Source organism: Mus musculus, chromosome 7, assembly GCF_000001635.26.
Source record: "Mus musculus strain C57BL/6J chromosome 7, GRCm38.p6 C57BL/6J".
NCBI lineage: Eukaryota > Metazoa > Chordata > Mammalia > Rodentia > Muridae > Mus > Mus musculus.
The window spans coordinates 30,368,197-30,492,531 of record NC_000073.6 but is presented as its reverse complement, the minus strand read 5'-3'; the positions used below and the strand labels follow the sequence as shown (position 1 = coordinate 30,492,531).

The window sequence follows — 124,335 nt, the reverse complement described above, 5'->3', positions numbered from 1 at the left end:
CCTGTGTGTGTCTGTCTGTCTGTTTGTCTGTCTGTCAATCTGTGTACATAAATGGAGGTACCCACTGAGAGGCCTCAGATCCACCAGGAGCTGGAGTTACAGACAATCTTGAGTCAACCAGCATGGTTGCTAGGAACTGAACGTGGGTCCTCTGGAAGAGCAACCAGGGCTCAAGTCTATGGAATCTTCTTTCCATCTCCACTACAGTATTAAAACAAACAAACACGCAAACAAACAGAGTCTCATACCCAGGCTGGCTTTGAACTCCCAGCAATTCTCCTGTCTCACCACAACCTCCAAGTGCTGGCTTTACAGGCATACAACACCATGCTCAAGATGTGGTATTTATATATGCTCATCTCCCCAGAGGATGATGCAGCTTGGAGACTCTTCAAATTCCACTGGGTGGGACTCCTGTGGGGTCACAGAGGCATTAACACAAGGACACGGAGCTAGCAGTGTGGGAGCATAAAAATAAACCATGAGACGGTGTGGTTCCTTGCACCCGCAACCTCGGCACGGACGAGGCTGAAGCAGGGGACCTCAAACAAAGCAAAACAAGACAACAAAAACCATCCAACACCCCCCCCCCCCGCCACACACACACACACACAAATGAGAAGAGCTGGAGAGACCAACTCAGCAGTTAAGAGTATGGGCTACTCTTCCAGGTCCCATCCAGTCCAGATCTAACACCCTTGGATGCACGCACAAACATGCTAGAAAAACATACATAGAGGAAATAGATGTATCATGAGACGCTAAGTTGGCTCAGTGGGCAACGGTGACTGTTGACAAGCTCGGTGACCTGAGTTCGACCCTTGGGACACATAAGGTGGACAATGAGAACTGACTCCCACAAGTTGTCCTCTGACCAATGCATGCACTCTGTGGCATGTGCATGCTGGCTCACATTCACACAAAACAAACAAACAAATGTAATAATTTAAAGAACAGTTAAGATGAAACAGAATGGGTGGAAGAAGAGGCTCGATCGAGCGCTTTGTGTCTGTCAGCGCAAAACACACAAAACACAGCCAGCGGCTCAGGGCCCGTAGCAGCTCAGGGCCCGCAGCGACTCAGGACCCCCAGCGGCTCAGGACCCCCAGCGGCTCAGGGCCCCCAGCGGCTCAGGGCCCCTAGCAGCTCAGGGCCCCCAGCGGCTCAGGGCCCGCAGCGGGAGGTTTTGGATTGTTAAACTTTGAGAAGGAGCCCTACCGAGTAGCCTAAGCTGTCCTGTGACTTACAGTCCAGGTCGGTCTGAATCATGCTCCTTCTGTCTCAGTCTCCCAAAGGCTGGGAGTGTACCGACGCTAGTCTCGTCAAAAATTCCTGAACAAAGTTTTGTGGGCAGGTCAGGGAAGATTTTTACTAATAGCTCAAAAGTAGTTACAGTGGGAGGATCCAGAGCCCCCTCCTGGCTGCTGACTGGATTACAAGAGGACCTTTATGGGGAGGGGGCAATCACTGGGGATGAAGGAAATACTGGTCACCTCGGGTTGTTCACTGTTCTGTACAGTGGTCTAATCCGCTGTTTTCCAAAGCAAGACCATGTCACCATCTGCAAAAGCAGGGGAGGCTTTGAGTGATGAAAGCACTGGATGGCTAAGTGACAGCTTAAGTGACTGTAAGAATTGCTTAGAGGCTGGGAACTTGGCTCTGCGGAGAGCTCTTGCTAAGCATGCGCATGGCCCAGGACTCTGTCTCCAGTGCCGCCCACAAACAAAAAACAACCCCTAACTCAGAATACAGCTTGGCATGCTGAAGTAACTCGTCGATGCCATCTGTTATTGTTGCAAAACGGCCTTCATAATTGGATGGCACATAAATCCCGGAAGATGTCCTTCTTGTTTCTTCTGCCACATTGCCAGCCTAGGTTCCCTCCACCTACAGCCTTGAACTTGATTTTGCACATCAGTTTCAAGAAGGTCCCTCCCGCCAATGTACTCCTGAAATCCTCTCCCTCAATGCGGGCATGGACAATGAATCTTTAATCTTGGAGTCCAGGCACTGTTTACCTATTGAAGACCCTCCCACCTGCCCCCGACCAGACCTAACAGGAACCTCCAGAACTGCATCTTATCAATGCTAGATCAGGTCTTTTCAAAGGCGCTAGTACCGCCCCCTTGTGGAGATTTAAGGAAACTGCACCAACGTCTGCGCTTGCTCTCCCTTCTTCACCAGATAATCTCACCCATGCAAACCCCATTTGTTCTATTTAGCTAAAGTTGGATACCCCACCCCTAAAATGTTATTGTAGCCGGGCAGTAGTGGCGCATGCCTTCAATCCCAGCACTCAGGAGGCAGAGACAGGTGGGTCTCTGAGTTCCAGGCCAGGCAGTTCTTTATGTTCCGGGACAGCCACAGCTACACAGTCCGTCTCGAAACAAAACAACAACAAAATGTTATTGTAACACCCAGACATGGAGTCACATGCCTGTAATTCAATACTAGGGAGACTGCGACAGGAAAATTGAGAGTTTCAGCTCAGCCTGGCCCACATAGTGAGGCCGTCTCAAAACAGCAGGGGCAGCAGGGAGGGGGCCGGGCAAGGGATGCGGCTCAGTGGTGGAACTTTACCGAGCATGCGCAAGCCTCCGGACTCACTTAGCGGCACACACAAAAATTATAGTGGTAAAAATACACATAAATAAAAACTTATAACTTAGCCACTTAAAAAACCCTTTCATTATATTATTTTAAATTATGTGTCTGGGGGTGGATATGTGCTCATACATGCAGATGCCCCAGGAGACCAGAAAAGGGAGTCAGATCCCGTGATCTGGAGTTGTAAGTGGCCCTGAGCCTCCCAAAGTGGGTACTGGAATCGAACCCAGGTCCTCTACAAGAGCAGTACTCACACTTAACTGCTGACCTTTAACCTTTAACCATTGTTTTCTTTGTTACTTTTAAATTATTATTATTTACCACATCCTGACCACAGTTTCCTCTCCCTCCTCTCCTCCCACTCCCTCCCCACCACCGTGCCTCTGCCTACATCCATCTCTCTTCAGAAAAGGGCTTTCCATGGATACCAAGTTGCAGTTAGATTAGGCACCTCCCCTTGTACTGAGGCAACTCAGCAGGAGGAAAAGGGTCCCAAAGGCAGGCAACAGAATCAGAGGCAGCCCTGGTCCCTCCAGTAGGAGTCCCACAAGAAGACCATATACTCCGAGGACCTAGGTCAGTCCTTAACCATTTCTTAAAGAATGGTTCGGGGTTCAGTACATGCATACTGGGGGGCAACCATCACCCACACACATGAAATGAAACAAACAAGTAATAAACCCAGCACTTGGGAGGCAGAGGCAGGCGCACCTCAGTGAGTTTGAGGCCAGCCTGGTTTACAAAGTGAGTTCCAGAACAGCCAGGATTACACAGAGAAACCCTGTCTTGAAAAACAAAACAAACAAACAAGAATAGTGGAGCGTGGGGGAGGAGGATCCTTGAGCCCCAGCCTCCACAGCCGTGTGTAGCCATGTGCACACGCACTCCCACACACAAAGGTCATGTTATCCACCCCTCTTTTGCTCACATATTTGCTAAAAATCATTTGGTCTGATGGCTGGAGGGATGGCTCAGCGGTTAAGAGCACTTGGCTGCTCTTCCAGAGGTCTTGAGTTCAATTCCCACCAACCACATGGTGGCTCACAACCATCTGTAATGGGATCTGATGCCCTCTTCTGGCATGCAGGGGAACTTGCAAATAGAGCACTCATACATAAGATAGAACACAAACAAACAAAACCACTTAGGCTGTGCTCACACTTTGAGAAACACTGATTTGAGAACAGAGGATTCTGGGACTGGAATTCCCGATTTCTGGTCATGGCCTCTCAAGTGTGGGATTGTAGACATGTAACACCAGGCCCACCTTGGTTTTTCATTTTTATGAAGTCCAACCTGTCTACTCTTTAATTTTTACATTTTATTTATTTTGTGTGGCATACACTGTCAGGCGTGTGGGCGTGTATATGTGGCACGCGCGTGCACACACACACACACACAGAGAGACAAGCAAATAAGTGTGTTCTGAATATTTTTTTTCCAAAGTGGAACATCTAGAATTCCACGGCCCCTAAGACCCAGCCGCCAATTGTGTTCTTGCTTCTGTGACGTCATCACTTATCGGTCCATCAACTCTTCAATTTTAACTTTCATTCTGCATTACCTACATTCCTCCAGTGTCAACATTTGAGTCTGAGCTCACCCTTTTCTGTATCTATAAACGTGCATTTTTTTAATTTTGAAAATAAATTGAAGTTACCATACCCTCTAATTCTAAGTATACACTAGTGCGTGGTCTCTAAGCTTTGCCCATAAATGTCCATTCTTTGACAACTATATCCTTTTGCTACAATATGTTCCTTCTTGCATGCATCAGTTCGTTTATGTTTCACAAACTGTGGAAAATAAAACAAAACCAGCTGAGATCTGACAATGGTCTATAATTTTGCTTATTAATATTAACTATTTCATATGTAACTGAACTTAAAATGGACTGGGGTTTTTGTTTTGTTTTTGGGATAGAATTCAGAGCTTTGAGCATGCCAGGCAAGTGCTCTACCACTGAGCCACGCCCCCAGCCTCTCACTGGGGATTCTAGGCAGGGGCTCTACCACTGAGCCACATCCCAGCCCCTCACTGGGGGATTCCAGGCAGGGGCTCTACCACTGAGCCACGCCCCCAGCCCCTCACTGGGGGATTCTAGGCAGGGGCTCTACCACTGAGTCATGCCCCCTTTTAATTCTGAAGCTTTTAAAATTAACATTTGAGTCGGGGTTTCACTATGTAGCTCAAAACTCACTAAGTTGTAAGCCTTAAACTTATAGAAATCCCCCCTGCTTCTGCTTCTCAAATTCTGCTAGGATTAAAGGTGTGGGCCACCACACAGGTTGGATTTATCTTATTTGTAATTGTGTATATATGTGTCTATGTGTACAGGAGTGCAGGTGCTCCTGGAGGTCAGAAGAAAGCATCAAATTCCCTAGGGATGAAAATGTGACGGTGAGCCACCTGATCTGGGTGCTGGGAACCAAAGTCAGGGCCTCTGCAAGGGCAGTAGCTACTGTTAGAGCTCTCAACTCTTGACCCATCTTTCCAGTTCCTAAGTGGCTTTGAACTTGTGCTTCCCCTGCCTCAGCCTCCCACAGAGCTGGGATGACAGGGATGGGTCAGCATGTCCAGCTTTGTATGTGCATGTAATGCCAGGGCTGGCTGCAACCTGCAACCCAAAATCTCACACGTGCTAAACATATGTTCTCCCACTGGGGCATCCTTTGGCTTGGAACAGAAATTTTTTAAAGATTTATTTATTTTATGTATATGAGTATACTGTAACTGTCTTCAGACACACCAGAAATGGGCATCATATCTCATTAAGGATGGTTGTGAGCCACCATGTGGTTGCTGGGAATTGAACTCAGGACCTCTGGAAGAGCAGTCAGTGCTCTTAACCACTGAGCCATCTCTCCAGCCCCTTGGAATAGGATTTTTAATAGATCTTTCCTACTTCTAAAATTTTTACTTTTGAAAAGTATAATGATCCCTAAATAGATTTTCATTGTTCAAATGTCATTTCCAAATGATTGTGTCTCTTGGGAGAAGCCCCATTACAATGAAAGGAGTCTTGGTCATCCCAGATGTCAGCTGGAGTCTTCTTGTCATTTGTACGGATTTCCTCAGGTCTTCTCCTGAAAAAGACTGTGTGTTAGTGTCACAGGTGCTCAGAGAATGAGCTCAGCAGAAAGGGAATGCACAGGGCCACTGGAGCACGACATACCAAGGCTGTAGGAAACAGGTGTCGTGAAGAGTCTCACACCAGATGTCCCCTCAGCTCAAAGGGCAGAGAACCAGGCTCCCCAGCATCCATGTCTGCCGCCACCTGGTCGTAGATTCCCCTTGGGTCCTCATATTTGACCTCAGGCCAGCGAAGGTCATAGGGGTCCTATCAGGCAAGAAGTGGGCTCAGAGCCACAGAGATGCCCTGTGGGACATCACTCCGCTCTAGGGACACACATCTCTGATGAGCTACCCAGGGAACAAAAGTGATTTAGGCTTGATGATTTAGCACACCGGCTTGCCATGCGCCAGGTCTTACATGCAGACCCCAGCACCACCGAAACCAACGTAGAACCAAAAAGCCATTATAAACCATTTGTTGGGCTCATACTTGTAATTCTAGTGGCCTTGTTTTGAGTTTGAGGAAAGCCTGGGCCGCATAGAGACTTCTAGGCTAGCCAGGGCTCCAACACAGGAACCCACCTCACCTCACAAACATTCTCTGTCTGTCTGTCTGTCTGTCTGTCTGCCTGCCTGCCTGCCTGAAAGTGCAGTTTGAGAGAAGTCAGGGTAAAGTGAGGGTTGGAGTTAGGAAATAAGCAGACAGATGATCGTGAAGACAGGTCATTATAATTATCACCCTCATCTCCGTGAGGAGGGAGGATTGTGCCTGTAATTAAGAGTTAAAGCTGGGTGTGGTAGCCTATGCCTCTAATCTTAGCACCCAAAAGTCTGAGGCAGAAGGATTTTGAGTTAAGAACTTACCTGTCCTTACCATAGTGAGACAAAAGATAAATATACAGATAGATAGAACACAGACAAAACACCCATACACAACAACAACAACAACAACAACAACAACAGCTGAAAGCCAGTTGTGGTGGCTAAAGCCTGTTATTCCAGAATTTTGAAATCTGAGGCTGGAGGATTGCCATTAGTTCAAGGCCCACCTGGGCTACAGAATGAGTAAAGCATTAATAAAACAACCTCATAATGTCAGCTATGACGTCTGTAGGATGTGAGCCTCAATTCTTTTTGTCTCATGGCTCCCAACACATTTTCTCATCAAGATGGAAGACAGTCTGGTGTGGTGACACACAACTATGATCCCAGCACTCTCTGATGCTGAGGCAAGGGGATTGCTAGTGCAAGGCCAGCCTGTGCTACATAGTGAGCCTTTGAATTTTTTAAAAAGATGTATGGCACTGTGGGAAGACTCATAAAGTAACGACACTTGTCACCAAGCCTGTAAACTTGTGTTCAACCCCAGGACCCTTCCCCCCCCCCCCCACACACACGCAGGCACACACACAAGTAATTAATTTTAAACGGATGATATGGGAAGGGTCATATAGGGTGGTCAGTTTTAGAGGTGTGCTCTGTTCTAGGACTCAGAGAAAATAAATGTTTGGTTTAGCAAACCTTGGAGCAGCATTGGTCCAAAGCTGAATACAGCTACTCTCATTTGCTTCTGGGTTACCCAAGAGCTATAAGTAGGTTGACAATTTAAAAATGTTAAGGGAAGCCAGAGAATGATAGTATTTGTGCTGTATAAAAATTAACTGGGCTTTTTTTTCCCCTGCCGCCGCCGACTTGCGCGGAGGCGGAAGCTCGGGTGCGTTCAAGATTCGGCGTCACCCGTGATTCACCGCCATGGCCGAGGAAGGCATAGCTGCTGGAGGTGTAATGGACGTCAACACTGCTCTACAAGAGGTGCTGAAGACCGCCCTCATCCACGATGGCCTAGCACGTGGCATACGCGAAGCTGCCAAAGCCTTAGACAAGCGCCAAGCCCATCTGTGTGCTCGCATCCAACTGTGATGAGCCCATGTATGTCAAGCTGGTGGAGGCACTTTGTGCTGAGCACCAAATCAACCTGATAAAGGTTGATGACAACAAGAAACTAGGGGAATGGGTAGGCCTCTGTAAAATCGATCGAGAGGGCAAACCACGGAAGGTGGTTGGTTGCAGTTGCGTAGTGGTTAAGGACTATGGCAAAGAATCTCAGGCCAAGGATGTCATCGAGGAATACTTCAAGTGCAAGAAATAAATAAATTTTGGCTGATTTTTCTCTTGTAAAAAAAAAAAAAATTAACTGGAATTCAACTTTCAACACCCAACTATAAAGTCTTCCTGGGTTACAGCCTCATGCGTTCACATATGCATGTGCTGTGACTGTCTCTAACCTACAAAAGCGATGAATAGCTCAGGGGAAGGCCATATGTCCCCAGAAGCCCGAAATATTTGTTCTGTGGACCCTATGCAGCCACATCCTGCAGATTCCACCCCGGTTTTCTGGGGAATTACGTTCCAGCACCATGGACAGCGTCTCAGCAGCTCCGTCCCAGGAGCCAGGACAGCGTCTGAGACATTGTTACCAGAGATGCTGGAGCATTGGTGAGGCCCAGGGGAGAGTCTGGCTCTTTGTTTTGTTTTGTTGGATTTCTTTTCTTCTTCTTCTTCTCCTCCTCCCCATGCCCCTCCTCCTCCTCTTCCTCCTTTTCTTGGAGACATAGTCTTTCTGTGTAGCCCAGGCTGCCCTTTAACTCCCAGTCCTGAGTGCTGAGTGTGGGGAAGACAAGCTGCTACCACGGCGCTGTTGAATGTTAGCATGCGTTTCCTCTCCTTTGGCATGATGCAGTGGGTGGGTGAGAGGTCACATTCCCCTTCCACCATTGTCACCTGCCCAGCCACCATCCTCACATCATTCCAAGTTCTCTGCCCTCTCCCAACTCTCTTCCCAGTGTACTACTATTCAGGGTTGGCCTGTAATCTCTGACACCATAGATGAACACCCACTAAATGGTACGATGTGCAGGCTGCGGTGGCTCACACAGGTAATACCCCACTGGGAGATAAGGACAATCAGGAGTTCAAAGACATCCTAAGCTACATAAAAAGGCTGAGTCCAGACCAGGGCTATATGAAGCCCTGTCTCAAAACAAGAGCCCATAAGCCAAATTGTATATTCTATCCCCTGTCTCAGCATGCATGTGACCAAAGGTGGACCATTGTATGGCTGCCCTGTGCACTGGGAACTACCTGGAAAAGAGACATTCTCTTTCTTTGACGATTTCAGATCTAATGGGATGGAAATCTGGCTGTACTGGGAAGCAGTGAAGAAGTTCTAAGCCTGAAGACAATTCTAGCATGTAACTTTTCAGTTGAGTGAACCAAAATGTTATTTCTCAGACCAGCAAGACAGCAAAGCAGCTGAAGGCACTCATCATAAAGGTCTGCGACAGGAGTCTGATTCCCAGAAAACACACAGAGGTGGAAAAAGATTGTCCCTACAAAATTGTCCTCTGATATTCGCAGGACGTCGTGCATGTTCACCATGACACACACAAGATAATAAACGAATTAGTTTTAAAGAATCCTTTCTCTCAGACTGGAGATGGCTCAGTGGTAGTTAAGAGCACTGACTGCTCTTCTAGAGGTCCCGAGTTCAAATCTCAGCAACCACATGATGGCTCAGAACCATCTGTAATGGGATCTGATGCCCTCTTCTGGTGTGTCTGAAGAGAGCAATGGTGTACTCACATACATAGAATAAATACATCCTTTTTTAAAAGTTTTTTTTCCTCTCTCTAGCATCTTAACCAGTATGGTGGAGATGCCTATTTATCCTAGGAATCACATTCTTTCCGTTCTCCCACAGTGTCAGAGCTATAGATAACAGTCCCCAGCCCCAGTGTCAAGACCATGTTCCCATCAGTCAGAAGGAAGCAGAGGGGCTGATGGCCATTTCTGGGTCTGTCTAACAGCTTTTCTCCACCAATTGGCCTCCACCCCTAAGTAAACCGACCTGTGCCTGCAGACCCTGCTGATGTGTGTGCCAGAGAATGACAGGGAGATCCAGGGGGAGAACCCTGCATTCTAAATCACTGGGACACAGCAGGACTCCTCTTGGACACCTATGCGAGAAAGACTTCATTTTTTGCTTGGTGGAGACTGTCTCACTATATAGTCAAGGCTGGCTTTGAACTCCCCTCTTCCTTCCTCCTCCTCTCTGGCATGCACCGCCACCCCTGGATGAAGTGTGCCGCTTTAATTTTTCCCTGCCACTGCACTGAGGGGTCTCTTTGTCACAGTGGCTTCTTCTAACAGATACACACAGTGGGAGGTGGGTTTCTGACCTACACAGCCTGGTACTAAGACTCTTCTTACCATTTGTACTTCATCATAGAGGGGTCCCCAGACCCCAGGTGGGCCATAGACTCTCTCCACCTCGTCATACAGGTGTCCGGGGAAGGCCATGTCCTCATCTTCAATACCTGTGAAGGCTGGAGTTGGTAGACATGAGGACTGGATGGGAAAGTGTCTACCCCAAAAGCTCATATGTTGGGGTTTCATGGCTAGTGGCGCCATTCTGGGAGGTTCTGGAAACGGGTGTGCCTAGCTGGACCTACACTAGTAGGTCACTGGGATGTGTCCTGGGGGGCGGATCTCTTGCCTCTAGTCCCCTTCCTGTCTGGCTCTCTTTCCATTTCCTGTCTGCCGTGATAAGAGCAACTCTCCTCTGCCACACATGCAGTGGGGCCAAGCAGTCACGGACAGACCTTTCTGAAGCGAGGCAGTGGGAATCTAGGCTCCTCAGGTTGTTCTCTGGGAGTATTTCGGTCACAGCAATAAAGAAGTAAGTAGCACAGATTGGAAGGAAAGGCGGTCATGACTCACCTTGGCGATATGACACCTCTTCCAGTGTTGGGGGAAGCTGGGGACTGAAGTCCCTCATGGAGTAGTAGTGTGGGTCCACTTCTGCTGTGCTAACCTGTCTCACACATGCATATGCACATACATGAACACACATACACACACACAAACACACAAAACCAACAAACAAGGTCATTTCCCTTGACTCTCAGGTCCCAGGAGATGGCAGTGATTAGCTTGAAGCTGAGACTGGAGGCTGCCAGGTTCCCCTCTCTCACCGTGGAGCTTCTTGTGTCCCGGTCCCCAGTCCACTGACTCTCCTCATATTCATTCCTGATTCGATCCTCCTCCGACCTTCCAGGACGAAAGTGCTGATGAAAGTTGGCTTCGAGTCTGGCACCCGACACTCCCAAGCCTCTCCCGCTTACCCTGCCTCTGTCTTCTCTGAGATCTCTGGGAGAAACGAGGAGTGGGGGGGGGGGAGGGGGCTTCAGAGACTCTGTTCAAGCCCACCTGGACCTGAGCAGATGTACTGCAGCCCCAGTGTCCCCACCCACTCGCTCTCCAGCTTGGCACTGAGAAAGCTTTCCTCACCCTCAGCAAGGCGCCTCAGTCTTCTCCGCCAGAGGAGTCCCCCAACACAGGAGGCATTGGAAAGCAACAGAAGACCACCAACCGCAAAGAGCACAGGCAGCAGGGGCAGCCTCGGGGGTCCTGGGAGTAGAAGATGCCCCTTGGTGAATCCCCAACCCCTGGGAACGGGCTGGGATTCGGATTCTGTGAACGCCTGTCCCTGACTGATGTTTAGTCTTCAGTGCCAACCTGACGGTGCCCAAATCGCCTAGGACACTTGTGCAGCACACGTCAGGGTGTGTTAAGCCTGTAGAATTGGTTAGCTGAGAGGAAGGCCAGCCCTGAGGGTGGGTGGTGCCATCCCCCCTGAGCTGGGAACTCAGAATCCAAAGCTGGGGGGCGGTGATGCTGAGTGTCTTCCTCTATTGCTTTCTGCCTTATTTGAATACATATACATGTTAGATCAATTTTATTTTTTTATGAATATAAATGTTTGCTCACATGTATGTTATGTGCACCACGTATGTGTCTTGTGCCTGTGGATGTCAGAAGAAGGTATCAGGTCCCCTAGAACTGAAGCTACAGATGGAGGCGAGCCACCCAAAGGCTGCTGGGAATCCAATCCAGCTCCCCTGGAAGAGGGGCCAGTGCTCTTAACCACAGGGCCAGCTCTTCAGCTCCCAACTTAATTTTTTGTTGTTGTTGGTTTTTGTTTTTTGTTTTTTCTTTTTTCTTTTGAGACAGGGTTTCTCTGTGTAGCCCTGGCCTCGAACTCAGAAATTCGCCTGCCTCTGCCTCCCAAAATGCCTGTATTTTTTTTTAAAGATTTATTTATTTATTTATTATATTTACACTGTAGCTGTCCTCAGACACTCCAGTCAGATCTCATTATGGATGGTTGTGAGCCACCATGTGGTTGCTGGGATTTGAACTCCTGACCTTCGGAAGAGCAGTCGGGTGCTCTTACCCACTGAGCCATCTCACCAGCCCGCCTCTGCCTCCCAAATGCTGGGATTAAAGGCGTGTGCCACCACTGCCCGGCTCCAATTTAATTTTCAAGAAGGTATTTTTATTTTTATTTTAAGTGAATGAGTATTTTGCCTGCATGTATGTATATAAACAATTTGTGTGCAGTGGCCCCCAGAAGAGGGTGTCAGATCCTCTGGAATTGGAGGTATAGATGGCTGTAAGGCACCATGTGGGTGCTGAGAACTGAACCTGGATCCTCTGTAAAATCAATCAATAAATAAATCAATCAAACAAACAAACAATACCAGCATGTGCTCTTACCTGCCCAGCAATCTCTCTAACCCCAAAGACTTACTTAATTTCAAAAATCTGTGTGTGTGTGTGTGTGTGTGTGTGTGTGTGTGTTTGTACCTGCACAGGTCATACAAGGGTGTCAGATCCTCTGGAGCCACCTGATGGAACTCAGGTCCTCTAGCATGTCCCTGGCTCCGCTGTCTTGTCTCACTGAGCCTGGGCCCACTGCTTCAGCTAGTCTGGCTAGTCAGCAAGCCATTGGGCTCTGTCTGTCTCTTTCCCCAGCCCCAGGTTACAGCTGTGTGCAGCTGCACCAGCCTTTTATGAAGCTCCTAGGGATCTGAACTCTGGTCCTTGCATTTGTATGGCAAGTACTCTACCCACTGAGCTATCGTCCCAGTCCCAGGACCCCTGGGTGGGTGGCTTCTTTCTCAAGTCAATCTGTTAGCAGTGGTTCCCTCCTCCACCCGAGTCCTGTCGGGACTGAGAAATCCCCTTCCACACTGGCTCCGGGTTGAGACACGCCATTTGCCTGCGGGGGACGGTAGGTAATGTGACAGAATTCGAAGCTCGAGAAGCTCTGGTAACCAGAGATGACTTTTCTTGCTGTTCTTGGACCTCATGGCCATCTCCATGTGAACACTCTAAGGAGCAGTACTTACACTGTCCCAACCCTGAGCAAGATGGCTGCCACACATATGAGCAGGAAGCCATCTAAGCTCAGTCCCAGACTACGATGACCATAGAGATGACCTGAACCAGCCCAAGCCAGAACTTTCCCATCAGACTCAGACTCACGGGAAATAATGTATGTTGCTATATGCCTCCACCTATGGGGTGGTTTGTCACACAGCTAAAGCTAACTGATACAGTTGCCTCATAGAGAGAGCATGGATATAGATAGCTCTTTTTTTAGTTGTTGCTGTTTGCATTTGGGGGTGGGAGTATGTCACTATGCAGCCCATACTTCAGACTTGTGATCGTCCTGTCTCAGCCTCCAGACAGTAGGGAGTCTGGGCATGCACTAGCTAGCAATCCTTTAGGATTAAGAAAGTGCTGGGACGATGGCTCAGGAGAAGCCCACTGGGTGTACAGCACAAAGACCTTCGTTTGGATCTCCAGCACCCACACACAAGAGCTGGTGATGGTGTGTGTGTGTGTGTGTGTGTGTGCACATGCGTGCATGTGTGTGTGTCTGTGTGCATGTTCTGGTATATATGTGTGCTCATGTATGGGTGTGCATGAGTGTGTGAGTCTGTTGTGTGTGTGTGTGCATGTATCCGTGGGCATATATGTGTGTGTGCATGTGAGTCTACTGTGGGTGCACATGTGTATGAGTGTGTGTGTATGTGTGTGTGTGCGTGCATGTGTGTGTATTCTTGCCCAAGGATGACCCTGGCTGTCTTCTATCATTCTCTACTTAGTCCCCTTGAGACAAGGTCTGTCAGTGAATCTAGAGACCACTGTTTTATTAAGATTTAATGATAATTATTATTCACTTGTTTTAATGTGTGTACATAAATGGCAGGTGTGTGTGTGTGTGCCCACAAAGGCCAAAAGAAGGACTTGGATCCCCAGGAACTGGAGTTACAGGCAGTTGTGAGCCACACGATGTGGGAACCCAACTCAGTCTATTGAGCTCTCTCTGGCCAGCCTAACCGAACTCAAACAGAGGCAGGCATACTCAACTACACACACACACACACACACACAAAGGTGCATGAATGTATACACTCACAGCATTAAACTAAATTACACCAGGCAGGATGGCTCACACCAGTAGATCCAGCCGTCGGCAAGCTGGAGTAAAACTACTACAAATTCATAGCAAGACCCTGTCTCAACAAAAGGGGAAAATGGGTCCCGAGAATGTACCTCAGTGGCAGAGTGCTTACTTACATGGCATGCACAGGCACAGACCTGGGCTTGGTCTCCAGAATTGCAAAAGAGAGTTAAGCCAGCTTAGGAAAAGAGAAAGGATATTACTTCAGCAAGAAGGGCTGCCGGGTGTGCGTGGGAGTCTGCAGGGATTCGGCGAAATCTTAGGCAGCTGTGATTACAAGGGGAGAGTCCAAGCGAAGAGAAGGGAGGGGGGAGAGTCCGAGCTAAGAGAAGGGAGGGGGGAGAGTCCGAGCGAAGAGAAGGGAGGGGGGAGAGTCGAGCGAAGAGAAGGGAGGGGAGAGAGTCCGAGCGAAGAGAAGGGAGGGGGGAGAGTACGAGCGAAGAGAAGGGAGGGGGGAGAGTCCGAGCGAAGAGAAGGGAGGGGGGAGAGTCCGAGCGAAGAGAAGGGAGGGGGGAGAGTCGAGCGAAGAGAAGGGAGGGGCTCAGGGAAGGGGCACTTGCCCGGAGGCTGCTCTGTGGGCAGCGGCTGGTCTGTGTCTTCAGGAGCCTGGTCCAGGCCTGTGGGGGGAGAGGGAGATTAACATTAATACCAGGAATCCGATAAGCCCAAAGGATCCCTGGACTTCCTAAGCTTCCAGCTGACTTTAAAGATCAAGGGAGTGGCGCTCAGCTTCTTAGGGACGTTTTAAATTTTATTTATTTATTTTAAAGAGTTGCTTTTTATGTGTACTCGTGTTGTGCCTGCATATATGTGTGTGCACCAGGTGCCTGCCCGGTGCCCAGAGGGTTGTGGGTCACCATATGGGTGCCAGAACCAAACCCTCTGCAAGGGCAGCAACTGCTCGTAACCACTGGGTCAACTCCCTGGCCTCTTAGTGACATTTTAAGGACAATATATTACAGCCGTTCTGTACCGACAGTAGCAGTGGATTATAGTGAATTAGCGTTTCATAGTGCGTATGTTCCTTTAGTGTGAACTACCAACTTGTTGAGTGAATTAAAAAGATGCCTTGGGGGCTGGTGAGATGGCTCAGTGGGTAAGAGCACCCGACTGCTCTTCCAAAGGTCAGGAGTTCAAATCCCAGCAACCACATGGTGGCTCACAACCATCCCTAACGAGGTCTGACTCCCTCTTCTGGAGTGTCTGAGGACAGCTACAGTGTACTTACATATAATAAATAAATAAATTAAAAAAAAAAAAAAAAAAAAAAAGATGCCTTGGGTAGGGAAAATTGTCACCAAGCCTGGCACCAGGCACACACAGAATGCACGTTCATGCAAACAGGCAAAAACATCCACATGTGTAACATGTTTAAAAATGTAAATGATATTTAAAAAAATGAAAATCAAGAACGTCTTTAAATAGAAGAAACAAATTTGAAAAAAAAAATGGTTTATTCTCTGTTGGCGTTCTATAGTAGAGGTATAAATTAGAGTTAGAGCAAGGGAAAGTAGTAGTTTGTGTTTTAGCATTCAAAGGTCAGACTGTAATGTAAGGAGCATGTGTGGTGGGGCGGGGCGTGCGCAGAGGCTGCAGATTGGGAAAGCCCTGATATTCCATCAGAGGAAGACAGGACAGGAGGTATACTGGGCTAAGCAAACTGAAGCACCCTGAGGATATTTCCTTTACATTTATGCCAGAATATCGCGTTGTCCAAAGAGCATGTCAGATATGTCTCTTCCCTTAATCTTCACAACCGGGCTGAGAGGAACCAACTTTCAAAAAAACAGGCAGAGAGCTCTGGGAGGAAAGCCTATAGCTGGGGTGATGGCGCAGCCCTGAAATCCCCGCACTCACAAGGGGAGGGCTAGCCTGGGCCACTCGGCACATTTCCAGGCCAGCTTGGGCTGCAGATTGAGATCCTGTCTCAATAATCAAACGACAAAGGGACAAATAAAAACTGCTTTCAGAAACTGAGATGTTTCCTTGAGTCTACAAAAGTGGTAGGTAAGCTTCGGGCTTCTGTGAACTAAGTCACGTCCTCCTATTGGATTTCCGTGCACTCACTGGTCAGTTTCTTGTGGTGCTGGGGATTGACTTTTGCATCTGAGTCAAGAGCTCTACTGTGTAGCCACGCCCCCAGCCCCTCACTGGGGGATTCTAGGCAAGGGCTCTACTGTGTAGCCACGCCCCCAGCCCCTCACTGGGGGATTCTAGGCAGGGGCTCTACCACTGAGCCATGCCCCCAGCCCCTCACTGGGGGATTCTAGGCAGGGGCTGTACCACTGAGCCACGCCCCCAGCCCCTCACTGGAGGATTCTAGGCAGGGGCGCTACCACTGAGCCACGCCCCCAGCCCCTCACTGGAGGATTCTAGGCAGGGGCTGTACCACTGAGCCACGCCCCCAGCCCCTCACTGGAGGATTCTAGGCAGGGGCTGTACCACTGAGCCACGCCCCCAGCCCCTCACTGGAGGATTCTAGGCAGGGGCTGTACCACTGAGCCACGCCCCCAGCCCCTCACTGGAGGATTCTAGGCAGGGGCTGTACCACTGAGCCACGCCCCCAGCCCCTCACTGGGGGATTCTAGGCAGACACTCTTCTGTTGATCCACACTAACATGTGCTCTACCACTGAGCTATATCTCTAATCTCATGGATCATTTTCAAAGAATGTGCGTGTGTTTTCAAAGTTACTGTGTGTAGTGACCTAGACCATCTATAGTATTCCCTTAGAATCCTCTTTGTGTCTGTGAATCCAGAGTCTCTGTCTCTCTGTCTCTGTCTGTCTGTCTGTCTGTCTGTCTCTCTCTCTCTCTGACAGCTTTGTTTTAATTTTGTGCATATGAGCGTTTTGTCTGCATGTATGTCTGATTACTACATACATGTCTGGTGCACTGCCTCCTCTCCAGGCCAGAAGAGGACATCGGATTCCTTGCAACTGGAGTTACAGACTGTGTGAGCACCATGTGGGAGGTGGGAATTGAACCCCAGTTCCCTGGAAGATCAGCTAGTGCTCTTAGCTTCTTAACTATCTCTCTAGCCACCTCTCAATCTTTCTTTTTTCAATCATTTTGGGGGGGGTTCTTTTGTTTGTATTTTTTGTTTTTTGAGGCAGAGTCTCACTATGTACCCTGGATAGCCTGGAATTCACTGGGTAGACAGAATGGCCGAGAACGCACAGAGATCCACCTGGCTCTGCTGGGATCAAAGGTGTGCACCACAGTACATAGGTCGATTTTAAGACTTCCCAGTCTCTGCAGCAGAGCTGGCTTTCAGTTTCATTGATTTTCCCAGTTGGACTCTGCTCATTCACTAGGACTCTGCCCCTCACCTTTTTATCTCCCTCCTGCTGTTGGATTTGCGTTTATCTGCTTCTGCTTCTGCTAGTTTTGCAGGATGGAAACATTCCCTCCAAAGCCTAGTTTGTGCATTGTTTGTCTTTTACAACTACTCACTGATTTTCTGTGGGTGGGAGCACATGTGGAGGTGAAAGTTCAACTTGCGGGAGTCACTTCTCTCCTTCCATTATGTGAGTCCCGGGAATTGAACTCCAGCCATCAGGTTTGGCTGCAATCACCTGTACCCACTGAACCATCTCCATTTCTGTTTTGTTTTTTTTCTTAATCTAATAAAAAAATGTACTTAATCTATGAGCTGCCTTCAACACGCTGTCTCATCTGTAAATAGGAGAAATAACAGTATCTATTTTGCTATGCCATCCCACAAGATGTCAAAAACCAAACCAAACCAAAACCAGTAACAACAGCAACACAACCAACAATAATAAAAAAACTCTACCCTACCCAAGATTGCCTCTTCCCACCTGGGGTAGTGATGGAGACCTGGATCCCCTTGTCCGTCAATCCACTGTCCCCCAGGGCATTGCTGGCCAACAGCCAGATCCTGTACCGTGTAGAAGGCTTCAGCCCAGTCAGTGTGAAGGTGGTGGCCTGTGCAGGCAGGACATCCATGTAGAGGAATCCTGGGCTCTCGAGGGCCTCATACCTGCATGGCGAGAACAGTCAGCTCAGCCAGGCGTCCATCTCTGTGGTTCGCCCCACTTCACCAGCCTTGGCGGAGGCCTCACCTGATTTGGAACCTCTGAGGCAGACCCCCATCAAAGCCAGGTTTCCACTCCAGTCCTACCGAGTGAGGGCTCACGCTCACAACCTTCAGCCCCAGTGGAGGGTCAGGACGGCCTTGGGGGAGAAGGGATGGAGAGTCAGGGGATGCAAAAGGAGTCTAGAACTTTCCTGTCGGAGTCTCCTGAGAACAGTGGTTGGTTCTCTCTATTCACAGTGGCTGTGCTCAATGAGTTCTTCTCAGTGGCTAATAGCAAGAGCTGCTCTTCCAGAGGACCAAGGTTCAGTTCCCAGCACCCACACGCAGCTCACAACCTGTGGGTATCTGGCACATGAGCAGTTCACAGATACACATGTATGTACAGCACTCATTCACTAGAAAGTGGTTTTAAGTTCACCTGGAGCCCTGGCTCTGAGAAACGCAAGGCTTGCTTCTGGTGAAGTGCTGGTGCGGCCAGTCCTCACCACGGCATTCTCTCCCAACACTGTTTGCTTGTTTGAGACAGGGCCTCTCTGTGGAGCCAGGCTGGCCTGGAACTCACAGACATCTGCCTGCCTCTGTCTCCCCAGGGCTGGGGCTAAATATTTTATGTATTTATTTGTTTGTGTGCACATGATTTGTGGAGGTCAGAGTAAAGCTTGAGGGAATCAACTCTCTTCTTTCATCATGAAGGTTCCAGGGATGGAACTCAGGTCTGAAGCCTGGAGCTATCTCATTGGACCAACTGATTTTTAAACTCCATCTATCTATCTATCTATCCATCCTTCCATTCATCTGTGTGTCTATCGTTTGTCTGTACATCCATCTATCTACTATCTATCTATCTATCTATCTATCTATCTATCTATCTATCTATCTATCTATCCATCCATCCATCCATCCATCCATTTATATGTCTGTCCACTATCTTATCTATCTATCTATCTATCTATCTATCTATCTATCTATCTATCTATCTATCTATCATCTATCTATCTATCATCTATCTATCTATCTATAGACATGTTTCTTCAGGTTAGCCTAGATCATTTTGATCCTCTGGCTGCATCCTCCCAGCTGCTGAGATGACAGGCATGTGCCACCCAGCTGCTGAGGTGACAGGCATGTGCCACCCATACATTTTTGCTTTAAACATATTTCTGTTTTTTTTTTTAACAAGCCACCTTATTTAATAGATGTTGCTGATTCACTAACATTGAAAACATGGCCGGCAGGAGGAGGCTGACAATATGGTTTAGTGGGGTAGAGTGCTCACTTAGTATACACAAATGCCTGGGTTTGATCCCGGCCCCTCCTGAGCCCAGCATGGTGACAGACACCTGCCATCCTGGTTGCAGAGGTAGAACAGGAGGACCTGGAACTCAAGGCCAGTCTGAGCCTGTGGGACCGCCATCACTCTGACTTGCCCTTCAGCAAAGTTTACTCAACACAGACAAATTCTTCCTTGAGGTGTATCATAACATTCTCCCCTTTTTTTTCTTTTAAAGATTTACTTGTTTTGGGCTGGAGAGATGGCTCAGTGGTTAAGAGCACTGACTGCTCTTCCAAAGGTCCTGAGTTCAATTCCCAGCAACCACATGATGGCTCGTAACCATCTGTAATGGGATCCGTTGCCCTCTTCTGGTGTGTCTGAAGAAGGCTACAGTGTACTCATAAACATAGAATAAAAGAATAATTCTTTTAAAAAAGATTTACTTGTCTTTTGCTTTATGTTTGTGGATGTTTTGCCTGCATGTATGTGCACCAAATGCATGCAGTGCCTGTGGAAACCTGAAGGGGGCAGCAGATCCCTGGGAATTAGACTCACGCATGCCTGTGAGCTCACGCCCAGTGCCTGCCAGAAACTGATCTCCAGACCTCTGCAAGAGCAGCCAGGGCTCAGCCATCTCTACAGCCCCTATAAACTTCTTGAACTTAGGAACGTGACAGAGCATTTTAGCCTTCTGTTTGGGGACTACTTAGAATTACAAAAATAACAACAAATGAGAATCAAAAAATCCACAGTCCTAAGTAAGTCACAGAAAGGACACTTATTTACAGCGTGACCCTAGGACAGCAGGGCAGAATGTCACTGGGTTCACCATCAATATGAACATGCCCTTTAGTGGACTCACATTACATCTCTCTTTGGTACATGGCTTTTCACGACCACAAAAGTCCCATGCGTGTGGGGGGGGGGCATGGTGGTGCACACCTTAAATACAAGTGAATGGGAGGCAGAGGCAGGTGGATCTCTGTGAGTCTGAGTATAGCCTTGGCTACATAGTGAGTTCCAGGCCAGCCAAGGCTACATAGTGAGACTCTAATTAAAAAAATAAGACAAAAACAAAAAGGGTTCACACACAGACACACAGACAGACAGACAGACAGACAGACAGACACACACACACACACACGCACACGCACACACGCTTTTGCCCCATCCTCACATCCTTAGTAATGACACCCTGAATAACATTCCCAACCACACTCTCAAGCCATGTGCTTCTAATAGAAATGGTCTCACTCCTAGTAGGAGGGACATGTGACAAAACCATGCCAATCGCTACGAAATGGAAGTGAGGCCATTGAGATACAAATGCAATATTTCCACACAGTCATTAGAAGAAAAAGAGCTGAATTCCCAGGCTAAGGGATAGGTCAGTAATAGGGAACGGACCCAACATACACAAGGCTCTGGATCTGACATCCTGAAACCCCCTCCCCTTCCCAGCCCCAGAAAAAAAACCCAGCTAGGCCTGGTGGTTCTCAACTGTAACCCAGCCCTTTGGAGATTAAGGCTGAAGGGTCACCATTTTGAGGCAGGTTTGGCTACGGAGCAAGTCTGAGGTTAGCCTAGGCTATATAGTAAATCTGAGGTTATCCTGGGTTATATAGCAAGACCTTGTTCTAACAAAACAAAACTCCATTCCTATACATTAACACCTCTCAGCTATCAGAAACACTTCCTGGCTTTGGGCAACCAGGATCTTGGCAGGTGACCCAAGTACCTGACCCCCACCATCCTCCCAGCCACAGGTGACCCAAGGACCTGACCCCCACCATCCTCCCAGCCACAGGTGACCCAAGGACCTGACCCCGCCATCCTCCCAGTCATAGTTGACCCAAGGACCTGACCCCCTGCATCCTCCCAGCTGTTCCCATCGTACTGATGCTGACGAGCTGGATGTTGGTGTGGTCTGAACCAAGGGCATTGGTGGCTGTGCATTTGAAGAGGGCATAGTCCTGGGCTGCAGACACATTAGCAATGGTCAGGAGGCTGCTGTGGACCACACCCTGGTGGTACTTGTGCTCTGTGTACCTGGAGAGGGGGCACAATAGGTCTCAGAAAGGGAAACCAAGGCTGGATAAGTGGGCCGGAGTGAGAACTGAGTAAACTCAGGTTCACCTGGGGTCTTGGAGATCCAGAGGGACCCCATTTTTGGTCCAAGTGAAGTCGATGTTGGGGACCCCCCGGGCACGGCAGTGGAGTGTGGCTGAGCTGGTGCTGTCCCCAGCAGCAGCCACTTTCGTCAGGGGAGTAGGATGATCCACCTGGGGGGCAACTGGGATGGGTTGAAGGATCACCATGATGCCGAGTGCTGATGCGTGTGAGAGCAGTGGGTTATGGGCAGACCTCGAAGTTACCCACATCGGACAACAAGACGAACCAGTCCTCTGGCTGCGGGAGCCACCCCGTTGTCCACGATGCACTGGTAAGCGCCAGCCTGGGACAGCTTGGCCTGGCGAATCCGCAGACGCCCTGTGGATCCCTTTGACATCTTCTCCATGTCGTCCAGGTTCAGTTCCTCCTCGTCTTCCCCCTAGCATCCCAAGACACAGGAGCTTGTCCCCAAGTCTGTCCTCAGATCAACCCTCAAACTGTGTCTCATCTGTCCCTTCAACCCTCTTCCACAAAGGTAAGGAAGTGGGACTGTTTCTTGTTATCCATCCAACCATTGATTTAATCCATCCATTCATCCACCCGTCCAGTCAATCACCCATCCCTAATGTCTGTCTAAACATTCATGCATGAAGCCAGGATGGTAGCACTGGTTCATCTAGCCATCTGTAGACTGCAGCTTAGTGGTAAAGCCCTGGACATCTCAGGCACACACACACACACACACACACACACACACACACACACACACACAAGCTGAGCTGCATGTAATGGTCCATATGCACTTGGAAGGAAGAGGCTAGAGAATCCCAAGTTCAGAGCCAACCTGGGCTACATAGCAAGTTCTAGGCTAGCTTAGACTACAGGTGAAAATCCTCTCTCAAATATAAATGTCCTAGAATGGTGGCACAGGCCCGTCATCCAAGTTCTTGGACCTTGGAGTGAGAAAGGTCAAAAGTGAGTCAAAACCTAGGGCAGTCTCTGCCACAAAGCATGCTTAGGGCCAGCATAGGTTATACCACTAGTGGGTCTCAACCTGTGGGTCACAACCACTCTGGGGACGAGGTCAAATGACCTTGTCACAGGGTCTCATACCTGACATCCTGCATATCACATACTTGCATTGTGATTCACAACAGTAGCAAAATAACACTTATGAAGTAGTAATAAAATAATTTTATGATCTGATAAAATGGACCAGTCCTCTGGTCATGGGAGATGCCCCACTGTCTACAACGCACTGGTAAGCGCCAGCCTGGAACTGTATTAGAACCATGAAGAACTGTATTAAAGGGTCACAGCACTAGGAAGGTTGAGAACCCTGCATCAAACCCTCTCTCAAAAACAACAGGAGCTGGAGCAATGGTCCAGAAGTTAAGAGCACTGGCTGCTCTTCAGAGGACCCGGGTTCAATTCCCAGCAACCACATGCCAGCTTACAGATGTCTGTAATTCTAGTTCCAGATCTGACACCCTCACAAAGACATACATACATGTAAAACACCAATGTATAATTAATAAACAAACAAACAAACAAACAAACAAATAAAATCAAATAAAAAACAATGGACCTTGAAGATGGCTCAGTGGGTGAAGACACCTGTGGTTGAACCTAACAATTTGACCTCTTGACCTTCATATCCATACTATGGCACGTTTGCACTACACACACACAGAAAACATACACACAACAAATAAATTTAAAACAACCACAACAAACAGCAAAACAAAAAACCAAATCTATCTTTCCTCCCATTTACCTTCCCACCAACTCAATCACCAGCTCAATGAACGAACCTTTGTCTTCTTCCTTTATAGTTTAAAAATATTCTTTATCATTAGTTTTGTGTGTGTATATATATATGTGTGTATGTGTGTATGTATGTATTATGTATATATGTACAATACTGTATGTATACATGTATGATGATGATTGTGTAACTATGTATACATATATGATGATGTGTGTATGTATCTATGACAATGTATATATATATGTATGTGTGATGATGTATGTGTATGTATGATGATGATGTATGCATGTATGATGATGTGTGTATGTATGAATGCATGTATGATGATGTGTGTATGTATTATGATGATGATGTGTGTATGTATTATGCATGTATGATGATGTATGTATGCATGTATGATGATGTGTGTATGTATGCATGTATGATGGATGTATGCACAGATGATGATGATGATGGTGTGTGTGTGTGTGTGTGTGTGTGTTTGTGTGTGTGTGTGAGTGTAGGCACATGTGCAAAGCATTCAAGTGAATAACTTGAAGGTCAGTTTGTTCCTTCCACCCTGGGTCCAGGGACTGAAGTCAGGTCACCATGTGCACACAGCACTCTTACCCACTGCACCACCTCACCCACCCAATTTGTCTTCCTTCCAGAAACTGAGCCATCCATCAGGCAGTGCTCTGCTCATTCATGCTGTTTTTCACTCCTCCATGTCCACATTCATAAATATGTATACTGCTTATACACACATACATTTATAATGCATATACATATATGTATGTATGTATGATGAAAGTTATATATGATATATATCATATACATCATGTGTATGATACATGTATGTATGTATGTAGGAATATCTACCACAGACTTCCTTCCACTCACCTGCCGGTCTTCTCATCCTATTTGTCCACCCTTTAATCAAGCATGGAGTCGCCCATCCTATTTTCTGTTTTTTCACTTATTTTTTTACTCATCCTCCAACTTTTCATTCCTTCATGCACCCATTTACACACACACACACACACACACACACACACACACACACACACACACACACTATTCACTCATTCACACATTCACCTGCCATTCAACAAAATCAGTTCCCAGAAGATACCCTGACCTGTACAGTCACACATGGCTTCACACAGTGCAACATCCACTTCCAAGGCGCTAGCAACCCGGAGACTGCATCTTCCTAGCTCAACCTCCGTCCACCAAAGGCTAGGTGCTTACCAGTCTCTCCCAGCTGAACATCTCTGGGAGGATGGGATTGGCATCGACGGTGCAGACTATATCCACAGAACCCCCAACATTCACCTCAGTAGGGTCCTTCAGGGCACGGATGGTGGGAGCATCTATTGGGAGATAGGTGCTTGATGAAGAAACTTAGCGGGTGAGGGGGGACAGATCTCAGGGAGGAGGAGTGTCTTTCAGGTGTCCAGAATAGTATGGAGGTGGGTACAGCTTGCCCTTTATGGAAGAGAATTCTCAAGATAATAAGCCTGTCTTCATCGTTGTGCCTCTGTGATTATTAGAGTCTGGTATGTGCGCTGGGGGGCGGGGGTATACCAGAACTGTGCTGGGGTGGGGTCAAGAGAACTTGAATGGGCGTGTCGTCCACAGTAAGGAGCAACTCTTGGGAAACCCTAGTTTTCCGGGTTTCTGAGGGGGCTCACAATGCACGTCCAGCTTCAACAGCGCCTCGGCGGTGCCCTCCGAGTTCTGGCAGTGTAGCTGATAAAAGCCATCGTCAGCTCGGGTTACATTCCACAGCTGCAGTGCCCCTCCAGACAGGATGCGGTGCCGGGGACCCCCAGCTGCGGAAGGAGTGGGTCAGGAGCCTGGAAGTCCCGCCCAGCCTCCTGAATCTGAACCCTCCTCCAGGCCCACATCCTACCTGGGCTGAGGCGGTAGCCTCGGAAGGTCCAGTTGAAGGCCTCGGGGGCGGGGTTAGCAGACACGGACACAGGCAGCAGTGCCTGGCCCTGCTCCACCACGGTCACTGCCCGCACTTGCTCTCCCAGGAACTCTGGAGGGTCTTCAGAGGGGGCGACCCAGGAAGTCAAGAGTCGGTAAAGTTAAGGCACAAGTTCAGGGGTTAAGGTTAGGGTCGAGGCCAGGACTAGGGTGGTGGACAGGACAATTGTTAGAACTGAGATCTGGGACAAGGCTCTGGATAGAAGCTAAAACCTGGTAGGATGGTTCAACTGGTAAGATTACTGCCAAACCCGAGTTCAGTGTCGGGAACCCTCAAGGCGGAGGGGTGAGATCCAGCTTCCTTAAATTGTTCTGTGAGACTGGGCGGCGGCCACAGTGCACGCCTTTAATCCCAGTACTTTGGAGGCAGAGGCAAGCGAATCTCTTGTGAGTTCGAGGACAGCCTGGTCTACAGAGCTAGTTCCTGGACAGTGAGGGCTTCACAGAGAAACCCTGTCTCCGAAACCTAAACCCCACAAAAAACAAACAAAATGTTTTTCTTTTGTTTTCTGACCACCTGCTCACCATGGCCCAGACATGAGGGAACACACACAATAATTAGATGTAATTTAAAAAAATCCAAGTGGGGTGTGGTGAGGCATGCCTTTAATCCCAGCTCGTGGGAGACAGAGACAAGTGGATCATTTGTAAGTTCCAAGCCAGCCAGAGCTGTTCAGTCAGATACTGTCTGAAAAAACAAAAACAGCAGAACAAAATACGCAAAGCCAGATATGGCCTTACAGGCTTGCAATCCCAGCACTTCAGAGGCAGTAAACTTTAGAGTTCAGAGACAGGAGGATTGCTGCAAGCTCATGACTTTCCTACTCTTCATATCAAGTTCCAGGTCAGTCAGGACTATTTTAAAACTTTTAAAATTTAACAATTGAGAAGCTAAGATCCAGTTTTGAGGGGAGGAAAAAAAAGATAGCAGCGAGTGCCAAGCTGAGAGTGGAGAGCGTGGATTGGAACTGCTGACAGCCGGAGATCAGGATGAAGGCTAGGAAAGTTACAAACTCGGTAGAGGTCAAGGTGAAGACTCCAGTAGCTGCCGTCTACAGGGGATGGTGCGAGAGGGGCTGTGCTAGGCCTGCGCACTTACATAACACGTTGAGGCGGTAGAAAGAGCTCACGGTTTCACGAAGTGCCTCGCTGTGGGCCCGGCAGGTAACCCGGTGACCGTGGTCTCGGGATGACACCCGAAGAAAAACACTCCTGGATGCAGCGGAGCCTTTGAATGGGGCGCTCTGGGGTTTTGCAGCCACGTCGTCCAGCCTGTGCAAGTTTGAGAAAATGGGTGAGGACCCAGCTGGTCCCGGAAGCTTAGGGCACCGAGGGAGCAGACTGGGGCGGGGGCGGGGGTAACTGAACATGGACGGGATAGGGTTTCCTATAAACTCACCTCTCTCCTTCCTTGTCCAAAGACAAGTTAACTGGAGGGTTGCTGCTGATGCTGACGCAGGTCAAGTTCAAGGCGTCGCCTGGGCGCAGTGCGGACGAGTTGGCCAGGATGGTCAGGTTTGTTGGGGGGACTTAACGGATTAGAGATTCAAAGGCTGAGGAACCTGAGCTACAAGGGTCTACACCGCCCCCTCTCCAACACTCGCCACCCGCTGGGCCTGTGCGCTCACACTGCACCACCAGCTGCGTAGACGCACTGAGCTGACCCGCCTTGCAGGAGAACTTGGCTAGGTTGTCCGGCGGGCCTATGATCAGCACCAGCTCGCGGGAGAAAGTGCTGCCGGACTTCTCCACACTGCCCAGCTGCACACGCCGGGGCTCCTGAGACTGCCGAGGATCGTTCACCGGGCGCGAATCCTGAGTATCCAAATAGGGTGGGTGGCCGTTAGCCCAGAGAGGGCCTTTGTGTGATGAAGGTGCCCTTCTCAACAGCGGCAGCAGGAGTAGGGTCTGAATTTGGGTATCCCTAGTTCTAGCCTCTCCTGCCTGCCTTGGTAGTCTTGGGATCTTTTGTCCATTGTGCACCGCGCCCCCTATCTCCACCCCCACACCTACACACACCACCTACCTCCAGCCCCCCACCCCACCCCCACCTCTCCAGCCCTTTGCTTGCTGCAGGTACCACACCCCCAAACCCAGAACTGTGATATTTACAGAACAGGAAACTCCCTCGGAATTCCCAATACTCTTTCCCTTTTCTTTGCCTCTGTTGTTTTTGCCTTGTTTTGCTTGAGAGGGGATCTCATGTAGCCAGGGTTGACCACAGAGTGAGTCCTCTAAGCAGCCTAACCGAGGATAACCTTGAACTCCTGACCTTCCTGCCTTCAGCTTCCAAGTGCTAGGATTACAAAAGGACTGACTCCCCACAGGTGTGTTTCTTAAAAATTCCCGTCTTCCGCAGGTAAGGCTGTGCTTCCAGAGGATCAGGGTTCAATTCCCAGCACCCACATGGAAGCTAACAACTTACTGTAGCTCTAGTCCTAGGGAACCTGACACACTCTTCTGACCTTCTCAAGGCATTAGGGATGAATGTGGTTCACAGACAAAACATACATGCATATTAAAATTAATAAATAAGAATTTAAAATTTCAAAAACTTTCCACTCTCCCTCCAAACTTCTCGAACCTTTTCCCTAATTCCAATATTAACCCTTAGATATCCCTGCCTCTGTCTCTGCCTCTTTTTCTGCCTCCTTCATCTCTCTGTCCCCCGTCTCTGTCCCTCTCCATATCTTTCTCTTCCCGCCCTTCATTCTTTATTTTTCTTAACATTAGCTTTAATGTGAATGAATTTTCTTTACTATGAATGGAATTATAGTTACTTTATCTCTAGAATTTTCTATTTTGACCCAAAGTTCCTTTTTTTTTTTAATCCTGGAATTATTTTTCCAGAACTTTCCTGGGGGTTCCATTAATTCTCATGGCATTTGTGACTTTCCATAATCTCTAGAGTTTTCCAAGAGATACGGGTGTTTCCACGTTCTGAGGGGGTGGAGAGGACAAGAGGATCAAAAGGCTGAGCAGGGTTTTAATCCAGGCAGAGTCGGGTGATCTCTCTAAATTGGAGACCAGCCTGGTTTACATAATGAGTTCTAGGCCTGCCAGGACTGCATCCTGAAACCCTTCCTGGATCAAAAACAAACAGAATTCAAGGCCAGCCTAGATGACATAACATCGTGTCTTAGGAAAGCAAATGAGAATGAGAGGACAGCTCAGTCAGTAGAGTGTGAGTGGTTTTAGCTCTCTCTCTCTCTCTCTCTCTCTCTCTCTCTCTCACACACACACACACACACACACACACACACACACACACACACACACACACAAGCAGATAAACAGGAAGAAAAAAGGGAAAAGAAAAAAGACAGGAAGGGCGAGAGAGGAAGGTCTCATGCCTTTCCTTTCTTGCTTGGCCCCTACCTTAAGCCAGGTGAGGGAGGGCTCTGGGTTGCCTCCAATGGCCAAGCATACCAGCCTCACCCGAGTTCCAGTCCGGATGCTCTGCCCCTCTGGGGGTCCCTCAATCCACAGCTTCTGGGCCGGGTCTATTGAGAGATGGTGAAGAGACACATTTACATCTGAAGAGAGACGTTTTCATCTGGGCTGGATCCTCAGGGTGAGCTCTGTGAAGCCTGAGGCCTCTTCGGGCTCTGGGTTAAGGCTCACATTTTACATTCAAGGTGAGTGACTTCTTGAAGGTCTCCTTGCTGAAGGCATCACTGAAGGCTTCGCAGGTGAGGGACAGGCCATTGTCTTCTCTCTTCACCAAGAGTGTCAGATTGGACATGGAGATGTGGCCACCATGCAGGCCCTAGCAAGGAGTGAGCTTCAGATTTACGGCCCGAGAAGCCCCCACTCACGGTAGCAGAGGCCTGGGTCCACCAGACCCTACCAAGGACACATGAAACTTTCCCATCCCCCCTCTATAAGACCCAGGAACTGGAGCCTCAGTCTGGGCTCCGCAGGGCCCAAAGCCTCAAGGGATGTCAAACTGCAATCATGTACATCCTCACATCCATGACTGTCTCATCCGTGGGCAGCAACTGCCGTCCACCCAACCACCATCGCAGCAGGACCCGTGGGCGACTGGACTTGGTAAGGCAGCAAAGGGTCACATTTTTGTTCTCAGACTGTGATGTAGATCCCAGGATGGTAACGGCACTGGGGGGAACTGATGACAGACACACCAAGGAGAGATGGGAATTCAGGCCAGGGTCTTCAACCCAGACAGATGGGGGGGTAGGCTGACAATGAGGTCTTTGACATAAGATTGGCCGGATATGAAGGCACATAAGGCCGTCTGGGAATGGACTGAGAGAAAGAGGGTGGGACTCACAGGTGACCTGCAGAGTGATGCTTCGCTCCTGGGTCTCTGCAGACACACTGTTGTAGGACTGACAGCTGAGCCGAGCTCCGTGGTCTTCAGGTCGAACGGTCATCACCAGCACACTGTGAGCCACTGCCTGGGCATGCTCTGTGCCCCAAGCTATGGACACTGGTTTACCATTCTGGACACAATGCAAACCATTCTGCGAACCTGGCTACGTCAGCATCGCTCCTTCCCCATGCCCCATGTCAGCCCTCCATCCTCACCTTCAGCCACTGCAGGGTCGCAGGTGGATTTCCACCTCTGGCTATGCAGGGTAGCTCCAGGTTCTCCCCTGCCCGTACATGCCCCTCATTCAGGCCTGGCCAATCAATGACAGGAGGTCCTGGGGGGACTGGAGAGCATAGACCACTCAGGGAGCCTGGGAAGCCCCCATCTACTCTTTCTGGGCTCCATAACTTGCTTTACTCTCCTCTTGTGGACAAGGGAGATGGCTCAGGAGGTCCTTGGCAACAAGCCCAACAACCTGACTTCAAGTCCACTTTGCAAGGACAGACTTAACTTCTGAGAGATGTTCTCGTGCATGCACACATGCACACAACAACAACAGCAGCAGCAATAACAACAATAACAAATCTTAGCTTTTCCTTGGCTGCTTGCTTTTTGTTTCCAGTGCTAGGTTTGGAACCTGGGTTTATGCTTACCCCAGGGTGGATTCTATGGCTGAGCTACAAAGTCCAGCCCTCAGTAGCCCAGGTTGGCCTTACTGACCTTCTGCCCCCACCTCCTGCGTGCTGAGATTATAGGTACAAAACATGGCAGCTGATGACAATGTCTGAATTTTCTACCATTCTTAAACCTCTCTCTATGCTCCCAAACCATTCTCTGTGCCCACCACTGCCCACCTTCCCCACTCACACAGGATATTCATGGTGAACGAAGCCTTTATGGGAGTGGCCAAGGCTGGGTTGGACCCCTCGCAGACTAGCAGCTGCCCATTATCTGAGCTCTGGGGTGTCACCCTGCCATGGAGAAATAGAAGTTTCTGGAGAGAGTTGTCATATGACGTATAGGGATCCAGGATGAAGACATGAAGTCCCAGGTCTTCACTTTCGGCTAGTCTCCATACTGATTTATTCTAAGATCTAGACACCCCTGGGAGAGATTTGGGGACTCAACGTGAGAGTTGGGGTGCCCAAGGTCCTTACCTAGGCTAAATACTTTTACTTAATACTTACAAACTGGGATTACCATCAAGAATTTTTGAGAGTCAAGGTAAAGAGTTGGGTCCCAGGTGCTTATACAACTCAAGTTTCCATGCTTGCATTATTAGGCTCTGAAAGTCTGGTGGGACAACCTGGAACACAGGGTATGGGAAGGGAACCGCAGCTTGCGCACCTGGCTTCGGCTTCCGTGAAGAAGAGTTTCTCCTCTGATCCCTCATTCACGCTGGAGGAGACATCCTCTACCGTGCGTCCACCTTGGGACAACAAGAAAGCTGGATAGAGGGACTTTGGGTTCTTTTCCAAGGTGGATGTAGAAGCATACCCTGGAAGTGCTTAGGGTGGACATAGCACCCCCATTCTTATTGGCGCTGGAGGACAAGAAGCTGGGGTGCCGGCTTGGACCTTCCACACATTCAGAACCCCCTGAATTCTGGGGTTCCCAGGGCTGTACCATGGTTTCTCCTTTCTCCCCAATGCCTTACAGCTGCAGGACATTGACATCCATAGCTCACTTGAGTGCTGACCCTCTCTCGCTACCCCAGATCAGCCATCTTGTTGTTTCCTGGGTGTCTCCCCACAGCATCTCCTTATCCAGCATATTACATTGGCCTCATTACCTGGGGTGGTAATATCTTCAGGGAAGACATATTTTGGGGGTCTCTTAGGAGGATACTTGGCAGGAACACCCTTCCCATCTCAGTGGTATTGGGGTGTCCCACCGGTTCACCCCCACTCACCCTGGATGAAGATGATGTCAGGTGCTGGCTTTGCATCCCCAGACACACAGGTGACCACATATTCCTGTCCAGCTACCCAGGTAACTGTGCTTCCTGCCTCAGGGGTTAACTGAAGCACCTTGGGGGAAACTGGTGGGAAAGAGTCTGGGGTAAGACACACTGTTGGGAGGTACATGAAAGGTTTGGTCAAGAAAATGAGACTGTACCCAGGGCCCAGGGTGGAGGACTCCCAGGTCTGAGGGAAGAGAGCTGGAGCCCAACTTGGTGGGTTCTGAAAGGGAGTCTCTCACCCGTACCTAGGATGGAGAGGATTACGCTGGGAGACACGAGCTCGGGACCCAACTCGGAGCGGCCGACTTGGCACTCGTACTCCGCATCATCGCTGAGGTCACAGGCTTCAATAAGCAGGTGGAACTCACCTGGAGATGGAGCCACCAAGGTCAGCGCCAGTGTCTCTGCCCTTGCCTTAGGATCTCAGGCTCTGACCTCTCACCTTTAGCACTGTCTCCTTCCAGGCTGTACCTTGGGAAGCCTGGAATCTTAGGGTTTGGACCCAGAAGCAGCCCATCCTTAGCCCACTGCACCACACTGCCGGGGGCCCTGACGCCACACCACAGCTTAACTGTCGACCCTTCCACCACAGTCAGGTTTTCAGATAGAGCCCAGAAGCCTCGAGGTGCTGAGGTGGGGACTGGCGACTGGGCCAGGCCTGGAGACACAAGAGATTGACAATAGGAGCCTATGGTGGCACTTGTGAGCCGTGCACTACAAGTCCAACATTCCACTCACCTGTGGTCAGCATTCCCGCGAGCAGCAGGGGAATCAGGTGGCAAGTTCTGTGCACTGGGCTTGCCCCGGGGCCTCTGACTGTGGCTTCCTTAGCTCCCATCACCAGCAGCTTGTTTGTTGCTGTCTTCCCTGAGCCTCTCTCTGTGTGCCCTGCTTTTCTGTTCTTTCAATCTCTTTCTAACTCGCCCTTCTCTCTTCCCTCCCTCCCTCCCTCCCTTCCTTCTTTCTCTTATCTTCCTACCATTGTCTGTGACTGTCGCAGTCTTTCTGTCCCGGCATCGCCTTTTCTGCCCTTTTCTCCCCCTTTCTCCCCCGTTAACAGTTCTTTCTCTGAGCTCTAACCCCAAGACCTTAAAAATGCCCCCTTCTCTTCTCTCTGTTTTTCTTTACTATCACCTCCCTCTCACCCACTCACAGGTACTCAAAGAGCACCGGCTGCTCTAAGTCCAGCAGGTTCACGAACCCAAAGCAGTCAGCCACAGCACTGAGCATTGCTTGGACCCAGTGTGAACTCATTCTGCTGCTTCCCCCAAGTCCTTCCTGAGTCTGCCCAGCCGGGCAATGAAATCCCCTGTCAGCACATGCCAGGAACATTCTTTGGTGCCTCCCCAGCCCGGGTGACCCCAAGGCCCCAGGAGAGCATTTCTGATCAGGGCCATCTCCAGCTCAGGATGGAACGCAGAGCTAGGCCTGTGTGCGTGGGAAGGCTACAACCCCCCCCCCCAGGACATCCTTGCTCTTTGCAGCCCAGACTGTGGCATGTACCGCACCCCTGCTGGTGAATATGCAGGAGTGTGTTGTTAAACCAAGAGAGTATGGGACAGAGAGAAGCCACTTCTGTGGGTATGGGTTTCAGAGTGTGCGTGTTCCAGGGGAGACGAGAGCCGATTTTCATCTGTGGACGTATTTGGAGTGTCTCATATGGGTGTGCACAGAGCATCCAGACAGTCAGCAGGACTGTGTCCGCAGACCTCAGTGTGTGGAAACCTGGTGTGCTCAGACGCAGATAAACATAGGGTGGGGGGTCCCTGGGAGCTGAAGCACCTGAATCCCTGGGCCATGTGAGGGCCTTCTGTTTCCTCAACTCCTCCATCTTCCCTTGTGTGTGTGTGTGTGTGTGTGTGTGTGTGTGTGTGTGTGTGTATGTCTTGCTAGGATGATTTATCTTCTTATTCTTCTCCACGTCTTTAATTCCATCTCCCCCCTCCTCCTCCTCCTCCATTCCTACCCCCTTCTCATTTTCTGTCACTCTTGCTGCCCCCTCTGTGTCTGGTCCTTGAATTTTAGAAGCATATGTTGACTGGCCTGCCCTCCCAACCTGGGTGCACAGATGAATTCGCCTGGGATAAGCCCCTGCTGCCTGCTTATCTCCTGCAGGAATTGCAACTGTTCTCTTTTGCCCCATATTCCCTACAAACCTCTCACCTCCCGGCTGCTTCTTCTCCAGGAGGCAGTCCAGGCATCTGGCCTGAGCCCCCCTCACAGCTCTCTACCAAGGGTGAGCCCTCTGGTCTTTCTTTCCCACCCAGCCCCATTATTGATTCATTACCCTTGGTCCACATTCCCATCTCCAAACCTATCAACACCTCCTGGGCAATGGATTGCATACAGACCAAGCCAGGGAGTCTGCTATGGGGCCTTTGCCAGATGGTATCTTTGGGGGCCAAGGTGTAGAGCTGTCAGTTGCTGGAGCCTTTAATTAGTGCAAACCTTCTACACTCACCTTTGGCTGTTTTCCTTCTCTGAATGCTCTGGGGATCCCAGGCTCTCCATTTTTCCATCCCGTGGCCCCAGAGTGCCAGGAAAGGGAAGCTGTGTCAGGTGTCTGGAAAAACAGCCTCTCACCTGACTTCCTCCCGGGGACTTAGGAGTCCTGGGCTCAAGTCTGTCCTATTTCAAAACTCAGAAGCCAGGAGTTCAGATTTAGGTGTGAGGCCTCCTAGGACTCTCTTTTCCAAGCCCCCAGCCTGCAATCCCTCCACTTCTACAGGACTCAGCACAGCTGTTCAGTCTGTTGGTTTTCCCATCCTCGGGGGCCCTAGGGGGTGAGTGAGAACGAGACTGGATGTCAAATCCAGTAGCTTTAAGACTTAAGACCAGACATTCTGAAACTGGCTCAACTCCACCACACTGCAGCCTGCAAGGCTTCTCAGCCAGCAGAGAAGTCTGAACTATCCCCCTGGGGCAAGTCCAACCCTCTGATATTTAGAAGTACCAGTCGGAGCCCCAAATGTCATTTATTTCTGAGAGGTCCAGGAATGTCAGACCCGGGGTCTCAGGCCCCCAACCTCCCCCCCTCCAGCCCCTTCAGTGAGCTCAGGGTCCCTCCCACCTGCTCTGCCAGCTGCGCTGCGTGGGAACGCCCAGCTGGGCTGCACCGGAGCTGTCAGGACAAGCTGTGCGGTTCCCAGCCTCCCTCCCTGCCTGCCAGAGCCAGGGCACTGCTGCCTCCCAGCCGTCGCCCGGCAACCACTCACCACTCGGATGGGCCAGGGACTGCTGGGTGGAGAGAGGGGACGGGTGGGTGGGTACTGCTGGGTCCTGGGAAAGGAGGAACTCCTGGAGGGGAGGGGGCGGGCTAGATTCCTAGATCTTAAGGTACGTGTATGGCTTGCAGGGATAACAGAGCAGCAGGGAGTATTTTGGGAAATAGGGAGTATTTGGGAAATAGGGAGCAGAAACCCTCTTCTCTCAAGGCTCCTAAATGGTCCTTCAGCACCTGGGTGCCCTCTCTCCGACCCGCAGGCCCACGGGAGCCTGAGCTCCGCCTCCCCAGGGCGCGGAAGCTGGCGAAGCCCCAGGGATTCCCATTTATAGCTTGGTTTCCACTCAGCTCAGTCCCTCCAGGACTCGGGCTGAGCAAGTTTCTTCCATTCCCTTCTCTCCTCCCTCCACCCCCTTCTCCTCCTCCTTCTCCTTCTTTTCTTCCTCCTCATTCCCGCCTCCCCTTCAACCTCAGCAGGGTGCAGGTGTCCAACTCGAACAAGGGCCCCAACTTGGACTCAGATGTTCCCACTCTCAGACCCCCTGATAATGCAGGGGCGCCCGCCTGCTGCGCGGACAGCTACCCTGAGCATCCGTAGCCGTCCGCACACAAGGCGCGGGAGTTTCTCAATGGGAAGAGGCCGGGACTCTAGGAGGCGGGGCGAATAGGATTCCTCCCGCCTAGTGGGTCCCTCGCAGTCCTAGGGTTGCAACCCTTGAGCGGTAGAGAACACCGGAGACTGCGGATGAGCCAGATTTCGGGGACATAAAATCTTCCAGCCCGGAGAGAATTGTGTGCAGAGAGGGGCTCCAGTCCAGCGTGGTGTGAGAGGCGTGCTATCAAGAAAGAAGTTGGAGGGGAACCAGTGCAACCCTAACTCTGCGAGATCTTGGGGTACACACACTCGGGATGCTGGCCTCCGCCCTCCTCGTTTTCCTTTGCTGTTTCAAAGGACATGCAGGTACATCTCTCCCTCCCCCGGAGGGCTCAGGGAACTTTAGAGAGGGTTATTTGTCCATTACAGCCCTGTTTGGGAGAAGGAGACTAAGGGATCCTAATCCTAGGTGTGAGGGAGTGCTGTAGAAGCCAGGGCTTCTGAGTCTGACGAAGTGGGGCTTTGGAGATTGGACCCCCTGAGTCTTGCATAAGATCATTTCTTTTCTAAGCTCAGCTGTACCTCTTCTCCTAGGCTCATCGCCCCATTTCCTACAACAGCCAGAGGACATGGTGGTGCTGTTGGGGGAGGAAGCCCGGCTGCCCTGCGCTCTGGGCGCGTACAGGGGGCTCGTGCAGTGGACTAAGGATGGGCTGGCTCTAGGGGGCGAAAGAGACCTTCCAGGTGAGCTGGTCTCTGCTCAGGCTGCTGTGCACGGGCTGCACTGATTTCAACTTTGGAGAGTGACAGACTCCTGACAATCTTTGGGAATCCTGAGTTTTAAACTAATTGCCTTTGAAGAGATGCGATTCCTTGTGTTTGGAGATTATCATCTTTATTCTGTAACTGTATGCACACCTTGCCAGTGATTATAGACAGTCACAAAGCTAATGCACAAGTCTGTGAGCTCCTTAGAAGCCCCGCCCCTTTTTACTTGTATCTAATTTTTGTTTGCTGGTTTGTTCTGTTGCTTGAGTTGGGGTCTCCTTCTGCAACCCAGGCTGGTCTTAAACTTGAGATCCTCCTGCCTCAGCCTTTTGAGTACTGGAATTACAAGCTCAACTTAATTTTGATGGGAATTGTTTTCTTGTATTCTTTTCTGATTTTTTCACTCCCAAATTTGTGACGACTCTAATTTGTCAGGAGTCTTAGTATCTCTCTGGACTCAGCACCCGCGCCCCGCCCCGCCCCCCCCCCCCCATCCGTTATTGGTTTGGTTTGGTTTTTGAGACTAGATCTCTCTATGTAATCCTGGGCAGCCTGAACTCCCTATGCAGAACAGGCTGGCCTCAACCTTAAAGAGATCGGCCTGCCTCATACTCCTGAATGCTGGGATTTAGAGGTGTGTTTCATCACACCCTGAACATGCTTTTTAATAGTGTTTTAGCAGGGAATGTGTGGCTCTTTCCCTGCTCCCTGAGGTGGGTGCCCGAAGACGAAGACGTGAGACCAGGAGCTCAGGATTATGTATGGTCTCCTCTGTCTCCAGGGTGGTCCCGGTACTGGATATCGGGGAATTCAGCCAGTGGCCAGCATGACCTCCACATTAAGCCTGTGGAATTGGAAGATGAGGCATCGTATGAGTGCCAGGCTTCGCAAGCAGGTCTCCGATCACGACCAGCCCAACTGCACGTGATGGGTGAGGATCCAACCCATTTGCACTGTGGGAGCTGGGGGTGAGAAGTTGGAACAGCAGAGTCCAGGAACCCTAGGGGAGTGGGGGGGGGTGGAGCTGATAGAGATTCAGTTCTGACCCAGATCTACTATGCAGTCCCCCCAGAAGCTCCCCAGGTACTAGGCGGCCCCTCTGTGTCTCTGGTTGCTGGAGTTCCTGGAAATCTGACCTGTCGGAGTCGTGGGGATTCACGACCTGCCCCTGAACTACTGTGGTTCCGAGATGGGATCCGGCTGGATGGGAGCAGCTTCCACCAGGTTGGGTCTAAATCTCTTTGTCATTCTTGTTCATTATTGAGACTCAGCAACCACTCCAACTACTGGCTTACCTAGGGGGAAATGGCAGCCATTCAGCGTTGACATGTGATTCAGGTCAAGAGCCAGACTTCCTGGCTCAGTCATTTGCTAACTACTTGCTTTTACATACAGTGATTAACCTCTTTGTCCCTCAGTTTCCTTATCTGTACAATAGGAAAAATAGTAGCATTAATCACCTCATAGGATAGTATAGAGAATTAAATAAAACATGTGAGTGACTAAAAGTATCCAAGATAGTTCTTATGTAAGTTATAGATGAAAAAATTAGTGTGAGGTGTGGTAATAATACACACCTGTATTATAATAATATAATAATACACACTGTGTATAATACACACCCCAGCACTCAGGAGACTAAGACAGGAGGATGAGGAGTCCCAGCCTCCACTCCATAGTGACACTCTGACCAAAAGAGAAAAGAAAAATAATTATTGTGCATTTATCACCTCTAGACCACGCTGAAGGACAAGGCCACTGGAACAGTGGAAAACACCTTATTCCTGACCCCTTCCAGTCATGATGATGGTGCCACCTTGATCTGCAGAGCGCGAAGCCAGGCCCTGCCCACAGGGAGGGACACAGCTGTTACACTGAGCCTTCAGTGTGAGTGCAATTGGTCCTGGAAAGACCAGGGGTGGGTCTGAACTCCTGCGTGTGATAAAGGAAGGAGAGAGCAGGGGGATGGCACGCTGGGGTATTGGGAACTGAAAGCCCAGCTTCTGCCTCAGAAGGAAAAGAGAGCTAGCGATCCACACCCAACTCTCACAGATCCCCCAATGGTGACTCTGTCTGCTGAGCCCCAGACTGTGCAGGAGGGAGAGAAGGTGACTTTCCTGTGTCAAGCCACTGCCCAGCCTCCTGTCACTGGCTACAGGTGAGGGAAAATGTAACTTGTCTCTAGCAGTTGAGGAGAGCTAGGACGACATTAATAACGTCCCTGTCTCCGCAGGTGGGCGAAGGGGGGATCCCCGGTGCTTGGGGCACGTGGGCCAAGGTTGGAGGTCGTTGCAGATGCCACTTTCCTGACTGAGCCGGTGTCCTGCGAGGTCAGCAACGCGGTCGGAAGCGCCAACCGCAGCACCGCGCTGGAAGTGTTGTGTGAGAAGGGGCGAGGCCGTGGGTGTAGCCGAGGTGGGCGTGGCCTACAAGAAGGCGGGGCTAGGACAGGTGTAGAACTGGGTTTGGCGGTGTTACAAGATCGAAGCGAAGCGGGGTGGGGGCGGGGCTTGTGGGCGTGGACATTTAGTGGTAGGTGTTGCTAGAGACTTACACTTGGACCTACTAGTGTTTTAGAAAAGCAGATCCTGGGTCAGGGGCTCATTCCACCTCACTCCGCTCTCTCCTCCAGATGGACCCATTCTGCAGGCAAAACCTAAGTCCGTGTCCGTGGACGTGGGGAAAGATGCCTCCTTCAGCTGTGTCTGGCGCGGGAACCCACTTCCACGGATAACCTGGACCCGCATGGGTGGCTCTCAGGTGGAGTCCGCTCTGGGGCTTGTGACAGTAGCTGAAACTGGACGGAGCTTCCTCTCCGAGGCTTGTCTCTGATGCCCCTTCCCTGTGCTAGGTGCTGAGCTCCGGGCCCACGCTGCGGCTTCCGTCCGTGGCACTGGAGGATGCGGGCGACTATGTATGCAGGGCTGAGCCGAGGAGAACGGGTCTGGGAGGCGGCAAAGCGCAGGCGAGGCTGACTGTGAACGGTGAGGGAACCCGAGGGTCGTGGGCAGGGGGTGGGAGGAGAAGGTGGTGGGCGTTGAAAGGAAGTTATAGGGACTAGGATTGGAGCTGGACTTGTTGAAGAAGAGGCAGGCCTATTCTGGTAAGTAGAGAAGCGTGGCTTTTTTTTTTTTTTTTTTTTTTAATGAAATTACAGTGCCTGGGGCTGACCTAGCTTTATTCAGAATTAGTTTTGGAGAGGTCGAGGCCTGTGTCTAATGGTCCATAGTTTCCATTCCAGCACCCCCTGTAGTGACAGCCCTGCAACCTGCACCAGCCTTTCTGAGGGGTCCTGCTCGCCTCCAGTGTGTGGTGTTTGCCTCCCCTGCCCCAGACTCGGTGGTAAGGAAAGGACCTTCACCTCCATGACACACCAGCCCTCCCACACCTGGCACTGACACCCCCCCCCCACGTCCCACCAGCCCCTCTGTTCTTTCCCAGGCTCCTCACTGACTTTGAATTTTTCTCCTCCCCCACCCCCAACCTGGCTCTTAGGTTTGGTCTTGGGACGAGGGCTTCTTGGAGGCAGGCTCACTGGGCAGGTTCCTAGTGGAAGCCTTCCCAGCCCCGGAAGTGGAGGGGGGACAGGGCCCTGGCCTTATTTCTGTGCTACACATTTCCGGAACCCAGGAGTCCGACTTTACCACCGGCTTCAACTGCAGTGCCCGCAACCGGCTAGGAGAGGGACGAGTCCAGATCCACTTGGGCCGTAGAGGTGAGTTACTGACCCAAAGACCCCTAAACCTGACCACTCCAAACCCCACAAACACAGCGGTTCCTAGGACTGAAGCTACCAAACTATAAAGCTCCTTAAATGCAGACTCCCCAAACCTAGCGAATCTCAAAACTAGTTTAGGACAGTGAGGTGGCTCAGCAGGTAAAAACACTTGCCACTGAGTCTGATGGCCAGTGTTCAGCACTCAGAACCCATGTGGTAAGAGAGAACCAATAACCCAAAGCTGTTCTCTGACCTCCATTCCTATACCCCAACACATATACATACATACAATAGCATTTAAAATATAATAAAAACAAAACAAAAACAAAAAAAAGCCCTATGAATTTCTTGAATCATAGGACCACCAAATCAATAATTCTTTCATGTACAGAACCCTAAATGGAGACACCATTCCATACTAGGAATCTACAAATATGGGAAATTGTGCAATAAAAGACTCTCAAGTTCTAAGCATCCCTACAGTTATGTTGTTTGCTTACATTTCTCTCTCTCTCTCTCTCTCTCTCTCTCTCTCTCTCTCTCTCTCTCTCTCTGTTTGTTTATGTGGAGGGTCATGTTCCTGCCTCAGTGAACATGTGGAGGCCAGAGGATAACTTGTGGGAGTCAGTTCTCTCTTTTCATTATGTGAATCCCCAGGATGGAATCCACCGTAACCCAGGGCACTAGACTTGATAGTAATCACCTTTATACATTGAGCCATCTTGGCAGCCTTGTTTGTTATTGGAGTTTTGTTTTTGTTTTTGAGACAGAGTCTCAGATTGATCAAGTTTTGTTTTTGAGACAGAGTCTCAGATTGATCAAGCTGGTCTTCAATTACTGGCAATCCCCCTGTGTGACTTGCCAAGGGATTTTTAATTCATATTTTTAATTCACATACTCTCAAGCTTCGAGTCCCCAAATTCATGGGTCCTCAGACACCAGACAGCACACTTACAAATCTGGGGAAATCCCAAGATTAGCAGCCTTTTGAACCCAGGGATCCCAAACCCAAGCCCTGAGCCCCTGTTTCCTTGCTACCCCTGTCTTTGAATCAACCTTCTCAGGACACCCTATCTGTGCCTTACAGACTAACTGCCCACTGTACACACCCCGTCTGCTCCCTACAGGCTAGCTGCCCACACTATATACACACTATCTGCTCCCTACAGACTAGCTGCCCACTGTACACACCCCATCTGCTCCCTACAGACTAGCTGCCCACTATACACACCCCATCTGCTCCCTACAGACTAGCTGCCCACTGTACACACCCCATCTGCTCCCTACAGGCTAGCTGCCCACTGTACACACCCCGTCTGCTCCCTACAGACTAGCTGCCCACACTATATACACACTATCTGCTCCCTACAGACTTGCTGCCCACTGTACACACCCCATCTGCTCCCTACAGACTTGCTGCCCACTGTACACACCCCATCTGCTCCCTACAGACTAGCTGCCCACTGTACACACCCCATCTGCTCCCTACAGGCTAGCTGCCCACACTGTATACACCCCATCTGCTCCCTACAGACTTTCTGCCCACTGTACACACCCCATCTGCTCCCTACAGACTAGCTGCCCACTGTACACACCCCATCTGCTCCCTACAGGCTAGCTGCCCACACTGTATACACACCATCTGCTCCCTACAGACTTGCTGCCCACTGTACACACCCCATCTGCTCCCTACAGGCTAGCTGCCCACACTGTATACACACCATCTGCTCCCTACAGACTTGCTGCCCACTGTACACACCCCATCTGCTCCCTATAGACTTGCTGCCTACTGTCCGGATTGTGGCTGGTGCAGCATCTGCAGCCACCTCTCTCCTTATGGTCATCACTGGAGTGGTCCTCTGCTGCTGGCGCCATGGCAAGTATCAGTGCCTTGAACTTGCCTCAGTCCCAACCCTACTCCTCTCCATCCCCTGTCCAGGCCCATCCCCTTGATTGACACCCTTGACTGACAGCCTTGGGACCTGGCTCCAATTCCTGGCTCCCAATGCTTGCATGGGCTCATCTTATCCCTAGTCCTGCTCAGTTTCCTCAGGGTCACCCCAGCTCCGTCCCATCTCTCCCAGGCTGGAGTTCTCCATGGTTCCCAACCTTTGTAGCACACTTTGTTCAGTTAGCTCTGTTTTACGTACTGGTCACTTCCCCCTTACCAATGAATGCCTCTCACGTCCTGGGCCTCAGGCTCTCTCTCTAAGCAAAAGAACTTGGTCCGGATCCCAGGAAGCAGCGAGGGTTCCAGTTCACGTGGCCCTGAGGAGGAGACAGGCAGCAGTGAGGACCGGGTAAGATTCTGGGCCTCCACATTCCCAATGTACTCCCAGACCAACATAATAACCCAGTCCAACCCACCCTCAAACTCAAGTATGGCCCTAGGCTTTTTGTTGTTGTTTGAATCAGGGTTTTTCTATGTAGCCCTGGCTGTTCTGGAACTAGCTATGTAGACCAGGCTGGCTTCCAAATTAGATATCCTCCTGCCACTGCTTCCTGAGTGCTGAGAGTAAAGGCATGTACCATTATAACCAGCTTGGCCCCAGTCTTAAACATGATGACCCCAGATCCACAGTATCCTCACAATTGCAAGTGTGTTTCTCCACAGTTATCCTTGTGGCTCAATGTGCTCTCACAGCCTTCCTTGTTGTTAAGTCTAGCCTTCAGCTCTCTTCTCTAAGAAGGCCATGAAAGACTAGGAACTGGCAGAGGGATAGATCAGATGATCTTCTGACCATGGCTTATCACTATACCCCACCCCCATTCCAGGGTCCCATTGTGCACACCGACCACAGTGATTTGGTTCTTGAGGAAAAAGAGGCTCTGGAGACAAAGGTGAGTGTTGGGGGAGGAGCTCACTCCCAGAACAGCTCTATGGAGACAGGGTCTCCCTGTAGCTGGCTTTGGACGCTGCACAGTCTTTCTCCTGAAGCCAGCCACTGGATTGCTGCGGTTGCAAGCTTCAGACCTGAACACATTTGGCAGCTTCTCTGCTTCTCTTCTCCTTTTAACTCCATCACCTTAAGACCTTTGCCGGGCGGTGGTGGGACAGGCCTTTGCAGAGGCAAGAGGATCTTTGAGTGACAGGCCAACCTGGTCTACAGAGTGAGTTTCAGGACAGCCAGGCTACTCAGAGAGACCCTGTCTCAATAAAGATAAATTAATAAACAAACTAACAAATAATATATAATATAATATAATATAATATAATATAATATAATATAATATAATAAAACTGAATCAAAAGGGCAAACAAGTGAGGGAGAGATGGGTCATCAGGTAAAGGCATTTGCCAAGCTTTATGACCTGAGTTGATTATGATATGGTGGAAGGACAGCCAGGGATACACAGAGAAGCCTTGTCATTAGCCTCCCTCACCCCCCCCCCCCAAAAAGACCTGCCTTTAACTGCACTCTCACCTCCTGGGCCAGCTCACCAGCTGCAACATCAGCTTCTGTTGTTGATTCATTTTGCCTTGGATTCTTCTTTCCCCATCTGCCATGTTTTATGCCTCTAAGTCTCTCTTTGTTCAGCTGCTACCTTCCAGACATCCTTTCACGATGTCCCACCCTACCCTCAAAGACATCCCTACTTTGGAATTCTGTCTTAGGACAGACACATTGATTTCAGCCCTGGTTCCCATTCTAAACCCCCCCCCCCCCCCGTCCTGACTTTTCCTTCGGACAGACTCTCGAGCATCCCAGGAGGGCCTCAAATGGAGTCTGTAGCCAGGATTGATCATAAGCTCCTGGCTGTCCTCCCAAGTGCTGGGATTAAAGGCTTGTGCCTCCACATTGACTCTGTGTAGTACTGGGAATCAAACCAAGGGCCTTGAGCAAGCTAGACAAGTGCTCTACTGACCGAATTACATCCCTAATCCTAGCTAAAACTTTCTTGTCTATACTTAAGTGTGTTTTTCTCTTGACCTGAAAGCCACTCTTCCTTTCGCCCTCCCTCCCTCCCTCCCTCCCTCCCTCTCCCATCCTCATCTTCCTTCCTCCCCAATTTCAGTCTGACCTCACTTGTTCTAGGAAGCCAGCACCACGCCACCATCTCCATGCTGGTCTATAGCTCTCTGTCTGTGAGTCTCTGGCTCTGCTCTTTGGCTTTCTGCCTCCATGCCTATCTCTAGATCTAGCTGTAGCTCTGTGTGTCTTTCCACCCATGATCCTTACCTCTCTACACACATTCCTTACCAAGTCTCATTTGTTCCTCAGGATCCAACCAACGGTTACTACAGGGTTCGAGGGGTCAGTGTGAGCCTTAGCCTTGGGGAAGCTCCTGGAGGAGGCCTCTTCTTGCCACCGCCCTCTCCGATCGGTCTCCCAGGGACTCCTACTTACTATGACTTCAAGCCACATCTGGACTTAGTCCCTCCCTGCAGACTGTACAGAGCGAGGGCAGGTTATCTTACCACCCCCCATCCCCGTGCCTTCACCAGCTACATGAAACCCACATCCTTTGGACCCCCAGAATTGAGCTCTGGAACTCCCCCCTTCCCGTATGCTACCTTGTCTCCACCCAGCCACCAGCGTCTCCAGACTCATGTGTGAATCCATCTCTCCAAGTGAAGGGTCTTGGAATCTTCTGTTTGCCATATAGTGTGTTGTCCAGATTTCTGGGGAGTCAGAACAAGTTGATGACCAACCCCTCCAAAACTGAACATTGAAGGAGGGAAAGATCATTACAAGCATCAGGACTGTTGGTGTACACTCAGTTCAGCCAAAGTGGATTCTCCAAGTGGGAGCAATATGGCCGCTTTCCCATGAGAAAGACATTCAAGATGGTGACTAAATGACTAAATACTTTGCAGAGGGACAAAGATGGGAACTAGGGATATGGATGGAAGTAGTAGAGAAGATATATGACCATCTGCATCAAGAGAAAGGATAACATAAGACAAATCAAGATGAAAGAAATAATCCACACCCCCCCCCCCACCGCGTCCTGGCCAATAAGTATAGCCTACATGGCTGTTCATTATCTGGGAACCAAAATGGCCACTATCTTGACTCCTTCCTTAAAGATACAGAAAGAATTGAATCCAAGGAATGGGGTAGGGTGGAAATAGAAGAAATGAAGGGGACTCTTGGGCTAAGAATACTTATGTTTAATAATAAAAGGGGGAGGCAAAGACGCAAATGTGCTTGTGAAAGACCTCCGTGGGGATACCCCCACCCGAGTCACGAGATAGCGCGCACACCCAAGGAATCATGAGAGACCGTCTTGATGCAAACACACAAGGTAGTTTAATGACGGAGCTCCAGGCGACACGTATCTCACGCAGGAGATAGAGGAATCGACCACGAGGCTCAAAAGTTAGGGGTTTATATAGGAAAAGAGTGGGGGTAGGGGAAGAATTGGCATGGTTTCACACAATTGGACAGTTTAAACATCAGCAAACTGTATGTGCAGAGCAAGGTAACAGCAGAGCATCTGGTTAACATTTAACCCATGTCAGAAGGGCGGGAGATAGGGAGACGCCGGGCCAGTCCGGACATCCTGGTATGTCTTCCCTGTCTTTTATGGCTAGCCAGTTCCTGGATGACTTTACAGCCTTTGTTTTTGCCCTAGGCCCAAAGGCCCTCCTAACTAACTGACACAAGCCACATGAGTCATGGACCTTGAATTTTAATTTTCTTTCACTTGGAGGAGTCTCCTGGTGTTTTCCATGAATGAAGAGGCCCACAAAGGTTGTATTGTATCTAGTCCTCCCTCGCCTCTCATGCATTGGGTGGCAGTAGCGATGATGTCCTAAGTCCTTCCTTAGCCCCTTGCTACTGGCTTACTGCTGTAGGTTCTCTCTCTCTCTCTCTCTCTCTCTCTCTCTCTCTCTGTATTTTAAGATCTGTTATTTTTATTTTACTTGTGTGGGTGTTTTGCCTGCATGTGTTACTGTATACTATATACATTCCTGGTCCCTGAGACCAGAACAGAGGGATGGGTCCCCTAAGACTGGAGTTATAGACAGTGTGGGTGTTGGGAATTGAACCCGGGTCTTCTGAGAGAGCGGCCAGTGCTTTTCATCACTGAGCCTTCTCTCAGCAGTTAGCCTGGAACTCTTGATCTTGCTGCCTCAGGCCCTCTGGGATTACAGGTGCACATCACCATTCCACTTTAAACTCTTTTAATAATACACCACTACCTCACCCCACCCACATCCACAGAGATGCACACACACACAAAGCAGAAAGACAGACAAATGTGGGCAGGTCCACACCATACAGATGCACACACACACACACACACACACACACACACACATCTGGGCTGCTTCGGGGGGGGGGATTAGAATATTGTACACTCACTTAAGATAAAACAGTGAACCCTTTAGGCAGAAGACTTGAGGTGGCCCTTAGAAAGGGTGAGAATGGGGGACTCCACACAGTGGTCCTCAGGTGCTGGTCTTGGAAGGCTATGGTATCCAGCACCTGACCCGAGTCATCTGTAAAGAAAGGGTTTAGTCATGGATTTTTGGAGGGAGTATTTGAAGATCCAGACACCTGGCAATCAGGGCAGGAAGGCTTCCTAGGTTTGAGGAAGCAAGGGTGGGAGACTTGGCCTCCGGTCCTGAGACAGAAGAGGCCTGGAAGGGAGCAGATTTACCTAGCTGTAGCTGTGTTTTGTCTTTTGAGACTGGGTTGCATGTAGGTAGGCTAGCTTCAAACTCCTATCCTCCCGCCCCCTCCTCTCAGGTGCCGGGATTACAGGCTTTCCTAGTACACTCCCTAAATTCTTGACTGGGAAAATTCGGAGGTCTATATTCCTGGGACCTCAAGAGAGGGATTTATGGAAGACCCCCACCCCCATGGATTCTGGCATCCTTGGAGGAGGACAAAGCTGATGCTGGGTGTCTGCGTTTGCCAGAAGAGAAGGCCAAGGATGAAAGTCCAGAAAACGGCTACGCCCAGGACTGAACCTAGTGACTCGGTCTTCACGCGGACAGTGACACCTGGAATCTTGAGGGGCTGGGACTTGGAGCAGGCTCCCTCCCGGGGTTCCGGAGCCTCTCAGTGCGCAGAGCCGCCACGCTATTGTCCTGGCTGGGAAGGCGGGGCCGGCGCGGGGCGGGGCTGGCGGCGCCGGCGCAGCCCGGGGGCGGCGGGAGGAGGAGGCGGCGGTGGCGCTGGGAGCTCCTGTCACCGCTGGGGCCGGGTAGGGCCGGGCGGGAGCGCAGGGGACGTGAGGGCCCGAGGCCCGGACATGGGGCCCACCAGCCCCGCCGCTCGCGGTCAGGGTCGCCGCTGGCGACCGCCGCCGCTGCCGCTGTTGCTGCCACTGTCATTGCTGCTTCTGCGCGCGCAGCTCGCCGTCGGGAACCTGGCTGTTGGGAGCCCCAGCGCGGCCGAGGTGAGGCCCGGCCGGGTCCTGGGGATGGGGAAGGGGCGGGACCGGGCCTCGACCTGGACGCGGGACGGCCACCGCAGTCCTTTTGGCCAGGTGGCCTGCCCCACGCGATCCGAACTGTAGATTTTCCTAGGTTCCTCCATCGTCTGACGTCCCTGCCCCCTCCCACCCGCATCGTCGGACCTGGCTCTTTCCAAGAGCCTCTGGTCCAAGAAATCCAGAGCACCCCTAGACGACAAAGCCCCAAGACCTGCCCACCTAAGCGTAGGACGCACCAGGCAGTAGGCGCTTGGCTCTAAGAACCCAGGTCCCTTGTATTATCTGGACCCACATGAACCCCCTGCCCTCAAACATCCAGTAGTCCGGGCCTCCACCCACTACTCAATCCGGATATAGCTCCTCTAGTCCTTAAAGGTCTGATGTGCAGGCCTGCTGGGAAGCTGGGCCCTGTCGTCTTTGCACCCCCTCAGTGGGAACCTGAACTGGGGATGGAGGGAGGAGGGGCCAGAACGCCTGGGTTCGCCCCCCGCCTCCCCCAACACGATTCAAGTTTAACCCCTTCAGGCTTCAGACCCAAGCCGCTGGGGCGGGGGCGGAGCCTGTCTTCTCAGCAACAAGGCCGCGAGAAACGGGGCGGGGGGGTGGGGACCCAGGTCACCATAGCAACGGGAGAGCTGGGGCGCTCCAGCCCCACGGGATTTGTTTCCCGGGGAACGGTCTCTCCACTCAGAAGGTGCTTAGAAGGAGCTGGTGCTAGAGATAGGGGCAGGAGCCCTATCTGGGTTTTAGGGAGCAAAGAACCAGACAACACAGATGACATCGTTGCCCTGGCTCCTCACTGCCCCATCTGCCTTCATTCCCAGGCTCCGGGGTCGGCTCAAGTGGCTGGACTATGTGGGCGTCTAACCCTTCACCGGGACCTGCGCACCGGCCGCTGGGAACCAGACCCACAGCGATCACGACGCTGTCTTCTGGACCCGCAGCGCGTGCTGGAGTACTGCAGACAGGTGGGCGGGACCCCACGGGGAGAGGCGTGGTCAATGAGAAAGTGGATCCAAGCTGGGGCGGGGTCGCCCTTGAGGAAGCTGGACTTGGCAGAGTCTAGGGAGATGAGAGAATCTGTAAAGCCAGGGAAAGCTTGGGGGTCTGTGGTCAGTGAAGAGGCCCCTCCTAAAGGGCCAGCGCAAACCTATTTTGAGAAATTAGGGGCCGCGGGGCGGCGGTGGAGACTGAAAAAAAAAAAACCCAACAACACCCCCCCACACCCCCCATGGACTAATCAAGGTCGCCTGAAGAGTGGCATGGTTTAGGAATCTATGGATCCGTTTAGAAAAAGTGGGAGTGTAAGTGGGCGTGGCCGAAAGAGAGGCAAGGCTTAGATCAAGAGACCTTTTAAACCAACAAGATTCAGTAAGTGATGGAGCCCAATGAGAGTGGCTGCCTGCCTAAGAGACGTGCAATGAAAAGGCGGGGCTAATACAAAGAAGAGTTACTTAGTAGCTAAACAGAGAAAGGCAGGAAGTGAAAGAGCAAGAAACCTGATTGCCGAGCAGGGTTGCCTTCAAACGTGGGCTCAGAGAAGTTGAGTTTGGCATGTCAAAGCCTGAGGACCTTTATCAAGGCCTCGTGAGAATGGTGAACTTAAGGGAGACCACTAGGGTATGACCAGTGGACCCGAAGCTTAGCATCTGAGGCTTACAAATTAACCTGTTAGTTCTATAGACAAGAGACGAAGGCCCAGGGATGTCCTTAGGAACCAAGACACGTAAAAAGGAACTGCTCAAGCTGAGATTAGTGACATGGGCCCATAATCCCAGTTATTGGAAAGGCTGAGGTAGAAGGATCACAAATTAAAGGCCCTCGTAAGCTACAGAATGAGTTCAAGACCAGTTTAGGAAATGTAAGGAGACCTGGTCTCAAAATAAAAAGTAAAAAGAGGGCTGGACATGTAGGAGTTTGGTGGTAGAGCATGGCTTTGGCATGTACAAGGCTCTGGGTTCAATCCCCAGTACTGCTGCCAAATGAGAGATGCAGAGGGTGGGGGTCAGCCAGTAGGTTGATCCCCCCCCCACCTCCTCCCACACACATTGTGTCCTACAGATGTACCCCGAGCTGCACATAGCACGCGTGGAGCAGGCTGCACAGGCCATCCCGATGGAGCGCTGGTGTGGGGGTACCCGGAGTGGCAGATGCGCCCACCCCCACCATGAGGTTGTGCCCTTCCATTGCCTGCGTGAGTCACCCGCTGGGGGGTGGGGTGGGAACTGAGGTGAAGTGGGAGTCTACCAGAGATGACTTTGGTCTACATTTGAAGTCTGGGTGATGGGCTGAGAAAGCTATGAATGCCTGGCCTCTGAGGTGGGCAGGCCTGGGTGATGATTCTGGTGATGATTCTGGTGTCTCCCATTCCCCAGCTGGCGAATTCGTGAGTGAAGCCCTGCTAGTGCCCGAAGGCTGTCGGTTCTTGCACCAGGAGCGTATGGACCAGTGTGAGAGTTCAACCAGGAGGCATCAGGAGGCTCAGGAGGTCAGGGCCTTGTCCTGCCTGTTTCCTAACCCTAGGACCTGGGAATCTAGGCCCTTCCTTCCAGAACCCAAGCGTTCAAACTGGGATGTAGGCAATCCATTCCTCAGCCACTCCTAGAGCCCAGCTTCCAGGCTTTTCTGCCCACACTCTCCAACCAGGTCCTCCTGGCCTCCTCTTCCTGCAGGCCTGCAGCTCTCAGGGCCTCATCCTGCATGGCTCTGGCATGCTTTTGCCCTGTGGCTCTGATCGGTTCCGAGGTGTGGAGTATGTATGCTGTCCACCTCCTGCAACTCCCAACCCATCTGGGATGGCAGCTGGGTGAGTGACAGAGACTCTTTCTGTACCCACCCCCCTTACCCCCAAGGCTCTAGAGGCCGGGCATGGAAGCCTGGGAGCCTCTCTGGAGATCTTACTGGCTGAGTCTTCTGCTCCTTCAGTGACCCCTCTACCCGGTCCTGGCCCCTGGGGGGCAGAGCAGAGGGAGGTGAGGATGAAGAGGAGGTGGAATCTTTCCCTCAGCCAGTAGACGATTACTTCGTAGAGCCCCCTCAGGCTGAAGAAGAAGAGGAAGAGGAGGAAGAAAGGGCCCCACCTCCCAGCTCCCACACCCCTGTCATGGTTAGCAGAGGTGAGGCAGCCTCCTCTGCCCCCTCCCTCTTCAGCATTTGTGGTTTGGGTATTTGGGGGGGTATTGGGGTGCCTTTAGGAGTGACCTAGTGGGAAGGGGCACAGCTGGGGGGAATGGAAGAGATAGCTGTGGCTTTGGATATGGTAGATTAGTCTGTGAAGAATGGAGGGGGAGATGCCTCAAAAAGGGATGCCCGGAAGAGGGGTCATTTGACAGACGTTGCTTTGAAGATGACATGATGGATTCCATAGCTTTGCAAACACTGGTTAGGCCTGGGACCATGATGCCAGGCAACAACCGCGGCTAAACTGGATGCATGCTGGTATCTAGTGCATCCTGGGCAATGCACTTCTCAGGGAGGGAAAGTGACCTGCCTGCCTGACCCCTTGTCTTGCAGTCACTCCCACCCCAAGGCCTACTGATGGTGTGGATGTTTACTTTGGCATGCCTGGGGAAATCGGCGAGCATGAGGGTTTCCTGAGGGCCAAGATGGACCTGGAGGAGCGTAGGATGCGCCAGATTAATGAGGTGATGAGACCAGGAAACCAGCATTCCCGCAGGATTCCATAAACACAGGGAAATTCTTTATTGACGCTCCCTCTAAGGATAACCAAGCATCCTTCGACCTGAGCCCACACTCAGGCAATGGATTACTGATCTGCCTTGCAGACCACTGAAATGCCACCGGATTCCATAGGCACTCTGGTCTATGGCACAATCCACTTTAAATTCCATTGGAGCTGGTTGGGTGTAATATCAGATGCCTTAATCTGGATGCTTGAGAGGCTAAGGCAAGAGGATTGGAAGGCTAAGGCCAGCCTCAAATATATAATGACTTTGAGACCAGCCTGGCTACATGAGAACCTGTCTCTAAAGAAATAAAACAATAAATAAACCCTCTGGTTATTCCCTCTTGGGAACCCGAAGTTCAGCGGTATTAGGTCATCTTCGACCTCTTAGACCTTGGAGATGAGTAGGGGGACTCCCTGTATGGAGCAAGATAGATCATGGGATCCTGAAGTGTCCCCATCCACCCCTAGGTGATGCGTGAATGGGCCATGGCTGACAGCCAATCTAAGAACCTGCCAAAGGCGGACAGGCAGGCCCTGAATGAGGTAGGACTCCTTCCTCCTCCCTCCTCCCTCCTCCCTCCTCCCTCCTCCCTGACTCTCCCTCATGCCCCGCCCACTACTGGGGGCCACTCCGTCCATTTCGGTTCCTTTCAACTCACCTGTTCCCTCCCAGTCCCACCCTTACATTTGGCACTGCCTCTACTCAGAATGGAGCCCAGGGCTTGGTGCATGCTGCTGAGCCAGCACTGCCCCCTGGAGGCTGGCTTTGGAATCCTCTCTCAAACAGGGAGTCATGGCCAGTCCTTTCTCTGAAGTTTTTCCATCAAAGCTAGCCCCACTCCCACCCCCGCTGTAGTTGGTTCTGTCCTTCTGGTCCCTCTCTAACAAACCCAGCTTCCTAACTCTTGGCCCCACTTACCTGTGGTTGGTTGCCTTTTTGAGACCCTACCTATGTAGAATCCTCTTGATCAGCCTCCAGTCCTGAGTCTCACTCCATTACCGTTGTGGAGGCTCAGCCTGTCTTTTGGGTTGGAGCAGCCCAAGCCTGCCTTCTCTTTAACTGACCATTTCTGCTTTTAGATTGCTCCCACCTAAGTAGAGCCTACACCCTCAGGCTAGGGCCCCGCCCCCAACTCTACCTGACCCTGCAGCCCATCCCTTCCATTGAGCCTCCCATCCCAGATTGCCGCTGTCCGGAGGAAGACCCACTGAAGCCCACCCTCTTTGTTCTAGATTCACATCTATTCAGGTTTTCACCCACCTGCTCTCTTTCCTACTTCTGCACCTCTCCCTAGCACTTCCAGTCCATTCTGCAGACCCTGGAAGAACAAGTGTCTGGTGAACGGCAACGCCTGGTGGAGACCCACGCCACCAGAGTCATCGCTCTGATCAACGACCAGCGCCGAGCAGCCCTGGAAGGTTTCCTGGCAGCCTTACAGGGCGATCCGCCTCAGGTATGGGAAGGTAGGGGTGGGGCAAACACCAGTTGAGAAGGATGAGGATCAGCCTGGGACAGCCTTGGTCCCTTCCACAGGCTGAGCGAGTTCTGATGGCCCTGAGGCGCTACCTGCGCGCCGAGCAGAAAGAGCAGAGGCACACTCTGAGGCACTACCAGCACGTGGCCGCAGTGGATCCTGAGAAGGCCCAGCAGATGCGCTTTCAGGTACCACATGCTTCCGGTCCCCGGATGCTAACCCAGCCTCCTCTCTTCCGCCCACCCGCTCCCCCTCTAAGAAATGTTCCGTGTATGAGTGTTTTGCTTGTGTATCTGTTTACCACATGCATGCCTGGTCTGTGAAGAGGCCAGAAGAGGGTGTTGAGTCTCCTAGAAGTGGAGTCACAGACTTGTAAGCCATGTGGATGCTGGGAACTAAACCTGGGTCCTCTGGAAGAGCAGCAAGTGCTCTTAATGGCTAAGCCATCTCTCCAGGCCCCAGGTTCTTTTCTTGACCCTCATTTTCAGTTTAGAACCCTTCACTATGCCTGGAACATCCCCTTTGTGTCCCTAAACCCTTTCCAGTCCCTCCATTCTTATCCCTCAAATCCCAACTTCTTTTTTTAAGATTTATTTATTTATTTACTGTATATGAGTACACTGTCACTCTCTTCAGACACACCAGAAAAGGGCATCAGATCCCATTACAGATGGTTGTGAGCCACCATGTGGGGTTATTGGGAATAGAACTCAGCACTTCTGGGAGAGCAGTCAGTGTTCTTAACTGCTGAGCCATCTCTCCAACCCCAAATCCCAGCTTCTTGATGCTGGAAAACTGCCCCTAAAGCATGCACAAGCACCCACACACGCGCACTCACACGTGCGCGTGAGCACACACCTATCATACTGTTCTTTTGACTCCCTTCTTGCCCTCAGGATTCCCACTTCCTGTCCCTTGGAATCCTATTTCCTGTCTCTTGGATTCCTGTTTCCTAGCCCTTGGATTTTACGTCCTTTCCCCAGAAACCTTTCCCTTGCTCCTGGAGTTTGTCCCTCAGCATTCCTCCCTAGCCCTGTTTTCCCTAGAACCTCTGCTGCATGCACTAAGATTCCATCTACTTCTGGTTTCTTGGACATTCTCATTTGTTCCTCAGATGCTCTCCTCTGTGCTCCTGAATAGCAAGCCTTGCCCAGGAATCAGACTCCTTTGTGAATCCTCTGGACCGAGTCCTGCCTCCCCCACAGCCCCACATGTGTTCCTCCAGCCCTGCTTTCTCCCTCTGACCCATGAGTTTACTTTCTCCATTGGTACCATCTCTCTCTCTCTCTCTCTCTCTCTCTCTCTCTCTCTCTCTCCCTCTCTCCTTTGTTTTTGCTTTTGGAGAGAGGGTCTCACTACTCACTATATAGTAATCCTGTTTGCCCCTGGAGCTTGCTATGTAGACCAGACTGTCCTTGAACTTACAGAGATCTACCTCTGCTTCCCAAACACTGCTATTAAAGGCACGCACCATCACACCCAGCTCTCTCTCTCTCTCTCTCTCTCTCTCTTTCCATATATATATATATATATATATATATATATATATATATATATTCTTTTTTCCTTTTTCTTTGTATCCTACCATCATCTTGCCTCCAGTACTGTTTTCCTCTGTCCAAGCCTTGAACCCCTCGTCTTGTACACATCTCCTCTTCCTTTTCTCTGCATCCCATTTCTCCTGCCTTAGCTTCCTTCCCCTGTGGCTGGGTGTCTGACCCTTATGCCCTACTTCCTGTTCGTGCTCCATGTTCCATTTCCACAGCGCCCGTTGAGTTCCCCTTTCATCCCGTTCTTCTCCAGCCCATGCTGCCTGCTTCATCCCTCATGCTCACTCCCCCACAGGTCCAGACCCACCTTCAGGTGATCGAAGAGCGAATGAATCAGAGCCTGGGGCTGCTCGACCAGAACCCTCACCTGGCTCAGGAGCTGCGGCCACAGATCCGTAAGTGCCTGTTACTTTTGTCCTGAACTTCAGAGCTCCAAGGGCAGACTTTGACGCCCAACCCTCAACCCATCCTTCACTTAAATCACCCTAGAACTTGGTAGTTCAAATTAAGAGTCAATTCTTTTTCAATTAATTTGAATCATTTTCCTCTGTCTGGTCTGGATTGGTTTTCTTTGGTGGTATGGCTAGTAGTCAATTAATTGTACAGATTAATTTAAGCAGTGGTTTGTTTTTGTTGTTTGTTTCTTTGTTTCTTTGTTTAGAGATAGGGTCTTACTTTGCAGCACTGACTAGTCTGAAACTCACTATGTTAGATCAGGCTAGCCTTGAACTTTGAGCAATCCTTCCTGCTTCTGCCTTCCAAGTGCTGGGGTTATAGGCTTGTGCCCCAACACCTGGCAAGATTTTTTAAAATTAATTAGTTAGTTAATTAATTAATTAATTAATTTTTTAATGGCACCAGGGATGAAGCTAGGACTGCACACGGATAGGCAAGTGCCTTACCATCCCCACATCCCCAGCCTTTGGCTTCTTAAGACAAGATTTTGCTCTGTAACTGAGGCTGGCCTGGAACCACGTAGCTCAGGCCAGCTCTCAAATTCACAGTCCTCCAGTCTCTGTTTCCCCAGTGTCAGGATACAGCCATACATTGGCCCTACTCTCCTCCAAAAAAAATGTGTAGTGCCAAGTGTGGTGGTACATAGCATTAATCCCACACTTGGAAAGCAGAGGCAGGCAGGTCTCTGAGTTTGAGGCTAGCCTGGTCTACAGAGCCAGTTCCAGGACAGCCAGGGATACACAGAGAAACCCTGTCTCAAAAGAAAAGAAAAGAAAAGAAAAGAAAAGAAAAGAAAAGAAAAGAAAAGAAAAGAAGAGAAAAGAAAAAAAATTGGGTACTACTGGGGATCGAACCCAGAACCTTTTATATGCTAGCTGTGTGCATCACTGAACTACACCCCTGGGCTATTGAGCCCAGGTTTTACTGGTTAGAAGGAGTCACAAGTGAAATCGGGATTCAACAGAGGGAGCCTACACAAGAGAGAGAAGACCGGAAAATGTTAGCCTGCGTAGCCCCGCCCCCTACTGTGACTTCCTTCCAATCAGTCCCTGCCTAGCTCCTACTGCAGGTCCAGCCTCCAATCCTTCCTGCTGGAGCACCTTGCGGTCTCTGCTGTCTCTCTAATCTCCCATCCATCCCGCTGTGAGGGTCCCTGCCCTTACCCCCGATGTAGTCTTCGCACACTCAACCGCCTTAGCCATCTTTCTGTGTGTGCCCTCAGAGGAGCTTCTCCTTGCTGAACACTTGGGTCCCAGTGAACTGGACGCCTCTGTGCCCGGGAGCAGCAGTGAGGACAAAGGTAGCCTCCAGCCTCCCGAATCCAAGGACGGTGAGTGAATACCGAATCCCGCCCACCTTTGAGAGTCAAGCCTCTTTCCCTTTCCTTTGCAATGTCAGATTCCTTGGCCAGAAGGAAGAAGCTGTTGGGAGCCCAGGGCTTTGTGCATGCTAAGCTAGAGAAGAGTCCTTCCGTTCAGCGCTAGTCCTAGTATTCTTTTTCCTCCCCGCCAACCCCTTTTATTCATTTATTTATTTTAGACAGTCTAAGTAGCCCTGGCAGGCCTTGAACTCAACATCCTGAGTAGCTCAGATTACAGGGTCTCACTCTGTAGTTCAGGCTAGCCTAGAATTCACTATTTAGCCTCAGGTGGCCTCAGACTGGTGATCTTCTTGTCGTAGCTTTCCAAGTGCTGAGATAAGAGAAGTGTGAACTATCATACCCAGCATACAACCTTCTTTCTAATTCTCTAAGGTCTGGGGGAGTCTGTGCCACCACAACAGGTGGGAAGGAATAAGGAGGGATACGGGGGGGGGGGGGTATTGGGCTTCTGTGAGGTTCTTGGTTCTGGTGGGGTTCTCTCCCCTTCTTGCTCTTCACCGTTTCGCCTTTCATCTTGTCTCCTCTGCTGGCAGATCCCCCAGTGACCCTTCCAAAAGGTAAGTGTCACACACCCCGGTCATCAAATCCCTCTGAACCCTAAACCACGAAGGGAAAGGGCTGCGTATAGCAGGAAACCCAGGGCTCCTGGAGAGGAGTCCAGTGCCCATTCTGATGTGACTTGGGTGGGCTAGGGTCCACAGATCAAGAGTCATCCTCCTCTGGGAGAGAGAAGCTAACTCCACTGGAGCAGTATGAGCAAAAGGTAAGTGAGTGGGCGTCCGGACCCTGGGAGGAGGGGAGGTTCTGGAGGCTTGGATCCCTCAGCTTCAGGAAAGAGCTTGCTGGGGACATGGACTTAGTGTTGGGCTGCGAGGTACTCGTCTAAGCCCCGGGGTCCGTGACATCTGCCATCTCCTGCTTCCCCAGGTGAATGCATCCGCCCCGAGGGGGTTTCCCTTCCACTCGTCAGATATCCAGCGGGATGAACTGGTAAGAAGAGGCAGATCTGGGGGCGAGGTCAGAGGTTGGCATCCAGGCTGTAACCTCCAAAGCCGCAGTGCCCTGGATCCTGGTGAGCCTCAAAGATACTCTTGGTCCGGTCTCCTTTCTCCCCAGGCTCCTTCCGGGACTGGAGTGTCCCGAGAGGCCTTGTCAGGTCTGCTGATCATGGGAGCTGGAGGAGGCTCCCTCATTGTCCTATCCTTGCTGCTTCTGCGCAAGAAGAAACCCTATGGGACTATCAGCCATGGAGTGGTGGAGGTGAGGGGCAGACATCGCGGTGAGGGGCGGAGTTAAAAGTAGCCCTGCCCCCATGCATTGAGCACTCCCCTGGCCCTGTTGCAGGTGGACCCCATGCTGACCCTGGAGGAGCAGCAGCTCCGGGAACTTCAGAGGCATGGCTATGAGAACCCCACCTACCGCTTCCTGGAAGAACGACCTTGACCCCTACCCTAGCTGCCTTCAGCTGAGCCCTACTGCCCTTCTTCCGGCCCCCCAAACCCAACTCCCAGCTTCCGGTGGGGGAGGGAGATCTTGACAAATTCATTCTTGTTTCCCCTTCCTAGTTCCAAATTCCACACCCTTAGAAATCCCCAGCTCCTGTCCCACAAAGGACCTCTTCACCTTAATTTATTTTACGTTAATTTATTGCTCCTTAAGGTGACCTGGGTCCCAGGTATGTATGTCACTCCCTGGAATTCACCATCCCACGTTTCTTCACTAACATCCCAATAAAGTCCTCTTTCCCACCCGGCCATCCCGTGTTTCTGTTGGAGAAACTGTGTGTAAGCAAGCTGGACTTCTCAGCCCAGGATTCCTGCAAGTCTTAAAACTGAGTGAAGGGTGGGTGTGGTGGCACAAAACTTTAATCCCAGCATGCAGGAGGCGGAGGCAGGCAGATGGATTTCTGTGAGTTCGAGACCAGTCTGGACTTCGGTCTACAAAAGAGTTCAGAACAGCCTAGAATCAAAACAAAACAACGCTGAGCCGTTTTGATTAAAACGCCTTTAATCCCAGCACTTGGGAGGCAGAGGCAGGAGGATTTTTGAGTTCGAAGCCATCCTGATCTTCAGAGTGAGTTCCAGGACAGTCAGGGCTACACAGAAAAACTCTGTCTTGAAAAACAAAACAAAACAACAACAACAAAAACAACAATCAAAACAAAACAAAAACCCACCACCACCACCAACAAAAAACCTGGAACGAACCTGAGTGAGGGTGCTTTAAGTCTGGGTGGGGCCTGGTGGGAAGGATTACTGGATAGGGGGCGGGGCCCAGAGGCAGAGCATTTTTTGCCCGTCTGGGAGCTTTCCGTGGTGCTGAATGGGTCGCTCCTCCAATCGACTACCATCCTCCAGCCCTTCCCCCTTCTCTCTGCTCTCTTTTTATCCCTAAACTTTAAAAATAAATAAATACATTTTTAAAAAGTACTGGAACAGGGCGGGTAATGCGTGCCACGCTGTGGGAGTGGAAGTCAGAAGATAACGTGCAGGAATTGCTTTCCCCCGTGTGGTCCTGGGGATACAACTCGGGTTGCTTGGAGGCAATACCCTTGACCCAATAAGTTATCTCAAACGTCCTTCTCCAGCCTTCTGTTTACCGTCAACACCACACCACTGCAACCTTTCAGCCTTGGGAATGAAGGACTGGGCATACATGTATGCTTGTTTTCTTTTTAAAAATGTGTTTTGTGTGTTTGTTTTGTTTTATTCTTGAGACATGGTTTTAAAATATAGCCCTGACTGTCATAGAACTCACTTGGTAAACCAGGCTGGCCTCAAACACACCAGACCTTCTTTCTTTTGCCTCCTAAGCGGACTTTGCAAGGTCTAGCTATCTATGCTAGTCGTATACTCTGCCACTGGGCCACATTCCCAGTCCCCGGTGATACCGTATCAGTGTCCCACAGAAAGACACCTAATACCAGCAGCACCGTGTGAACTCTCACATTCCGTCTGTGACATGTCAGGGTCATGCTGTCACCTATTCCAAGGTAAGACAGGCTTCTCCACATGCTGTTACTATCTGGTTAGCAGGGCTATCCGGTTTTTGTTCAGGGAATTTTTAAACATTGGGGAGAGACTAGGAAATACAGCTCAGCCCCTCAGTGCTCACCAAGCATGCACAAAGCCCTGAGCTCAGTCTTCCTTGCTGTATAAAGTGGACGTGGTGGCACCTGCCTGCAATCCCAGCACTCAAGAGGTGGAAGATTACAAGTTCGAGGTCAGTGGTGGACAGAGCTCAGTGGGTAAAGATGCTTGCCCGTCAGCCTGACGTTTTCTCCCCCAGAGCTATGTAGCAGAATCAGGTGGCTTTTAACACCCCAACTCCTCAACACAGGTGGACACAGATAAGTACCTACACAATACATGCATGCATACATACACACATGCATGCATGCATTCATACATACATACGTACATACATAAACGCAATAGCAAGAAGACATTCAAGATGGCCCACACTTTTGGTCCCAGCACTTTGAAGGCAAAGGCAGGAGTTCTATGTAAGTTGGAGGCCTACATAGCTCAAGGTCAGCCAGGGCTTTGTGGTGAGACTCGATCTCCATCAAAACAAGAAAGAATTTCAAAGTCAACCTCAGCTGCATAGCAACTTCCAGGCCAATTCAGAGTACATGACACCCAAGATAAGTACATAAGTATTTTAAAAGATTTATTTATTTGAATATTGCTTGTATGCATCCTTGGCCTTCGTGTTTGTGTGCAGACCACATTTGTGCCTGCTGCCAGCCAGCAGAGGTAAAAAAAAAACACTGCATCCCCTGGAACTGGAGTCATATAAAAGCTATGGTCCACCGTGTGAGTGCTGGGTCATGAACCCAGGTCCTCTGCAAGAGCAGCCAGTGGTCTTAACTGCTGAGCCGTCTCTTTAAACCCAAAGAAAGTTTTCTTTTCTTCTTTTTTTTTTGAAAAAAAAAAAAAACCAAATCTTTATTGTATATAAATATATAAAATCACCCAAGATGTTATCTTTCATTTGCCCATCTTCATCCTCCTCTGATATAGAGGACATTATTACACCTTATTAGAACTTCACCCAGATGTCCAGACAATGCCCCATCTTATGTAGTCTGCTGTATTTGCTAGCTGCATGCTCATGTAGCCATCAATGGAGACCAGGTAGCCCTTGGACTCCATGCCCACTTAAGTTTCACCATCACTGGCTTTTCAGTCCATCGAGAAAAGGCTTGGGATTGAGGGATAAATTTATCGTGAACACCTGAAAGCACTGCACCCCACTAGTCGTCGACCCCGCCGCTGCCTGCCCCTCGTGACTGGCGCAGCTGCTGCTACACAGAACCCAAGAAAGTTTTCTTTAGGTTCAATGTCATTCTCTACTATGTAATGAGTTTGATAACAGCCTGGATGTCATGAGACCCTATCTTAACACACACAAAAAACAAACCATGTTTTGGAAACAAACATTCATGGTGCTCTCTCTGTGCCAGAAAATTGCTCCATTTGAGGAAGGAAGGGAGGGAGGGAGAGAGGGATGGAAGGAGGGAGGGGAGGAGGGAGGGAGGGAGGGAGGGAGGAAGGAAGGAAGGAAGGAAGGAAGGAAGGAAGGAAGGAAGGAAGGAAGGAAGGTGCGTGCATGGCCAAGGCTTTTTCTTTTCCTTGGCTTGCTGGAGTTCACTTCCTAACATAACTTCCCAGCAGATGGCAGCCATGCACCAAACTCTAACATTGGTGAGTCACGATCTTCTGACAGATGGCCTAGAGAGAGGTGGGGGCGGAGGGGAGGAGTACCTATTTCTGACTCTCCCAAAGGCCTTATAAGCTAGCAGAGGCTTATAAGCCTCTGCTATATCCACATCAACACAGGTCACATATCACACACACACACACACACACACACACACACACACACACACACACACACACACACACAGAGTGTGAAGTGAATGAGTGAGTGTTGGACACCCTCCCAGTCCATTAGAGCACCAGGTTTGTACTGTCGTCTGACAGTGGTTGTACATTTATCACACTCAGAGCAGGTAGATGCACATTCTCCTAATGCCAGAATGGAGAAAACTCATGATCATCCAGGATTTAATAAACTTTACATTTTAAGTCGGGGGTGGTGGTGCACAGTTTTGATCTCAGCACTTGGGAGGCAGAGGTAGGTGGATCTTTGCATTCAAGGCCAGCCTGGTCTACAGAGATAGTTCTAGGACAGCCAAGGCTACATAGTAAGACCCCGTCTCTAATTAACTAACTAACTAACTAACTAATTAATTAATTATTAACTTTACATTCTAATGGCAATGCTTGATCTTTTTTTTTTTTTTTTTTTTTTTTTTTTTTTTTTACTCTGTGTGTATGCATGAGAAAGTCAGCTTTCTCCTTCCTTGCTGTTTGTGGTACTCAAAGTCATCAAACTTGGCGACAAGCCCCTTTACTGGCTGAGCCATTTCACCAGCCCTGTCTTTATCACCTGTCTGTCTGTCTATCTGTCTATTTAGCTATTTCTGAGACAGAGTCTTACTATGTAGTCCAGGCTGGCCTTGAACTCACAGAGATCTGCTTGTCTTTGTTTCCTGAGTGCTAGAATCAAAGACATGTGCTACCACATTGGGCCTGTCTATTAGTTTTAAAATACTGTAATTAGGAGGTGGAGAGATGGCTCAGAAGTTAAGAGCAATTTTTGCTCTTCTACAAGACTTCCGGTTTGGTTCTAAACACCCATGTTAGGCAACTCACAGCCACCTGTAACTCCAGCTCCTGGGGTTCAGATGCCCTCTTCCAGCCTCCATGGGCACCCATACTCTCTCACTCACATTTTTAAAATTTAAATTCTAAAGCGATACCATCATTAAGATATCTTGCCATTGTTCTCCTGATGCTTCATGCCCCTAAAACAGCCTTCTTTTTACACTGAAAATGATTTTGTGTGTGTGTGTGGGGGGGGGGGCGGAGCATAGCTCCCTAAACTATATCACACCGGCTGTACAGGGAATTCCTAATTGCAGGTAAGTTGTACATGAAGTCCAGCACATTCATATGAATTCATGAGCCATCTGCTACAGTGTCACCACATCTAGGACCACACAAACTGGTGTGAGGCAGCTGCCATGAGAGACAACACTTGGCCCTGCTATCTCTGTCCCCCCTGACCCCCTTCCAGTTTCCTTTCCTAACCTCCTGAACTTCTGATCCTCCTGCCACAGCCTCCCAAAAGTTGGGAGAATAGGATTGTACCTCCACACCCAACCTGGCCATGTGACTTTAGTCGATGGAATGTATCAGCAAGCCTTACACAAGCAGGGCTATTTCCTCTCAAGATACTGTCCCTTGGGGCCCTTACTCACTGTGCTGGAGAGTTTTTATGCCAACTTGACACAGCTAGAGTAACTGAGAGGAGGGAGTCTCGACTAAGGAAAGTTTGGGCTGCAGGGAAACCTGAAGAGCATTTCCTTAACTAGTGATTGGTGGGGAAGGGCCCAGCCCATTGTGGATGGGACCATCCTTGGGTGGTCCTGGGTTCTACAAGAAAGCAGGCTGAGCAAGCCAGCAAGCAGCACCCCTGCCCCAAACACCATGGCCTTTGCATCAGCTCCCGCCTCCAGGTTCCTGCCCTATTTGAGTTCCTGTCCTGACTTCCTCAGATGATAGACAGTGCTTTGGAAGTGTAAGCCTTTCCTCACTAATTTGCTTTTGAGCATGGTGTCTCATCACAGCAGTAGAGACCTACCTGCCTTTCTGGATCACCTCCTGTCTGCCATTAGTTGAGGGTTGTTGTTAGCTTAGAGCAGGAAGTGGGCTTAATATCCCCAGAAAGGTTTCTTTTCCTCTCTTTCCCTCCCCTTTTAATTAGAACAACAACAACAAAAAATTAGGGTAAGTGTTTTGTCGGTAGCTCAGGCTTGATTCAAACTTGAGTACTGAAATTATAGAACTATGCCATTACCAACCCCTCCCCCCCAGTTCCTTCCCTTCTTCCTTTCCTCCTTCATTCCCTCCCTCCCTCCCTCCCTCCCTCCCTCCCTCCCTCCCTCCCTCCCTCCCTCCCTCCCTCCTTCCTTTTGTTCTTTAATTGCTTTTTTCAAGAGAGGGTTTCTTCTTGTAACCCTGGCTGCCCTGGACTCACTTTGAAGACCAAACTGTCCTCAAACTCAAAGAGATCTGTCTACCTTTACCTCCCCAGTGCTGGGACTAAATGTGTGTGCCACCACACCCAGAAACCACCCAATTTTTTGTTTGGCTTTTGGCCAGGGCTAGTGATGGAACACAGGGGTTTTGTTTGTTTGTTCCTTTGTTTTTAGACAAAGGTCTCAGTATGCATGCTTTGTTTGTTTGTTTGTTTTTGGCTGTCCTAGAACTTGCTAGGTAGACCAGGTTGGCCTTAAACAGAGATCTGCCTGCTTTTGCCTCCTGAATTCTGGGATTAAAGGCATGTGCCACCATGTCTGCCAACACAGGGCAGAATATTTTTCCACTGGGCCTAGTCCCCAGCCCCTCCCTGCAAATGCTCTACCACTGAGCCATGCCCCCAGCCCCTCACTGGGGAATTCTAAGCAAGGATACTACTGCTGAGCCACATTCCTGGCCTGATAAACTCCCTGGCTTTGAAGTCTTCTCACATCTTTTAATGTGTTTTTTGAGACAGGGTCTCACTATGTAAATAACACTGGCTGCCCTGGAACTCACTATGTAGACCACACTGGACTCAAATTCAGAGACATGCTTGCCTCTGCCTCCAAAGAGCTGGGATCAAAGGTGAGTACCACCAACGATCTGCTGGCCTTCTCATGTTTTCTGCAGGGATTGGGCACCGGCTGTCTGAAATTACAGTATCAGGAAGGAATGGCCATCTCCTAAACAGAAAAGTGCCTTTCCCAGGCATCAGATCTGACAGGCACCTTGACCTTTGACTCCTAGCCTTTCTATCATCCTACTGTGGCCCCTCAGAGCCGCTCTACTGAACCAATGCTCCCCCACTCCCCATTTTTAATGACACCACACAGTCTGAGGCCAAATTGAGTTTAATTGGTAGCTACAGGGATACACAGACCAAGGGGAACAATCACGGGGAATGCTAGCGTCAGAGACATTGGGTTCTAAATGATGATGTAGCCAGGACTCAGGACACATTAATCTCAGAGGGCCTTTCCAACATCTCAGGGGTGTGGGTCCTGGGGAGGAATCCTGACCGAAAGGTACTCAGATGCCTCAAATCCCATGGAAACTCCAATGGGGATTCAGGGTACGACAGTCTGGGGGGGGTGATCATGACTGATCCAGGTAGGAGAAAGTTAAAGGTCTCTAGAGTGTTTCACAGAAACAATCAAGTGGGCTCGATTTCACAGAAATCACCTAGAAAGCCCCTTGTAGGGGGAGGAGGTGTCACAGACCCCAAATATTGGAGACTGCTCACCTCCCCCCCGTGCCACTTTGGAGTTTTAATGTAAGACCCTAATGGCAGGATATTACACATATATTATCATGAATCTGCGACATGAGCATACGCTGACTGTCCCACGGGACGGTGGGGACTGGAAAATCAGTCCAGGTTCTGGGTTTCGGTCCTAAGAGGACAAGCCTGGGGGTGCCGTGCGGCTCCTCTTCAACAGCTGCCGGAGCTGGGGGCAAATGAGGTGGAATGAGATAAGGGGGGGCTGGGGGAGGGGAGGAGGCTGGAGTTACATGTGGAGGTTGAGGGGTGCCCCGGGTGGAGTTGACAAGGGAGAAACTAAACTTTGTTCAGACTCTGGTAGAGAGCCAGGAAGGTTTTGCTGGTTGGGGGCAGTATGGTTGGGAGTCAAAGGGCAGAGGCAAGGGTCAGAGATCACATTTAAGATCAGGATCCAGTGTTACAGAAAGGAATTAGAGGCCCCTCTGGGGGACCCAAGAGTCAGGGTTGAGAGTACAAAGAAAGAAAGCCATAAGGACCCATAATGTTGAAGGAAAGGGTCAGACTTTAAAGTCAGAGATCATTGTCTGGGTTTTTTTTTTTTTTTTCTAGCTTCCAAGTGCTGGGATGACAGAAGGGTAGTACTTAGCATAGTACTCATAGATCACTCTTTGAAGAGTCACCTTCTGTGACTAGATGTCATTTTCTAAATGAGGCTTGGGTGCAGTTTGGGGGACCCCCCGGTTAGCTCAGAAGTCAGGCCAGTGCTCACCCCCTCAGGGCCCGGCCCGGGTCGCAGCAAGTGAACAGGCTGTTCGTTCTCCAGGTTGCGCAGTGTCGGGTCTGCTCCGGCTGCCAACAGGTGCCGCACAATGGCCTCTTGGGGCGGCCCAGGGGGCAGGGCGGCTGCCATGTGGAGGGCAGTGTTGCCATGGGCCTGTAACCACAAAGGGAGGACCAATGGGGTCCCAGACCCACGTCTCTGGGTCTTTGAACCCAGATCGTGCCTCATCTGTATCTCATACACCCGCTTCAACCACCTCCATCCACCCCACTATGTGGTACACACTCCCTTCACAGCCTGGGTATTTCCTTCTCCGACATCCACAGCTCATAGGGTGCTAACAGCCATCTTGTTATTCTATCTCAAACCACCGGCACATCGCCACCTGTCCTACCTTCATATTAACAAAGGCCCGCAGGTCCCCCCTTGGCAGTCCCAGGAGCAGCTGAACCAGCGTGGGGTTGGCAGCCTGTACAGCCAAGTGCAGAATGGTCTTGTTGCTCTTGATCTCCTAGGAGAAGAAGAACAGAGGTCAGGCCAGTCGTCCATCCACACCGCTCCTGGCAGCCACCAGGGGTGCCTTACACGGATGTATGTGTCGTGTGCTATGTAAGAAGAACATGGCTAAGGGAGGCCATTTGTAACATGTGTGTCATAGAACTGCACATTCAATGTGACAATTCTCCAGATCAAGTGTCTCGAAGGAACTGTCTGGGCTGGAGGTTACCCTGGTCACCTGGCACCCTACTGTACACACTAAAATGCACCCTGTCTCATATGGATGGGACTGAATCATAAGTACGGGAGCTGGGTAGTGTTAATCAGCAGACAAGTCTATATACAGAACAACTGTATTTTAGAGCAGTGGCTCTCAACCTTCCTAATGCTGGGACCCTTTAATACAGTTCCTCACGTTGTAGTGACCCCCAAGCATAAAATGATTTCAATACTACTTCATAATTATAATTTTGCTACTGTTATAAACTATAATGTAAATATCTGATATGCAGGATATCTAACATGTGATTCCCCAAAGGGGTCATGACCCACGGGTCGAGAACTGCTGTTTTAGAGGGAAATATTTTTTCTTTTAATTTTTACAACAAATTTTTAATTTAAATTTGTTTTAATTTTAAAATTAAAAAGAAACTTTAAAAATTCATGTATGAGTTCTTTATGGACACATACATCTGTGTGCCAAAAGAGGATGTAAGGTCAGCATTTAGTGCCCCTGGACATCCAGGTGGCCCTCTGCACACACTTCCCTGTGGGTTTGCTGGTCTTCCCCCCCCCCAGCTTGTCCCCCAAGCTTACCTGGCTTGTATGACTGGCACCCATTTGCAGTAACATCTGCACACAAGTCAGTCTGTCTCGGGCTTGGGAATTCTGCATCCTTGGACACACACTAGCTGGGAGCATAGCAGCGTTGAGGGCCAGGACGGCTGTGTGCAGGGGGGTAAGGCCTGTGGAATGCACATAGCGAGGGACTTGCACCTGAGCGTCCACCCTGTCCACCTAGCCTGCATGCCACATCAGCCCTGGCCATGACCAGCTCACCTTCGAAGTCTCTGGCTTCCAGATCCACTTGAATGCCGGACTTAAACACAGCCTGGGAGGAGAAGGAAGAGGGGGTGTGGAAGGATCTGCCTAAGCATGGTCCTGGAAACCAGGATCTGGATAACCGGCCCATCCCAGACACCCTGGGTCTGCCAGCTGGACATACCGAAAGGACTCCCGGGAGTCCATAGGTGGCAGCCACGTGCAAGACGGAACGGCCCTGGTGGTCAGTGGCGTTAGGCTCTGCTCCCAGGCTCAGCAGGTCTTCCACAATCAGTGGCTGGTTGGCAGCAGCTGCCACCAGGAGCGGCGTCTGTAAGTCACAAAAAAGTCAGCCTGGACTCCCAGAGCCCTCCCCTCTGACATCAGGAGCCCTCTTCCCCGGCCGCAGAAGTCCTGACACGTGGCCCTTACCTTGCCTTTATGTTCACGAATATCCAGCTGTCGGTACATCTGTAACACCTCGGCCGCAGCATATGCTGCCCAGCGCAGCCCCCGGGCAGCAAACAGGTGCAGGAGCCTGGGGAGGGGCGGGGGGTGGAGCAGCAATGAGAACAGCCCTCACCTGCAGGCAAGCCAGGGGTCCACATCACCCTTTCCCCCTATACTCACGTGTCTCCTTCCTCATCCTGGGCCAGCAGTTGTTGGGGCCCCAGAGCCAATATGTGAGCTCGGGCTGTCTCCAGGGACGGTCCGGTGGGTGAAGGCAACTGTGGGGATCCTGAGGGGAGACTAGAGACTCTCCAGGACCCTACCTGTGACAGGGAAGGCTCAGGATACAGCCGGGTATCCAGAGAGTCCTGGGGGGATAAAGTGGGTGGGGCAAGTCAGTCAACTGAGAATTCTCATCACACAGAACACACAGCCCATGGTCAAATGGGTGAGACCGGGACCTCATGTGTGCCAAATGATTTTAAACCCCAGGACTTCAGTTTTGGCCACAAGGGGGAAAGGATTTTTTTTTTCTCTTTGTCTTTTGAAAGAGGATCTCACTGTGAAGTCCAGGCTAGGCCTGAACTTGAAGCATTTCTGCCCCAGAAGTCTGACTGCTGGGCATGCACTACTATGCCCAGCTTGTTTTAGTTTCTGCTTTGCTACACTACCTAGGTTAGTTTCAACTCATAACTAACTGGCTTCAAATAATGATGCTCTTGTCTCCGCCTCCCAGTGCTGATATTACAGGCATAAGCCAGTGCACTTGGCCCAGGATGGGATCTTAAACCAGTCCCTGACATCTCAGAATACTGAGATTCTCTACTCTCCATCCCTACCTCATGGAGACTGAACCCCATGGCCTCACACATGTGAGGAAAGAGCTGGACCACAGAGCAAAACTCCCAATAGTCTTTCTGTTTTCCACTTATTTTTTCCCTTTATTTAGGAAAAAAAAAAAAAAGGTCCTATTATTGTGGCTAGGGCAATCTAGAACTCATTCTGTAGCCCAGGTAGGTCTTGATCCTTCTACCTCTGCCTCCGGAGTAGCTGGGATGACAAGCCTGCGCCACTAGGCTCAGCACCACTGAGAAGTTTTTAGGGGCCCTTAAGCATCTGTCCCCACCCTATAGTTTACCTCCATCACCAGGGGAAATGGGCCTGACCGGCCTGGGTCTGACGGAGGGTAGAAATCAGGAGTCAGGAAGCCTTCAGAAGCAGAGAATGGGAAAGAGCCCTCTGTATAGGTAGCATGGATGCTAGGGTCCCAGTCTGCAAAGCCTGAAGGGGGAGCCAGGTTGCCAGGTCCGGAATCCACAGTCTCTTGGAAGGCAGGGAAATGAGTATGGCCTGAAACAGAGAGGGTGGTCAGAACCAGCCTGTTATTACAGCCTGGAGACATGGCCAGGGAAGGTAAACCTGGAGTCTCCAGAGGTCCTGAGACACTGAGGAGCTGGGTCCTCCAGTCCTGGGGCATCAGCAAGCTGCGATGCCAGGCCTACTGGATCTCAAGCAACTGGGATCTGAAGTCCTGGAGTCTTAAACCCTGGATGCTTGAAGGACACTATTCATGGACTACTGGGCTACTGAAAACCAACGTCAAATTCCAGGGGTTTTGGTTATAAGACAAGGTGTCTTAGATAGCTCTAGGTGGCCTGGAACTTGCTAGTAAAAAAAAAAAACCACATGACCTCAAACCCAATGGCAATCCGCCCCCCCTCAACTCCGGAGTACTGGGAATATAGACATGTGCAACGATGGCAGGCTGGTCATCAAAATTTCCCATATGGCTCAAGAATAATGAGAGCTGCCTGACTCCTCGGTCCCCAAAGGTCTAAGAGCTGGGATGCCTGAGTCTAAGAGAAGCTGGGCTAGGAGCTAACTTTATTCTTACCTGGCTCTGCCTCATTCACAGATGGAGTCAGTGGCTGGACCAGAGGAGGGGAGAAGTGTCCCTGCAATGTAAAGGAAATGAATTTATGAATCTGGAAGATTCTTCCAGGTCTGTCCCCCACCTGCAGAGCCTCAGAGTCAGGACTACAACTCCCATCTCCCCCAGCGCACATGGCGACTTCCAGAGACTCACCGGCACCCCAGCAGCCTCTGGCTGCTGCTGTCGGCGCCTCTGTTCTTCCAGAAGCTTCTTTACCGTCTGTGTTGGGCAGTGACTACGCTCAGGCCGACTCACTGTGTGTGGGAAGACAGAAGGAAGTCATCAGGAATGTTTAAGTCACCCGAATGCAGCCTCGGTGGCAGCGGTGGGTGGCTGGGAGTGCATGTGGGCGCCCTCCTTTCCTTCGAGCGAGCTGGAGAACTACAAAGCCAACAGAAGATGTTGAGTGCAGGGCCCCGCCTCCGCCATTTCCTTCCTTTTCCTCCACGCTTTTCCTCCGCACCAACTTTCCACCACCGTAGTGGAAACTGAGGAAGTGGGGAGGCTAGCACTTCTCTGAAGCATCTATCTTCTCCGGAGACACCGGGCTCCTCGGAAGCACCACCACATCCGTTAAAAATCCCAACCTAGGCGACCAGGTCCTAACACTAGGAGTGGAGGACTGGGGTTTGCTAATCTCAACTTCCCGAAAAGGCATTTCCAGGTTCCCAATATCTCTGTTTTAACTAGGAGTAGAGGCACACCCCTGCAATCCCAGCGAGGTGGTGGCAGAGGGTCAGGTGTTAAGGCCAGACTCATCTATAAACGAAGTGAGAGGCCAACCTGGACTACCTGAGACCTCTGTCTCAAAACAACAACAAAATGTTTCTCTGTTCTAGAATCTGACATGTGGGGCTGGGCGCAAGGCTGGGTGGATGGTAGAACGTAAGCCCAGAGTCCTCAGCACAGGAAAGGGTGAGTTGCTCCTCTCCAAGTCTTGGGATCACCACTCTTGCTCTAGCCTCTCTGCCAGGATCCACCAAATCAGTAGCGGTGTAGTTCCTCAATGATCCAGGGATCTGGAGTCGCAAAGCTCCCGCCCCCACCTCGGCAAACTTGGGAATAGCAGGGACCAACCATCCCGGAGATGCCCCTGTATCCCATTGGCACAATCCATTCACCCAGAACCCAAGAGTACAGACCCTCAGTCTCCTCTGAGACCTGAAAATCCGGTTCCCTCGACCCAAGAAGAGCAAATCCCCAGCCCAGACTTCCCAGCTCAGACTCCAGCGCGAGAAGGGTTAAAGTCAGCCGAGGACTGACTCGGAAACCCTCGAGACGAGACGCCGCGCGCTGACGTCACGGCGCTAACGCAAGGGAATCTTCCACCTCCCAGTTCCGCTCCGCACGCGCGCGCCGCAGGTGTCTGGCTCGGAGGCGGGGCACGCAGCGAAGCGCGGCGCCCGTGGAATCCCCGCGCACGGGGAATTCCTGTTCGGCCCGGGCACCCTGCACCAGTGGTGCTCTGGGAAGTCCCAGGGCGGGGCTGCTCTCTACCAGAGTGGACTCCTGAGGTCCAGCGCCCGACCTTCGAGGCCCAAACCTGCGTCCATAACCGCAATTTCAAGGATGCAATGCAGCCCCTCCTTGGGTGAAGGAGTCCGGGTCACTTCGTCCTCTTAGAGAACCCCCGGTATCAGGCCTCTCAGTCCTTGCACCCCAACTCCCAAGGATGTCCAACACTCCCAAGGACTCAGAAGTCCAGGATCCCAGCCTCTCCTCTTCAACGTCCAGAATCAATTCTCAGGGCCCAGCTTTACGCTCCAGCCAACCTTCAAAGCATCCAGAAAGGCGCGTTCCTCGCTTTACCCCCAGCTCTTACCTCGAGGATTCTTGGATGCAGACTGTGGGCCCCCAGGGCCGCGGCCTCGGCGTTGCGCCAGCCTCGCTACCTGCCCCGCGGAGCCGCCGCCGGGTCCCCGATCTAAAGCCAGGTCCCCCGCGAGTTTTTAAATTCGTCTTTTGGCCACGCCCGGTTCAAGGCGGAGCCCCGCCCACAGTCCCCGGAGTCCCGGGTGAAGCCGCAGAGCTAACTTAGACTCTGAATGGGAGGGGCTGACCTTGAAGAGTGTCATTACTTGGTCTTCCTGGAAGTAGGTGCTTAAGGGTCCTGCTTTTTCCTAGAGGGGCACATGGGGACCTGGAATTCTGAGTCTCTGGCCAAGGGGATACTGGAGGCCTTGACTTGGCTCTGCATTACTGTTAGTCCTCGAGGAGAAGAGGACCGTGAGTGTAGACCCCATGGCCTCTTGGAGAAGTCTCTAGGCAAGGGCCATATAGGTGCCTTACATCTCTCTTTTCCACGTGGCCGTTCCCTTCTTTAGAGTTAACTTTCATTTATAATGCTTTTTTTCTCCCCGTTTGGTTTCAGTTTTGATTTGAGAGAGAGAGAGAGAGGAGAGAGTAAGGGGAAGGGCAGATTCATGTAGCCCAGGTTGGCCTAGCACTCTAGGTAACTGAGGATAACCTTGAACCCCTCCTGATTCTCTTGCTTCCATTTCCCAAATGTTGGGTTATAGATATTGGAGCCATATCAACTACCAATATTGGCTCTTTTGTTTGTTTTTCAGCCCCAACTCCACCCTACCCCCAGAGACAGAGTCAAACTATGTAGCTCTAGCTGTCCTGAAACTCACCATGTAGACCAGGCTGGCCTTAGAATCCACAGAAATATGCCAGCTTCTGTCTCCAAAGTGCTGGGATTAAGGGCGTGTGCCACTCTGTCTGGTTCCAATATTTGCCTTTTAAAAAAAAGTGTGTGAACTCCCCTGGAGGTGGAAGACCACGTGCTCTGAAGCCTACTGTAGATACCGGCCTTTTTGTGACAGTTATGGGGCCCTAATACAAGTCAAGTACCTTTATCCCAAACCTTCTCCCTACCAACACTTTGTTTTTGAGACAGGGGCTTCCTACATCCAAGTAGCTGGCCTGGCCATGCACCTGCTAAAACAGCCAGGCTAGCCTTGAACTCACAGCCATTTATTTTTTTCCTCACTTGTCTCCCTAGTGCTGGACATACAGGCTTGGGCAATCATGCCTGGCTTACTTATTCACCATTTAAAGAACTCTGCTAACATAAAGGAGACACTTTGCTGGGCACTGGAGATAGAGAGGTGTGAGCCAAACAGGAATTCCCAGTCCACCAGGCAACCAACAATTCTCAGTTCCCACTTGGTGACCTTCCTTGGCATTGAACTGTGATGACCAAATCTCTCCTTCTCTCTTACAACACTGCCGGGGGTTGGGTCTCCCCTCCCTTGCTTCTGCCCTGCCCTCAGCTTCCCTTGCACTCTCTGGCAGTGTGCATGTGTGTGTATCTCTTTAACAATCTCACCCAGTCTATGGCTTTACACGTGTCCTCCAACCATCAACCCTCTCAGATTTACGTGTCAGGACCAGTCTTGTCCCTAGACTCTGAACCCTACCTGTGGGCATTCACATTTCCAGAAAGATCTGTTAGGTATTTTCAACTCAGTGTGCCCAAACACAGGCAGCCCTTCTCTCCCTCCTTAACCAGTGCTTCCTCACTATCTTTCAACCCACTCTCCACTCTTCTAATCTCGCTCAGGCTGGGAACGACAGTCACCATGATCCCCTTTCTCAAACACACCCCCCCTCCTCCCCAAGTGTTGTTGGCTCTACCTCCAGCTTATTTCCATAATCTCCCTGGTGCCCACACCATGGTCCTCTTGCCACTCCACCGAGATGATCACGGAAGCTTCTCTGGGCTCTGACTCCCCCATATTTGTTCTCCAAAGGAAGTCTTGACACACATGCACCCACACAGGAAGTAGGTAGCATTGTCACCATCGGGGTGACATCCGTCCTAGCTGCCTCTCTTCTCCTCTACTGTTCTGAGGACTTCCCTGGACCACAGTTTTGGCCAGATCCCTTCAGGTCCCAGCCCAGCATGGACCCCCCAGGCTACCTCCTGTTCCTGCTTCTGCTCCCAGGTGAAGCCAGTGCTGGGGTTGAGGGGACAGAAAGGCTGCCATCTGCTGTCAGAGGCACAGAGAGGAAGTCGGTCTCCCTGTGCCCCTGAGTCCTTGGGGGTTGGGCATGGGATTCTGAAGCCCTGCTGAGTCACTTCTATTTCCCTTTTCTGGTGGCTGTGGAGGGGGTGGGGGGGGGGAGCTCTCCTTCCAGTTTACCTCTCCACTGTGGAGTTTAGTTAGGTCTTAAGAACAGTGAGAATTTTTGGTTTCTCTAAAAATGTAGTTACGCTATGTGAACACTTTTGTTTTAATCCCAGGTCTGGGATATGGGGCTGCTTAAGATTGCCCGTGGCAGGTGACTATGATTTGTCTCATGCTCTGGCAGGGGTGTGATCCTGCCAGCTGAAGATAGTTTACTTTTGGAATTCTGGGGACTCTTGAGCGGTATAAAGAGGCCAGAGCCCTAGAGGCCGCAACAGTGGCTAGTGCTCCGATTGTTGCCCCTTTTGCTGGATTGCTGGTTAGAGACATCCTAAGAGCTTGTCCCTAGAACTTGACACCCCTAACCAGCAGGAAGTTGTCTAAAGTGGTCTACAACCCCTTCCCCCTCTAATCTTCTTTCTTGCTTACCTGGTGTTAGGGGGGTTGGAAGGGACTGGGATGGAGAAGGGTGCTAGACCCCAGTAAAGTAGCCAAAAAGCATTTAACCACCAGCCATCCAGCAAACAGCCAATGCAGCAACAGCAGGGGGAGGAGCCACAGCCTCCAGGGCTCTGGCATTTTCCCAGCCTCTCAAGAGTCCCCAGAATTCCAGAAGTTAATTAGCTTCAGCTGGCAGAATCACGCCCCTGCCAGAGCACGAGACAAATCATAGCTACCGTGGACAATCTTAAGCATCCCCATATCCCAGACCTGAGATTAAAACAAAGCATGTTCACACAACTGTTTTTCGCTTTTTTTTTTTTTAAGAAGCCAAAATTCACACTACACTCAAGCATCCCACCTGCCCTAAGCCTGGGTGTTGGGGTTTGCTCCCCTGTACTTCCAACCTCCATCCACCTTCTTGGGTTTTTCCACAGTGGCTGCAAGTCAGACATCGGCAGGTGAGGAATGAAAGAAGCCTTAGCCCTTGTAACTTCAGCAGCGCCTGCAACCCTTAAGTCTGTCCCACAGCACGCCCCTGGCTTGTGACGATCCTAATCTCAGAGCCCTTCCCAGGTCCCATCTTGACTCTTCACCACCCAGCTGAAGTGATGAGAACCTCGAGATTCTCTGTAACAGATTCTCCAGTGTGCCCAGGGCACAAAGAATCCCAAAGAATCTGGGAGCTGATGCGCCCCCTACCTGACCCTACTGCTCCGCTCCCGACCCCACGCCCCCACCCTCTGTCTCGGGGTCTTTAGGGAGGCGGGGGATGAGAAGGGGGCTCCCTGTGAACGAATCAAAACTTTTGAGAGTCAGAAGTTTCAGCTGCCTGTTTGTCTGGGCTCTAATCCCCTCAGGTTCCTGCTCCGGATGTGGGACTCTGTCTCTGCCACTCCTGGCAGGCCTAGTGGCTGCAGATGCGGTCATGTCACTCCTAATTGTAGGGGTGGTGTTTGTATGTATGCGCCCACACGGCAGGCCTGCCCAAGGTGAGCCAACACTAGGGCGGGGCCTGAAGTGTAGGTCCCCTAGCAGTCCCTAGGGAAGAAGGGGGTCCCACGAAGGCGGTCCCGGGGAAGCCCTGGAGGAGGTGTTTGGGAAACCCTGGTGGAGGTGTCTGGGGAACCCCTGAGGAAGCCCCTGCTGAGGCAGGGGGTCTCCCAAGAAGGTGGCGATGTGGGAAGAGTTGTGGGTGGTCAGGCTTCATGCTCTCTCTACTCCACCCACCAGAAGATGGTAGAGTCTACATCAACATGCCTGGCAGAGGCTGACCACGGCACCTTCTGACCCGCTCATCCTGGATCCTGTGGGTTTGGGGTGCGTGGGAACGCACTTCTTCAGGACAGGAATAAAGCGATTCAAATACTTCTAGTTTTATTCTTTCCAAAATTTGACTTCCTCCAAGATAGCATAGTGGTTTCCTGATTTAAGACCGCTCTTGGGGCCCCACTGTTACCCAATTCGTCAGCCCAGTCTAGAATAACTCAGTCGTTGTTTTTGCTCTGTCTTTTATTTGGGGACAGAAATGGTACAATGTCAGATATCTCAGGGAGGTACCCTGTGGATCTGTATTCCAACGGGAGTCCTGATCCCAGAGAGGGCTTGTTGAGTAGGCATCTGGAATGACCGGATCCGGGCATCAGGCCGCTGATGGGCATAGAGTGGGCTCATCTGTAATATTGCCTCTGTGTGTTGAGGTCACTGTATACTTCTGGTCTCTGACCCTGAAGCTCCTTAAAAAAAAAAAAAAGGCCATCATTGGAGGGGGCCCAGCAAATAAAAACAAATCTAGCCTCCTAATGACCTTCAAGGTCTCTGGCAGGTTTTTCAAACTTAAAATCATGAAAAGGTCAAGATTTTATTCAAATGCACTCAGCATTCTCCTGGCCTTTCTGCCTGCACATTAGGCACCAACCCCAGGGTCCTTACATGTGCAGCCCCCCACCCCGATGCCTGGAGCACCAAGCCCACAGATCTTCAACCTGCTCACCCTTTGAGTCTTGGCAATGTTTTAGTTTCCCCATCTTCAGTTTCTTTCCTGTCCCACCATTATATTGGTTCACTTCAATCTCTTCATAATGTCACCCCAAATGATTTTGTTAAGTTGCTTCAAATAAGCTTCTCCAATTGGAGTGCTGTGTTGATCCATGTAGGCCTCAACCAAGATACCGAAGGATAAAAAAATCAGGCTGACATTTGCCCTAAAGTTTCCTGGCTCTCAGAAACTAGACAGCCCGGGGTCTTCTGGACATCAGATGGCCAATATTGAGATTCTTTTTTGTTTTGTTTTGTTTTTGTTTGTTTGTTTGCTTGTAGACAGGGTTTCTTTGGGTAGCCCTGCCTGTCCAGGAACTCACACTGTAGACCAGGCCAGCCTCAAATTCACAGAGATCTGCCTACCTCTGCCACCAGAGCGCTGGGATTAAAGACACACGCCACTACTTCCCCACACCAAACTCAAAACAAGAATCAAGAGATTCTAACACTTTTCAGAGAAAAAGTTCCTCCAGCAAGGAGTCAGTCGAATGGGCAAAACTGGCTACAGGGAGGGAGGTAGACTTCCAGAAATTGGGTCACAGAGCAGGGGTCTGTGCCTCCCAGGGGCAGAGTCTCTGAGAGCATGTACCAGAGACCAGCCTGGGTGTGTGTTTCCCTAGAGACATAGCCTCACCCAGAGCCCAAAGGTTAGGAAGGAGGCTTGGGGCTGGTGAGATGGTTCAGTGGGTAAAGCACTTGCTGCCAAGCTTGACAACTAGAATTTAGAGTTCAGAGATCCACAAGGTGGAAGGAGAGAACCAGCCCCCACGGGTTGTCTTCTGACCCCCACATGGCTGCCAGTGCATATGCACACCTGCTCCACACACACATGTAAATACAGAGCAAAATCAGTGCCATTTTAAAAATAAGGTAAAGATAGGATTTGATGTCCTCTTATAACCTGCCTACACACACACACACACACACACACACACACACACACACACACACACACACGCAGAGAGAGAGAGAGAGAGAGAGAGAGAGAGAGAGAGAGAGAGAGAGAGAGACAGAGGAATAGAATCTTGACAAGAGACTCATTAGAAGCTGAGCTTAAAGGTCATGGTTGACCACCGAATATGTTTGACAGTTAGTCCTTTGCCTTCAGGATTGGGGGAGCTCCTGAGGAAGGGACCTTAAGGTTCTGGGAAGGGTAGTGTGTGTGTGTGTGTGTGTGTGTGTGTGTGTGTGTGTAGGTATGTGTGTGTGTGTGTGTAGGTATGTGTGTGTGTTTATTTATGTGAGTGTGTTTATATATGTCTCTGTGTATTTGTGTGTGTGTGTTTGTCTGTGTGTCTGTACTGGGGAGGGGGATAGCCAGGACGGGGCAGGAGCAAGGGTGGAGAAGAATTTGGCGTTCTTACCTGATAAGGCGACTCAGTCTCAGCAATGTGTTGTTTCCGGGTCCCTAGAGAGGGATAGAGAGTGACATATGGTGTGAAGAAGGACTAAGCTGGGGACTGGGACAATTTTTTTTAAAGATTTATTTACCTTCTTACTCTCTTGCCTCTTGCCTACTTACTCCCAGTTCCCTTCCTCCCTCTCTCCATGTGGCCTTGGCCCACCCACATTTCTCTACTCTCTCCTTCTCTCTGCCTTTCTCTGCCTCTGCTACCCTCTTAACTCCCCTCCCCATGCCCAGAATAAACTCTATTCTATACTTTTAAAATATATATATTTATTTATTATATGTGAGTACACTGTAGCTGTCTTCAGACACCTAGAAGAGGGCACCAGATCTCATTACGGATGGTTGTGAGCCACCATGTGGTTGCTGGGATTTGAACTCAGGACCTTCAGAAGAGCAGTCAGTGCTCTTAACCGCCAAACTATCTCTCCAGCCCCAGACTGGGACTATTTTTGGTTTTAAAATCAGCCCCTCCAAGCAACTGGAAAGATGGTTCAGTGGTTAAGAGTAGGCACTGCTCTTGCATGGGACCCAAGTTCAATTCCCAGCATCCATACCAGTGGCTGGATCACTTGTAACTCCAGTTCCAGGGCATCTGGTGCCATCTTCTGGTCTTTGTGGACACTACACTCAAATGCACACACACACACACACACACACACACACACACACACACACACACACACACACAGAGAGAGAGGAAAAAAATTATAAAAAAATAAATAAGAGGGAGAAAAAAGCCAGAGTCCCCCACCCCCAGCCCTTCTGGCCTGAAGGTGTAACTCAGTTGGTAAAAGCATTTGCAGTTCAAATGGGAGGCCCCATTTGGATCCTTAGCATTAAGGGAAGAAACAAAAACAAACAATAACAACAAGCCAGCCCTCCCATCCTTTTGATATTTGTGACCTTGACGCTTCCACTGTATCCACTGCCCACCAGGTCCCAAAGTGTTCCAGACCAGCCCCCTCCAGCCCCACTCACCTTCCGCTGTCCCTTGACCTCGGGAGACCAGGCGGCCCAGAGAGTACACAGCCAGGGCAATCAGCAGAGTCAACACCAAGTCACCCAGAACAATCCCAGCCAGTACACCAGGGCTCACGGAAGAACAGTCGCATCTTGGGAAAGTGTCTCAGGAGGATGAAGAGGGGGACACAGGTTAACAATCAGGGCTTGGTGTTAGCACAAAGAGGGCTAGAAGGAGAAGGGGTGGCCTGAGGAGGTCTTTGAGAGGAAGAGAGAAAGATCGGGGGTATTATGGCTTACCACTCTGGGCCTGTACGGGACTTAATCCTAAGGAGAAAAGAACAGGTAAACTGAGAGAGGTGGAGACAGAGAATAGAAAGGTTGAGGTTATCCTCAATTACGTAGCAAATTTGAAGCTAGCCTGGGCTATATGTGATTCTATATTCAAAAGAAAGATGTAAATTGAGGCACAGACAGTGGATGTAGAAGGTGAAGAAGGTTGGAAAGAGCTGGTCTCACAGCACCCAGCGGCCGGTACTGACCAACATGTGGTAGGTATATCTGTGAGCTTCAATGTCCCCCCTACTGATACTACCAGGTTCCAAATCTCAGGGCCTCTAGCTCAGGGTGAAACCCACAGGCTCTAGAGGAACCTTCTTCTGCCCAGCCTTCCCCTTTGTCTGTGCTGTCCCTTCCTGCTCTCTGCCTAGTCCTGGCCCCAACATGAGCTGAGGACACAGGAGGCATCCACAGAAGCCCCCCGACTCACCTCCCACAGTCAGGAGGACAGGAAGGAACAGAAGGCACCAGGAGGGCTCCAGAGCCCCCATGGTGGCCAGATATGCACTGGACACCACAGTCCAGGGGCTGGTGGGACCTGGTGTGACGTCCAACCAAGTGAAGGAGGAAGTGTGAGGTGGGTGGTGGCAGCAGGAGGAGGGGACAGCAGCAGGGAGGAGGAACGTATAGACATGGCCGCAGAAAGAATGCAGCTCAGGGGGCTGTGCCACGGTCCCAATGGGCTGAACAAGAAAGAGAAGAGATACACATGTCAGGTCTTCATCTTCATCTCCAGATAGAGGGCAAATCTTGGAACAGGAGGGACTGTGGGTGCTAGTCATTGAAATCAGCTCAGCCTCTTCCTAGCTGGGCAACCTTTTCCAAGTCGCTTAGCTTCTCTGGGCCTTGATTTCTTCATCCACAAGACTGAGAATTAAATCGTACTTTCTTTGCAGGGTCGTGGGGTCTCAGCCAACCAGCATTACTAGAGCAGGATCCAACCCACATTAGCCTTGTAAGTATCAGCCGTGGTTATTATTCTATATCTACCCTCCCATCATGGTCACAGGCTGTGGAGGACAGAGCCACCAGCAGGAGCACTCACGACAGTGCTCCCATGTGTGACGTCACTGAGTCCTCATAGTATTCACCAGGGGTTGATGCCTTTCTCCCATTTTACAGAGAGGTAAAGACACTTGCCCATAGCCACACAGCAAAGAAAGACAGACAGGACCCAGGACCTAAAGATGGCCACTTCACTGTTAGAAGAAGAAAAAAAAAGATACAGAGAGAAAACAGATGTGCACACCACAGACACAGAGTTGGGGCTTTGAGGGGAGGCAGGTGGTGGCCACGTGGTGACTACTGGCTGGGCTGGGCTAGGCTACACTGGTAAGCAGGGGAGCAACCGGGAGCCAGGACAGAGGGGAGATCATGGGAGAGGAGGTTGGGACTATTTTAGTCCCCAGTGGGAGCCTGATCGAGAACTGGAGAAGGAGGAACCTGAGGTTGGAGCCCTTAGGCAAGAGCCAGATGCAGGAAACCTCCCCCCCCTGCCCACCCCCCACTGTATGTCACGCCCTGTAGCACCCTGGGTGCAAGAGAAAGGGGAAGCCAGATAGTAGTCATGGGACAGAAGCTAATGCCACTCTGGGAGGAGGGGACTCTAGAATTGGGGGTCGGGGAGGTGTCTCTGATAATCACAGCCACTACTGCCCTGAGTCTGGTTCCTAAAGAACCCAAAAGCTTCTTTCTTCCTTTTTCAAAAGATTTATTTATTTATTTTATTTAAATGAATACACTGCAGCTGTCTTCAGACACACACCAGAAGAGGGTGTCGGATCCCATTACAGATGGTTGTGAGCCACCATGTGGTTGCCGGGAATTGAACTAAGGACCTCTGGAAGAGCAGTCAGTGCTCTTAATCATCTCTCCAGCCCCAAAAGTTTCTTTCTGAAGTCTAGAGCTAGAGGGGTGGAAAGGGTCTCTCTGGGCACAGTGGGCCTCTTAATACAACCCTGAGCTAGCCTGAGCTCAGGACCTTTGTGTGGCCATGGGAAGCGGGACTGGGGGGGCTGGCCCTGCTGGGGGTCAAGGTTCCCTCTGCTAATGAGCAGAAGTAGAGCATGGGGACCGGAACCAGAGGACACAAGGCCGGTATCTCCAGAGGACTTTGTGTGGATCATTGGAACTCTGCCTGGCACATAGTAGGTACTCATGACATGCTAACTACTCTCTTGGGTGGTGTTAGCATGTCCAGAGGTGAGCTATGGTTTCTCCTTTTTAAATCTTTCTCCTGTTTCCCAGTTTTCTACTATCCTGTTTCCCACACCTGTCCTGTCTCCAGAACACATGCAATGAACAGCCAAGACACCAGGGCACCATCCAGTGCAATGAACAGCCAAGACACCAGGGCACCATCCAGTGCCATGAACAGCCAAGACACCAGGGCACCATCCAAGTCAGAGCCAACACGTTCCTGTGGGAGGGGGATTTGGTTTGGCTGGAGTGCTGCTGTCCTCTTTAGTTGCTAAGACATGGGAAGTTTTGGGGGTTCCAGTGGGCCAGGCTGTACACCCCAATTCCAGGAATCCTCTCAACTCTGTCACCCTGGTTGTAAGATTACAAGGCCCAGTCTTTTCTGTGGGTCCAGTACTTTGCTGACTGAGGGACCTTTCCAGACCCAAGGACACACTGTATCCTAACCAAAAGACCGATCCATTCATCCATCCACCCATCTATGTTGCTTTCCTTTCTTCAGATTTATTTTATTTTTATGTAATGTCTGAGTGCCTAAATCTACATGGATGCCTGGTACCCTCAGAGGCCAGAAGAGGCCATCAGCTCCCCTGGACCTGCCATGTGGGAACAGGGAAACAAATGAGGTTTAGCCACAGAGCCATCTCTATAGCCTGCCCCCCAACCCTTCTGAAACATAGTCATGCTCTGTAGCTGAGGATGGCCCACGACCCTCATGTTTTAATCCCTCATGTGCTAGTGTTAAAGGCACAGGCCACCACAACCAGCTCAGAAATGACATCTTGCAATATTTTCACAACTCATACACCGGCAGGCCCAAGCCACAGAAAGCAGACCTCTGCTGGTCTCAGGGCCAGATGGTGGTCAGGGTCTATCTTTGGGTGAAGAAAGAAGATGTGGTGAGAGGCATCTTCTGATGGGTTGTGCTCTGCAGTGGTGTCCTGCTGCAGGAAGCTAGGCTGAGGTCTATCAGATGACCAACCTCTCCAGGCAGCAGGTCAAGAGCCACGGAAGGTGACAACCCACAGTCCCAGAACCCCAGCACTCTGTTGGGTCTGCAGCTGCCACAACCTCTCAGCCCGATAGCAGCCCCCTGAGGCTTTGAAAAACAGAAAAACAGGCCCGCTGGTGTAGCTCAGTGGTAAAGCGCTCATTAACCAGGTTCAAGGCCCAAGATTCTATCTCTAGTACTGAAAAAAAGAAGTGAAGAGGAAGAGGAGGAAGAAGAGGAAGAAGGAGAAGGAAGAGGAGGAGAAAGTCGAGGAAGAGGAGGAGGAAGAGGAGAAAGTCGAGGAAGAGGAGGAGGAAGAGGAGGAAGAGGAGAAAGTTGAGGAAGAGGAGGAGGAAGAGGAGGAAGAGGAGAAAGTCGAGGAAGAGGAGGAGGAAGAGGAGGAAGAGGAGAAAGAAGAGGAAGAGGAGGAGGAAGAGGAGGAGGAGGAGGAAGAGGAGGAGGAGGAGGAGGAGGAGGAGGAGGAGGAGGAGGAGGAGGAGGAGGAGGAGGAGGAGGAGGAGGAGGAGGAGGAGGAGGAAGAGGAGGAGGAGGAGGAGGAGGAGGAGGAGGAGGAGGAGGAGGAGGAGGAGGAGGAGGAGGAGGAGGAGGAGGAGGAGGAGGAGGAGGAAGAGGAGGAGGAGGAGGAGAAACCCCGATCTTCTTTTTCATGTATCCCATGCTGGCCTTGAGCTCATTGTGTAGCCAGGATGATTTTGAACTTTCTGGCCCTTTTGTCCCCACCTCTGGAATTCTGGGGTTACCGGCATGCACCAAATGCCTATGTACTGGTTTGGTTTCCTTTTTGAGTCAGTATCTCAACCTACATAGCCCAAGATAACCTCAAACTTAAGCTGACCGTCCCATGCCTGCTTCTGATCCAGGAGTAAAGCCTGGCTTTCCTTGAGTGGCCAAGAGCTTTGGTTGTTTGTTTGTTTGGTTGGTTGGTTGGTTGGGTTTTTTTGGTTTTTCCAGACAGGGTTTCTCTCTGTAGCAGACACATCTGCAAAGGGGAGGCACTGATGGCCAGTCAGTGGGAGGTGAGGACCAAAAGCCATTAGTCACTAGAGAAATATAAATGAGAGTCCAGCAAGACACCGCCACACCTCCAGCTGTAAAGTTAACACACTCAGGGAGCAGAGGTGAGAACTGGAAGTCTCAGGCTGGCAGGAAACAGAAAGAGAGCTAACACTGCCAGAGGTTGGGTTGGGGGAAGGGTGCGAATGGCTTAGGAGGCTTTTTGCTTTTTTGTTTTTTTAAATTAAGTGTTTGTTTCCCCAGAGATTCCCCAAGAGAAATAAAATCACAAGGTCACATGAAGGAGTGTAGAGTCAAGTAGGTGCCATGGCAGGCACCTGTAGTCCGAGGAGCCCGAGGCAGGGATATTGAGAGTTTGGCCCCATAGTGTAGGTTACACAGGGAAACTTTGCCTCGACGGGAAATGGAAGCAATTCACTAAAGACACCAGGAATGAGATGTCACAGACTGGAAATGTAGTTTATTTGGTTAAACGATTGCCTAACAATTACCAAGCCTTGCTTCTGAGCCTAGCACTACTAACTGGGTGAGGTAGAGTAGACCTCAAGAATCAAAGGCAGGAGGGTCAGGAGTTCAAGGTCACCCTCAGCTACCTTCAGGCCAGCCACTAGACCCTGTCTCAAAACAAATAGATCAGTAGTCCAAAAATCCTGTCAAGGGCCTAAAGGGGTAGCTCAGATCTGGCTAAGAACATACGTTTTTGTAGGAAATCCATGTTTGCTCCTTGTACCGACATCTGACAGTTCACAACTGCCTGCAGCTCCATCTGCAGAGATCCCACGCCCTCCTCTGGCCTCTGCAATACACACAGACACATGAAGTGGAGACTTACAGGTTCTTTGGAAAGCCAGTTGTGTCAAATGATGGTTTGCTGGGGCACACGGGTGAAAGGATGTCTTGCTAAGGCAAACACATGAAAGAATGTTTTCCTGAAGCAGGTGAAAGGATGTTTGGATATAGCAAACTCGTGAAAGGACCCGGATGAAGGAGCATAAATATAACCCCACAGATGATGGGAGACAAGCATTGAGCATTGGTTTGGTTTGCTCTGCCTCACTATTCTTTACTAACAACACGTATGTATTGGTTCACCTTACATGTTGATATTGAGTTCAACTTGTGGTAACATCATCACTGAGAGAAACTCTCCCAAGAACTGCTCCTGAGGTCCCTGCAGCAGCTGGTCACTTCCACCACCTCGCTTTAGGCCAGTTGGCAAGTCTGGTGGTTTCTTCAGGATTGCACTACAGCTGCTGGGTGTCTGCTTGCTGGAAGGACTGGACTGTAGCTGCTGGTTTGTGCCTGGTGTCTGCCTGCCTAAAGGACTGGTCTGCCGCTGCTGAGTCATAGTTGGTGTTTGCTATGAGACTGAAGTGATGCCCAAGAAGATGGAGCTCAGCCCCAAAGAGCTATTGTTGAACAGGTCCACTTCCCCACATCTTAATAACTTTCCTCTTCCACTACCTCTGCTGGGTGGTGGGCTAGGAGAGTTGGAACCCTTATTAAAAGTAGGTTACAAAAAATGTATACCTACAGATGCACATAGAGATACATAATTCGAACATAAAAATAAACCTTAAAAAGTAAAAAGTCTTGCAGAGAACTGGAAACCATAAAAAGCAGAGGAAATGCAAAAAAAGCAATTCTAGAAACAAAAAGTACAATACCTAAATTAAAATTCAATGGATATATTTAACAGAAATGAAAGCTCTTTAAAAAAAAAAGGCTAGTCTAAAATTCAGTCGAGATAAAAATATGAAAGCTACATAGGATAAAAGAACATGTCTAACTTTTTTTTTTTTTCATGGCTCCAGAAGAAGAGGATACCTACGATCCTCAAATAGATCATAGTCAGGTTACAGCAAGACTGTAAAGCTGCAATGTCTGGTATGAGCTACATCCTTCCATTAGTTCCTCAGCACGGTAACCCCCCGCCCGCCCCCCCCAAAACAACACAGGCTACTGCCATCGCTCCTGGATGACCAACAGAACTATGCAGTGAGACCCTGTTGCTGAAGTCACCACACACTGTGGTTGCAGGACAGAGAGCGACCAGGTTAGAGCAGAGTTGGAAGCTCCCCTGCTGGCTTGCTCTCATCGAGCCAGAGAGGGCTGTGCTATAGGCTGTTGGAACAGCGGGGTCTCACTCAGCTGTGGGTCCAGCATGCTATACTATGGACCTGCCAGACGAAATGTGCTGCAGGTGGGACAGTGGCGCCAACGTTATGTGAATAGCCAACTTCTTTCTGATTAGATTTGGTACCCACTCCTCGGGGGAATTTCACACGGTGAAACCAGTTCAAAATCAGGGGGTCACAGGGTAAGTCAGGCACTGTCACTGTTTTGTTGAATGGACTTTGTGAGCCCATTAAATTCCCTTCTTAGATCACGAGGTGCTCTGACCCCCACAAAATGAAGAGACTCATAACTGATCCAAGAGTTGAGCATAAGTTAATGGCTGCATTTTCAGCCTGTATTACCCACTCTAAGCTTAGAGGGCTTTACTGAAGAGGGAGTGGAAGGGATGGACCACTGGGGGAAGTGTCCTGTTGGATACTTGAACTCACAGCTGCTTTGATTACCTGCACAGGACTTGTACAATGTTTGGTCCTGATCAACATTGCAGTCTAAAAGAGGGAGGGATCGTGTGACTCCACCCCTCCTCGAGACTCTAAGGGCAGTTAATGGTTGCTGGGAAAGGAGAGACACTTTCTTCAGTGTTGGAGCCTCTGATAAGCTGCCTATAAATAATCCTCATCCAGGCTCCTGTGAGTAACCCTAATTAAACTCCTCTGGGATGGAGGGGAAGTGGGTGGGGGGAAAGAGAAGTGGGGGAAGGAGGAAAGAAGGGAGAGGTAGAAGAGGGCTGGAGCGATGTCTCAGTGCTTAAGAGGACCTGGGTTTGATCCCCAGAAATACACGATGGACTACAATCACCTGGTAACTCCAGTCTACCTATAACATCAATTAACATCAATGCTCTCTGCCAGCAGGCATCAGGCTCTCTCTCTCTCTCTCTCCCTCTCTCTCTCTCTCTCTCTCTCTCACACACACACACACACACACACACAAAGCATACGTACACGTAAAATAAATCTTTATTATTTTTCTTTTAAATTTTTTTATAAATAAGATTTATTTATTATTATATGTAAGTACGCTGTAGCTGTCTTCAGACACTCCAGAAGAGGGCATCCAATCTCATTACAGATGGTTGTGAGCCACCATGTGTTTGCTGGGATTTGAACTCAGGACCTCCGGAAGAGCAGCCAGTGCTCTTAACCACTGAACCATTTCTCCAGCCACTAAAGTATTTTATTTTTACACGTATGTCTATCTGTATATGGGCTTGGGCGCTTGAATGCAGTATTTCCAGTGGTCATAAGATTCCCCTAGAGTGGAATAGACAAGCAGCTGTGAGCCACCTGACCTCCCAACATGGGTGCTGGGAACTGAACCTGGATCCTCTTTGTGAAAGTAAGCAGGCTTTTAACTGCTGAGCCAGCTCTCCATCCCTATAATAAAGGCTTTTATTACCAGTATAAGCTTGGTTAAATGTTGGAAACCCAATGAATGTAAATCAGCATAGTGAAGGGGGATCATATGCCCACCTCAACAGATGTGAAAAAGCAAGAGTCACATGAATTCAACATCCACTTGTGATTAAAATTCCGAGCAAATGGGCTGAGCTCGATTGACAGAGGAACTGGCCCAGCAGGTACAAAGTCCTCGGTTTGATTTCCAGCACCTCATGAAACTGAGTGTAACAGCATATGCCTGAAAGCCCAGCCGTCTGGCGAGAGCATCACTTTACGGTTCCTGTTGCTACACAGTGAGTTTGAGTCCAGCCCAGGATACTTGAGACCCTGCTTCAAAAATAACATCAGCAAAGAGAGAATAGATGTGAACCTCTTAACTTGATGATTAGTATTCTGAGAACTGTAGCTTACACTTCTGTGCAAACTCTGAGGCGTTTGATGGCTGCATCCTAACCCTTTTCTTCTAAGAACCGCACTGAGGTCTGCTGTGTCTGTTGATTTGAGCCTGAACACTTTAAGGTTGCCATAAAGCAAGATGGTGAAAGTAGGGGCTGGAGAGATGGCTCAGGGGTTAAGAGCACCAACTGCTCTTGCAGAGGACCCAGGTTCAGTTCCCAGCACCCACATGTCAGCTCACAACGGTCTGTAACTTCAGTCCCAGGAGCTCCTTTGCCCTCTTCTGGCTCCTACACATGTGATGCACAGACAAAATACCCACGCACATAAAATAAAAACAGGTGAAAGTTATCCACATCATTATTCAGAGAGAAGGTCTGGGCTACAGAAGAACTTACAGTAGGCTCGGTAGACTAACTTCTTAAAAATTCATAGCAGAATTTAGGTAGGTTAATGAAATTCAAAAATCAATACATAAAAATCAATTTATTGCTATGTACTGGCCACAAACCAAACAAAAGCAAAGAAAAATAACCACTTGGCTATAAATGGTCAAATATCTAGTTATAAATCTAATAAACTAGATGAAAAGCCTGTACAAAGAAACTTTATTAAAAAAGACTTTTAAAATTAAAAACCCTAAATAAATAGTGTGATATATCATTTTATTGGGTTGATGTCAGTTTCAATCTCTGCATTTGGTGGCTTTGTAATCCAAATGAAAAACTCTTTCCTCCTCTCTCGTTGGAAGTTGTATTTTACACAGAAATATAGAGTCAAGTAAAACAAAGATGCTTTGAAGAATGAACAAGGCAGGCAGACTCACACTACCTGATATCAAGGCCTTTTGGAAGGCTAGGAAGAGGGCTCCCTGGGGGTGGGGGAAACATGGCGTGCGAGCATGAAGACCTGAGTTCAGATCCCCTGACCCATGTAAAGCCAGAGGAGGCAGTGTGCATCGCTAATCCTAGCTTTCCTACGGAGGCATGGAAGACAGAGACAGAAGAGTCCCTGAAGTCTATAGGCAAGAAAGCATGTCCCAGGGGGGTGGAGAAACTGCTCAGCTCATGTACTGCTTGTGTGGAAGACCAGTGATCAGGTCCCAGAATCCACAGCAGTGACTCATAACCACTTGTAACTCTAGGTTCTGGGGACTTGACCTCTCTGGCCTCTGCAGGCGCCTGCACTCTCATGCACATACCTACACATAGACACACAATTAACAATAAAATAATCTTTAAAAAAAATGCTGTCTTAAGGTAGAAAGCAAAGACTGACACCCAATGTTAGTCTCTGACTTTCCCATGCATGCTGTGGCATGTGTATGCCTAGGGCATTTACATACATGAACACACACATACATGTATCATACATACACACACACACACACACACACACACACTCACAAAAAGAAAAAATAAACCCGCTGTAAAGCTACGGGAATTAACATGGTTGTGGGTGACCCTGAACAGAATGAAGTCTAGAAATATCTTTAAATATGTCTGGCTACCTGACCTCGGGGGAAAGATGGTCTTCTCAGTAAACAAGCGTCCTAGTTAGGGTTTTGTTGTTGTGCAGAGACATCATGACCAAGGTAACTCTTTTTTTTTTTTCTTTTTTTCTTTTTTTTTTTTGAGACAGGGTTTCTCTGTGTAGCCCTGGCTGTCCTGGAACTCACTTTGTAGACCAGGCTGACCTCCAACTCAGAAATCTGCCTGCCTCTGCCTCCCGAGTGCTGGGATTAAAGGTGTGCGCCAACACGCCCGCCAAGGTAACTCTTATATAAGAAAATGTGTAACTGGGGCTGGCTTACAGTTTCAGAGGTTCAGTCCATTATGATCATGGTGGGAAACATGGCAGTGTATGGGCAGACATGGAGAAGTTGAGAATTCTACATCTTGATCCAAAGGAAGCAGCAGGAGACTGACTGTTCTGCCCGCCTACATAGTGACACACTTCCAACAAGGCCACACCTATTTCAACAAGGCCACACCTCCTAATAGTGACACTTCCCATGGGCCAAGCATATTCAAGCCATCACAGTAGGCTAAGCTAATTTGGACAAATGGTTAAAAATGACTCTTGGGCTGGCAAGATGGCTCAACAGGTAGAGGTGCTTGCTACCAAGTCTGAGGATCTGAACCTGAGTTTGGTCCCAGGACCCACACAGTAGAAGGGGAGAACCAACTCCTGAGAGCTGTCCTCTGCCTCCATACACGTGCATCCAAAACATCTATTAATTATAGGTAGATTATATTCATGTCCCTAGACATGAAAAGGGAAGCAATTAAGAATAATGTAGAATACATTAAGGAAGAGAAACAGCTCTGAGTCAACCCCCCCATACTGATTATAATAAAGTGATAAGCAATACATTGACTAATTAACATTGAGAATTCCCAGCTGGGTGTACTGGTGCATGCCTCTAATCACAGCACAAGCAGACCTCCGATTTGGAGGTCAGCCTGTTCAATAAGGCAAGTTTCAGGACAGCTAGGGCTATCAGATCCTGTCTCAGGAAAAAAAAAAGAAAGAGAAAAAAAAATGAGAATTTGCATCCATCAAGAGATTTCTAGGGGCTGGCGAGATTGCTCAGCAGGAAAGGGTGCTTGTTGCTAAAGTCCTGACAACCAGAACTCAAGCTTCAAGGCTTGTGCAGTGGATGTGAACTGACTCCAGAGGGTTTCTGGCCTCCACATGCATGCTGGAGCATCCACACTCCCATGAGCACTCACAGGCATGCTAACACCCCACCCCACAATAAATAAATACTTTAATGTAATAAACGTAATTTTAAACATGATTTCTATGCTGGCCAGGATTATATACATTCCTATAATCCCAGTAGAAACAGGAGGCTTTCTATGAGTTTGAGGCCAGCCTGGGCTCCATAGTGAAACTGTGTCTCAAAAAAAACAAATGGCCAGGAGTTGACAATTATTGAAGCTGGTGGCAAGTCTCTGGGAATTCCAGTTCTGGACACTAGGCAAGCGTTTTACCACTGAACCATGTTTCCAATCATATTATTATTATTTTTTTTAATATATTGAGGCAAGTTGTCACAATGTAGCTTAACCTGGAACTCTCTAGTCAACCAAGCCATCCTCAGACTCACAGAGCTCCACCTGCCTCTGTCTCCCGTGTGCTGGGATTGCAAGTGTGCACCACCTTGCTTAACTTTATATGTGCTTGGGAATCAACCCTCGGGCTTTGTGCATGCTAGATACACACTCCATCAACCGAGCAGTCCCAAACCTTAGTTTTTCCAGGCTGGAGATGGTTCCGTAGTTAGGAGCACATGCCACTCTTGCAGAGGATCTGAGTTCAGCCCCTACATCAGGAGGCTTAATAACTACCCATAACTCTATTTCCTGGAATTCAACACTCTTTTTCTAGACTCCTGGGACACTTATACTCATGCATATACACTCACAGAGATGCACACGTGTGATTTAAAGAAATAAGAATAAGATTTTTTAATCCCAGTGTGTATTAAAAATGATGCACACAAAGTATGAATTTCGATGACTTTTAAAAGATACTTGACTTCGATGGGAAACACAACCACTCCCATCCTTCCTTTTACCCCCACAGATGACAGATTGTGTGGTCTGATAACATCAGCTGTGATAAAGGTGCAAAGGCAGAACAGCCACAGGAGGCTGAAGAGCATCAGTAGCTTAGCACATGTGTGTATATATGTGCACTCACACAGATGTGTGTATGTGTGTGTGCACTTGCAAGTGTGTGTGCATGTACACTCATGCACACGTGTATGCATATGTGTGTGTATATGTGCACTCACACAGATGTGTGTATGTGTGTGTGCACTTGCATGTGTGTGTATGTGTGTGCATGTACACTCATGCACATGTGTATGCATATGTGTGTATATGTGTATGTATGTACATGTGTGTGCACTCACCCATATATATATGTGTGTGTATATACACTCGAGCAGGTGTGTGCATGTGTGTATGTACACTTGAGCAGGTGTGTGTATGTGTGTGCATGTGCAATCATGCACATGTGTATGTGTACACTCACCCATGTGTGCATGTGTGTGTGCATGTGCAAATGTGTGTATTATATACATGTGTATATGTGTGTGTCTGCATGTGTGTATGTGTGCATTCACCCATTTGTGCATGTGTATGTATATATGTACATGCATGTGTGTGTTTGTATGTACATCTGTGTATGTACATATGTATATATGCATGTGTGCACTCACTCATGTGTGTCTGTATGTACACTCTCACATGTGTTTGTGTGTATGTTTGTATATGTGTACATGTGTATATGTATGTGTATAGATATGTGCACATGCATATATATGTGTACGTGTATATATGTGTGTGCATGTGTGTGTGCACATGCTCCCATGCATGTGGAAGCAGAAGTTGACATTAGATGCCTCCATCTTATTTTTTGAGGCAGTCTCTCACTGAACCTGGCACTTGCCTCGCTAGCCATTAAGTCACAGAGACCTGTCTTTCCTCACTTGCTTAGAACTAGAATTTCATGCATGCACCCCCATACCTGGCTTTTCTGTGGATGCTAGAGATCCAAATTCAGGTCCCCAGCCTTGCACAGGAAGCAGTTTACTGACTGAGCCTTTTCCCCAACCCCTGCCACTTTCAAAACCAACTTGGCATTATGCTTCTGCCCCATCTGTACCCCAGACAGATGGGTGCTATAGACAGCTGCAGACCGGACATCCAGCCCAAATGACCATTGCAGGACGATTGGACATACTGTGACAGTCATACAATGGAGCACTGTATGGTAAGCAGAATAAACAAATCTTTGCCACAGCCTGGATTTATCTTTCAAAGGTAATGTTGAATGAGAGAAGAAACTAGGCCAGGAGGTGGTGGCGCACACCTTTAATCCCAGCACTCAGGAGGCAGAGGCAGGTGGATCTCTGTGAGTTTGAGGCCAGCCTGTTCTAAGAGTGAGTTCAAGAACAGCCAGGTCTATTCAGAGAAACCCTGTTTCAAAAAACCACCACCATCACCACCACCACCTCTGTTTTAGTTGTTTGGTTTAGTTTTTTGAGATGGGCTCTCACTGAATAGATCCCAGAAAGGCTTCAAACTCGCCATTCTCCTGCCTGAGTCTCCTGAGTGTTGACGTTACAAGTGTGCTCCGAGGTGCCCAGCATTGTCTGCTGAGGATTTTTTTTTTATTTTGCCCCCCCCATCTCCCCAGACAAATTGCATTAATCTGAAAATACAGTTTCAGCCTCTTCGGCTGTTCCTCCCTGTGCTGACCTGTCTGTTTTACATTGGTTCTGCCCTGGAAAGTAACCAGAGAGACAACCCTTTCAGTCCTTGGGGCAGAATAAATTAAGGCTAAGATTTCATTTCTCAGTTCATCTGTGTTTAGAAAAGTCGTAGTCTTAATTGGACCCACTTTCTCTCTTTACTTTCTACTGCCTGCAATACAGACACGATGAGAACCATCCTACACCAGACTGGCCAGAGCACTCCAGTAGGGATGGCAGAGCCAGGCAGGGATGCAGATCAGACCACTGACTCTATGGAGCTCCTATCAGATGCTTCAACTGCCCTGCAGCTGTCTCTTGTCTATGTGGGGACACTTTCCAAGTCCACGGGAGATGCCTGGAAACTGGAATAGTATTAAACTCTGCAGTTTATGTAATCTTTCCGTCCCCACTATTTGTGTGTGTGTGTGTGTGTGTGTGCGTGTGCGTGTGCGTGTATACATGTGGGTGCTTGCTTCACAGCTCTTTGTTAAAGGCTGGTACGCTGAGTGTTTATTACCAGTTTGTAATGGGTGGTCTGGGTTCGCAACTCTCTGAGATTTAGAATCCCCTAGGGGACACACTTGTGAGTCTGCGAGTGTGTCTGTGAGTGTGTCTGTGAGTGTACAGGGATATCTGGGAATAGGGAACCTCTTGATTAATGATTGATGTGAGAAGGCCCAGCCCACCTTAGGCGCACGCCACTGTTGGGCAGGCAGTCTGTGAGCTTGAGAACAAGCCAGTACGCAACTTCTCTCCATGGTCCCAACCTCTGCTCCTACCTGAGTTTTTGCCTTGACCTTCCTTAATGACAGACTGTGACCAGGACGCATAAACCAAATAAATGGTTCCTTCCCCAAGTTGCTTTTGGTCATGGTATTTATCTCAGCAACAGGATCGAAGTGGGACAAGCAGGAGGATTGTCCTTCCGGTCCGCAGCACCCACCAGCAGGCAGCCCACTCTAGAGAGATCCTAAGGAAGCAGTGTGCCCTCGCTTGCCTCGCCTCCTCTTAGTTCCCCTGAGTAATCGCATCTGTTGTTGTTGCTGCCATTTGATTCCAGTTTCATCAGCTTCCAACTCAGTCTTGAAGGCAGTGACTCTCCAGGGACCCAAGCCTTCAGTTCCGGATTAGGACTCCTAAAGCAGCTGGCTCCCTGGACCAAGTAGCCACCTGGTTCTTGTCTCTCTTGTGCAGAAATGGCTACTGTTGAATAAATCTCCTTTTATAACATATTATATGCATACTATATGTAAACACATTCTCTGGGTCCTGTTCTGTCTAAATACGTCGTTTTAAAAATAAGATTGTGTTTTTAGAATATCAAATGCTTTCATTTTAAAACGATACATGAACATCTTTGAATGAGATCTTTCCTTTTGTGTGGATTGCTCCCAGAGACTTCCTGGAAACATAAACAATAGAGCGACAGATGTGCACATCTTTAGTCTTTGTTGTCTCTCTCTCTCTCTCTCTCTCTCTCTCTCTCTCTCTCTCTGGTTCTTCGAGACAGGGTTTCTCTGTAGCCCTGGCTGTCCTGGATTGCCTCAGGAGCTCAGTTACCATTGTGTGAATATCACGGAGGCCCCTCCTAATGCCCTGACCCTTTAATGCAGCTCCCCAGGCTGTGATGACCCTTCCCACACACCATAAAATTAGGCCACTGCTACTTCATAAAAGTAACTTTGCTACTGTTACGAACTGTAATGAAAATATCTGGTATGCAGTCTATCTGGTATGTGACTCCTGTGAAAGGGTTCTTGGACCCCTAAGGGACTGCGAGCCACTTGTCTATGCGTTGCCCGAGCAATCGCTATTTTGAACATCTGTGCATGGGAGAATTGTTTGTATTTCTTTTGTGATCTCCTATATTTGTCCATTTCTATTCTGGGTTAGTGGGTTTTTAAAATTAATTTAACATCAATTTATTAGCATCTTCATTATACTTAGAGGGTTAGTCATTTTTCCTATCTTGTTTTCCTATTATTTATTGTTAAGCATGTTTGTTTTAGACATTTGGAAGAGTCAACTCTCCACACAGTCCAATGCATCCATCTTTTCCTTAGCGACTCATTCTCGCACTTTGAAGTACAGAAACTCTACCCAGAGGTTATTAAATATTTATTTCATCTTCAGAGCTTTTATTGTGCAATATTCTACCCACATTTTGCCCAAGTCCATCTGGAATTTATTTTCATTTATCATGTTAAGATGAAGCTCCAAATTGATACTGCTCTTCCAAATGGCTCAGACATAAATCCAACCGGCGTGACAGTGCATCCACTTCTGTACTATATTATCAAGAATGGCTATTCCCACGCTAAAACTGCACTTTAGGGTAAGTGAGATCCATCTTGTTTCAGATGAGATCTTTTTGTTTTTTAAATTTATGTGTTTCTATGTTATATGTGTGAATGTTTGCCTGCTTGTGTGTCTGTGCACCATATGTGTGTAGTGTCCAAAGAGGGCATCAGATATCCTGGAGCTGGAATTAGACAATTGTGAGCAGCTATGTGGGTGCTGGGGACTGAACCTGATTCCTCTCCAAAAGCAAATAGTGCTCTTAACCAATTAACCATATCTCCAGCCCCTCAATAAAATCTTGGTGATTGCCTATACTGACCTCAAACTACATTGACCTCAAGCAATCTTCCTGTCTCAGCCTCTTGAGTAAATAAGAGATATGTGCTACAGATATGTGCTTCTCTGTCTAGCTGAGTTTCCTGATTTTACTGGGAAACCACCTGTGTGTATGTGCATGGCACTGAGAGCCTGAGCAGCTGGTGGTGAAAAAAATGAATGAATGGATAGATGAGTAGATGGATGGATAGATAGATGGATAGATGAGTGAATGGATGGATAGATGAGTGGATGGATGGATAGATAGATGGATAGATGAGTGAATGGATGGATAGATGAGTGGATGGATGGATGGATGGATGGATGAGTGGACGGATGGATGGATGGATGGATGGATGGATGAGTGGATGGATGGATGGATGGATAGATGAGTGGATGGATGGATGGATGGATGGATGGATGGATGGATGGATGGATGGATGGATGGATGGATGGATGGATGGATGAGTGGATGGATGGATGGATGGATAGATGAGTGGATGGATGGATGGATGGATGGATGGATGATGGATGGATAGATGAGTGGATAGATGAATGGATGGATGGGTGGGTGGATGGTTGGATAAATGGATGGGCAGGTGAAGGGATGATGAATTGATGGATGAGCAGATGAATGAAAAGATAGATAGATGAAGGAATGGATAAATCAGCAAACAAAGGACTATAGCATCCTAGCCTCGATCTGGGTAATGATCACACTCATGTTAAGAAAGACAGTCTTAGAGGTTGGTGAGATGGCTCAGCTGGTAAGAGCACTAACTGCTCTTCTGAAGGTCCTGAGTTCAAATCCCAGCAACCACATGGTGGTTCACAACCATCTGTAGTTAGATATGACACCCTCTTCTGGTGTGTCTAAAGACAGCTACAGTGTACTCACATATACATAAAATTAAAAAATAATCTTAAAAACAAGGTCTTCCCCTTCTTCTATGAAGTCCACAGATGAAGATAAAACAGATTATTTGTCCTGTGTCAGGTGGCTTTTGATGCATTCTGAAACACTCAAAAGTCAGTGGTTTAACTAGCACCCGTGGGACAGTGCAATGGCTCAAGAGGTTGTCTTTGTCCCAACATTTGTTTGTTTGTTTGGTTGTTTGTTTGGTTGGTTGGTTGGATTTTTTGTTTTGTTTTGCCCCAAAATTTAAATATTAAAAAAATAGTAGCCATGTTCTTTTGTTCACTATCCTGTTGTCTTAGTTAAGCTTTTATTGCTGTGAAGAGACATCATGACCAAGGTAACTTTTATAAAGGAAAATATTTAATTGTGACTAGCGTACAATTTGAGGTTCAGTCCATTATCATCATGGCGGCAAGCATGGTTGCCTGCAGGCAGACATAGTGCTGGAGCAGCTGAGAGTGATACATCTTGATCCAAAGGCAGCTAAGAGGAGACTCTGATTCCAGAACCTGAGCATAGAAGACCTTGAAACCCACCAACATAGTGACACACTTTCTCCAACAAAGTCACACTTCCTCCAATAAGGCCACACCTCCTAATAGCTCCACTCCGTATGGTCAAACATATTCAAACATATGAATCTATGGGAGCTGAACCTATTCAAACTACCACAACTGTGTTTCAAGAATTTGGGGCCTGGAGGTGTGGGCCAGTCATAGCCTAGCATGCATGGAACCCTAGTTTCTAGTTTGAGCAAACAAGCTGTCAATTGAACTCTGCCCAGCCCCTCACCTGGGTCTTAAAAATGAGAAAAGTCTTCAAGTGGAAGATATATAGAAGGCTCAGGAGATGGCTCACCAGTTAAAAATATTTGTTAGTATTGCAGAGGACCCAGATTCAGGTCCCAGCATAAATACAAGGTGGTTCATAGCCTGCAACTACAGTCCCAAGATATCCAATGCTCCTCTCTGGCCTCCATGGGCACCAAGCACAGACATGGTGCATAGACACACATGTAGACAAGACACGCGTCACAAAAAATTTTAAAAATAATAACATTTTTAAGTGGAAGGCACATGCAAAAGCAGAGACCACTTATAGGTTATATGAAGACTACTTATATGTTATAGAAGACATAGTAGAAATGAGAGCAGAGCTGGGAGTTATAGTCATATGATTAGTAAACATTCATCAAAGCTCGAAGAATGGAGCTGGGGGCATGGCTCAGTGGTAGAGCCCCTGCCTAGAATCCCCCAGTGAGTGTCTGGGGGCGTGGCTCAGTGGTACAGCCCCTGCCTAGAATCCCCCAGTGAGGGCTGGTTATGGTACTTAATTATCATGTATAAGACCCTGGATTTGATCCTCAGCATAATTTTCTAAAAAGGAAACAACTAGAATGGAAAAGATCATTTGAAGAGAGTTTGAGGCTACATTAGAAAAGGCCACAAGCACCTCTGGTTGGATTGGGACATCTACTTGGGGAAGCCAGCTGCTATGCAAGTTCTTCATGCTGGAGTGGCTGTGTGTAGTGGCTCTGGTCAACAGAGCTCTCAAGCCATAGCTAGCTAGCTAGGTGTAGCAGTCCTGTGAGCAAGCTGCCTTGAACCTCAGCCCAGTGCTGGCATTTGACACCAAAGCAAGGAGAGACTGAAAGCCTTTTGAGCTTGGAGTAGAAATGGCAGATGGGAAGAGTGTGGCAGTCCATGTCTGTTGTTCCAGGACTCCTCGGGGTAGATGAAGGAGGGCCAGAATTCTGTTAATTATCATGCTTGGTGTCTTAGTTAGGGTTTTACTGCTCTGAACAGACACCATGACCAGGGCAACTCTTACAAGGACAACATTTAATTAGGGTTAGCTTACAGGTTCAGAGGTTCAGTCCATTATCATCGAGGTGGAACATGACAGCATCCAAGCAGGCATGGTGCTGGAGGAACTGGGAGTTCTGCATCTTCATCTGAAGGCTGCTAGCAGAATACTGGCTTCCAGGCAGCTAGGATGAGGGTATTGAAGCCCACACCCACAGTGACACACCTACTCCAACAAGGCCACCCCTCCAAATAGTGCCACTCCCTGGGCCAAGCATATACAAACCATTACACTTGGCTATATATCAAGTTTGTGGCCAGCCTGGGTTACATGCTATATTGCCTCAATCAATCAATCAATCAATCAATCAATCAATCAATCAATTAACCAAGTCAGTGGTTAAGAGAACTTACTGCTCTTGCAGAGGCCCAGGGTTTGCTTCCCAGTACCCACACGTTGGCTCACAATCCCAAGATATTGGATGCCCTCTTTTGGCCACTCTGGATACTACATGTGTGTGGTGTTGCACAAACATACAGGCAAAAATATGCATATACATAAAATAAAAATAAATAAGATCTTTTAAAGATAAAATAAAAACTTTTTTTTTAAATTAGAGGAAAATAAATCTCAAGATGCTACTTTGGGGATAAATCGCCCAGTTGCCATAGGCAACCACAGACTGGGAGTGCAAGCCTGACTTAATCCTGAAGGGAGCTGACAAAGGATGTAAGTGGGGAACCCGATTTGGGAGAGCCAATATGGTCAGACCTCTAGTTCACTAGGAAAGGTCCTGGGCCACTCTGGGCTGCATCCGCCTGGGGCCTGTTCCTCAGCCCCTCTGTGTCTCAGGCTACAGTTTATCTCTCAGCGTGGAAGCACAGAAGGATGAGGAAGTGGGTAGCCATAGTGATCGTGTGTGTGTGTGTGTGTGTGTGTGTGTGTGTGTGTGTGTGTGTGTGCGCGCGCGCTTCAGTTTGTACTGGGTGACTTCCTCTCTGGCCTCTTGTGACAAGTCTTCTCTTTGTTCCTCCAGCCTTGGTGGCAGCAATTTCCTGTGACTGTACATTTCCGACTACTTCACTGGCTCCAACTTGGCCCAAAGGAAACGGTAATATTTCTCCCTTAAACGCCGAGGCTGGTGGAGTTGAGGAAGGTTAGAATGCAGAGGGACTTTCCTCACTGTCCTTGTCATCTGTCTGCCTCAAGGCAGAACATAAATCCTCCTTTACCAGAGACAATTTTTAATCAACTCAGAACCAGGCATCAGGGATCTGCTAAATTCTCTCCACATGTTTTTATCACGCAGTCCCCAGTCTTCAGCTACCCTCTGCTCTGTCTCTGCTCTAAGACTTACTCTTCTTTGTCTAAAGAATAAAAGCCTCTTGCAGTGGTAGATTTCTCTGGACTTTACTCTCTGGGAAAGAGCTCTATGAGAATGTAAGTTTAATTAAATTTACGTGTCTTAGCCGGGTATGGTAGTACAGTCCAGTAATCCCAGTGCTTGGGAGCTGCAGGCCAAAGGATCAAGAGTTTGAGGCTATCTTCAGCTACAAAGGCCAGCCTGGGCTATATGAAACTCTGACCCAAAAATAAAACAAAACAGATGAGAAACATGGGCGATGCCTATGTGAACAGCAGCGGGGAAGCCGAGCCTTGGTTAGCAACGCAAAGGCACATCTGAGATGAAGGAAGAGAGGGAGGCAGCTCTGTAGAGATCAGGGAGATGTGGGCTGTGGTAGTGTCAGGTTCTGAGTTTGGATCCCCAGTGCCAGTGTAAAAAGCTGGGGGTGGCATGTGTGCCTGTAGCCCTGGCACTAGAGAGACAGAGACAAGCAGAACCCACAGGCTCACTGACCAGCCTGTCTACCCAAAACAGTGAGCTCCCACCTCAGTGGAAAGATCCTGCCTCAAAAGTAAGGTAGAGGGGATGGAGCAGTTAGAGCACTGGCTACTTTTCCAGAGGACATGGGTTCAATCACCAGGAAGGAAGGAAGGAAGGAAGGAAGGAAGGAAGGAAGGAAGGAAGAAAAGGATATGACTGTTCCTTGGTATGGTGTAGAGAAGGTTTATTGTAGATAAAAGAGAGGGCATAGCCAGAGGCAGAGACATCTGAAAGTGTACAGAGTGCTCATGACCCTGAGCCAGGCCATGTGGGGCATTGGGAAGAGGGAAGACAGGCTAACCAGATGCATTACTCAGAACGGCTGGAAGGGGAAGGAGGGAGGGAGAGAGGAGGGTGGTAACCATGGCTGGATTATATAGGGAAGGGAAGCTTAGCCCCTGGGCTGGAGAAGGTTAGGGTAGGGGACAGGACTAGGTGTGCCAGTCATACCCTATAACAGGCAGGGACTGAGGGATGGGAGAACCTGGAGGCCAGGTCTGCTCTGATTGGTTCACTACGCAACTGAGGTTTTTGTCTCAGGATTTGAGACCTAACATCCTAGCCTTTTGTTGTTTCTCAATAAATGTTTCAAACTTCTCTATGACTACTTCCTGCTGATAACAGGGTGTCCTTGTTGGGGGCCCAAAAAGCTGGAACGCTGGCCAAGTCTGAAAGGAGCAGGCTGTTCTACTTGCTGTCCAGGCTCTGAGGGACCTTCTGGGGCCAAGGAAGTGATGGAGACTTGCTGGCTGCCTGGACCATCACCCTAAGCTCCTTTGTGGTAGTTTTGATTTCACTGTGGGCAGAGGTCCCAGGGCAGGTTCAGTCTTTGGCTGCCAAGCTCAGAAGATCCAACAGACATTTCTGTGGAGGAGGACTCGGGAGATCTGCCTACTTGTCTAGGCAGAGGGGCAATCACCTCCCCAGTGTTCTTGTCCACAGTTTGGACAGGCTCCTGGCAGTGGGCAAGGTGAAGGGCAGTTCTTCACCCAATGGCGGCTTTGCCACATTTAAAGTGAGTTCCAGGTGGAGTTCTTCTGTACCCCATTATCTTCCCTGGAGAAGATGAGGGGTGCTGCCTGGAGCTGGCATGTTTCCCTACTATCTTTCCCTGCTCTTCCCTTCCATTAACCACCTTAAATGCCATATTCCATAGGTCTCTGAAAAGTTCTGAGAACCTTTCCTGTTACATATATCTAAACTAAACAAACCTTGTCAATTACTTGTTTTAGGCTTAGTGTTATTCGACGCGTTCTCACGACCGGCCAGGAAGAACACAACAACCAGAATCTTCTACGGCAAAGCTTTATTACTTACATCTTATGGGGCCAGAGTGTAAGAAGCAAGAGAGAGCGAAGCAAGAGAGAGCGAGAAAACGAAACCCCTTTCCTCTTTAAAGAGAACAACAATTGCCTAGGACGCATCACTCCCTGATTGGCTGCAGCCCATGGCCGAGCTGACGTTCACGGGAAAAACAGAGTACAAGTAGTCGTAAATACCCTTGGCTCATGCGCAGATTATTTGTTTACCAACTTAGAACACAGGATGTCAGCGCCATCTTGTGACGGCGAATGTGGGGGCGGCTTCCCACAGTTCCCCCTTTTCTATTAATAAGAGCAAATAGGCCACCCATATTAATGAGAGTGGAGATAGAGGTCAAATCCCCAGTGTGTAGGTAAAGGAGCCATGTACAGGATTAGCTCTTAGGCTTACAGGCTTTTACCCAGAGCAACCCTGACCTGCTCCCGTGTCGTTTTGCCTGGGGGAAGGGAACTAGGACACTGAACCTTCATGAAAGATGACATGTCTCCCTAGAATAGGCTCATATGTGCCGCAGAGCCCTTCTACTGCAGTGCTTAGCCTTGCAACTCTCTCGGGCTGCTGAAGCACACTCACTCTATCTCGTGCAATGAGACTAGCCTCGTGAGATATAAGAGCTGAGTGGCCAGCGACCTATTGCCTAAGCATAGATAACCATATATCAGGGGGAGCTCCATGTTCTAGTCCTGCAAGCGCCTGGGCAATAACCACCTTGTCTCTCTTAGTTTGGGCCTTAAGCTTACAGACCAATCAAAGAAGCAACACTAATCCACAGCAAAGTGTATCTCCAAATAATATTAATCCCACCCAATTTTTTAAAGAAAGAAAATGCTAAGGAGATCCAATTGGGTAATCCTTTGGTCAGCGACAGGTCCAAGCGCGTGGAGTTGACCTGAAGTCTCAATTCCCGAAGGGATCTGTTCAAATTCAGCCATCCAATTCTGTAACATATACTGAAAAAGACTTTTTGACAAATTAGCTGTCCTAGTAAATTTAACATACTGAATGGAAATAACACACAATCCCGGAAACTTTTGTTCACATCCCTGCTGAGTTATTTGTCATAATACATCTAGGTGTTTCTGGACAAGATCTATGAGTTGATTAACCAGCATGAGACCTCTCTGTATCTTGACATTAGCTGAGGCCTGTTCATCTATGACTGTAGTCACTGAGGCTGACAAAGTGTTAATGGTGTCAGTCATCTGGACCTGTCCAGACAGAACCAAGGCTGTCTGAATTAAGGCCAAACCCAGTTCCCAGTTAGTGGTAAAAAAGGCAGGAGAATACTTGAGCATTATACATCACCGTCATTGGGAGTGGAAATGTCGACATTATCCCCCAACGCTGCTCTCTCTTTATTATTGACGCCCTGGACATCACCAAGACGAGGGACATTAGTATTCCCTTGGTCAGTCTGGATTTTTCGGGTGAGTCTTTCTGGTACCCAAAATGGGTTGTCTTCATTCTGTGGGAAAACACAGACAGCTCCCCTGGATCTTATCAAGATAGGATCCGGGCCATACCATTTATTATCAAGAACATTTTTCCATTTAACCATCTCATTGGGCCTATCTGGCTCTGAACAATGACGTTCAGCCGCAGTATGGCCATGAGCATCAATATTTAAAAAATTGAGTGTAAAGAGTGCCAAAGACACCGACACTCTTGGTGCTCGGGGTACAGTCTCCTCAAAATTTCCCCTCTTCTGTTTTATAAGATAGGCTTTGAGGGTGCGATGCGCACGCTCAACAATACCCTGTCCTTGAGGGTTGTATGGAAGTCCAGTCAGGTGGGTCACGTCCATCTGACGGCAGAACTGCTGAAATTTTTGAGACGTATAAGCTGGTCCATTATCAGTCTTAAGGAGTCTGGGTTTCCCCCAAGCACTCCATGCCTCAAGACAATGTTGAATCACATGTGAGGCTTTTTCTCCGGTTAACGGAGAAGCAAACATGATGCCAGAACATGTGTCAATGGACACATGGAGATATTGAAGTTTTCCAAAGGAAGAAACATGTGTAACATCCATTTGCCAGACCTGTAGAGGTCGAATACCGCGTGGGTTAATTCCCACATGAGGAACTGGCAAGAACTCACAGCAGCTTTGACATTGAGTAACAATGTCACGGGCTTCTTTTCTTGTCAAGGAGAAACGACTGCGTAATGTTTCAGCCGTCACATGAAAATTATTATGAAAATTTCTTGCAGCCTCTACCGGGGATGATAGGGCAGCAGCCACCACTTTAGTGGCCTTATCTGCCAAATCATTTCCCAGAGCCATGGGGCCAGGTAGGCCTGAATGGGCTCTAACATGAGTAATATAAACAGGAGATCTTCTAGATAACAAAACTAATTGTATCTGCTGAAAAATATTGGCAACTCTACTGGAAGGCTTAATCACTCCAGCCACTTCTAAAAGATTTACTGCATTTACCACATAACAGGAATCTGACACAATATTAAGGGGTTCTAAAAAGGTTTTTAAAACTTCTAAGACCACTAAACATTCTACCACTTGAGGTGAATTTTCATTATATTGTTTGGATACCACTTTACCATTAGCCACATAGGCACCTATGCCAGTTTTTGATCCATCAGTATATACCACAATCCCATTTTTAAGTGGGTTTCTTACTGTTATTTGTGGAAACACAACAGATTGATTTTGGGCAAACTGTAAGATTGGATGTTTTGGATAATGGTTATCTATTTTTCCTGAAAAGGAGGTAACTAAAACTGCCCAATCATTAGATGCGGCTGCCAAGGTTTGAACCTGTGCAGCGGTATAAGGTACAATTAAAAGATATGGACTTTGCCCAAAGTGGGTGATTGCTGCTTTTAGACCTTTAAGGGCAAGCTGTGCAATTGCATCAGGATACCAATCTATTATTTTAGCTGGGGATACGTTTGGATGGATCCACAACAATGGCCCATTTTGCCACAAAACTGCAGTTGGCAATTGTGCTGTCTTAAAGACACACAAACTGAAAGGCTGCGAATCCTCAATACGTTGTAATTGTGCATTCTGTAAGGCCTTTTCCACTTTTTGTAAGGCCTGGTTAGCAGCTAGAGTAAGAGTCCTAGGGGAGGAGATATGAGGATCTCCTTCTAAAATACTAAACAAAGGCCTTAACTCAGCGGAAGGAATCTTTAAAAAAGGTCTGAGCCAATTAATATCTCCCAACAGCTTTTGAAAATCATTTAAGGTATGGAGGTGATCTCTTCTTATCTCTACCTTTTGGGGCACAATCTTATCTGGGGACACCACAGAGCCCAAGAATTGTCCTGTATCAGAAATTTGGACCTTTTCTGTGGCTATCTGTAGACCCCACTGACTTAAAGTTTTAAGTAGAAAAGGATATGCCTTTTGTAGCATGGTAAGGTCTTTATGGCACAGGAGGATGTCATCCATGTAAAGGAGCAAAATTAAAGAGGGGAATTGTTCCCTCACTGGCAAAAGAGCTTCTTGTACATAAAGTTGACACATAGTAGGACTATTGGACATTCCCTGTGGTAAGACCTTCCATTGATACCTCTTATCAGGTTCCATGTGATTAATAGAGGGGATGGTAAAGGCAAATCTGGGCCTATCCCTTGGACACAAAGGTATAGAAAAGAAACAATCTTTAATATCTATAATGATTAAATTCCAGCCACGTGGTAAGGCGGAAAGTACAGGGAGACCCCTCTGTACTGGGCCAAATAAGTTCATTTGCTCATTAATGGCTCTGAGGTCATGGAGCAGTCTCCACTTTCCTGACTTTTTCTTAATTACAAAAATTGGAGTATTCCAAGGTGAGGTAGAGGGTTCAATATGGCCTAGTTTTAATTGTTCCTCTACCAGTTGAATCACAGCTTCTAGTTTTTCAGAGGATAGGTGCCATTGAGGAACCCACACTGGGTCCCCTGTTTTCCATGGTATGGGTCGTGCTGCCCCAATGGCCACTAAGGAAAAACCCAGACCCTGTCTGTCTTGGTTTCCATTAGGTGAGATGGGCTCTATCCTTCCCTGTTCTTGATGTCCTAACCCTTTTCCTTCTTTATAACCCATCTTTGCCATGATATTTTTTGCTTTAGCTGAATACCCTCCTGATGGGGCGTTTTCATTGGACAAAATAAGGCCCAAATGCTGCATAATATCCCTTCCCCAGAGGTTAACCGGGAGTGGGAGCACATAAGGTATGAATTTCCCTTGCTGCCCTTCAGAGGATTCCCACGTCAAGGCAACGGAGCTTATAGTGGGACATGATTGATATCCTAGGCCCTGTAATGAATGAGATGACTCTGTGGTGGGCCATGCTTTGGGCCACCAATGTGTAGAAATTATACTTTTATCTGCTCCGGTATCAAGGATGCCTTCAAACTCTTTTCCGTTAATCTTAAGGCGGAGCTTAGGTCTATCATTTAAAGATACAACCAAATAGGCAGAATCATTTCCTGAGGAGCCCATTTTCTTTATCTCAGGTCCTGCAGATTTCTCCCTGGTATTATCAGGGAGGAGCAGCAGCTGAGCTATCCTATCTCCTTTACTAATAGAAAAAACGCCTTTAGGGCTTGAGCACAGGACCTGTATTTCAGGGGAATGTTGACAATCCATAACTCCAGGGTGGACTACTAAGCCCTGCAAGGTGAGTGAACCTCGGCCGAGAATAAGGCCCATGGTTCCCGGGGGCAAGGATGGTATAGGCTCCACCGGCACCGGCTGAATACTCATTTGAGGCATTAATAGGAAGTCGGAGGCGGCACGCAGGTCCACCCTTGTGGGTCTTCCTGGGTCGTCTCTCTGACTGCTTCCTGGGTCCTGACAAACCGGTTCCCATATCTTTGAGGGCCCTGGGACCGAGGGCCCGATGACCCGTTTTTTGGCACATCAGTTGATTGACTATCAGGTGGGGGAAGGACTCTGCCCCTTATATCCCTCACAGAGCGACACTGGTCAGCTCTATGATAACCCTTGCCACACTTAGAGCAAAGAGTGAGAGTCCCTCCCTGTTTATCTGGAGCTCTGCAATCTTTCTTAAAATGCCCAGGCTTTCCGCAATTAAAACATGTCCTCTGATTATTTCTGCTCATGGAGCGGTTCTGAGATTGAAGGATGGCAGCCGCTAAACCTGCATTGCTGAGAGGTCCCCCAAGCTCTCGACAGACCCTGAGCCAGTCTTGTAAGCCTTTGTTCTTTCTTGGGGCTATGGCCGCTCGGCACTCCTTTGTGGCTTGCTCGTAGATTAGCTGTTCTATGAGAGGCGCAGCTTGCTCTGACTCTCCAAAAATACGCTCTGCTGCCTCTGTCATTCTGGCCACAAAATCTGAGAAAGATTCCTGAGGTCCCTGGATTATTTTTGTTAACTGACCAGTGGTTTCACCTGCTCGAGAGAGCGCCTTCCAGGCCCTAATAGCCGTGGAAGAAATCTGGGCATAAGCTCCCCAATGGTAGTTTGTCTGATCAGCAGAATAAGCTCCCTGACCCGTTAACAAGTCAAAAGTCCAATCTCTCTGCTCTGGAGTCAAAGCAGCTGCGTTTGCTCGGGCCTGCGCCTGTGCAGCTTCGTGCCAAAGCGCTTTCCATTCCATATATTTGCCCATACTAGGGAGAGCGGCTTTTACAACCGTTTGCCAGTCGGCAGGAGTTAGTGCCATGCCAGCGAGCCTGTCTAACTGCGCCAAGGTAAAATTAGCATTGGTTCCGTATTTACGAACCGACTCGGCAATTTCCTTAATCTGTACGTATTCTACCGGAGCGTGGACACGCCCACCCTCGGCTCCTTCAAAGACTGGAAATGCCTGTTGTATTTTCTTTTGTTCCTCTCGGGGAATGAATGAGTCTGCGCACTGCCTCTCTGCGCACTGCCTCTCTGCGCACTGCCTCTCTGCGCATCTCTCTGCGCATTGCCTCTCTGCGCATTGCTGACGCACTACGCAGGGCGGGGGCTCCGCATAGGGCGGACCTTGAAACCGACTGCCGGGAGGTTGAACAGTACGCTGACTTTCGCCAGCCGCTTTTGGCTTTTTTCTTGACCAATTAGCTGGCTGGTAATGGGCTGCTTCTTCCTCCCAGTCTGTTTCCTCAGAGGAGGATTCTTCACTTGCTTCAGAGCTACTAAGAGCTGGCTTCCTGAGCTCATCTAGTGACGAGTATCTCCTAGAGACCTCCGCTAATCGATCTTTTTTCTTCTCCCTTTTTCCTCTTTTTCTTCTAATCTCTCTCCAGGTATTCCTACCTAACCTTAACTTTTCCTCGGGTTCAAGACCCTTGGAAAGGCCTGTATACTTATTTTGTGTACCATACTTCCTCTTTGTTCCTACTCTTTCTTCCCGCTTTACTTCTGATAGCTTGTCCTGAATTTCCTCTAGAATTTTCAGCCCTATCTTAATCACTTGATAGCATGTGAAAAAGAACAAAAGGGCTCCTAACACCAGAAAAAATTCAAGGCCAAACATACTCACTGGTACTCTCGTTCCCCAGCTGAAAAGTTCTGAATTCATACAGTTGAATCCTTCTTAACAGTCTGCTTTACGGGAACCTTTATCACCGTCGTTCCCCAGCTGATGAGTTCTGAATTCGGCAGTTGAATCCTTCTCAACAGTCTGTGTTACGGGAACCTTTATAAACGTGATCCGCAGTTCTGGTTCCGGAATGAGGGATCTTCCCTGCGCCAGTCCGGAGTTTTTTCTCGTCTCGGGTTTTCGGCACCAATTGTTATTCGACGCGTTCTCACGACCGGCCAGGAAGAACACAACAACCAGAATCTTCTACGGCAAAGCTTTATTACTTACATCTTATGGGGCCAGAGTGTAAGAAGCAAGAGAGAGCGAAGCAAGAGAGAGCGAGAAAACGAAACCCCTTTCCTCTTTAAAGAGAACAACAATTGCCTAGGACGCATCACTCCCTGATTGGCTGCAGCCCATGGCCGAGCTGACGTTCACGGGAAAAACAGAGTACAAGTAGTCGTAAATACCCTTGGCTCATGCGCAGATTATTTGTTTACCACTTAGAACACAGGATGTCAACGCCATCTTGTAACGGCGAATGTGGGGGCGGCTCCCAACAGCTTAGCTTTGAAAACATACACAGAAAGCTAAATGAAGCTTATTCTTTTTTTTTTTTTTTTTTTTTTTTTTTTTTTGGTTTTTCAAGACAGGGTTTCTCTGTGTAGCCCTGGATGTCCTGGAACTCACTTTGTAGACCAGGCTGGCCTCGAACTCAGAAATCCGTCTGCCTCTGCCTCCCAAGTGCTGGGATTAAAGGCGTGCGCCACCACGCCCAGCTGAAGCTTATTCTTGTAATTAATTACATTACTACTTAGCATGACTGCATGCATGGTTCTAAATACATTAAAGAATTTGATCATTTACTAACTTGCATGTGGTAATTATCTTTAACACTTTACAATAAGTGAAATTTTTTTTATAAGATCAGAACTTTACATTCTATCCTTGTTTTGTTTCATCTTTAAAAATAACAATCTCTGAATTGAAACTCTTTTGTATCAAAAGAAAACCATTAATCATAGTGTATCATCATAGAATATCACAGTTTTTAAAATAATTTAGCTTATCCAAATATATAAAGCTTAACAAAGCAAGCAAAGACAAAGATGCTAGAAAAATACTACTGTGATCCTGAGTAGACCTTAGGAATTTATAAATCTTATTTATCAAACATATGCTGTAACTTATCTAAATTGTCTAGAAGCCTGGTGTTGAACATTTAGCAAAGACATAAGTAGTTAGACATACTTCTTAAATCAGCTTTTGTTAATCCGAGTAGACTTTTATAACCTTAAATTTTTATCATCTTACAAAAATCCATACCAATCCAAAATAATTTAGAGATTTGTTGCTTTCTTAGTCTAAAAGAGATACCACGATAAATTAATGCCTCAGTAGGACTGAGAAGTTTTATACGTGTTGCTTTATGCCACGTGGTCATGTTTGGGTTGGTTTTGTGGGTCCAGATAGAGAGTCTATGCCCAAAGATCCGGTTGCAGTCTGGGCGTGGGCATTGTACTGACCAATGAGCTGTAAAGACTGCTCCCTGATGATCTCTGATTGGGTAATAAAAGGCTAGAGCCTGGGACTGGGCAGGAGAGAGAGGAAGGCGGGGCTTGAGATGGAGTAGGGGGTCTCAGGTAGGGACCATGAGGAGAAGGGAAAATGCAAGAGGAAGAAGAGGGTCGCCGTGAGACAGAATGGACCATGAGCACGTGGCCAAGAGAAGCTCACCCTGAGGACTCATGTGGGGCAGAACTACCCTGACAAGAATCAAACAAGTAACATGGGATGGGATGGCTGGGATGTAGGTTAGAATAGCTCAGAACCTGCCCAGCACAGTGCCAACCGCTTATAAGTAAAACACCAGGTTTCTGAGTCATCTATTTGTGAGCTATTTGGGCTAAAGTGAAGCAGAATCCTTGCCCCATAACAATACTTTAGCATAGTCATCTTAAGATAGTGAAGTCACATGGCATGCACGTACTCTTAGTAAAGATGGCTGCCAGTCACGTGGTTGCTTCCCTCTTGACACCAAGATGGAGGAGAGCCACATGGTTGCTGTTTAAAACATATTTTCCTAGGAGATCAAAATTTCAAACAAGAGTAGAATTAAAGTTATATCTACAGTATACACTAAGTCAGAATTGAATCACATATATAGCATGATAGCAAATTAAAATCGCCTACACCTAGATTTTAACTATAAGCCTCTTGTTTTGTGTTTTGAGTCAAATTTCGTTACAGATTTTACAGATTCTTTAGCCACACCCAATGAATTTACAAATCCTGAGATAAAGACTACACACACAATAGAAGATTTCTCGAGAGTGGAGCACAAAGAAATCATAGCAATAAAAGATTTAAGAGACTTAAGATTTAAGTGGGAAGAGACTTTGGGATCAAATGCTTGTTCAGTGGCAGAAGTTGTTACGATCTGTGGATATATGGAGCTTGAGTGTGCCACCTTTGACTATCAAGCTAAACGGAGGCCAAGCCAGTATAATAAGACAGTGAGACTTTAGGAAAATCTGAGTCCCAGTGTAACAGTCCGAAAATCGCTGAAGGAAGACCCCAGACTCAAATATTTTGCAAAGACAAAGAGCGTTTATTGTGCAGAAACAACCAGCATGTGGGGGTCAACCATTCTTCAAAATGGCGACCCCAGACAAAGGTGTGCAGGCCTTCTTATAGGGAACCAGGGGATCTCTCTAGAAGGTTTAGGTAATCTCTAATGTGATTGGCAGGGACTAAAGCAGTAACATTACTATAACTTCGATTGTCTACTATGTTATTTCTTGAATATTTAGAGAGGGGTAAGTAATCTAAAATTTCATTGGTGGGCTCTGGGAAGAGCCCAGGAGTTGGCTTCTGATTGGCTTGGCCAGGTGGTCAGTGGTCTGCATTTCTGTGTGGTGAACGTTTAACTACAGGATGAGATAGCACTGCCCAGCACAGATGGCCCATCCTGGGATAAGATAGTTCCCATTCTTGTGGTTATCCCCAGGCTGTTCTTTGGGACAGAGTTTTGACTTTGTTTCTGGATTTTATGGTCTGTTCCTGGAGCTTATGGCCTTCTTTTCAAAATCAGGCCTGGTCTTTAAGTGGAGACAAATGAGGTTTATGTTGTCCTTTCGCCAGAAAGAAATTGAGTGTAAGGAGAAAATGAGGAAGGGTCACAAAGAACTCCACCATAGGGAAAGTTTATAGGCACAAATTTTTTGCAATCTACTTTTAATAAGGGCTCAACCTCTCCTCTTGCCCACCACACACCAAAGGTAGTGGGAGAGAAAAGTTATTAGGATGTGGGGAAATGGACCTGTTCAGCAATAGTTCTTTGGGGGCGAGCTCGATCTTCTTTGTCAGTAGTTCAGTCCCAAAGCAAACACCAAATACGACTCAGAAGCTATGGACCAGTCCTCTAGGCAGGCAGACACTAGGCATGAACCAGCAACTGTAAAACTGAGTTCAATCCTGAAAAAACCATCAGGCTTGCCAACTGGCCTGAGGCTGCAGAAGCAGCAAGCTGCTGCAGGAACCTTAAGAGCAGTTCCTGGGCAAGTTTCTCTCAATGGCAGTATTATCACACATTGAGCTCAACAATGCTATCCAAGGCGAACCAATACATGCTTGTCTTTAGCAAAGAATAGAGAGGTGGAACAAACCAAACAAAGGATCCGTGCTCATCTCCCACTGTCTGTGGGGTCATATTAATACTCCATCATGTGTCCTTTCATGTGTCTGCTATATCCAAACATCCTTTCACCTGTGTCTGCTTCAGGAAAACAGTCTTTCATGTGTTTGCTTGAGTAAGACATCCTTTCACCTGTGTGCCCCAGCAAAACATCATTTGATATAACTCACTTTCCAAAGAATTTAGAAGTTTCCATTTCAAAGGTTAGGCTAAGAGACAGAGAACAGCATAGCCATAAAAGACAAGGAGGAAGGTATAAGTAGGAACTCCACCCGAGGGAAGTTCCAATATTGTAGAAGCCACATAGAGGACATAGCAAAGCTGCAGGACATCCAGGAGGGGCTGAGAGGCAGGAGGGAAAATCACAAAGTCCCTGAAGGACTTAGGGAAGCTGAGGGACTTAGCAGGCAGCTCCTGGGGGAGGCAAGGAAACCCATAGTGTATGGGCCCAGGAGAGTACAAGGAGAGACACAGCGGGTGGCTCTGAGGGGAAGTGGATAAGGGAAGGGTCACAGACCCAGGAGTGTGTAGAGAAGCTGTGGGATTTACTGGGCAGGTCCTAGGGCGAGGTGAGAAAGTTCCAGGAAGGAGCTGAGAGGAGCTATGTGGAAGCAGAGTGGGTAAGTGTTATGTTAGCAAGAATTTCAATCTGGGTGTCCCCAAGCAGATGGGGGGACTTGTCAGAGAGAAATGTCCCAAACCACAGAGGAGAGGCATCCCTTCCCACATGACGGGCACCTAGGAGGGACGATGAAGCTTCCTGGTGCACCAATGTGGGCTTTGTAGTGAAAGTAGATAAAGCAGAAAGCTCTGTAATGGCACTGGCCCAGTAGAAGGGAAGAGATGAGTAGTGGTCAGAGAAGGTAGAGGAGAAAACAGCTGAAGAAGTCCAAGTAGAACTGCCCTGTGGTGGAGCCTGAAGGGCAGAGTAGCAGGGAGATCCCCACATGGTGGTTGCCCTAAAAGGGCACAGCAGAGAGATGCCCATGTTTTATATCTGGATCCTCAGGTGACAGGAAAGGAATGTGAGCCACTTGACCTTGTTGAGCACCTGAGATCTCAAAGCCCATCCCCTAGTGACACATTTCCTCCAACAAGACCACACCTTCTAATAGCACAAGTCCTTATGGATCCATGGTTACCATTGTCACTCAAGACACCACAAAGCCCCTCCGCCATTTGTCCCAGGGTTCGAGACTCACCAGTGGTTGAACAGACACAAACGCAGGAAAAGCACCCACATGTGCAAGATAAATAAATACATAAAATACTTAAAAATATTCAAGTGACTGAGGAACCACCTGATGCTGACACATGGCCTCCATACATGTATACTAGGTGAACACACACACACACACACACACACACACACACACACACACGGCAGAGTGTTCAGAATAGCAAATGTTTATCATAAAGACCCCGAGGCCCCAAGCTGGGGTTATATAAAGAACATGGGGTTGGTCCAAAAAGCAAAAAATAGCAATGGGGGTGGAGGCAGAGAAGCTGCAGTGGGCTTTGGACCCCTCCCAAAGTGATATGGATCAGATATGACAGGGGAAGACCCTCTAAAGATCTTGGCTACAGGCAGGAAAGAAAATTCAAGAAGCCCAAACAAGACAGATGACACAATATAATGATCCCTCCACATGGGGACAGCCCTAAAACTGGCTTAGAAATAAAAGTGTTTCTAGCCAAAACTTCAGCTAAAATTAGCCAATTGGTCTTGTTGGTTACAAAATCCCTAAGATCCATCATCCCATCCTTCACATGGCGTGAATGAAGATTTATTTCAGTTGGTTAATGATCAAACTAACTCATAAAAGGATAGTTGTCTTTCACCTGCTCAAACAAGGAACAAAAATCCATCCTTAACTGATCTGTGCACCTTACGCAATGCATACAAATATCTTTATAGAACTAACACGTGGTTATAAGACTCATATATTACAAAATGAAACACCAGGATACAGCTCTGACAAGATTCATCCTCGGGGTTGCTGAGATGACCTGCTGTCCCAGCTTCCTGCCTCCTGAAGCTGTTTGCAGAGGCTCCCAGAACAGCTGTTTGCGGAGAGTCCCAGAGCAGCTGCTGATTCCTGCCACCCCCAGTTCATCCAGCCTTTCAGACGGTTCCAGTCAGAACTTCAGTCAAGCCCAGAACTTTCTAGACATTCAGAGACTGGATTACAAATGCACAAGCTAACTTTCTTAAATGTAACTGGTCTTTCCAATTTTCCTACCTCTCCACACACCTTAAAAAAAAATTCATTGCCCCTATTCATCAGGAAGAAACTATGGAGAGCCATCATCCTGATCCCTTGGGCTTGGGTGTCTGGTTATGGTTATTTTATAAATTATATATAGGTTGCCATTTTAAGGGATAATTTTTAAATGGTCATAATTTTGGACAGGGAGGAAACTAAATAGAGAGCTTCGACTGGTGGGGGGCGGTTCTGTCTTTCCTTCTTCTCGTATATTGGTAGAAATCTCTAAATTTTGATGCAGAATCAAAGTTATATTTTCTTACACTGGTGCAGACTTTATATATAGAGACAGGTGTAAAGCTGTCATTGGCATACATTTTTGTGTATTGATACAAATTTAAAATTAATTTGGTTACTTTTAGATAGGCGTTGTGCCTATGCAACTCATTCATGAATGCAAGGCTAATAGCTGCTATTACAAACTGTTTAGGGTGATTAAGTAATACAACTAAAAGGTCAGATAGTAAACTCGTGATAAATAATATTAGATTCTGATTTAATTATAATAAAATGTTTTCAATAATATTCAAATAGTAAATCGCTAAGTATATATAGTCTTTAAAAACACCAGAAATCCACAGAATATGACATTTAAAATCATTACATTACCAATAGATCTTTTGACTATGAGACATGTCTGCTCCTGACAGTACCCCCATTCTGCTTCAAGGAAGATCTTGAGCATCACTACCCCCATATGGAATTGCTCCATTTGTAGCAAGGTAGCCACTGGGCAAGAATTTCCCTAATTCATCTACAGACAAAAAATACTGTCCAAGAAAGGACACACGATGCAAGATAGGTGACAGCTTAGCTCTGCCAAGACAGGGTAAGCTAGTTTTTTTGTAGTTCTTGCTTCACTTAAGGTCTGTCAGAAGGTTCTGGGCCAGAAGGCTGAAGACTGATGCTCCAATGTTATGAGGAATGTAGGGGACTGTCCAGGCAGTCAGCTGTCTCTACAAATTGTTTAAGTTTTGGAAGCTATGTGCTTTTTTGTGCTTCCTACATATTCAGGTAATATTTAATCCCCTCTGATGGGGTTGAAGACTAGTTATAGTCTCATAACCAAACTTAAGTTATTTAGCATTAAGGAAGATGATCTAGATTTGAAAGGATAGTTTTCAGATGGTGATACAAGTTAAAATGAACAAAATCCAGACACAGAATTATAAACTCTTTAAGTTAGGATCAATGACAGAGTAATTTATCTAAATTGCCAAATATGATGGACTGGATGTTATGAGTACATATCACACCTTACAATTTACATAATTGTCATAATTATGTTTAACATGTATCTGAGAGAAAAGAGCCTTTTTAAATTGATAAAGGGGGGAATGCTGTAGGTTTGGTCTAATGCTACTTGTACTGTGTTAATTTGGGTCCCCAAAATTGCACAAGAATCAGCATATCTGCACATAAGATATTGGGGAAACCCTACCCCTAGTTGGTTTTGATTGGTAAATAAAGTTGCTGCCAGCCAATGGCTGGGCAGGGAAACAGAGGCAGGACTTTTAGGATGCCCTGGCAAGGAACTGAGGAAGGGGGAGGAGAGGGAGATCTGCCATGCTGGGAGAAGGTAAAGGAGAGGAGAAACCACCCCTGAAAGGGTGCAGGACAAAGAACATGGAGCCGCCATGTAGGAGCCAGAAAAGAGCATCCCCAAGAGGAGCCCCTGGCTGGGTCTAGGACAACAAAGATGGAATACAGATTTTAGAAAGTAATCATTTGGAAATGTTGGAAGGAGGTAGATTAGCCATGTGGAGGTTAGGAAGTAGACCAACCATTGAGCTGTTTAAGGCATATACAAATATAAAGGTTGTGTGTATGTACTTTCACTCGGAAACCCAGAACACTGGGGCGGGTATTGAGAAACGAGCCACTGCCGCTGCTGCTGGGGTCAGTTTGAGTAATTAATTGGGTACTGCTACAGGGGTGGGGTGGGGGGGATCATGAGGTACAAGGAGAAGCCATTGGAGGATTTCCAAAGGGATGGGGAAGTGTCTGGGTCGGGATGAAGTTTTTGAAGGATCTCTCTAGATGAGGTGTGAGGACTCCAGACCAGAGTCAAACGAGGGGAGGGGCAGTTTGTGAGCTAGCATTCTGAGAGGCGGGGCTTGGGCAGTTTGTGAGTTTGCCAGCTATTCGCAGCAAAGAGAAGAAAAATGAACGGGGTTAGGGGAGTACTTCCTTACCAAAGCCAGGAAGGAGGCTTGAGCAGGAATGGCTTGGGAGCCATATGAAGATACAGACTGCTGGGCTGCTGTGGCGCATTTCTGATTGGTAAATAAAGATGCCATTAGCCAATAGCTGGGCAGAAGAGGCATAGGTGGGTTTAGGATTCCCGAGCTTCCGGGTCAGAGGAGAACCACGAAGTGAAGAAGGCAGCTGCCCAGCAATTGTGCTGTTTAAGGCTTATTGTAAATATAAAGTTCTGTGTCTCTTATCCGGGAACTAAAGGGTCAAAGGCAGGGTAAAAAAAACAAAACAAAACCCGGTAAGGATTAAAATGTTTTACAGCACTAAATGGCACTTCAAATGAACTTCATGAGGAGAGAGAGCCTCGTGGCTCAGGGCAGCCATGATTGAGCCTTGAAGTAGAAGAACATTAAGAGAGATGGAAGCCATGTATCAGATGAGGAGGGTCCCGAAGAGAGGGAGTTCAAAGGGAGGTTCCAACTCTTACAGGTTTTCTGAAGGTGAAGGCCAACCTCCACACTACAGGACCTAGCCTGGCCTAGCTTACAGCTGGAAGTCACAAGGCAAAAATAAAAAAATAAAAAAATCCAAGACTGGCTTGAGCTTACTCTCAGCTGCATGGGGGGAGGGGGTGGGGCACTGTAGAGCTGCTGCATCTTACCAACACTTTCCCAGAGAACTGCGGGGGCTACCTAGCCTGACTTCTGAGAGGGAGGGAGGGGGGGGGGAGAGAGAGAGAGAACACCAGGGGGGTCTGTGATCTAATATCTAATAGCTACAATAAAAGAGACAGCGCCAATAAAAGGGCTCAGAAGTAAGGGCACATGCTACCAAGCCTGACACCTGACTTCAATCCCCAGGACCCACACAGTGAATAAAGACAGTGGAAGTGGTTCAGGCAGTGGCACACACACACACATGCACACACCCAGACTCATACACACACACACACACACACACACACACACACACACACACACACACACACGGTTTTAAAGCACAAAAGAAACAGACGAAGTTAACTTAAATTATCTTTCCCTTGTCTTTGATTACTTAGTTAATCATTCACAAATCAAGGAGGGCACGGTGGCTTGTACCCAGAGCCCCAGCACTTGGATGTTAGAGGCAGGGGCATGAAGAGTTCAAGGCTATCTTTGGCTGCATAAAGAAATTGAAGCCATCCTGGGCTACATGAGCTCTACCACATATTTTATCATTGACATATCACGCTGCTATCAGTTCAACACGTCATCTACATTTTAAGTGATTAAGACTTTTTTTTTTCACTCTGTTTGTCATACTAAGTCTTTAAGATCCGGGCTACATTTTGTCCTGGGAGCACATCTCAGTGAGGACCCAAGAGTCACCAGTGTGTGAGGCTGGAGAGACGGAAGAGGTAATTGTGGCAGCATGAGAAGGAAAAGAAGCTGCTTATCCTGGAGCCTGGTGGAGGCCTCTCTGCCGGCCGAGAAGCAAGAGCGTCACCGCACTAACATTTGCTGTGAAAGTTCCACTATGCAGATAATATTGTTTTCTGTGTCAAACCAGCAATGGCCCAGGCTTCAGGCCTAAATGCGCGTGATCTCGGGAAGGGGCGTACTTTCTCTCCTGCACATCTTTCAGGACTCTCACGAACAGTGCTATGAAATTTGTTTACACCGAAGCTATCCTAGCTTCCCGTATCCCTGACATCTAGAATTTACCTTATCGGTTGTAATTCTGCCAGGTGCCTCTTGGGAGCCACCCTTAGCGACTCTTTAGAGATAACTTCCATTGTCACCAAAGTCCTGTATGTGGCCATTGTAAAGATGGTGACATGAGACTCATCTTTGGAAAGCTCATGCCCCTGCCGTCAGGTAGGCCTCACTTCGTGCTAGAACACCTTTCTTTCTCTTCACCTCTATTTTAAAATATATATTTTTAAAAAGTTTTAAACAAACTCCACCTCTATTTTATACTGGCCTACCCTGAAATTCTTTTTAGTGACAAAACCAAAGACCCAGTTTTCCCAGAGTCGGGGTCCCTGAACCACTAAGGGAGCTCTTCAGGCTGCTTTAAGGAACAACATGGAGCCATTTCTCCGTCTTCATCTCCGGTTACCATGTGGACTGCATCCAGCAAGTCCAGCATCTGCTATCATAACAGGACCAATGAGCTGAAGATGGAGAGTCGCTCCCCTCCGGAGTGACAAGGATGAACATTAGCAATGAAAAGTTTAAATTGCGGGGGCGGGGGGTGGGTCCTCGAGGGCAGACCAGTAGGTAAAGTATTTGCCATGCGGGTGTGAGAACCAGGACCCATGTCAAGCTGAATGTGGTAGTGTTTGTTTGCAATCCCCTGTGCTCCTCTGAATAGGCTGGTAGAGACAGGAAAAACCCTGGGAGCTAGTATGCCATCTAGTCTGGCATACTCATTAGCAAAAAGAAAACAAACAAACCTAACCTCCCAAACCAGAGAGAGGTCACTTCAAGCTAAGTCGAAAGTGAAGACCAATTCCCGAGGTTATCTTCTGGCATCCACGTGTGTACCCTGGCACATGTGCACACACGCATGCACACACAAAGACATTCGTTTCTGTAAAACGAAAAGGAAAGAAGGAGGGGGAACAGGAAAGGTTTCCTTTCTAAAGTCTCACTGTAGTTTTATAACAACCAGGCTAACAAGACTCAAAGCCAACACTGACACTATTAACATTACAGAAAAAGGCTGGGTGGCAGTGGCACACACCTTTAGTGCCAGCGCTCCGGAGTCAGAACAGGCCTTTAATCCCAGAGCATGGGAGGCAGAAGCAAGTGGATCTCTGTGAGTCTGAGGCCAGCCTGGTCTACAGAGCAAGCTTCAGGACAGCCAGAGCTGTTACACCAAGAAATTCTATCTTGGAGGGGGCGGGGACAACAAAAAAAGAAACCCATCAAATTGGACACAGATGAGAGGGAGGGGACACTTATAGAATAAAAGACACAAAGAAACTCCCAACAAATAAAATGTACAGACTCTGGGGGGTTTTTTGTTTGTTCTGTTGTTGTTGTTTTGGTTTTTCGAGACAGGGTTTCTCTGTGTATCCTGGAACTCACTCTGTAGACCCGGCTGGCCTCGAACTCAGAAATCCACCTACCTCTGCCTCCCAAGTGCTGGGATTAAAGGTGTGTGCCACCACTGCCCGGCTGGATTATAATCTGAACAAACCAAGAATTGATAGTTTATAAAAACAATCAGAGATATTGTTAGTTTTATATGTGCTGGCTTTTTTTTTTAAGAACTCAGTGTTTTAGAGATACGTATTTATAGATGAAATTATAGGCTGTCTGGGATTTGCTTTAAACTAATTGGTTGGGGGAGGCGGAATAAATAAAACAAGATTGGCCATATGTTGATAATAATTGAGGCTGGGAGATGGGAACTTGGAGGATCGTTATATAATTCTATTTTTGTGAATAGCTAAACATTACCATAATAGGGTTTTAAAGTGGGGAGGCATGGTTGGAAAGAAAAAGAAAAGAAAGGAAAGATTTTTGTTTTGTTTTTCGTTTTTCTTACTTAGCCACGGCTCTCAGAGAAAAGACTCCCTAGCCAACATGGGACAGTTTAAACACAGGAGAGAAAGCTGGCTAAAGGGGTATTTGCAATGGTGCAAAATGCTGGTCTCTTTATTTGCTCCAGTAAGGAATGCCTTAGACTCTCCAGACTAATCAGCAATTTTGACATCTGCGATTCCTAAACCAGTACTCCGGTCTAATTTTACCGCTAAGGTCCAGTGGGATCAGCAGGCCTCTTGCGCAGCGCCACCCTCTTGGGCAAGGTGCTCGCTCAGTCTCCACATCCCCCAACCATACCCGTACATCCCATGCCTCACCCGCTCTGTGCATTTAGTGAGGCGAGCACTAAAGGGGCGAAACCAGAACAAGGTGAGGCCGAGGGTGTCTGTGATGCCTTCTGGGAAATGTAGTTCTTCCTCCACGCGGGAGCCGACACTTATCTGATAAGCAAGACTACATGTCCTACAATGCGCCGCGCTCACGGCAGCCCCATGGTGTGTTGCTGCCTCCCGGTGGCAGCTAGTTGTTAGGACCGTTAGGACCACGTTTGAAAATTCAGAAGACAGCAGTAGGGGCGGGGACAATGTTGGGAATGCAGAGTCCTCCAGGAACCTCTGGGAAGCCAGTACAGAGATGAGGCTGCGAGACCTGAGCCAAGAAAGGGTTGTAGTAATGAAATTGGAGGAGAGCCCGGTATGAGGATTAAATGAAACCAGGACAGCAACTGTTGGCTGTATGGTTGGTTATTACAGAATAAGCACTTTTCATGTGGCAAAGAACTGCTTCAGAGCTTTACACGTATTAGCTAATTTAATCCTCTCAACGGTCATTCGAGCTATTATCAAACCCTTTTACAGGAGTGAAATTGAGGTCTAGAGAAGAGGCCAGAGACATTCAGCTCGTCTGTGACAGAGCTGGGATTTGAACCCAGGCTGTCAGGCTTCAAAGTCTGTGTCCTTTTGACTACGAATATCTTACTGTCCTTTTGAGCTATTTAAAAATAAAATTATGGTGTGTGTGTGTGTGCACGCGCGCAGGATCCCCCTGTATCTGTCTCCCTAGCCCTGGAATTACCTGTGTAGTAGAATCCGAACTCAGCTCCACATGCATGCATAGCAAGTTCTTTACTCACTGAGCCATCTCCCCAGACCATTTTTAAATTATCTTGAGGTTGTCATTGGCACGAATTGACTCAAAATGGCCATTAGCTTATGAATCTCTGAGTTGGGGATTATCAATGCTCTTCCTTTCCAAATGTAGGACTTAGCCCCATCCCAAGGACAAAGTTTACAACCAACCTACATTTATAATTAGCACATGAATCCACACAGGTTCTATCCATACAAATCAGATGTCTGATTAGCGTTGGATCAGCGGTGGTTTGTGTTGGGAGCTGGAGTCATTATGATTCCATAAGCACACAGATCTGTACACAGACGCTCCTTTGCCTAGAAGCTGATTCTCTTTTGGTCTAGGTGGATTCATCCCATACAGCTTTTATCACGTCCCTGAAGCCCATCACTGTTATCATCAACAGGAAGGCCTTTCCTGATGGAATGCTTATGAGGAGTGTGGTACCTGTTTACCATCATCCCTCAGCGTTACCCTAAAGACTAGTAATGGCTAATCGCCATCATCAACTTGACTGCATTTGGAAGCCCCTGGGAGATTGGTGAAACACACTTCAGAGTGTGTCCATAAAAGCATCTTCAGAGAGAAGTGGCGGGTATTCAAGTTATCCCAAATTGAGAGCATCATTCCACAGGCTAGGAGGCCATAAAAAAGAACCAAGGTCCCAGCATTCCCCTGTTCCAGGTCACCTTCCACAAGCGCTATTCTGATCTGTCCTCTCTGTCATGGTGAACTGGACCCGCTGAAACCAAGACTCAAAATAAGTCATTCCCCCTCAAGTCCTTTCTGTACAGCGTTTTGTCACAGTGCTGGGAAACCTGCAACTAACATACCTACAAGTCAAGGCTGGCTCACTTTGTCCTCCAAGGGATCAAGTTTGAGGTCATGTACTCCAAAGGCAGATGGATAGTGAGGGTGGAACTGGAAACTTCTCCCTGGAGCAGGACTTGATTTAGCAGATGAAGGGAGATTCCCCAGCCCACTGGGGTCTGGGGATGTTTAGTGGTACCTCATGCTCTGCTTATAGACCGTGGCTGGGGTGGGGGGGGCGGGGGGGGGAGCTGGGAACAGTCTCAACTCCTTTTGTATCTCAGATAACTGTGTGACCAGTTCTCTGCAGTAAAATGTGGGCAGGAGGACAGTAGATCCCCTCTGGACAACTTGAAGAAACCAGCAACTCTCCATCCTACCCCCTCCCACCTGCCAGGTGAAACCAATCATCCTGAGCCCCAGGATATAGTAGGGTCACAATATGAATGAGTGTGGTGTGTGAGTCACCAAATGGAGGACACCAGAACACTTGTAAGAAACAAAATACGAGGGCTCAAGAGATGACTCGGGGGTCAAGAGCACTAGCTGCTCTTCCAGAGCTCCTGAGTTCAATTCCCAACACCCACATGGTGGCTCACAACCATCTGTAATGGTATCCAATGCCCTCTTCTAGTGTGTCTGAAGACAGCTACAGCGTACTCATATAAATAAAATAAATAAACCTAAAAAAATAAAAGAAACAAATTATGGCACTGGTGAGATTGGTGCAGCAGGTAGCATTTGTTGAGCAAGACTGATGGCCCAAGTTCAAACCCCAGTCCCTAATAATGGTAGACAGGGCAGCTAGATTTAACTCAGTGATAGAAGGATTGCCTGCTTGGGCTGAGCCCTGGGTTCCATCTCCAATACCACCAAAAGAAAAATGAAAATTTTCTAGGCATGGCAGTGCACATTTTTAATCCCAGTACTCAGGCAGCTGTATATCTATCTCTATGAGTTGCAGGCCAGCCTGGGCTACACTCTGAGTTCCGGGGCAGCCAGAGCTACATAATAAGACCCTGAATCAAAAGAAAAAAGCAGCTGGGATGAGAGAACCAATTCCAGAAAGTTGTTCTCTGACCTCTACGCAGGCACCAAACCATGTGTGCCCCTCCCCCCCCACTCCCCACGTGTTCACATACACAATAGTAAGTAAAGTTTAGGAAATAATAAAAGAAACACGATGTTGTATAAAGTCAGTGGAATCCAGGAAGCTGTGTTACAGCAGCTAGCATTGCGCTAATACACTGACTTTTCCCATGTGGGCCTCTGGTATCCATAAATCTTGAGTCACTGTGCTAAATGAGCCTCAGATCTCCATTGTGATATTCTGTGACGCTCCCTGCCCTCGGGGACCGGGGACCGTTAGCTGCTGTTGGTCCAGGAAGCAAAGGGAACAGAGACAAAGGGGGACGGTTGGATGGGGGTCGGGGGTTGGAAGCCCCATCAGTGCATGCGATGAATGATCATACCAGGACCAGCTTTGGGGAGTCAGATCAACTTTACTTGGGGTGATTCAAGACTTTGGGGGACTGGGAGTAGGAACATCCAGGATGGGCAAAGGTCACTGGCTGAGGGCTTGGGGTACTGAAATGTCTCATTAGCATGGCGAAGCATTTCAGGAATCTCAGGTGCCAGCTGAACATGTTCTCATTAGGAGAAAAGAAGTCGGTCCTGTAACCTAAGGCCACATGACATTCTGCAGGTAGAAGGTTTTGAACTCCCCAGACAAGGTCAGAGAAGGAAAAGTCCTGCCAATGAAGGAAGTCCTCCATGTTGTGTGCTGAGCCCAGAGGCTCTCCGGCCAGTAGTAGATTTGGACATTAATTAGCAGAATTTCCCCACAATATTCAGGTTTTCATGCGATAGGTCTCTGCCAAAGAGAGTGTGTGTGTGCTTGCTAGTTAACAGGTGACAACAGAGAGCTGGAGAGATGACTCAGCGGGTAAGAGCACTGGCTGCTCTTCCAGAGGACGGGGGTTCAATTCCCAGCAGCACCTGTATAGCAGCTCACAAGTGTCTCTAAGTTCAGTTCCAGGGGATCCAACACCCTCACAGAGACATACAAAACACCAATGCACATAAAATTTTTTAAAAAGTCATTTAAAAGTAAGAAAAAAATCTTTTTATAAAAAGAAATGATAGGGTATTTTCCTTTGTTCTTTGCACAAATGCGAACGTTTCTCCCACGTGCTTGTAGAAGGCGCCTTTCCTGTTACCAGCTGGAGCCACTGAAACTGCACCCGATGACTGTTTGCATCCTTTACCCTTGGGGGGGCTGAACCTCATACACTGGGTTTTTTGCCTTCCTGTGGAAAATGGCACTTGCCTAGGACCCCTTAGTCTGAGTTAGGGTGGCCAGCATCGGGGAGAGGAGAGCCCACCTTCTTCCTCTCTCTTCTCACTCCATTGTGAAGGTGAACCTTCAGGCTCCATCTTGTAAATAAATCTCTAGTGGCCACTCTAGACTCACGATGATTTCATTACAGTGAAGCCCGCTGGCTGGTCTTGGGTGGGTAGGTACTAGTTGAGACATAGGAGGACAAGAACCTTATTTATCCTCTTTTCCCTAAAACCCCTGACGCAGAATGAGCCATGTGTGAATGAATGAGCATATATGCATGTGTATACTCAGCCTTGTGAGTATTTAGGGTCTGTTATTGTAGCTGTTAAGATTTACATATTGGAAGCTGGGGAGATGGCTCAGTGGTTACGACCACTAACTGCTCTTCCAGAGGTCCTGAGTTCAATTCCCAGCAACCACATGGTGGCTCACAGCCATCTGTAATGGCATCTGATGCTGTCTTCTGGCCTGTAGGTGTACATAGAGCACTCATATACATAAAATAAATATATATATATTTTTTTTATTGACCAGGTAGAGGTGGCACATGCCTCTAACCCTAGCTTTTGGGAGGCAGAAACAGATAGATGTCTATGAGTTTGAAGTCAGCCTGGTCTACAGAGTGAATTCAAGGCCAGCCAGAGATAGAGAGAAAAACCCTGTCTCAAAACAAAACAAATTAAAAAAAAACAAATAAAAAAATCACAAGACCAAATAAAACAAAATTAATATTTATTTATTGTTGTTTTCGTGTGTGTGTGTGTGTGTGTGTGTGTGTGTGTGTGTGTGCATGCAAGTGACTGAGGAGGCCAGAAGAGGGAGTCAGATTTCTTCAAGTTGTAGTTTCAGGTGGTTGTAAGCCACTCAATGTGGGTGCTGGTGACTGACCCTCAATCCTCTAGAAGAGCAGCGAGCATTTTAAACTCTGCTGCTACGTCTTCAACATTATTTTGTAAGTCTCATATAGCCTGGACTGGTCTTGAATTAGTGACCAGGATGTTGAACCTGTTCTAGCTGCCTCTACCTCCCAAGCGCTGGGATTAAGACAGGCACCATCATATCCAGTTACTTGTGGTGCTGGAGCTGGAGCCCAGGACCTCATGCACACTAGGCAAGCCTGCTGCCAACCAGATGAGCTACATCTCTAGCCCCTTGTGTTTTGTGTTTTGAGATAAGGTTTCCTGCAGGCAGGCTGGCTTCAAATTTACCGTGAGGGTGACCTGGAACTCTTGATTCTCCTGCCTCTACCTCCCAAGTTCCGGGATTGCCGGAGTGTGGCCATTGCGGATGTCTAGTGTTTCTTGTGGTGTGGATGGAGATGAGTGGGAGAGAAGCTGCATGTGGGGTGTTCCTACGTGTGTGCATGACTGCTCATGTACTTTATGCATGGCTGTGTGTTTCAGAGGCTCATGTCTGAGTGTGCACCTATGTGTGCCCCTGCGTCTGAATATATATACCAGCACATGTACGTATGTTCTGACGGCGATTACGGCACACACGGTGCAGGTGTGCATCCCATTGTGTGCCCTGGGTAAGTCTGAACATAACGGGGCAATATCTGCGTGCACTGAACTGTGCTTGGATCTGAGCAGGCTCCCCTACCCTCAGGGCCTCCTCAGCTCTCCTCGGTTCAACCTCATTCTTTCTGCTGTTTCACTGTTTCCGTCCTCGTCTCCAGATGT

General features: G+C 48.7%; 6 protein-coding genes, 4 long non-coding RNA genes and 2 pseudogenes across 19 annotated transcripts; 7 read left to right on the top strand and 5 right to left on the bottom strand.

The window, feature by feature from the left end:
* Positions 1–3,908: 3,908 nt before the first annotated feature.
* Nphs1 (nephrosis 1, nephrin) lies at positions 3,909–34,325 on the bottom strand. 2 transcript variants are annotated; one of them, XM_011250647.2, is made up of 30 exons: positions 34,012–34,325; positions 31,993–32,208; positions 31,796–31,918; positions 31,500–31,628; positions 30,935–31,016; positions 30,455–30,558; positions 29,803–29,930; positions 29,546–29,717; positions 29,223–29,380; positions 28,876–29,020; positions 28,630–28,754; positions 26,880–27,066; positions 26,651–26,780; positions 26,351–26,523; positions 25,172–25,312; positions 24,951–25,091; positions 24,508–24,629; positions 21,771–21,942; positions 21,528–21,684; positions 21,289–21,440; positions 18,144–18,255; positions 17,880–18,061; positions 14,617–14,673; positions 11,032–11,151; positions 10,866–10,890; positions 10,716–10,791; positions 10,462–10,555; positions 9,952–10,067; positions 5,783–5,947; positions 3,909–5,693 (listed from the first exon to the last, which is right to left on the bottom strand). In XM_011250647.2, exons 1-29 carry the CDS (start codon positions 34,067–34,069, stop codon positions 5,816–5,818), a joined length of 3,729 nt encoding a protein of 1,242 aa, XP_011248949.1. In that variant the 5' UTR covers positions 34,070–34,325; the 3' UTR covers positions 3,909–5,693; positions 5,783–5,815. The 2 variants fall into 2 exon arrangements, with proteins under 2 accessions (XP_011248949.1, NP_062332.2); NM_019459.2 differs by lacking the exon at positions 34,012–34,325 and adding an exon at positions 32,289–32,474 and having other exon boundaries at positions 3,923–5,693.
* Rps12-ps4 (ribosomal protein S12, pseudogene 4) lies at positions 7,354–7,872 on the top strand (annotated as a pseudogene).
* On the top strand, positions 26,941–30,368 carry Nphs1os (nephrosis 1 homolog, nephrin, opposite strand). Its single transcript, NR_004443.2, has 3 exons — positions 26,941–27,083; positions 28,890–29,304; positions 29,588–30,368. It is a non-coding gene; the product is annotated as a nephrosis 1 homolog, nephrin, opposite strand (long non-coding RNA).
* A 691-nt stretch (positions 34,326–35,016) lies between the features above and the next one.
* On the top strand, positions 35,017–44,766 carry Kirrel2 (kirre like nephrin family adhesion molecule 2). The gene is made up of 15 exons (NM_172898.3): positions 35,017–35,734; positions 35,963–36,112; positions 36,918–37,067; positions 37,200–37,360; positions 37,873–38,023; positions 38,189–38,294; positions 38,370–38,518; positions 38,769–38,896; positions 38,988–39,120; positions 39,378–39,478; positions 39,632–39,851; positions 41,632–41,730; positions 42,054–42,154; positions 42,630–42,695; positions 44,078–44,766. Exons 1-15 carry the CDS (start codon positions 35,683–35,685, stop codon positions 44,411–44,413), a joined length of 2,103 nt encoding a protein of 700 aa, NP_766486.1. The 5' UTR covers positions 35,017–35,682; the 3' UTR covers positions 44,414–44,766.
* Positions 36,647–42,086, bottom strand: Gm45979. 2 transcript variants are annotated; one of them, XR_003946733.1, is made up of 3 exons: positions 42,023–42,086; positions 37,273–37,431; positions 36,647–36,980 (listed from the first exon to the last, which is right to left on the bottom strand). It is a non-coding gene; the product is annotated as a predicted gene, 45979 (long non-coding RNA). The 2 variants fall into 2 exon arrangements; XR_001778076.2 differs by lacking the exon at positions 42,023–42,086 and adding an exon at positions 37,759–37,831.
* Positions 44,767–46,949: 2,183 nt separating the features above from the next.
* On the top strand, positions 46,950–57,552 carry Aplp1 (amyloid beta (A4) precursor-like protein 1). Its single transcript, NM_007467.3, has 17 exons — positions 46,950–47,210; positions 48,071–48,214; positions 49,308–49,440; positions 49,622–49,734; positions 49,919–50,052; positions 50,172–50,362; positions 50,760–50,890; positions 51,403–51,477; positions 52,230–52,388; positions 52,469–52,597; positions 54,255–54,354; positions 55,638–55,745; positions 56,330–56,353; positions 56,489–56,559; positions 56,724–56,786; positions 56,913–57,056; positions 57,141–57,552. Exons 1-17 carry the CDS (start codon positions 47,064–47,066, stop codon positions 57,237–57,239), a joined length of 1,965 nt encoding a protein of 654 aa, NP_031493.2. The 5' UTR covers positions 46,950–47,063; the 3' UTR covers positions 57,240–57,552.
* A 2,132-nt stretch (positions 57,553–59,684) lies between these two features.
* Gm30646 lies at positions 59,685–61,819 on the bottom strand (annotated as a pseudogene).
* Positions 61,820–63,782: 1,963 nt separating this feature from the next.
* Nfkbid (nuclear factor of kappa light polypeptide gene enhancer in B cells inhibitor, delta) lies at positions 63,783–70,801 on the bottom strand. Of its 6 annotated transcripts, none has more exons than XM_030242570.1 (12): positions 70,018–70,192; positions 69,029–69,129; positions 68,837–68,897; positions 68,081–68,292; positions 67,123–67,310; positions 66,925–67,030; positions 66,677–66,823; positions 66,511–66,562; positions 66,268–66,416; positions 65,348–65,464; positions 64,942–65,106; positions 63,783–64,398 (listed from the first exon to the last, which is right to left on the bottom strand). In XM_030242570.1, exons 4-12 carry the CDS (start codon positions 68,084–68,086, stop codon positions 64,345–64,347), a joined length of 984 nt encoding a protein of 327 aa, XP_030098430.1. In that variant the 5' UTR covers positions 68,087–68,292; positions 68,837–68,897; positions 69,029–69,129; positions 70,018–70,192; the 3' UTR covers positions 63,783–64,344. The 6 variants fall into 6 exon arrangements, with proteins under 6 accessions (XP_030098430.1, NP_001347835.1, NP_001347836.1 ...); NM_001360906.1 differs by lacking the exon at positions 70,018–70,192 and adding an exon at positions 70,698–70,801 and having other exon boundaries at positions 63,786–64,398; NM_001360907.1 differs by having other exon boundaries at positions 63,786–64,398; positions 70,037–70,126.
* Positions 70,802–72,677: 1,876 nt separating this feature from the next.
* Positions 72,678–74,820, top strand: Hcst (hematopoietic cell signal transducer). Its single transcript, NM_011827.3, has 4 exons — positions 72,678–72,828; positions 73,890–73,913; positions 74,313–74,444; positions 74,686–74,820. Exons 1-4 carry the CDS (start codon positions 72,786–72,788, stop codon positions 74,724–74,726), a joined length of 240 nt encoding a protein of 79 aa, NP_035957.2. The 5' UTR covers positions 72,678–72,785; the 3' UTR covers positions 74,727–74,820.
* A 129-nt stretch (positions 74,821–74,949) lies between these two features.
* On the bottom strand, positions 74,950–78,750 carry Tyrobp (TYRO protein tyrosine kinase binding protein). Its single transcript, NM_011662.3, has 5 exons — positions 78,633–78,750; positions 78,164–78,190; positions 77,882–78,028; positions 76,857–76,900; positions 74,950–75,188 (listed from the first exon to the last, which is right to left on the bottom strand). The coding sequence occupies exons 1-5, from the start codon at positions 78,691–78,693 to the stop codon at positions 75,123–75,125; spliced, it is 345 nt and encodes a 114-aa protein (NP_035792.1). The 5' UTR covers positions 78,694–78,750; the 3' UTR covers positions 74,950–75,122.
* A 62-nt stretch (positions 78,751–78,812) lies between these two features.
* Gm32029 lies at positions 78,813–81,616 on the top strand. Its single transcript, XR_391237.3, has 3 exons — positions 78,813–78,918; positions 79,099–79,157; positions 80,450–81,616. It is a non-coding gene; the product is annotated as a predicted gene, 32029 (long non-coding RNA).
* Positions 81,617–93,887: 12,271 nt separating this feature from the next.
* Gm42376 lies at positions 93,888–100,133 on the top strand. Of its 3 annotated transcripts, none has more exons than XR_881937.2 (3): positions 93,888–93,969; positions 98,012–98,086; positions 100,093–100,133. It is a non-coding gene; the product is annotated as a predicted gene, 42376 (long non-coding RNA). The 3 variants fall into 3 exon arrangements; XR_881938.2 differs by lacking the exon at positions 93,888–93,969 and adding an exon at positions 97,677–97,704; XR_881939.3 differs by lacking the exon at positions 93,888–93,969 and adding an exon at positions 97,724–97,871.
* The last annotated feature ends 24,202 nt before the right edge of the window (positions 100,134–124,335 follow it).

What these genes read in the sequence shown, in the direction of transcription:
- Nphs1 (NM_019459.2), bottom strand. Translation starts at nt 32,388, where the DNA reads ATGGGAGCTAAGGAAGCCACAGTCAGAGGCCCCGGGGCAAGCCCAGTG. An exon ending in CGCGGGAATGCTGACCACAG is followed by an intron (nt 32,209 to 32,288) that starts GTGAGTGGAATG and finishes TTGTGTCTCCAG; the next exon opens with GCCTGGCCCAGTCGCCAGTC. An exon ending in CGGATGAGACAGTCATGGAT is followed by an intron (nt 29,021 to 29,222) that starts GTGAGGATGTAC and finishes ACTCCTTGCTAG; the next exon opens with GGCCTGCATGGTGGCCACAT.
- Nfkbid (XM_030242568.1), bottom strand. An exon ending in CAGGATGAGGAAGGAGACAC is followed by an intron (nt 67,031 to 67,122) that starts GTGAGTATAGGG and finishes GCCCCTCCCCAG; the next exon opens with GCTCCTGCACCTGTTTGCTG. An exon ending in TTCGTGAACATAAAGGCAAG is followed by an intron (nt 66,824 to 66,924) that starts GTAAGGGCCACG and finishes TGTGACTTACAG; the next exon opens with ACGCCGCTCCTGGTGGCAGC.
- Tyrobp (NM_011662.3), bottom strand. Translation starts at nt 78,693, where the DNA reads ATGGGGGCTCTGGAGCCCTCCTGGTGCCTTCTGTTCCTTCCTGTCCTC. An exon ending in TGTCCTCCTGACTGTGGGAG is followed by an intron (nt 78,191 to 78,632) that starts GTGAGTCGGGGG and finishes TTTTCTCCTTAG; the next exon opens with GATTAAGTCCCGTACAGGCC. An exon ending in TCCCGTACAGGCCCAGAGTG is followed by an intron (nt 78,029 to 78,163) that starts GTAAGCCATAAT and finishes CATCCTCCTGAG; the next exon opens with ACACTTTCCCAAGATGCGAC.
- Aplp1 (NM_007467.3), top strand. Translation starts at nt 47,064, where the DNA reads ATGGGGCCCACCAGCCCCGCCGCTCGCGGTCAGGGTCGCCGCTGGCGA. An exon ending in CCATCTGGGATGGCAGCTGG is followed by an intron (nt 50,053 to 50,171) that starts GTGAGTGACAGA and finishes CTGCTCCTTCAG; the next exon opens with TGACCCCTCTACCCGGTCCT. An exon ending in TACAGGGCGATCCGCCTCAG is followed by an intron (nt 52,389 to 52,468) that starts GTATGGGAAGGT and finishes TCCCTTCCACAG; the next exon opens with GCTGAGCGAGTTCTGATGGC.
- Kirrel2 (NM_172898.3), top strand. Translation starts at nt 35,683, where the DNA reads ATGCTGGCCTCCGCCCTCCTCGTTTTCCTTTGCTGTTTCAAAGGACAT. An exon ending in GGCGAGGCTGACTGTGAACG is followed by an intron (nt 39,121 to 39,377) that starts GTGAGGGAACCC and finishes TTTCCATTCCAG; the next exon opens with CACCCCCTGTAGTGACAGCC. An exon ending in CCCCTGCCCCAGACTCGGTG is followed by an intron (nt 39,479 to 39,631) that starts GTAAGGAAAGGA and finishes CCTGGCTCTTAG; the next exon opens with GTTTGGTCTTGGGACGAGGG.
- Hcst (NM_011827.3), top strand. Translation starts at nt 72,786, where the DNA reads ATGGACCCCCCAGGCTACCTCCTGTTCCTGCTTCTGCTCCCAG. An exon ending in TGCAAGTCAGACATCGGCAG is followed by an intron (nt 73,914 to 74,312) that starts GTGAGGAATGAA and finishes TAATCCCCTCAG; the next exon opens with GTTCCTGCTCCGGATGTGGG. An exon ending in ACACGGCAGGCCTGCCCAAG is followed by an intron (nt 74,445 to 74,685) that starts GTGAGCCAACAC and finishes TCCACCCACCAG; the next exon opens with AAGATGGTAGAGTCTACATC.